The sequence below is a fragment of the Sapajus apella genome, unplaced genomic scaffold (genome assembly GCF_009761245.1).
Source record: "Sapajus apella isolate SASKATOON/1434 unplaced genomic scaffold, GSC_monkey_1.0 scaffold12, whole genome shotgun sequence".
NCBI classification, from domain to species: domain Eukaryota; kingdom Metazoa; phylum Chordata; class Mammalia; order Primates; family Cebidae; genus Sapajus; species Sapajus apella.
In genome coordinates, this window is record NW_022436952.1 from 19,546,944 (window position 1) to 19,691,122 (window position 144,179).

Genomic DNA, 144,179 nt, shown 5'->3' on the forward strand with positions numbered 1-144,179 from the left:
AGAAAATCAAACACTGCACTTTCTCACTCATAAGTGGGAGTTGAACAATGAGAACACATGGATACAGGGAGGGGACATCACACATCAGGCCTGTTGGGGAGTGAGGGACAAAGAGAGAGAGAGAGCATTTGGACAAATACCTAATGCATGTAGGGCTTAAAACCTAGATGATGGGTTGATAGGTGCAGCAAACCACCATGGCACATATATATCTATGTAATGAACCTCCACATTCTGCTCATGTATCCCAGAACTTAAAATTTTCAAAAAGAACTTGATTAAAGAAATGGCTCTTGCATGTTTTCTATATATGTCCTTATCATAGCAATATGGGGAATAATCGGTGGTTCAAACCAAACGCTAGTATGAAGCGAGTCATTCTTTCCAGCCTTCTAATGACTCTTTCAATTCATATAGGTATATATAATAGACACGTGCATATATATGTAATTGCACGAGGGCAAGTCATCGCTTTCTCACCCATTGCTCTTAGAATATGACAGTGCTTTACAGAAAGAAACACAAGTATGGATCAAGAGCATAGAAATACCCCCAGAGTGGTAAGATGTGGAGTCAAATGATAAGCTTGTTATGACTGTTACTCTCCAAACATGGCCCCTCCCACTATATATATGCTACTCCTTACGTCACAAGACAGCTTATGTTTCCTTGTCCTGAATCTAGGCTGGCCCTGTGACTGCTTTTCACCAATTAAATACAGTTAAAGTTACATTTCAATACTTTCAAACTCAGGCATTAAGAGACTAGCAAATTCTACTTCTTTCTTCTTGAATGTTTCTTCTTGAAAAGAAGGCACCATGTTGTGAGGAAGACCAAGCAGATACGGGGAAAGGTCTCCATAGAGGAGAACCAAGAACCTCCACCAGCAGCCTTTTCTGAGCTTCCAATTAGCAGTGAGCTTAAATTCCTAGCCATGGGAATGTGGCCAATTTGGATTTTCCAGTCATTGTAATACCCCGGCCAAAAACAAAAGAAGTAAAACTGCCATCTAACCTACAGAGTGAAAAATAATAAATTGTCATTTCTTTAACGACAACGATAACAAATCGTTGTTTCATTTTGGGGTGGTTTGTTACACTGCTATTGATAATCAGAACACTTCAATTTTTTCATACAAAATTGTTTTCTGAAAGCCTTTTGTTGGGAACGTGCTTCTTTTCTTTTCTAATTTTCTCTCCCTTTGAATTCATGTTACAGAAGCATCAGTGCTAACCCAAGACTCTTTTCTGCACAGAAAGTGGTCCAGCCACTCTTTTCGTCTCTATCTTGGAGGACATATCAGGGCCTGGATGGGGGATTCAGGGAAAAAGAGATGAGCAGCCAGTGGATCACGTTTTACTGTTTTGTTTGTTCATTTGTTTTTATAACTTTGGTTTCAATATTCTACATCTCTATCTGACAACAAAAGTGGTTCAATTTGGCGATCATGATCAGGTGTGGACCCATGTGCAATTTTCCAAGGGGGCTGTTTTTGCAAATACACATTGTCTGCAATGTTTCTCTGACTGACTCTTAGTGGCTTTCAGAAAGACCATTTTAGCAGTGCTGCTAAAGCTGTATAGGGAGTCACTGGGAAAGGTTGCTATGCTCACCAAGCTGCAGGAGACCCCATATTTTCACTCACCCTTTAAGATTTCAGGAGCTATGATACACCATAAGGACAGCTACATATCATTTGATTTTATGTCCTTTTCAACCTGATTATGCTATCATTGTATTAATTTGTGTAGACTCTAGATTGCATTTTAATCGTCTGGTTTGCATTCTCCCCCTCTATTTTTCTGGTTGATAAAATTTTAAAAGGACATCTGTTGTGCTAAAGAAGGCTTTTTCTTTAGGATTCAAAGTCACTGGAATGTAGGGTAGCAATTTTTCTTAGGTAATAACCTCCCTCCCCTATCTTATCAAAGCAGGCTTTGGCTGTGGAAGGTCTCTCTTAATTCAGTTGTTTAACTTTGCCATTTGTTGACTGGCTGAATGAATAACACCCTCTCACACCTCATTCTGGTCTCTCACACATTCATCTTCAATGGTGAAGGAGTCTGGAATCTGGAGGTCTGGCCAGAGATAATGAGAAATTCCAAGCTCTTTTACAAGGTTTTAATGAAGAATCTACTTCCTTTGGTGCACAGGAGAAGGCAGAAGGAAGCGTGTCCACCACCAATGGGGCTATTTAATGAGTGTCTCTCCTGTATACAGAGCCCTGTGAGCTGTCGGCGGCAGTGGCTCTCAACTAGGAATCATTTTGCCTCTTCCTCCTAACAAGAAAATATTGGCAATGTCTAGAGACAATTTTTTGTGTGTGTTTTTGAGAGGAGTCTGGCTCTGTTGCCCAGGCTGGAGTGCAGTGGTGTGATCTCAGCTCACTGCAACCTCTGCCTCCTGGGTTCAAGCGATTCTTCTGCCTCAGCCTCCTGAGTATCCAGGATTATAGGTACATGCCACCACGCCCAGCTAATTTTTGTATTTTTGGTAAAGACAAGATTTCACTATGTTGGTCAGGCTTGTCTGGAACTCCTGACCTCATGAACTGCCTGCCTCAGCCTCCCAGTCTGGAAATATTTTTAAATTGTCATGACTAGGGGGTGTTACTAGCACCTAGGGGGTGGAGGCCAGGGATGCTGCTAAATACCTTATAATCCAGAGGACAGCCCTCTAACAACAAAGAAGAATCATCCAGTGCAAAATGTTACTAGTATGAGGGCTTGAGAACCCCTGGGCTGTGGCAATGAAGACGTGCTGAACATAGTCTCTTCCTCCATGGAGGCAAATCAAGACAAAGGGAAATTGGGATGAAATATGTGTATAATGAGACATGAAGCAGAGAGGGGTCTGCCTTGTCTTTCCACCATATGCAATGTGTCATAGAGCAAAGCCGTTCATATTACGAATGAACACTTGCCATTGGGGAGTGATGACCCCTAGCACAAGCACGGAGGAAGAAGAGACGAGGGTCACAGAGTTCTTTGGGGTTTGGGGTTGGGTCCTGTTTTCCTATGTCTTCTGTCTCTCTAAGGAGAGATCTCATCCAGCACCATGAACTTTGATTAATCTTTTTAAACTGATGACACCCCTATTTCTGTCTTAATCCCAGGCTTTTCCTCTGATGCTTAGACTTACATACCCAAACGGGTGATCTTATATTTCTGTGTGGTTGTCCCTTAAATGTCTATAACTTAATATGTCCAAAATGAAACATTCAACTTTCTTTTTCAAACTTGTTTCCTTCCCCCAAGTAGTCCCTCTTCCAGCAAATATGCCCCCTCCTGCCAACTGTTCAGGACAAGAACATGATTCTTCTCATTTTCCAAGTACTTACATCTGATCTATTATAAAGTCTATGGATTCTACCTTTTAAACATATCTTCTTTTTGCCATCTCTTCTGTCACTTTCCTAGTTCAGGCCACCATGACCTGTAGATACAAGAACTTCCTCAATGGTTCACCTTCATCCTTCCCCTCTTGCCCTGCCCCCATCCAATCTATACATGACACTGACGTAGAAAATGGATCATGCCACTTCATTGCAATAAACCTTTAAACGTTATCATTCCTTTTACACTATGATCTGCATGCCTTACCTGGCTTCCAAATCCCCATGTGGTTCAGGTGGTTAATACAGCATGACCGGTGTCATTACAAGAAAAGAGACAGAAACGCACAGGGAGAAGACAACCGTGATGACAGAGGCGAAAATTGGAGTGGCGCATCAACAAGGCCAGGAGCTTCAAGGATTGCCGACAAACACCAGGAGCTAAAAAAGACTAGGAAGGATTCTCCTCTGTGGTTTTCAGGGCCCTGTTGACACCTTGATTTGGACTTCTAGGGTCCAGAACTCTTAGATAATACATTTCTGCTGTTTTAGGTCCCCGGTTTATGGTTCTTTGTGGCAGCAGCCTGAGTGAGTTACTGCAGACGTATCACTCCCACCTCCCTTCAGACATACTATCTTCCTCTTATTCAACACATCAAGCTCACTTTCTCTAGAGGGTCTTATTTTAGCTATTTCCTCCCTCTGGAAAAATGCGTGTTCACAGGCTGACGTTCCTTGCCATTCAGATGGCAGCTTGTATGTCGCCTCTTTAGAGAGGACATCTCTGAGCACCAAGTCTAATGTGGCCATCACATTTCACCTATTCCACATCATCCAAAACCTGTTTTGAATCTCCGCTTAGGACATGACTCTCCATGAAATTTTTCTTGTTTATTTGTTTATCATCAATATGCATTACTATCAGGTAAACTTCATAAAACAAAAACCTTCTCGCTCTTGTTAACTGCTATTCCTCTTCCACCTGGAATAGTGCCTGAACTTAGGCACTATTCCATGAATATTTTTATTCCATGAATAGTGCCATGTGAATCTCCCTTATAAGCCCTCCTCTCCCCTGAAATTCCATATGTATTTCTGTGCTTCTTTGATTAATATCTGTCTCCCCTTCCAGAGTAAAACGTTTCTGAAATCCAGAATGGTACCTGCTTCCTTTACCATTACATATCCATCATCAAGGACAGTGTACAAGCAAATGTTTGGTGAATGAATGAGAGAATGAATGAGTGGCTAAAACTGACAGTCATAGCCTACAAGAGTAGTTGTAGAAATGGACCTGGGTAGTTGAGGAATGGACCTCATCATGGTGGTGGTGTAGGGAAACAGGTGAAGTAGGAGGTTGAAATCACCTAGTCAAACACCACTGCCCTCTTTTTTTTAGAGATGGAGTTCTCACTCTGTCACCCAGGCTGGAGTACACTGGCATGATGAGTGTACTGACATTCCATGAATATTTTTTGAATGAAGGTATCAGTTAAAAAAATGATCTCTGCCAAAGTGAAGCTGGTTTGAGTGACTGGACGATAAGGAATAGTCTGTGAATAATTCAACTGGGTCTCTGAGATTGAGAAGGTAGAGAGCTTTTGATGAAAGGAGCAGGGGTTTTCCAAAGAAGATCACCCTCCCATGGGTGAGAAGGATGTAGCTCATGTTAGATGTTTGACCTTTGGTAGGAAGGGACATAATTGGTTGTGTTCCATCAAGCCCACCCTTTTTCCTCCACAAATATTTGTGCTGTGAGTTCTCTCTCTCCCAGGCCTAACGGGAGCAGGGAAGAGCCAGCACACGAGCTCTGGGCCTAATGGAAACGTTGCAGTGCTATTAGCACAGATGGTTGTCATATGTATGCAAATGAGAAACAAATTGAATTTGGTGTCCCCTCTCACCAGCTGTCCTATCAAGGAAGGTTCCCAGAGCAGCAAAAGAACTGCTGCTACGCTGCTAATCTGTCACCACAGATTAATTACAACGAGCACATTAATCACCATTTGTTTCTAGTACAAAGGGAAATATCTTGTTTTTCAAGTACGTCCTGTTAAAAGAAGGTGTCCAGGCTTGTAGAAACAAGGCCCAACAAGGGCATGAGGCTTCATTAGTTAGAAATGAGGGGCCATGGAAGATGAAAAGCCCTAGGCTGAACACCGCCTTCAGAACTATCTGCTAGTGAGGATTCAAGAAGGGGCCATGGGCTGGACGCCGAGGGACAGTTAGCCAGCTCTCATTTTATCGGACACTCAAACAGCATGAGTTTCAAAACGTGAATTTTGCCTAGTGGAGTCTCAAAAAATCAGGAGCTGGCTAAGAGGTATTTTGAGGTGAGTTATTACTATTATTGTTATTTGATAGTGCAATGGTTAAAGCTCTGATTTCACCTCTGGCCATATATCTAGTTCTTGTTTAGAAACGGAATTAGACTAGTGGTTTTTCATGCTTTTGGAGGGTCAAGACTCATTTGAAAAATTTTTTTAAGAGACAGGATCTTGCTATGTTTTCCAGGCTGGAGTGTAGCAGTGACTATTCACAGGTTCTATCACAGCTCACTACAGTCTCAAACTCCTGGTCTCAAAAATCCTCCTACCTCAGCCTCCTGAGTAGCTGGGACTATGGGTGTGCACCGCAGTGCCCAGCTTCTATTTGAAATTGTGATGAATTCAATACAGTCTGTTCCCACAAAGAATATATATACAAAAATGTTATCTTCAGTTAAAGTAGATTCATTGATTCTCTGACATCTTTGTATGCACCCATGTTAAGGGGGCGTGGAGGCTGGGCACAGTGGCTCATGCCTGTAATCCCAGCACTTTGGGAAACCGAGATGGGAGGATTGCTTGAAACCAGGAGTTCAAGACCAGCCTGCACAATAAAACAAGATCCTGTCTTAAAACAATGTTTTTGTTTTAATTAGCCGGGCATTGTGGCACATGCCTATGGTCCAACTACTCAGGAGGCTGAGGTGGGAGGATAATTTAAGTCCAGGAATTTGAGGCAGCAGTGATCTATGATCATGTCAGTGTACCCCAGCCTGGGTGACAGAGTGAGATCCTCATTTCTAAAAAAAGAGGTGGTGGTGTTTGACTATGTGATTTCAACTTCCTGCTTCCCCTGTTTTCCTGTACCACCACCCATGAGGTCCATTCCTCAACTACCCATCTCTACCTCTTGTAGTCTATGACTCACTTTTAGCCACTCATTCATTCTCTCATTTGTTCAACAAACACTACTCTTGATGGATGTGTAATGATGAGGGAAGCAGGTACCATTCTGGCTTTCATGACACTTTTTCTCTGGAAAGAGAGACAGATATGAATCAAGGAAGCACAGAAATGCATATGAAATTTCAGTGGAGAGGAGGGCTTATAATTCACATGGCACCATGAAGGCGAATAATAGGGGTGTTCAACCTATCTGGAGTAAAGGAGGCTTCCTTGAAGAGGTGAGGTATGCCAAGGTCTGAAGGATGACACGAAGAAGGATGTTAGAAGAGTTCCTTGCAAGAGGGGATAAAAGTGTACATGACTTGCTCAATAAATTGAAACAAAACCAGTGCAAATGGATTTCACAGACCATGGAGTAGCATGGTGAATATGTGATCAAAGAGCATGAGGGCTCTTGTGGGTCCAGCTATGGAGGCCTGTATTTATTCTAAGAGCAATGGGCTTTAAGCAAAAAAGGATCAAATTCTATTTTTATTTTTAAAAGATCCCTCATCTTTGACATTAGAATTGGGTGTTGGGTCTAGTGGTGTCCTTGGCTACGGAGACTTACAGACCGAGAGTTGGTTACCTTGTGATTCTATACTGGACACTGCAAAAGATTCAAATGAAGTGGCAGACAATGAGTGTTCTTTGCAGAGTAGCTTTCAGTGTAACAAGGGTGAGGGAAGAATTTGAGGATTCAGTGCCATGTCAAGAACTGATAATTAATTGCCTTTGGGTGGAGAAGAGTCAAGAGCATTTGAACCAATTTTGGCACAAGTCATACCTTTAGAAGGTTTAGGGTCAGTTTTTGAGAATCAAAAATTTCACCAGTGAGTTTAACAAAAATGAGCAGAGAACGGAAGATAAAAGCTGTGTGTGTGTTGAGGGCATGTGTGCAAGGAGAGGAGAGATTGTCCTTGTGAATTTAACTGCAATTCCTTTCAATTTCCAGAAGCAGTTTTTTCAAGATTGACCAGTTTCTTGTTTACCTTTGGGTTGTTAGAAAAATGAGAAGCAGCTCTTTAAATAATTAATATAAAATTTCACATGAAGTTCAACTAATCTGTGACTACACTATATTAAAAGAGGCTATATGTTATATGTTATGTAATAATATAATATGTATAGTAATATATAATAATATATTCTTTGCCTGGCATAAGAAGTTTAAAGAAAATGAAATTATATCTGTGGCTTTCTATAAGGTAGAATCTGGTTGCCAAAAGGACTAATAAAAATGCTAGCAAAGGGAAAGCTGATTAATTATAGTGATGATTAATTTTATGTGTCTGCTTGACTGGGTTAAGGGATGCCCAGAAGCTGGTTAAACGTTATTCCTGGATGTGTCATTATTTCTGTGGAGGTGTTTCTAGAAGAGATTAGAGTTTGAATCAGCGGCATGAGTAAAGAAGTGTCACCCTCACCAACTTGGGGAGGCATCATCCAATCTGTTGAAGACCCCAGGTAGAAAGACAATGCGGAGGGAGGGCACAGTCACTCTCTCTTTTTAAGCTGGGAAGTCCATCTGCTCCTGTCCTCAGGCATTGAAGCCCCTGGTTCTCCAGCCTTCAGACTCAGACTTACACCAGCAGTCCCCCTGGTTCTCAGGACTTTGGGATCAGACTTAATTACAGCACTGGCTTCTTTCATTATTAGGTCTTTGAATTCTGACTGATTAACATCGCTGGCTTTCCTGGTTCTCCAACTTACAGACGGTGTATTGTGGGAGTTTTTGGCTTCCATAATCACATGAAGCCAATTCCCACAACAAATCTCCTTTTATGCATCTATATACATCCTATTGGTTCTGTTCATCTGAAGAACTGTTACTAATATAATAACAAAGGATGACTTTTATAGGAATTTCATACTTAGGAATTTATCCTAAAGGAAATAATTTTAAAAAATCTGTAAAATATATTTAACGTAAAAAAGATGGAAAAAAATCTACATGCTCCCATCCCAACAGTATTAATTAAACCAATGATCACCTATACAAATAAATATGTGGTAATTTTAAAGGAATGATTGAGATAGAGATTTATTTACATAAAATACATCTATGATATAGTTAGTGAGGTGACCAAAACAGACTTCAAAATATTTACTTTATAATTCCATTGACTTAAATAGATGTTTGTAGAAGTCATCAGATGGGGACCCTGTTATCTTTCCACCACCAAATTTACAAACCTACTTGATTAGTACACATATTCTCTATCTTCCACTTTGGTTAGAAAAAAAAAAAAAGGGATCCCTGCTCCTGTCAAAGGCCGGTCATGCTGCTTATTATTTTATTTTATTTTATTTTATTTTATTTTATTTTATTTTAACTTGAGATGGAATCTCACCCTATCATCCAGGCTGGAGTGCAATGACACGATCTCAGCTCACTGCTACCTCTACCTCCTGTGTTCAAGCGATTCTCCTGTCTCAGCCTCCTGAGTAGATGGGATTACAGGTGTGTGCCACCAAGCCCGGCTAATTTTTTGTATCTTTAATAGAGATACACCATACAACATGGGTTCACCATGTTGGCCAGGTTGGTTTTTGAACTCCTGACCTCGTGATCCACCCATCTCTGTCTCCCAAAGTGCGGGGATTGCAGGTGTGAGCCACTGTGCCCGGCCCCATGCTGCATATTATCTGGACTCCATCTCCTCTTGCTTTTGCAGGGACATTACTGATGTAGTTACTATACTTTTCTTATTTATTATAAAATTACTCTTTTCTATTAGATCACTCTCATCAGCATAGTAAAAAGCTCCCATTCTCACATCCGATAGCAGCTGCTGCGTCATTTACGCTCATCAACTCAGAGCAAAACTCAAGAATGTTGCTACAGTGACTGTTTCCATTTCAACTCATTCCAGGCTGATTTCTGTCCCTACCACTCCACAAAGAAACTGCCAAGGTTACAAACTACCTTGAGGTTGCCAAATGCCTTGCTCGCTTCTCTGACCTCATCTCATTCACTTGGCAGGGTTTGATACCATTAACCTGGCCTCCTCTCAAATAACTTTGATCTCTGGCTTTCCTTGTCTTTGCTGGCTTCTGCTTCTCAAACTGATGTCAAATATTGAGTGCTTCAACGTTGGTCCAGGTTCCTTTTTGCTCCCCTGGATCATCTGTTCTCAATTCTACCTGCTCATGAGCGTCATCCGGAAGGTTTCTAAATGCCGTGATAATTTCCAAGCAAAGGGAATTAGAGTCTCTGGGTCTGGAGCTCTGGCTGTGGCAGGTTTTGAAAGCATCATGGATGACCCTTACATGCACTCAGGGTTGAGAACCACTGTCCTACGTGGTATCATTTGTTCCATGGTTTTACATGTTAACATCACTATGCTGAATTACTACTACGTTTATATCATCAGCCTCCGGATAGAACTCCCTAAATGACCTAAATCAGCTGGGTCTGAAGGAAACTCAGTGTCTCTTGATGGCACTGCCCTTGCCTTTGATCTTGCGATGAGTGATAAGCAGCATCATATCAAGAGAACCACACTGGGTCTTATGTCCTATGACATCCTGTGAATGTGTGCATCACACACTTGCATTCAAGAGCAGAACTTCTTGTTAAGGAACTTTTGCACAGATTGCACTGGTCTTCCAACACCATTATCTGAATAATGATGTATAATTTTACTCGGACAAAAGATGAGTGAAAGCAATTTTGCTTTCATTCCAAATCCAAACTGGCTGTAGAAGCACCTGTCATGCTACTCTAAGTTTACACAGTCTTGTATATTGCTTGTCCTGATATTCACCTACACAATCCTCTCACCTCCCCCATCCCACCATCAATGATGCCAAGCAGGTTCTCTTTTGGTGGCTTTGCCATTTCACACTGTTAAGATCTGCATTAATCTCTCCTCGAGTCATTCCTTATGACCTCACACCAGATTCTCAATGACACTCATTATTTCCCTGAGCTCATTTCATATTCACTCCTATACCCTTGTGTATGGTTAACTTCTTATGTCAACTTGACTGGGCCACAGGTTGCCCAGATATTTGGTCAAACATTATTCTGGGTGTTCCTAGAAGAATGTTTTTGGTTGATACTCATATTTGAATCAGTAGGCACTAAGTAAAGCAGATAAACTTCCCTGATGTGGTGGGCCTTATCTGATCCTTTGATGGCTCAAATAGGGAAAAAAAGCTGATCCTCCTACAAATAAGAGAGAACTCTTGCCTGACTGCCTTTAAACGGAGACTTGTTGGCCCTTCCTGGGTCCTGAGTTTGCAGGCCTTTGGAATGGAACAATATCATTGGCTCTCCTGGGTCTCCAGCCTTCTGGTTGCAGATCTTAGGATATGTCCGTCTCTGTAATCATGTGAGCCAATTCCTTACAATAAATCTCTAGGTATAGATATAAATAGAGATATCGCCATTTTTTTTTCCTAGAGAATCCTGAGCAATGTACCTTGTCTCTGGTGACCAGTGCTTTAGCATCTGACAACATCAATAATTTTTGAAGGCACTCATTCACTCACTTTCTGATCTGATTCAATATTGGGGATATGCTTATCTCTGTGTTTCTCTTGCAATTTCAGCCTCCTTTCTCCTGCTCTTCTACCACCTGGATTACTGACCTCAAACGATTACAAATCCTCTTACTCCTCTGCCCCACAGAGGCTTCCTTAGGCCTTCTTCCTAATCAGCTAATATTATCCACACTTCTTTCTGCCACTGGCATGTTTATTTCTATATTCTAGCCTCAGTAGACTTCCTTGCTTGGTTGAGTATAGCGGACATATATTGGGTATGTGTCACACATGGTTTCTGTCTCTAACATTCTGAAGGGAAGTCTCAAAGTCAAAGATTCCTAGATGCTTGGATTCCAGTACTGTCCTGCACAGGAGAACCTGGTAGTGCAAACGTTCACTTGGGAAGGAGGCAGGGACCACAGAGACAGAGTCACTCTTCCTGGCTTCCTGTTCAGGCCTCTCGAGACTCCAGAATTAAGTCCAAGGGAAACATGAGATCCTGTATATGCAGAATGATGGGGAGTCTTGGCTTCTTCACCTCTTCTTTCCTGCGTGGGCTTCATCCTATGTCCTAAGAAAGTATCACTCTCTTTCAGGCAGTGCACACTCCATCTTCCCAATCCTCTTTTTTAGGATTTTTTTTCTTCTTTTTTTGAGACGTAGTCTCACTCTGTCACCCAGGCTGAAGCGCTGTGGTGTGATCTTGGCTCACTGCAACCTCTGCCTCCCAAGTTCAAACAATTCTCCTGCCTCAGTCTCCTGAGTAGCTGGGACTACAGGCGCGAGCCACCATGCCTGGCTAATTTCTGTATTTTTGGTAGAGACAGGGTTTCACCATGTTGGCCAGGCTGGTCTAGAACTCCTGACCTCATGATATGCTCACCTTGGCCTCCCAAAGTGCTGTGATTACAGGTGTGAGCCACCGCGCCTGGCCTTTTTTAGGATTTTTTAAAGCTTGGCTTGTCTGAATTGAACTCTTAAAATAATTTTTGAAAAATGTACTTTCCTTTTAATTAACAAATAATGATTGTATATATTTATGGGGTAAAATGTGATGCAGGTATACCTTGAGGAATGATTAAATCAGGCAAATCAACAAATATATTGTCTCACATATATCCTTATTTCCTTGTGGCAAGAACATCTAAAATCCACTCTTTTAGCAATATTGAAATATACAATACATTATTATTAATTATAGTCCCCATGTAGTGTAATAGATCGCTAGAATTTAGTCCTCCTGGCTCAGTGACAGTTCGTATCCTTTGACTCACATCTCCCCTTACCCCATCCACCCTGACCCCCAGCCTCTGCTAACCACCATTCTACTCTCTACTTTTCTAGATTCCACATATAAATGAAATCATGTAGCATTTCAAAGTTTGTTCATAGCAACACCTACCGCTTATCAAACAGGATGTGCCTGCCATTGTAAACTGTCTCATCACCAACCCTCACAAAAACCTTGCAAGGAAGGTGGAGGCTGTTGTTAGCTCAAGGTCACGTGATTGATAAGGGGCAGAGCAGGAATGTCAACATAAACGTGTGATTTCAAAGTTGTGCCCTCTCCCACCAGTTTTATGTTAGACCTACCTATCACTGCCCGACCCTCACACTTCTTCCTGTTTGTAAGTTACCTCCCACTAAGAACCCCTGCTGGAGATATTACAGGGAATGGGTTTATATTTGTGTTATCTCATCCTCCTGGCTACCCCTTGAAAAGGAGTGGAGCTTGGATTTAGGGGAAACTAATTTATAGGTTAGGTTATAACTAATCAACCTCTTTGCCACTAGAAGTTGAATTCTGCAACAGAGGACTGTGGGTTGGGCCCCGAGCTGACAGTGAAGTTGGGCTATGTACAACATCAGAGGTCACAGTGCGGAAGGGAGACTGGAGCGGAGGACAAGGAAGTGCCCACAAGGAGAGGCGAGGAGGATGTCTCACAATTCTTAGCACGTCCTCCTGTGCTTCCCACCAACTCTACTGCTCAGCTGGTCATCTCCATGTCCCACCTCTTCCTGTGTTCCACACAGGGATGCCAGCTGAGCAGTTATGGTTGGTGAGAAGCCAACTAAACTCCACGCTTCCCTGCCATACACACTGTCTTAAAGTTAAAATACTTATTTTAAATAGGTAATGCACCCACAGATTCAAAATCCAAAATCTGAAAAAGAGCATATCGTGAACCTTAGATCAGTCCTCCTCCTCACTGCCCATCCGCCCACCACCCTTATTCCCTGCCCAGATACAGCCTGCTATCAGTTTCCTTCCTACACAAATTTATCTGTGTAGAGGTATATCAGTATCTACATGGATTGTTTGGGTGGGCATAGACAGTACTATATGAAACCTATTTTTCTTTTTCTGCACTTTGCTTTTTACTTTCAATTATAAACCTTAAAGCTGGTTCCTTATTAGTATGTTCAGATCTGTTTCCTTTTAAAAAACACATTGTGGGCTGGGCGCAGTGGCTCATGCCTGTAATCCCAGCACTTTGAGAGGCTGAGGCAGGTGGATCACCTGAGGTCAGAAGTTTGAGACCAGCCTGACCAACATGGCGAAACCCCATCTGTACTAAAAATGCAAAATATTAGCCAGGCATCGGTGGTAGGTGCCTGTAATACCAACTACTTGGGAAGCTGAGGCAAGAGAATGGCTTGAACCCGGGAAGCAGAGGTTGCAGCGGGCGGAGATCGCACCATTGCACTCCAGCCTGGGGATCGGAGTGAGACTGCATCTCAAAAAACAGAACAAAACAAAACAAAAAAGCCAGAAACAAAAAACCACATTGTATCCATTATACGACTACCTCAAAATGTTTAACTTCCATCCTACTGATGGATATTAAAGTTGTTATCTCACAAGTGTTTGATTGTATTTTATGACTACATTTCTAGAGATGGAATTTTGGAATCAAAGGCAAATGTACTTTGGTTTTGGGGTTATTAACCCACTTGCTGCTGTCAATAGCATAGTTTTCGCTATCCTTAGCAATGTGAATACCTTTCTGTCTACTTTGTTGCAAGAAAGTGGATTGTCCAATATTTGCTCTATGACCATGTAATAATAAAAAAATGGAATTTTATTTAGACTTTTCTGATTTTGAGTAAAGCTGAATTTGTTTTCAAAGTTTTAAAAGCCATTTGTCTTTCCTTTTCTAAAGTATCTTCATAATCTTTGCCCATTTTTCTCTTATGCTCTTTGTCTTTTTTCAATATATATATTAATATATATTCAATAATATATTAATATTACTAAAATTAATATACTAATTTTATATATTAATAAATTGTTATTTCATGCCAGAGGAAGCACATTTCTCTTTGTTTTTGTGTTATGGATTTTTTTAATGTAGAAATTTTACAGTATATATTCTTAGTAGTTAAGTGTTTCTGTTTTTCCTTTCATGGAATGCTCTTTCTTACATCAAAAACACAGCATTTTTAAATTATTTCTTATTAATATTTGTATATTTGGTTAATGTAAAATTTATTTTAATGGAGCAGGAATGTTTTTTGTTTGCCTTATTCTTTTGGCTGGTTGGCTGATTTTGGTTTATTTTATGAGTTACAAGATGCCAGGTTGATAATATTTAAGTTATATATTTTTCTTTTTTTCTAGTTTATTAATATAGTTAAAGATTTTTCTCTGAGTTCTGCTTTAGCTGTATCCTGCATGTTCTGGTATGTAGTAGTTTCTTATCTTTATTTTTCTAGTTCTTTGTAATTAACTCAACATTTAAAAAAATGTTTTAACATTTCCAGATGGTTGAGTATTTTTTTTACCCCTAGTTTTGTAATTGCCTTTTAGTTTTATTTCACTGCGAACAGAGAAAGATTTCTGAATTACTTTCTCTTGTAGGAATTTACTGAGGTTTACTTTCTGCCCTCATAATCAGGTTTTCCCCAATGATTCATAAGTACTTATAAGAAACATACCTCTACCTCCGTCTCTAAGGTAGAGCGGTAACTATGAATCAATTATGTCCAATTATTATATTCCTTGGGTTTCTTTATCCTTCTTTATTTTTATTTTCATTTTTTGTTTAGTTTCTCTTTTATGGATTTGGAGGGGTGTCTACTTATCCAGTGATTTCCTGTTCATCTCCTCTATGAATAATAAGGCCATTATTTGGTATACAGTTATAAGTAACTATTAGATCTTCATTGTAAATTGAACCTGTATTATTTTAAAGTGTTCTGCTTTGATTTACTGAAGACTTGTTGCCCGGAATATAATTTTGTTGGTTAAGATCATGATAAGTTCTTTCTTTGAATTTTATTTGCCTGTCTCTATATTTTAACCTTTCTGGGTTGAATTTTCTTGCATTTAGTACGTGTGTGTATGTGTGTGTTTGCTTTACTAATTTGGAAAATTTTTATTTTAGCTTAAGAGTTACTCTTTTTAAACATTAAGATGCATATTTCATATAGGTATTTGCTTTGTAGATGACAGTTACATATCTATGTAAACATTGTAATATCTACAAATAACAACAAAATCAGTATATGACACCTTCTTTATGTTTTGCATTTCTACCACTCAAGTTTAGTTGACTTTATTATTTTTCTGTGGTTTAAGTTATAATTGTTAAGTACATGTATAGTTCAATTACTTGATACATCATATTTAAATGCTAACTTTTGCTTCCTCTCCATAGCTACATAACTTAGGGATTTCATTTCTATATTTTCAGGAGTTGTAATATTTTCATTTTACTCTGAACTACTAACCACTTTTGTTTTTATCTTAGTCCTACAATTCCATTGTCCTTTTGCCATATTTTTTCCCCATTTATCTCCAGTTAGGTGACATGAATCCTCTGGTAGTTCATGTTTTTGGAGATATCAATTATTGATATTAACATATTAGATCATGTGTGTCTTTCTTCCCTATTGTTTTCTCTTCCATGTTCAAACTGTGATTATTCTATTTCATTTTCTTTGCTTTCCTCACTTCTGTTCTCTGTATTTCTTTATATGTTTACAGCAGCGTTTATTCTTCTATATGCTGCTCCTCATGTGAACTTTAAGGATTTTTTTTTTAATTTTAATTTTTCCTAAGCTTTCAATTTATGTTTTATTTCCTTCTATCAGCTCACTTATCTTCCCTGAGACCTCGAATCTCAGCCTTTTGCCTTCTTGTTTCTGCTTTCATACTGTAAACAATATGGTTTTTCTAATGCCACATTTTTCACATTTTGAGCTTTTGGTAGGTGTATTAGTCTATTTTCACACTGCTATAAAGAATATCCCAGACGGTGTAATTTATAAATAAAAGAGGTTTAATTGACTCACAGTTCCGCATGGTCAGGGAGGCCTCAGAAAGTTTACAATCATGGCAGAAGGTGAAGGGGAGGCAAGCACCTTCTTCACAAGGCAGCAGGAGAGAGAGAGAATGTGAAGGAGGAACTGTCAGAAACCAAGAAAACTATCACATCTGGTGAGAACTCACTCACTGTGATGAGAACAGCATGGGGGAAACCGCCCCTATGTTCCAATCATCTCCCACTGGGTACCTCCCTTGACACATGAGGATTATGGGGACCACAATTCGAGATGAATTTTGGGTGGGGACACAGAGCCAAACCATATCAGTTGGTAATTTTGCTATTTAAAATGCCCACCAAACCTAGTGCCAAAGCACTGTCTAGTCTTTCTGAGCAGAAGAGGTCTGTGATATGCCTTACAGGGAAAAACACATGTGTTTAGATAAGGTTTGTTCAGGCATGAGTTATCATACTGTTGGCCATGACTTCAGTGTTAATGACTTATCAATATACAGCTGATCCTTGAACAAATCGGTTGAAGGGGCACTGACCCTTAGTGCAGCCAAAAATTCACTTCTAACTTTTGACTTCCCCAAAACTTAACTACTAATGGCCTACTGTTGACCGGAAGCCTTACTGATAACATAAACAGTCGATTAACACATATTCTATATGTTATATGTATTATATACTGTATCCTTAAAATAAAATAAATTAGAGAAATTAAATGTTATTAAGAACCTCATAAGGAGGAGGAGAAAGAGGAAGGGTTTGTCTTGTTGTCTCGAGTGTGACCGAGGTGGCGGAAAACAGGCATATAAGTGAACCTGTGCAGTCCAAGTCCATGTTGGTCAAGGGTCAGCTGTATGTTACACAAAGTCTACACATAAGGTCGTGTATTGATGGGTTGATAAACATATTGTGACCGGAGGTTTTCAGGAGCCCAACTCTGTGTCTCCCCTAACGGTGGTTCAGTATTTGGTAACTCAGTGTTTGCAATGACTTTCAAGACCATAGCTACTATGAACAAGAACCAACTGTACTGCCACTTTAAGTTACTAATGTTTCCCAGTGACATGAAAGAGTCTGTGATCCTATATCTTGTTTCTTTGATTGTTCCTTTTTGCTTTGAGGTGACTTCTGAGAAAAGTAGGGGTATCTTGCCAGTTGAACACTGATTTTCTTTTCTTTTTTTTTTGTTTCTTTTCTTTGTTTTTTTGAGACAAAGTCTTGCTCCGTCACCAGGCTGGAGTGCAGTGGCACGATCTTGGCTCACCGCAACGTCTGCCACCTGGGTTCAAGCGATTCTCCTGCCTTGGCTTCCCACGTAGCTGGGATTACAGGTGTGTGCCACCATACCTAGCTAATTTTTGTATTTTTAGTAGAGATGGGGTTTTACTATGTTGGCCAGGATAGTCTCAATCTCTTGACCTCGTGATCTGCCTTCTTTGACCACTCAAAGTGCTGGGATTACAGGTGTGAGCCATCGTGCCTGGCCTGGAACACTGATTTTCTGAGCATGGACCACAAACTGATTCTGAGCATAAGCATAATCAGAAATGCATGTATGAAAGTGAATATTCTATAAAAAGAATATTGTGGGAGGTGAATATTCTTTTTTTTCGAGGTTTTTGAAGGTTTACTTCATTAGGCAAAGTTATACTGACTTCACATTTTAAAGAGCAGGAAGGTGCCAGGTAGGAAGCTGAGGTTCAGAGAACAGACAGGAAGAGAGGATGAGGCCAGAAAGGTGGCAGCCAGGACTGGAACCAAGTCCAAACTCTGGCTGAGTGCAAAGTCTTTCGAGTTAAGTCCTAGCGCGTGGGTATTTGGGAATCAGGTAGCTTAAAGTCTCACCCTCCTCTGCAAGTCATTATTTCTGTGAGACTGAAAAGTTATTGCTCTGGGGAACTGTTTCCTCTTTTGCAAACTTTGATCATAGGATTGTTGCGAGGTTCCAACAAGATTATATATGGAAAGTGTCTGATGCACAGTAGGCTTCAGCATTCATGAGTTCACACCTCATTTACTTGGGAAGAAAGGGCATGTGGGAACACTTGTATACCTGCATTTCTGATTACTCTCAGAATCAGTTTATGGTCCATGCTCAGAAAAATCAATCTCCAAGTCACACTTGTTTATTACCCAAACTGCTATTCAATAGCTTGATTACCCTTCTTCTCAAGGCTTGGCATTAGATAGCTCTTAGCTATTTCCAAAATCAAATCTACTTGGAGCAAATGAAGATTTGACACGAATATCAGTATTGCAGAGGAAAGACAGGCTGTGAGTGTTGATGGCCCAGAGGGATTCCAGAGTTAGATGACATCCCTGGTTCTGTGCAGCCTCACATAGATCCCACTTAAAAGAGGACAGCATGTATCTATCTGGGTGCCAAAGTCTGGCAAGTTTCTTCTTTAAAAATCAGCCTAGTTACCTGAGCATTACACATGGTAGGTCTCAGCTGGAGGGGCCCAGCCATAGGTGCAGGGGCCTTCCTATGATGGGGCCAGGTGTAGGAAACAGGGATACCACTGGTGAGATACCCCTGCTGCTACTCCACTCACCAGGCTGGAGAGCAGGCTGGTAGATCAGACATCTCTGGAAGCATCTGCTTTGGAGACCTCACAAGAGCAACTGAGGAACACCAGGGCTTTCTCCAGATGTGATGTGATTGTGCGCAGGTAGGGAAAGTTTTGCTTGCTCTGTGCTGAGACCAAGAATTGAAGTTACTGAATGGTAGAAGTAAACTGACAAAAAATGAGGGTCTGGCAGTGGATTAAGAATTAGAATGAGGCCGAGTGTGGTGGCTCACACCTATAATCTCAGCACTTTGGGAGGCTGAGGCAGGTAGGTCACCTGAGTTCAGGAGTTCAAGGCCAGCCTGGCCAACATGGGGAAACCCCAGCTCTACTAAAAATACAAAAAGAAAAATTAGCCGAGTGTGATGGCTTGCGCCTATAGTCCCAACTACTTGGGAGGCTGAGGAAGGAGAATCACTTAAACCTGGGAGCCAGAGGTTGCAGAGAACCAAGATCACACCACTGCACTCTAGTCTGGGCAATAGAGTGAGACTCTGTCTCAAAAAAAAAAAATTAGAATGAGAGCTGGGGTCCCACACTTGTGTTTCTCTGTAGTAGAGTTTGATGCAGCTGGAGAGGGATCATGGAAAAAGCCACAGTCAATCCTCTGGCCATGTTACCTGACACACGCCTGTAACTGTTCAGTATTCTGCATAACTACTTCTACTTGACATTCATCTTTTTGGCCTCCTCCTCCCACTGGGTCCCGACAATGATGATATGATTTATCTTCTCCTCCCAGAAATGGTCCAGAAATTGTAAATGGTGCTTTCCACAGCATATCAATCGGTCGGATTGGTCAATTGGTAATCCCACCGATTGATATGCTGTGGAAAGCACCCTGTGCAATTTCTGTCAAGTGGGCACTGTTATTAATTCATTTAACACATGGCGTAACTGAAGCTTGGAAATGCTGAGTAACTTATCTGAGGTCACACAGCTGGTGATGATGGCAAAGGCGGGGCTCACATCTAAGACTGCCTGGCCCCAAAGCCCAAGCCTGTTCCACCGAAGCTGACTACGGTGTGGCCCTGCAAATGAGGTTGGGCTGACAAGCACGTCATACCCTGGCTGCATATGAAATATCGTGGGCTTTTAACACATTTTTCAAGTCTGTGATTCGTCTCCTTGGTTGTCTACAACGTCTGCCTGGAGAGAGTCTTCTTATCTTCATTTGAAAGCCTTCATCTTACTCTGGAAGTTAGACCCTTCTTGTTTATACAGAGAATGAGTATAGGTACTTTCTGAATGCTTGAAATGAAGTATGACAAAATGGCTTTTCAAATAGGGGACTGCATTGCCCATCAAGAACTCTTTAGTGATATTTTAAATTATAAAAACAACAAATTATAATAGCTCAAGAAAGGGACTTGAATGGAATGACCCCGGAGTAGTTCACAAAACCAAAAGAGAAGCAGCTAAGCCTCAAGAAGGGATTGAATCTCTCTGCGGAAGACAGAATATGTTATCTTTCTATCTTTCCTTTCCGTCCCTCCCCCTCCTCCCTCCCTCCCCCTCCTCCCTCCCTCCCTCCCTCCCCCTACTCCCTCCCTCTCTCCCTCCCTTCCTTCTTTCCTTCTTTTTCTCCTATCATGTATCTGTCTTTGATTTTTGAATATGTTGATTTTATTCTTCTTTCTTGTTATAGACCAGTGGTTCCCAAAGTGTGGCACCCAGACTAACAGCATCCATAACATTTGGGAACTTGTTAACAAATGCCGATTCCCATGCTTTGCCCCAGAAACAGAGGGTGGGATTCAGCAGCATGTGTTTCAGCAAAGCTTCTTGGTGATTCTGTTAGGGGTAGTTTAAATGCCTGTAAAGATTCTGAACAATCACCATGGGCTACATTTCTGTGCTTTCTATATGACAGAAAATAGCCAATGATGTTACATTGCTGTAGGTGCTGTTAATATTCATATTTTACAGTTGAAGGACAGTTTTTAAAACTTGCTTGAGCTGACACAGCTTGTAAGCAGGATAAGATTGCAGGCTATCTGAAACTTGACCAATAATGTATCCTAGCCCTATAAGTTGTCCACTATGAAGGGCAGCATGCCTTGCAGATGGTTTGAGTCAGAACGAGGTAATATTTGAAATCTCGTCCATCTGCAAGATCACAGATTACCTTTGGCCATTTGATGTTTTAAAATATGACCAATGCAATTTTTTTTGAGACAGAGTCTCGCTCTGTCACTCAGGTTGGAGTGCAGTGGCATAATCTTGGCTCACTGCAACCTCCACCACCTGGGTTCAAGCGATTCTCCTGCCTCAGCCTCCTGAATAGCTGGAACTACAGGCGCATGCCACCATGCTCAGCTACTTTTTGTATTTTTAGTAGAGACGGGGTTTCGCCATGTTGATCAGGCTCGTCTTGAACTACTGACCTTGTGATCCTCCCACCTCAGCCTCCCAAAGTGCTGGGATTACAGGCATGAGCCACTGAGCCTGGCTTGACCAATGCATTTTGTACTGCAGAACAAAATAAGGAAGGTGCTGGGGGATGGGATTCTCAATGCAGATTGTTTTTTGAGACACTATAGAGTATTTGAAATTGACTTTGGTTGAGATCAAGTCCAGCTGGACAGAGAGGGATAAAGGCATTTTAACTACCCCACCAGGAAAAACAATCAATGGGGACTGGAGATAACATGTTCCAGACTCTTAATCATTGGGGGCTCTAGATGGGAGACTTGGAAACACAGGGGATTTCCTCTTAGGTTTCACTATCTAAGTCCCTCCTTGGCTTCAAGGTATGCACACTAGTAGTCTTAGGTCTGCTGTCCTGAATGCACCAGTTTTTAAAATAATTATAATTCCCAGGATTTTAACCAGGAGTGAAAGCCATTCCAGAAGAAATTATGGAGTTAAGAGTTTGGCATTGCCCTGCTTAGTTGGCAAATTTGAACAACCTTTTGCTCTTTTAAAAACTTTAGCCCTTTTTTTAAATCCTCTCAACTCTGCCCTTCCCAGCCTGTTTCCTGAAGTTCTAAAGATGTTCGATTTCCTTCCTTAGAACTTCATAGCATGACATCTCCCTCCCTTGGACGAGATAATCCATGACATTCTCACTCTTCTCTTTGACACCTTCTGCCAAGTCAGCCTTTCTCTGCACCAGCGCACCTACACCCTTGCATTTGGGTTTCTTGTCTCTGTTTTTCAACCCATTCTTTCTCTTTAAAATAAATGAAGATTTCACGTCTTCCTTCCTTTCTCTCCCTCTCCCTTTCTCCCTTGCTTTTCTCTCATCTTGGAGGCAGCCATATTGAGTATCCCATCTTCCTTCTTTAATAACTCCAATAAGAATCCCCAAAAGCCTTTTATTTACTAAGAACACAGGGAGGCTGGCATCTTGTCTGGAGTGGCCAGGAATGACTGCGGCAATTAGGAGCTTTTCATCACAGTTCCCCACAGGGAACGGGTACCTTGTGATAGTTTAGTGGTCAAGACCAAACCTAATTCAAATCCAGCAGGCGTTTTTAGAAGGCATGTTGGCTAGCATGTCTTTATTGCTCTCATTTTTAATTATGAAGTATAATAAGGTCACATTTCTGGAAATAGAACTCAGTAAGATACATTGGTTTAATTTGTAAAAGGAATCTCCCTTCATATGTGATAGGTTTCATTCCACTTCAAGTAAAACCCACATCCAATAGCAGAAAAATGAAACAGGCTTCAATTAGCCTCAATAATCTTTCTGCACAATGATGACCAGGAAGAAAAAGAAAAATTGATATGTCATATCTTCATCATTTAAGGACTTTGATGATATAAAACAGATTAGCTCTATTTATTTCCCTGTTGCAGTTCATGTCTTCTTGAAAGGTTGTAGTATGATAAAATGCTTTTAATAAAACGAAGGTGAAAGGATTATTTGGAACTGAGTCAAAAAGGTTTTGACCAGGCAGCAGAAAAGGTCCAGGAGATCTTTTGCAAACTGGAGACTGGAACTGAACTGTGCTTTGGGGGGTGGAAGACATGAGCAAAAAGCTCCAAGTGGTAAATGGAAGACTCCTTAGGCTTAGAGAGCTGATGATGAAATATTTCAATGCCAAAAATATTACCAGTAAGCTATTTAGGGTCAAAAAGTTTTCAGTTGAACATAAAACTCATGCAGTTTTTTAAAAACCCTACCTGAAAAAGGAATGGGTAACTACAGTTGACTCTAGAATGACAGGGATTTCTACTTATACACAGATTTTTTTTTCAATGAAAGTTACCCCAACTGCAATTCTACCTCCCCTTCCACCTCCTCCACCTCTTCTGCCTCTGCCACCCTGAAACAGCAAGACCAACTCCTCTCTTCCTCCTCCTTCTCAGCCTACTCAACATGAAGACAACAAGGATGAGACATTTTTGTTGATAAAATTCCATTTGATGAATAGTAAATGTATTTCCCATATAATTTTCTTATAATGTTTTCTTTAGCTTAATTTACTGTAAGGATACAGTATATAATACATATAACATACAAAATACGTGTTGATCAACTGTTTGTGTTATCAGTAAGGTATCCAGTCAACAGTAGTAATTGTTTTGGGAGAGTCAAAAGTTATGGGTGAATTTTCAGTTGTGCTGGCGATGGGTGACCCTATTCCCTGCATTGTTCAAGGGTCAACTATAATAGGTCAATGGTTTGGAAAATTCAGAGAGAAGAAGGGTGTAAGCAGGAGATCCATGTTCCAGGAGTAGATCTATATCACGGATGTGCGTGAACTGAGGTACGTCCCTTGCAAGTGCCCGTTATCCGTCCGTGAAATAGGAAAACGTAGCTAGTCCACACTGGTAGTTTATTCTCATTTCAACATTAGTTTTTCAGCATCTATAATGAATGAATCCTAGATATAAACTAGGTAAAGATACATAGTTTTTAGAGTTCACAAAATGCTGTCATATGTACAATGCTATTTAATCCTTACGAAAAATGTTTGAGGAAGACAGTGCAGATTTCCCATTTTTCAGATGAGAAAAGCTGACTCTGATGAAGGTGACTTATCTGCGTTGGCATGGACCATTGTCACAGAGCTGACTCGAACCCAGATTTTTTGATGGACATTTCAGAATGTACTGAATCAGACTTTCAACTGAATGTGGATCCAGTTCAACATGCATTGACCCCACTGTATGCTAAACTCTAGAAATAAAATATGAGCGAGTTTCAGATCTTTCAATGCAGTCTGTGAGATAAAACAGGTACTTTCTATAGCAAATTCAACCATATGACCAATTGCCATTTTTGTGGGCCAAAAACATCAAATATTGGTTATTTCATTTGATTTAATCTAATAATATGTAAGCACTGTGATAGCGGTATATTGACAAGCTACTTTGTTCTTTTCCTTATATCTTTGCCATTTCTGCTGTTCTCAACCACTTTTTCCTTCTACTTTCTGAAGCAGTTGGCCTTGTCAAAGTGGTTAAATGTCTACATCGCTTTAATTTACCAGAGCACATACGTGCACACTGGATGACTGATGACTCCAGCAATTCACACAGACTTCTCTCTTGCCTGAATCAACACTCAAGCTTATGTCGAATATAGCATTTATTTTGAGCCTGTAAATACAGGAAATCACTGGCTACTGGTAACTTCTTACAGGATCTCTGAGGTTGCACATAATAAGTTGGACCACCCCAAATGTGAGGTGCATGGTATTTCAAGATGCCAAGGACTGTAGAGTTCTGATGGATTAAAGAGTTAAGAAAGATCACTGATTTACCAGCCAAGAAGTCATCTATGACCTGAAGATCTGCAACAGTGGTATAAGACTGATAAGTGACAGCAAAGTAAAACAGTAGTGCATGAAAAGGGGTGGCTGTGTGCCAAGCATTGGCTCAAAAATCTTAATCTCTGAAAAGTCACAGGTTTGAGAAGTTAGTAGAGATTCTCCACTTTAAAGATAGGGATGATTATAGCATTATTGAAGGCAGAAGGAAAGAATCGATTAGAAATGGAAGGGTTGGGCAGAGGGCAGGAGCTCATGCCTGTAATCTCAGCATTTTGGGAGACTGAGGTGGGCGGATTGCTTGAGCCTAGGAGCTCGAGAGCAGCCTGGGCAACATAGACAGACCTCATCTTTACAAACATACAAAAATTAGCCCGGCATGATATCGCAGGCTGGTGGTCCCAGCTACGCGGGAGGGTAAAGTGGGAAGATAGCTCGCGCCTGGGAAACCAAGGCTGTAGTGAGCCATGATTGTGCTACTGCACTCCAGCCTGAGTGTGGGATGAGATCTAGTCTCAAAGCAAACAACAGCAACAACAACAAAAAAGTGGAGGGGTTAAAGGTGCTGTTGAGGTTGTGTGGGGAGGGAGAGAGAATGAAATCTACTTGTTCAGGGGATAGGGGGCCTCCTTCTCTGCAAGGGAGAGAGGGAAAAAGGAGAAAAACATTCATAGTGATGCAAAGGTATTTTAAGGAAATGAGGAGACTGATGACAAATTAAGAGAGGAACTGACTAGGGAAAACAAACCATAGATTCACAGAAAATGATGCAATCTGCTCACTTATGGGGGAAGAGATAGGGATATACTAGGGGTTTAAGAAAAAATGCAATGAGTTTCAAATAACTACTGCGGGAACTGCAGGAAATACAGCAGGTAGTCAAAGAGATGGGGAATTATGTGGACAGATGAGGTGTTAGTATATATTCACCGGAGATAAGTTTGAAATAGAAGAAAAAAGCCTTTGGATGCAGTCCAGACAAGATTTAGTATGGTCTTCTGATTCCCAAAGACTCTCAACCATATCAAGAATACTTTGAAGTGGAACGTAATTAACATAAATTATTATAACCTAGGTATCTGCCATTCCCTTCTGGGCCCTCTTACGCACCACAAAGCCTAGTGAATAACGTAGAATTGATTGAATCTTTCACTGAGGCAAGAGACGGCAAAGGGGAGCCTACTAGGATAAGCAACATGACCTCCTGTAACAACTTCCAGATCTCAGTGGCTAAACAAAAATAAAGGTTTATTTCTTGCTCACTCAAGGATCTTCCTTCTTGGGCAGTTCTCTTGAGCATCTCACCTGGGTGATTCTCCTTCCATCTTGTCAGCCACCTACGTCCTAGGTCCTCAGAGTCCTCCAGAAGATCTTAGGTATCAGGTACTGCAATAGAGTGTGAGAAAAGGCAGTGCCTAGAGTAGGGTCAGGAAGCTAACGCCCACCAACCAAATTTAGCCCACTGCCAGTTTTTGTATAGCTTCTGGGCTAATAGTGGTTTCATTTTTACCAGTGGTTAAAAAAAATAAAAGGAAGAATAGTTTGTGACATGTGAAAATTAAATGAAATTCAAATTTCAATATCTATAAGTAGTTTTTTAGGAACGCAGTGCCATGCTTATTTGCTTATCCATTTTCTACGGATGATTTTTTGCCAAAATGCCAAAGTTGAGTATTACTTGCAATAGAGGCTGTATGGTCTGGAAAACCTACAAATATGCATTATCAGCCCTTGGTAAAATGAGTGCCTGCCTTTGGCCTAAAGGAGAAAGCATCTGAGAGTTGATATCTTCATTTTGCAAGGTCATACCTTTCTTCACCCAGAGTCTATTTGCAAGAACTAGCCATACAGACCCATCTAGACGCAAGGAGGCTAGGAAATGTAGTCCCTGGCTGAGCTGCTACTTCTCTGCATCAACTCTGCTCTTTTACACTGGAAGAACAAATCTTTGTGCTTCTGGCCACTGTGTGTGCAGCAGGTGGATTACATTGTACATCTTGCCAGAAATAAATTTTATTATTTTTTTTGAGATGAAGTCTTGCTCTGTCACCCAGTCTGGGGTGCAGTGGTGCAATATCGGCTCACTGCAACCTCCACCTCCCAGGTTCAAGTGATTCTCCTGCCTCAGCCTCCTGAGCAGTTGGGACTACAGGTACCCACCACCACACCAAGCTAATTTTTAGTAGAGAGGAGTTTTCATCATGTTGGCCAGGCTGGTCTTGAACTCTTGACCTCAGGTGGTCTGCCCACCTCAGCCTCCCAAAGAGCCACCATGTCCAGCCTAGAAATAAATTTAAATGTTCTTTATATGTTTCAGCCCTTAAAAATCCATTTTCAATCATGTCACCAGAGGATAGGTGGGGTGTGTGTGTGTGTGTGTGTGTGTGTGTGTGTGTGTATTTTTTAGGGTGGATGAGTATTCTTTCTTTCTGCCTATCAATGCTCTGTAGTTTGTATTCTTAGAGAATATTAATCCTATCAAATCTGGGCCCCATCCTTATGATCCATTTGATCTTAATTACCTCCTTAGTCACCCCGTCTCCAAATGCACTCACACTGGGGGTTGGAGTTTCAATTTGAATTCGGTCCATTGCGTGCACCTTCATGCTTCTTCCCTCTATTGTGCTAAGTGACTCAGCCATGCCTGAACACCCAATTTTAAACTACATACTCACCCTCAGCAACATCAAAGACAGGCCCTTGTCAATAGAATCCACCATCCTTAGAAAAGGATGGTCATCAGAACTATTAAAATATGCCTTGTAAGCACACTAACTCTTCACAAGAGAAAGTTGGATTGGATGATCATTTCCTCCATTCCCCTAACATTTTAAAGAAATTCATGCAAACGTCAACATATTCAATTAAATCAATTATGTACAAGGCACTTTCGGGACTCTTCTGGTGCCACTGAATGGCTCACCAGAGATTTACTACTCTTCCATCATCTTCCACCTAAACAAAAACATAAAATCTTAAGTGAAAACGAGTCAGTAATGCAAACCCAGGCCAGACACTTCTTATACCATGTGGCCATTCCCCAACCATTGATTGCCCCTCCCCAAACCAGTGCTATATAGCACATGTGCGTGTGTGTGTGTGTGTGTATGGTGCTACAGAGAAATTTTGGAGTTTCCACTGTGCTACAAAAATTAATTATAATAATCCCTGCTCTCAAAGGGATCATAGCCCAGTGGAAAGACAGACTTTTTACATCTATGGAGCAAGAAGGTAGACTCAAATCAGTGCTCAAACTGAGGTCCAAACAATGTTCCCTGAGCAAACACAGGAGGGGATTGATTAACTGTGGCAGATGTTCACCAAGAGTAATGATTTTAAGTGTCGGGAATAGAAAGTCTTTCTCCATCACGCTGGCAATGCTAATCCCAATTCATTCATCATCAAACCTCACCTTGCCTGGCTGTTTATCTTGAACACACACCCAGCTCTATTCAGGAAAATCAGACATCTCCATTTATACTTTGACTGCAGATGCTCAGAAGGGATAATATGCTGTCTGCCATATTTCACGTTCATCTGGTTACATGGTAGGCCAGTTTCTTGCCAGGTGACCTCTTAAGTTAAGATGGCTTTTCATTTAACCTAAAGTTAAGTCTTGGGAATAAAGCAGCCCTATAGGCCTGATATTGTAATCGAGTCTAGGATGTGATGCTTCCTTGTTTCTCTTCTGTAATTCCAGTGAAAATGATATTGAGCATCTTCTCTTTGGAGGTCACCAAATACAAAGATGAAAAGATGATTGACATGATCCCTTTCCCTTAAGAATGAAAGGCCAATATACAGATGAAGATGCAAGGCTGAAGGTGATGTAGGAGGGAAATGGCAAAGATCAGTGTACCATGAATGTATTAAAAATAGAAACAAATTGTTACTGAAGGACTGGGGACAACTAAGCTCCCTTTCCTCTCTTAAAACAAAAAATACTTCACTTTTTGAAGTATTGTAATGAGGTGAAAAGGCAACCATTTTCAACGCTTTATGGATCAAAAGGTTTGCCTTTTCACCTCAAATGGATCATAAGGGTCGGGCCCTGATCTGATAGGATTAATATCCTCTATGAATACAAACTAGGGAGCATTGATAGGCAGAAGAAAAGAATACTCACATTCCCTAAAACACACACACACACACATACACACACACACCCCACCTATCCTCTGGTGACATGATTGAAAACGGGTTTTTAAGGGCAGAAACATATAAAGAAAAGTTTTGCCTTTTTACCTCTTTACAATACCTTGATTTCTAGCTTCCCTGATGGCTTAATCATTCCTCTTCAAGATATACACGTCTTCTCCATTGACGAGGAAAAAAATAAACAACTTACATCAGTCTTGACAGCCTCCTCTGGTTACCTTTTATCTCCTTTCTCCACCAAACATCTCAAATCAATCTTACCATGATGCCCTTCACCAGTATTGCCATCACACCGTCAACATTGCGTCATAAAACTCCAGGCATCTTCGCTCGATCTTGGTTTATCCTGCATTTCTTCTTCCATGATATTCCTGTGTTACTGGAGTTTATGAAGATGCCACTGAATGTTCATATGCATTTCCTTTCCTTGTGCAAATTTTATATATATATTTTTTGTCATTTGGATGTGGTTTCAGCTGGAAACTTTCAACCAAGGGTTGGCAAACTACCTTTGTTTGGCAGCACTGGCCTTCTGACTATTTCAATAAATAAAGTTTTATTGGAACAGAACCATGTCCATTCATTTATGTATCATCTAGGCCCACGTTTGTGTAACAACAGCAGAGTCGAGTAGTTGCAACAGGTATTGTTTGGTCCACAAAACCTAAAATACTTACTATGGAGCTCTTTATAGAAAAATATTGTCCACTCACAAGTTAATCTTTCTTGTAGTTAATATGCATGCTGCATGATCTTTGGTTCTTTTTGCTTTTGATATATTGATGCTGGACTTTGGAAAGGCCATATTTTTTTTCCAAAAAGAATCCCTGGTTCAAAAAGTTGGGAAAATCCTGATTCTAACAGGGACATTCATACTTCTATCACCCTGTGCTGCAAGCCTTAGGACAGCTGTGGTGCCCACAAAGGATCTCACTGTGGAAAAAGACACCTGTTGTTGAATATTTATTACTTTCTCAAGAATTATTCCACTTTTTTTTTCTGAAAATAATCCTACATTCTTGTTATAAGCTGGAGACTATATTCAGATAACTGAAGCACTCTGAAAGCTGCCACCACTTGGATGGACTGTGAGTTGTTCTGGTGAAGGCAGGTGTTATACCATAAAAGATCTTGAAATAAAATGTTCAGAGTCAATAGGAGTTATTTGGGTAACACTGAGAAAATCAATAGCCCTACAAAAACAAGTATTTATAATATATAGAGTTTGCCTCCAAGGAAGAGAACAGGGAGGTAGGGGGAGACTGATGCTTTCTATGATGAGGTCTTCCGTTCTATTTAATTTGTTTCCCACATAAGTACGTGTTACTTGGAGAAAGTCTCTGGGTGAATCACTTCAATTTTCAGTTTCTCTATCTTTGTAACACAGAAAATAATTTCTTCTCACCCACGTTCCAAGAAACATGAGGAAATGTGTACAAAATTTTTTCAAAAATGCTGAAGATGCATTTAACAGGAAATAGAGGTATAGCAGGACCGGACATAACAAGACCTAGAGGATTTAACAGGACAGTAGCCCACTGCTGTCCAGTGAAGACTAATTAAACATTTTCTGGTAGCACTTAAACAATTTAAAACGAGGCAGACAAAAGTAATTTTAGTAATATATTCTATTTAGCCCAATATATCTAACATATGATCATTTCAACATGTAAATAATATGAAAATTGTTGAGATATTTTACATTATTTTCTTTCATATGAAGTCTTCAAAATCCAGAGCGTATTTCATTCTAACAGCTTATCTCACATTAGATCAGCCTCAGATGAGGTTCTCAATAACCCCTGCCACTAGTGGCTACTGGACTGGATAGTACAGCTTGAGGCTGTGCCCAGCTGGCAAGCATCTTCCAGGCCACCCTGAATACCCATGGAGTGTTCTCCAGGAGCACTGGACTATGCCCTACAAATAAGCAAAAGTGACAAATGGTAGAGATCAAATCCCAAAGTGGTGTCATTTCTAGTCCTTAAACAGGTCATATTATTAATAGTATTTTAAATTTTTAGTTTTAATTTTTATAGATATACACTGGGTTTACATATTTGGGGGTACATGGGATGTTTTGATATAGGCATGCAACATATAATAATCACATCATGGAGAATGGCGTATCCATCCTTTTGAGAATTTCCCCTTTGGGTTACAAATAATTCAATTATACTCTTTTAGTTATTTTTTAATGCACAATTAAGTGATTATGAACTATAATCACCCTGTTGTGCTATCACATTGTAGGTCTTATTTATTCTTCCTATTTTTTTTACCTAGTGTTATTATTAATAATATCTAATATATGTTGAATATTTAACATGTTCCAGACATTGGAACAATGTCTTTACAATGTCTAAAGGCTTTACAAGATTATTTCATCTGCTACTCACAAAAACATCTATGCAAAAGTAATTACTATTGTTTTACTACCATTTTACAAATAAGTAAACTGGGTAAAAATTATACAATTTGCCCAAGGTCCCAGAGCTTTTGAGTTGTAGAGCTAGGATTCAGCACCAGGCAAATGTTCTCAGAGCCCACACCACTAACCATCAAGCTATGGTGCTAATTTTCTTGTCTTCTGCTTTTTTCACCGCCATCATGGCCTCCTCCTAAATACTAACTGTTGTCCTGACATGCACTGACATGCACTGTGTTGCTGAAATCTGGAAGCAGAGATAGCATTTTCTCCAGCTCTTTTGACAAGCTATGGGTGTCGCTGTATTTAAAATGACACGTCTCCTTGAATGCCAGTCTCTCCCCACCAACACAAACACATAGTCTCATACTTTCAGCTTTCCAGTATCTCCTGAGGCAGAGCATTGAATCACTTCTCTCTCTTCTTTGTTAAATTTTTATTTGAATCACTTCTCTGGAGGAAGGCTATAGGGCTCTCCATTCACAGGTCTAATGCCCTTCTCAGGAACAACTCCGATTAAACAATTTTTATTCATCTTGCTGACCAATATGAAGCATGCTCTGTTTCCCATTCTTATAAGATGGGCAAGTTAATTCCCTTTCCAGGGCTTCTCATATTCCTCTGTGCAAAAATAAGGTAGGAGAGAATTTGTTCCCCTTATTTTATTAAGTATTGGTAGAAGTGGTCAAAGGAATGAACATTTCCAAACTATATTATCTCCAAGACACTCACTCCTTTTTCGTTTTTCTTTAGTGGCTCATGATGCAGAAGACCCTCACTCCTTTTACAAAAAGATAGGAATATTTGCATTTGTGCTTGCATGCATGCATTCTTTAGTCAAAAGAATCCTCCCTGCCCTGCCAACATTCTTTTTTACTCTGGTTTTGAAAGTAATATTTCATTTTCTGCTTTTTTCTTTTTAATAAAAAACACTTAAATTAATAAGTATATCCCTTTTATGTGAGATTCAAACAATATAAAATTGTTTAGCAGGCCGGGCGCGGTGGCTCAAGCCTGTAATCCCAGCACTTTGGGAGGCCGAGGCTGGTGGATCACGAGGTCAAGAGATCGAGACCATCCTGGTCAACATGGTGAAACCCCATCTCTACTAAAACTACAAAAAATTAGCTGGGCATGGTGGCGCGTGCCTGTAATCCCAGTTACTCAGGAGGCTGAGGCAGGAGAATTGCCTGAACCCAGGAGGAGGAGTTGCGGTGAGCCGAGATCACGCCATTGCACTCCAGCCTGGGTAACAAGAGCGAAACTCCGTCTCAAAAAAAAAAAAAAAAAAATTGTTTAGCAAAAACCCTGACAGTCCCTATTTATCTCTATTACTATCTCAATCATTTTCCCAGAAGTCACTGCTGCCAACAGATTGGGTCATGTTTTTCAGTCCTTTTGCTGTGCACACTTACACATACGGGTATATATTACATCTCTAAAAAACACAGTTAGGGTCATAGTGTGCATGTTGTCCTATAGTTTGCTTTGTTCATCTGAAAATATGTCTTGGTAATTTTTCCATTTCATATTCCTTTTCACAGCTGCATAATATTTCATAGCAACGATATAGGATACTCTATTTGAAGGCTACCCTATTGATAGACCTTTCTTGGGGTCTATTTTATGCTATTTTTGACAATTTTCTAATAAGTAATCTTATACACAAAGATGTATTTAGTATAAAATTCCTAATTTATTTTCAATTTTGGCAGAAAATATAGATTGCCTTCAAAAAAGTTTCATCGGTTTATAGTTCAAGTAACAGCTTAGGGGAGACTGAGTCCTTCAGTGATCATATTACTTGATTTTATAAAATTTGAAACAGTTTTGCTAATCTGACAGAAATTCTTCTTGTATTTTTCAGAAAACTTATAATAAGTTCTTCACTCTGAGTTCATTTCCAGAGCATGAAACCTGTGACCAGACTCCCTCAGTTCATACCATGGCCCTGCCACATATTTGCTGCATGATCCCAGGCAAATTGCTTTAGTTTTCTATGGTTTAATTCCTCCCCTCTGAACATGGTGACAGTAATGATGCTTTACTCCTAGGGTGGTTGTGAGGACAAAATTGGTTAACCTGTGTAAAACGCTTAGAGCTACGTCTTGCATTGTAAGGATATGAAAATATTTGTTTTATTACTATTATATATATATTTTATTTTCCTGAATACAAACAATCAAATGGTTTTGGAATGTTGTTTTTCCCTTTGACCACTTTGTTATCTTATTTATTATAATAGTTTTTTAATGACTTCTCTTAGATTTCCTTGGTAGAGAATTGTAAAAATTAGCCAGTTAATGCCTTCCTTTGCAATAGTTAAAACTCTTTTTTTCTCGCCTTATTACATTGGCTAATATCTCCAGTGGCAATGATAATGGAGATCCTTATCTTGTTCCTAAGTGGTAAAACTTCCTCTAATATTTCACCGTTAAGCAAGATGTTTGCTGTAGAATTTGTTAACTATGCTTTAGATGATAAGGACATTTTATGGTGATAAAATGATATTGTTAAAGTATTTTTTAATGAGAAAGAATGTTGAATTTTAATGAGAAAGAATGTTGAAGTTTAACATATATATTTTTCTCTTTTAATCAGCCTATGTGGTGAATGTTATTAGCGGATTACCCAATGGTAAATAAGATAAGCCATTTTAATATTTTATTATTAAATGTTTGGATTTGATATGTTAATTTACTTAAAAATTTTCAATCTCTGTGTGTGATACTAGTCTTCTTTTTAGAATGTACTATTTTTATAGATTGAGTGGAGAAATTTTCTATCTTTTGTTATGCTGTAGAATATGCTATATAACATGAAATTGTCTGTTCTTTGAACAGACTCATGGGCCCAGAGTCTTTAGTGGCAAATCTGTGGTTACTTTGTTGGTTTTTTTGTATGGATATTATCATATTCAGGCTTTATACTTTTTCTTGAATAATTTCTATTTACCTAGGAAGGAAATCATTTATTTCCCCTAGAGTTTCAAATTTGTTGGCATAAGATGGTGCAAGGTAGCCTCGCAATTCATAAGCTTCCTGTATAGCTAGCATAATACCACATTTTTTTTTTTAAATATGTCTTACTTTTGTCTTTCTTTTCCTCTTAGATATACCAAAGACTTATCTGGTTCGTTGGCCTTTACAAGGAATGGGCTTTGGTTTTGCAGGTTAGTGAGAACATTTTTGGGGGGCTATTTTCTGTACCATTAATTCATGCTCCTATCCTTATAGTTTCTGCCTTGTACTTTATTTGGGTTAATTTTATTATTTTGTTCATTATTTTCTAACATGGGAAGTAAGACATATAGGCAGAAAAGCATTATAGACACTATGATAGGAGTCTATACTTAGCTTGATGAGAACAAAGTAACAATAGATTTATTCTGTAAATGCGGGTAGGGAAAGGGTGGGTGTCTTAGTCTGTTTAGGCTGCTTTAGCAACATATAAACTGGATGCTTATAAACAACAGACATTTATTTCTCACAGTTCTGGAGACTGGAAAGCCCAAGATCAAGGTATCAGCAAACTCAGTGTCTAGTGAGGGCCCATTCTTCAGAGATGGACACCTTCTCATTATAGCCTCACATGGTGGAAGGGATGAGAGATCTCTCTTGAGCTTCTTTATCAGGGCACTGATCCCATTCATGAAAACTCTGCCCTTATGACGTAAACATCTCCCCAAAGACATCACTTTTACATTGATGATTTTATAACTGTGATGATTAGAATATAAACATACGAATTTTGTGGGGACGCAAACAATCAGACCAAAGCAATGGGGGCTTCATAATTGAAGATACAAATGAAAGGGAGAGGTGCTCTGCCACTTATGCTTGTAAATGGTTAAAATATTTCTGGAAACAGTCACACTCATACACACACACACATAATTTGTTACAGCAATTGCGTATGAGGAAGGTTAAGTGAAGGCATTTGGCATATACTCCTTTAGGCTGTTTTTATTTTACCATATGCAACTACTATTTACTCAATAAAGATATTTCAAATGAAGTAAAATCAAGCTTATTCTGTTGAATACAAAAACTAGAAGGATTCTGAGACATAAAGAATACTTTTAATGCTGGGAAGGAGAGGAGACGGCACTCTCAGAGGCAAGCAAGTGCAGGTTGAATGTCTCTATTAGAAGCCAGACTGCACGCCTGCATGAAACCTGCTCTCTGGGGTGCTCATGTCAGCAGAGGCTACAGGCAAGAGTCTGTGATCTTGGGAATGCAGTTAGCAAGGCTGAGGAGGAAGGCCATGGTTGAATCCAGCCGCAAACAGGGACAGAGGAGGGAACGAGAGGTTTCCTGTCTGAGGCAGGCCTTTGCTTTCATTTCAAGACCCCTTATCTCTGGCAGGTTGTGTCTGCCTCCACTCACCTAACAGCTTGCCTGGCTCTGGTTTTTAGCTTCTGAATTGACTCTAGCACCAGACAGCATCCTTGTCTGCCCTTCCTTTGACCCACAACCTCCTTTTATTTCCCAAGCACACAACCTCTGTCCACAACTTCAGCCACTTTACTGTGTCTTCCACCAGGGAACAGGGAGGTCGTTGTAAATGCAGGTTGTAAATAACCATGAGGTCAAAAACAAGTATTGAAAGTTGAGTAGAACAGACGTGGAAAATGGAATTAGCTAGATGGATGGAGGCAATAAGTGAATATTTATCTGGATGAGGTGGAAGAACAAATTTGTGTGGGATGGGGAAGGAGAGAAGGAACCAGCTAAAAAGTAACATTTGGGAAAGTGAAGTAACCAAATTCAAGATCTCGAAGGGCGGGGCTAAGCAGGGGAAACAGGGAGGAAATAAACATGCATTTATTGAGTGCCTTCTGTGTACCAGGAGCTCTACAGATATAATGTCATTTAATTCTCTTGACTGTCCCACATTTTACAGGTGAGGACTCTGAAGCTCATGGGACTGGATATCATGCCAAAGACACAGAGCTGGTAAGTGGAGAGGCTGAGATTAGAGGTGATGATAGAGAGGTGGATGGTGGGCTGAAGGTAAGACTGGAGAGACCAAAGCTTCATGTTACTCCTCAGCTCCAAGTGACTTTGGGGAAGTCGAAAGTAGGTGCTGATTAGAGGAAGTAACACCTTCATCACCTTCGTCTACTTGGTTGTTTTTATCAGCAAATCTTGTCAAGTCTCTTTCCAAAAACAAACCATCTTGAATCTCCATCCTCTTCATCTCCATTGCCATCACCTTAGCCCAAGCTGGGATCCTAAACTAAACCACCATTTCCTTACCTTGAAGGCCATATTAACCTTCTACTGGTCTTTTTTCCCCATTTGATTCATTTTTCATAGATCAGGTCAAATAATCTTCCTAATACGCATAGCTGATCCTGTCTTGCCATCCTTTAAAACTTTCCAATAGCGTCTCCCATTTTTAGGAGAACCTTCCTTACCCTCAGCGTGGACTGCAGGGCACTGATGATCCATTCTCTGCTAACTCTTAAGCCATTTTTTCCTTTGCTTATATCCTCTTATCATTTTGGCCTTTTCACTGTTTCTCAAAATCAGCAAGCTTTTTTCAGGCTTAGAATTTTTCACATTTTCCTTTTTCCATTTATCATTTGTGTTTCTACCTCTTTTTTTCTGGCTTAATCGTTTTATCATTTAGGTTTCAGATTGTATGGAACCTCAGGAGGGATGTTCTTTATACTTGCACTATGTAAACTGAGTCTAGATTTGATTCCCTGTATTATACAGCTCATTAGTAGAATAATCTATTGAATGCTGCATGAAAGCTGAGATTGTTTTATGACGTATCCAGCTCTCAGTTGACTCTCAGTTTGGATGAATGAGTAAGTGAATAAAAAATTAAATGAATGAAAAAACGTATCATTAAAGCAAATCACAACTATGGGCTTGATTATTTAACCAAGTGCATATGGAAAGGATGAAATGATCTTTTGCACAAACTCCTTCCTTTCATTCACCATAACCTTAAGGCAATGGCTTATCTGGGTAGCTCCTCCCACATGCTACCCAGCCATATGGGGTTTGACTATGTCTTTCTTCCCCATTTGGTCAGTGAGGAAATCTGATTTGTTGTCTCTTACTTTTTTCCCTCCTGCTTCTCTGTGTCTCTGTCTCTTCACTGTCTTATTCTGGCTTAGGATTTTAGGTGCTGGTGTTGGGCTGTCTCCTGCTTCTTACATGCTAAATATCATGATAGAGGGCTTTTTTCCCCCTTGGACATATTAAAAAGAAACTTAAGTAAATACATGTAGGAGGAATAAAGCCCTTCTGCCCATTTGGAATCTTCGTAAAGCCACTTTGGGATGGCGTCTACATTTCTCCCTGCACAGCTCTGATGCCCTGCAAGCCGCAGCCCCCCGGCCCCATCACAGACCCGGCAACGAGGCAGCCAGGCTCAGCAAGAGGCACCAGCTCCCCTGGAGGGATCTGGGTTTTTTCCATGTTGTGAGTCAATCTGGGCAGGCAAATCCTGCTGAACACAGTTATAAATCGGGGATTGTGAACTTCTCCTGCTGAGACACACTAACAGTTTATAAAAGAGAAAAATTGATAAACCCCTGGGTATCATTTTTTTTGTTTTCATTTCACTCTGCGGCCAGCTGGGAAAGGAAAATGACTGTAAACAGCCTATTAGTAAAACTGTTTTAGTAAAAAATACGGCAAGGGAAAGTCATAAGCAGTTGTTACGTCAACCAGGGCTCCCCAGCTAGCTTTGAAAGGCGGAAGCAGTGGAAGAAAGCCCTGAACTGCACCTATCTTACCAAAAACAAAATAAAGCAACATCTAGCACTCATTCTGTGAGTGTAGACAGACCACAATGTCCCAGAAAGTGGTAACACATCTCTACCTCCCTCATGGCCTCTTCAATGAGAACTGCTCTCTGCCACATGCTTAGGTTTCTTTGTTTGATAGATATCTAATTTTTTCTTTTTTTTAAATGGAGTTTCGCTCTTGTTACCCAGGCTGGAGTACAATGGCGCAATCTCGGCTCACTGCAACCTCCGCCTCCTGGGTTCAAGCAACTCTCCTGCCTCAGTCCTCCGAGTAGCTGGGACTACAGGCATGTGCCACCATGCCCAGCTATTTTTTGTATTTTTAGTAGAGATGGGGTTTCACCATGTTGACCAGGATGGTCTCGATCTCTTGACCTCATGGTCCACCCACCTCGGCCTCCCAAAGTGCTGGGATTATAGGTGTGAGCCACCGCACCTGGCCTATATCTTTTTACTGAACATTGATTAAGGGCAAAGCATACAGGGAAAAGAAAACTGTGCCTAGATCTCTACCATATGAGAAAGCTCATTACAATGGCAGGCAGATTTCCAAGGGCCAACCACGTCCTTCAGGGAAGCAGAAGAGAGAAGGTTCACTTTGGGTTCTTAAGTGAAGGCAACATGAAGGACATTGCTTCTGGGCAGGATCTTGAAATGCAAGAGGGAGAGAAGAAAAGGAAGATGCTTCTTCATAGAAGGGAAGTAGGACTAGGGGCTTCAGGGAGAAGATTCCCTGTTAGGGCGGGGAGTCATTCTAAGGTCCGCTTGCCAATGGGAGGTCAATATGCAAACCTAAATTATACCTCATATCTAAAGGGTTAAAAAATTAAAATTCAAATGTCAGCTGGCCTGTGTCTGAAGACATATTATTCCTTAGCTGGACTGGAAGGAGGCTGTGGCAGCTATAGAGAATAGATCTGTGGTCTGAGAAGAGGAGCTGGGTGGGCCTCAGTGCTGTGGGCGCTGGTTTTCCCAAATGGCAGTGTCCCTGGGCTTCACCTCCTTCTGGAGGGTAGGTCAAATAAAGCTCCCCCTTACTGCCAGACCCCCAGGCCTGGCTTCTTAGAAGCCATTCCAAATCCAAGCCCCCCCCCCCCCGGGACCCTGGAGACCTCTGGGAGGCCAAAGTGATGCCTTGGTCTCTTTGGCTGGATTTCAGACCCAACACCTCGGGTCCCAGGGAGCCTGGCATGACCTTCTGGAGGATTTGTTTATTAGCTGTTCTGTTAAAGTTCCATTCATTTATTTAAATAAACAACTCGGATCTCTGTTCCTAACTCAAGGCGCTCCCCCAGCAACCTTAAATCAAAGGAAGCTTCTGTTATACTTTATTACTTTATTTTGCAAATTTGAGTTAAGAGGGCAGCCAAGACCAGATTGCTTTATGGCTCAGCTACAGCCACGTAGCAAGTTCAGCTAAAAGCCAGAGTTTGCACCCCAAATCTTACCAGAGTTTTTATTGTGCAAACCCCTTTGTTGTTAGAGCTGCAAGAGGGCAGAAAAGAATGCCTAGCTTCTACTAAGAAATGAATGAATTTGAGGTTTGAGTTGGTGAAGACTGGGGGAGTCTGGGCTCCAGACAGGAATTAGCTGTGAGATTGAACAGTCACTTTGCATCTCTATCTTTCAGTTTCTTCTTTTGAGAAAATTTAGGGGCAGAGTAAGATAATCTCAATGTTCTTTTTTATTCTAAAATTCCATGGCTCTGAGGCTTGAGAGATTACTATGACACAGCTGATAGTGCTAAGCTGCTAGGTCCACCCTTGGCGTGAAAGGAAGACGGAAAGTATCTAAGCAGTTATTGGAACAGACAGCATCCACTAAGGGATCTTTCCAACCACAAATCAGCTTGTTATATACCAAGGTTATGGGGAGAAGGATGTCAGATGCAAATGGAAGTGAAATGAATGGAATGTGGGACTTAGGAGATCTTGAGGTGCCCAGGCAGAGGTGGAGATGAGCATAATCCTCAGCTTTCTGGCTTATGGGTCCCAAGATAAAATATTAAAGAAGGCATGGATTCAGGAGATTAAGATAATTAATTCATTTTGGGACATAAAAGACCTTCATTTTGATTTTAAGAGCTAAATAGAATATTTAAAATCCTTATTAATCTAATACTTAACATATACTACTATAAAATACACACAGAAAAATCAAAATACACAGAAAAAGCACAAAGGAAAGGAAATTGTGGTATATTGTCCATAATTTGATCATTCAACCCAGAGATAATCACTATTTACAATTCAGTGGCTCATGCCTGTAATTCCAGCACTTTAGGAGGCCAAGGTGGGAGCATTGCTTGAGCCCAGGAGTTTCAGACCAGCCTAGTTTTTTCAACATAGTGAGATTCTGTCTGTATTAAAAAAAAACTAGTTTCAGACCAGTGTAGTTTTTCAACACAGTGAGATTCTCTCTGTATTTAAAAAAATGTAAAAAAGAATGTAAAAAATAAATTATGGTTATTTTATAAACATAGGTTCAACTCTTTTCTCTTTTTATTTTAGTTTGTTGCTTATCTTTTGTGGAATTTTGAAAGTCTTTATATGTCTTGAGTTTAATCTATTTTTATGCCTTGAGTATTGCTATTTTTGCTGCAATTTCTTCTATCTTGATTTGCTTATTGTGTTTTTGTAAAAGGTTCTACGTATCATATATCTTTTCATTTATGCATTTACCTTTATTCTTATATGTGTATAAAGACCACCCTTGTTCTAAATTATTTAAAGATACTTTATGATTTTTTAGGTTGCTTTTAAAATATTTTCATCTGTGGTTCACTTAGACTTCATTTTGGTAGAGGGTAGCTTAATTCCTGCAGTTAATGGTAGGGATGCTACCATTTGGTCAATTACATCATTGATATGGTTTGGCTGTGTCCCCACCCAAATCTCATCTTGAAATGTAACTCTCACAATTCCCAGATCATGGGAGGAATCCAGTGGGAGGTGATTGAAATATGAGGGCAGATCTTTCCTACAATCTTCTCTTGACAGTGAATGAGTCTTACAACATCAGATGTTTTTACAAATGAGAGTTTCCCTGCACTTTGTCTCTTTTTGCCAGCTGCCATCCATGTAAGATGTGACTTGCTCCTCCTTGCCTTGTATCATGATTGTGAGGCCTCCCCAGCCATGTGGAACTGTAAGTCCAATAAACCTCTTTCTTTTGTAAATTGCCCAGTTTCAGGTATAGTTTGTGAGCAGAGTGAAAACAGACTAATACAGTCATGTATCAATTAACTTAAAATATCTCTTTTAGTATATACTAAATAGGTGGGTTAGTTTCTTGTCCTTATTTACAGTAGATTGATTTCGCTTTTGTATTTTAGTAAGTGTTACTAAACTCTTAGTCTACTAAAATTGAACACTACAAGCAGAGAATGTTTCTCCTGGAAAAGTTGTATTCCCTTCCAACGGACTTGCAGCCCATCCCATTGTAAATTAGAGGTCATCTCTCTTGTGGACATTGTTAAAAATGGTAATGGCAGCCAACACACCCACATTCTGACCATTTCTGACCATTTTCCTTAATTCTTCCTCTACTTATGGAGTGCACTACCTCCTTTCTTTCATTTTCATTTTGTTTGAATCCCTCAGCAGTGTCCATGTCTTATATTTGTCCCCTTCCTTTCCAAAGTCTTCCTCTCAGCTCTTATTCTGGGTGTCTGTGACCAGTTCAGAAGCTGAAGAGCAAGATGGGGGTGGGTGATGCTTCAGAAAATTCAACCTGGCATTCTGGCAGGATGAATTCCTCTCTGCAGATCTTCTCTATCTGGCCAGCTGTTGTAGTGGCCACTGCTGATGCAATAAGGAATCTTGGTTTGGAGAGAATCCTCTATCCTGCCTCAATTTCCTTTGCTGGCACCTAGCTTTCTGCCCAGGTGTTCTGGCAAGGCCAGTTGTGAATTTCATATGTCTTCTTCTCAGGCGCTGCCACTCCTTATGCCCTCGGGCAGGTGTGGAGAGGAGGGAAATTTTTGTGGAAATCCCCAACTCGAAACAGCACAGATGCCCTGCAGTTCCACTTCTGCATGGTAGCTAAAGAAAGTCCTCTAAATGAAGCAACCCCTTTGAGCCTCTTAACATTCCTTCACTTCCAGCATCCCCCAGCCCAGAAACAATAGAATCTTTAAGGGACTCCCTACATGTTTCTTATGAGGTCAGAATTGCCATCCTGGAAAGGTGAGTTACAGTGCTACCCAGGCGATTCTTATGTATTACTCTACGTTATATCTATTGTATAATCTCACATTTAAATAGCACACTTCCCTTTGTTGTAATGCTTATGAAAACGTTCCTCATTTTTTGGTTTCCTTCTTCAGTCCAGGAAGGACTGTGCCTGTGGAAAAGGGAAAGATGCTGGTCCTGGAAGGGGCATCATTATCTAGAAGTTCCCAACCTAAGTGGATGACTCATAGGGAGGGCCAGGAGAGAAGGACACACCAAGCGATCTTGCATGTTCATGCTGGTTAGAACGGCGATCATTAAAATATCTGGAGACAACAGATGCTGGAGAGGATGTGGAGAAATAGGAACACTTTTATACTGTTGGTGGGAGCATAAATTAGTTCAACCATTGTGGAAGACAGTGTGGCGATTCCTCAAGGACCTGGAAATAGAAATTCCATTTGACCCAGCAATCCCATTACTGGGTATATATCCAAAGGATTATAAAGCGTTCTACTATAAGGACACATGCACACGAACGTTCATTGCAGCACAGTTTACAATAGCAAAGACCTGGAACCAACCCAAATGCCCATTGATGATAGACTGGACAGGGAAAATGTGGCACATATACACCATGGAATACTATGCAGCCATAAAAACCGATGAGTTCGTGTCTTTTGTAGGGACATGGATGAAACTGGAAACCATCATTCTCAGCAAGCTGACAAAAGAGCAGAAGATCAAACACCGCATGTTCTCACTCATAGGTGGATGTTGAACAATGAGAACACATGGACACAGGGAGGGGGGCATCACACACTGGGGTCTGTGGCAGGGAACTAGGGGAGGGAGAGCAGGGGGTGGGGAGCTGGGGAGGGATAACATGGGGAGAAATGCCAGATATAGGTGATGGGGAGGAAGGCAGCAAACCACATTGCCATGTATGTACCTATGCAGCAATCCTGCATGTTCTTCACATGTACCCCAAGACCTAAAATGCAAGAAAATATATATTTTAAATATATATGTGTATATATATATATATATATATATATATGAAAAGAAAAGAAATAAATAAGAAGTGTAGGTTATTCTGGAAGAAATTCACAACCAAACTTGGGATTAGCCTGTATTGTTTTTCAAGAGCTCTGTGTGGACAGTGACGAAAACCAGACCTAAGAACTAGCAGATGGGGCAGGGATTTTTTTCACATAACAAACAAAAATTCCGCAGGAAAAAAATGGTCCATGTGTCATTGTGTGTAGACGAAACTACAAATTCTGCTCCAGACTCTGGGGAAACCACACTGCCATCTTCAAGCTGTGGCCATTCCTGTAATACAGACTATGCTAAAACACAAGTTGTCATCAAGGCAGAATATTTTGTTCCTTTATGGGTCAGCCTGGGATACAGAATTAAAGAAACTTTGCAATGAAAAATCCCCTGTGTCTCATTGAACTTTTTCCTTAATTCAAACCTTTCCGTTCACAGTTTTGATTAGTGCCTTTGCCCATTTGGACAATATTTTATGATCAGGTTTTAAGGGTAATCCATCCATGGCTGCTTGGCTGCCTGGAACTTAACAACAACAACAATGTCCAGATAAACCCAATGAAGTAGGCTTTTAAGTGTGTGTGTGTATGTGTGTGTGCACGCGCACGCGCGTGTGTGTGTGTGTGTGTGTGTTGTGCTGATATTGAGCCTTGACTGTTTGCTCTCTCCCCTATTCTGAAGCAGGAAGGTGTTTGCAGAGTGGCTAAACTTGCCAAACGCTGACACAGAGTAGATCCAGGCTGGCAGCTGTCTACAATTCCTTGATGGGCCTCTTCTACAAGGAAGATTGATGTGAGTCAGCAAAGCCCTCATTAAGTGAGTCACACCATTAATAAAAGGCGCAGATTGCAAAGTGGTGTTCATTTCAGTGTTGATAGAAACCAGGACACAGTGGCCTTGAATCAAAAATAACCTTGGGCCAGACACATTGAACTTGGATCAGATCTGAAATCCCAGGCATTCATCCCCCACCGAAGGCAGTCATACGTCCAGATGATACCGCTGCCTTCCTTTCTGTACAGATGATTTGCTCCTCATCACCAGCATTTACCTTGTGCTTGACAGTTTACAAAGCCTGTCCACTTACAAACTCTCTTGTTCTGACATGAGAGAGCCTTAAGCAGTGATTAAGTGCTCTTGCTCAGGTGTTGGGCAGTCCTGGGTCAGAATCTCAGCTCTACCATTTTGAAGCTGTGTGAATGTGGTTAGCTCATTGAGCCCCTCCAAGGTTCAGACAATACTAAATAAACTCTACTCTTACTGCACTAAGTAACCCTGTCTAATTTGCTCATGTGAGCTCAGTGTCCTTTGGATCTCCAGCTTATTAGTGAGGATAATAATAATATCTCCACCACAGAGCATGAAGATTAAACAGGGTAATACAATTAATGAAATAATTGCAATGTGCGTCACATAATAAGAACTCAAGAAATGTAATAACCCTGAGATTTGGGTAGCATAGGCATTATGCTGATTAAAAGATGAGGAAACCAAAGTTGAAAAAGTGTACTCATCCAAGGTCATAGGGTTGGGACTGGATGCTGCCACAAGTTGAAACAAGTTCTCCTGACTTCAAAGCCACCCATGGCACAGGTATTTGAAAAACAGGCACATTTTCTCTTGCCCTATTCACTTTCCAGGAAATAAAATTGTGTCATACTTTCCTCCTGGTTCTCATTGGTTTACTGTTTTGTCCGTATTTACCGTGATTTCTATGCCGGCTGCTGCAATGCTCGTGCAAAAGACAAGGTCCTTACCCTCAAGATGCTTACTACCTAGCAATTTGTCAACATCAAGCCACTAGGCCATTGTAAGTTGCTGTGATGGCTGATATACTGTGTATAGGATTAATATCTCTTAAGCCTTGCTTGGGAGTGAGGATAATCATTGGTCTGGCATTTAGTAGGTGGCCCAAGAAATATTTATAAACTGACTGCCAGCCTTTCCTTGTGCGGTCAACATGGAAACTTACACCTGAGGGATAAATAGGAGTTAGCTAAGTGAGAAGCAACCAGGTCAGACAGGTGGGCTCCAGGGAAGAGGGCATGACATGTGCAGAGAGCTGTGATTGAAGTAGGTGCAGGGGACAGGAAGAGGAGGGTGAGCCACACGGGGGAGAGGATGGGGGAGCCTGTGGTGAAAGGCTGTTTAAGCTGTGTTAAGGGTGTTGGACCTTATTCTAAAGGCATCAACTGCCTCCAAGAAGAACATTTTGACATAGGTGATTTGATACCATTCTGCTGACATCACCATGTTTTAACACAGGAAGAATCTGATGCAGGAGTAAAACCATAACCTTTAATATGTGAAAGCACCCTTTCATTACCAAACAATGCACTCTACATTATACATGGTATATATGATTCTTAAGTCATGCCCAGGCAGGGAATAAATCTGTTTTATATATTATTTGGTAAGTTAAAAGTTTAAGTTAAAAGCTCAATAATTATAAAAATATTAGAAGAAAATGTAGGTGACTATTTCTTCAATCCTGGGGTCAATAGGTAGAAAAATAGGGAAACGTTAACAAATGTGTCTACGTAAAGTCAAAACTTCAAATTTTTGGTAAAACACATGACAAAGGATTACATTCTAATGCATGAATGGTTCATCAAAATCGAAAGGAGCAAGATGACCACCTGAACAGATTAACAGATAGCTTATAAAAGAAAAAAGGCTTAGAGTTCATGAGGGCAGTGCATTGCATTTGGTTTAGTGATGTATTCCGAGTACACAGGAAAGACCTAGTGCACATATTTACTAGTCATTCATATTGGAAATGAAAAATTGGAATGAATTCATATTGGAATGAAAAAATATGAGAGGATCTTTAGCTTTAGTAGTACTTTTTTTGTTTGCTTGTTTTGAGAGAAGTTTGTTGCCTACGCTGGAGTGCAGCGCTATGAACTTGGCTCACTGCAACCTCCACCTCCCAGACTCAAGCAATCCTTCCACCTTAGCCTCCTGAGCTGAGTAATACTTTTATTTTTCTATTTTATTTTTTTAAGTGTTCACAGCATATACATTGTAGAGTAATACTTTTTAAAGAATATTTTAATAAACCCAGAATATTTATTTTTCAGTCATTAATTTAGTCCAGATTAAAGATATTGGTAATATCCAATCAGATTTAGAGAGAGCATAGGAATTTTCAACTATTGTGCACATTTTTGAATTATAAATTAGAAATCATCAATCCCCTATGAAAGATAGACTGATTAAATACATTAGAACACATCAGGTATAGAATGAAATACTATGCAAACCTTCAAACTCTTTGTATAGATCTATATCAATTTAGCTTGAAAAGTTACTTATGATATATTTGAAATTGAAAATTAAAATTGACAAACTATAAAAGGAATAATTTAATTGTTTCACCACTAAGTATGATGCTTGCTATAGGTTCTTAGGATTTCCATTTAGTGAGTTAGTGAAATTTTCTGCTGTTTCTAGTTTATCAAACCTTTTTTTAATTTAATGTTGGATTTCAACATTGCTAATGAGTGCATTGGTATTAATTCAGATATTTTCCCTTCTAGGTATCCTTTTATCTCTCTCTCAAATTCTTATTCTAATAAAAATTTACCACAATGTATCTTGATGATGGCCCTTTTTTATTCATTCCTTCTCAAATATTTGATGAGCTCTTAATTCTGGGATTTCTTTTCCATTACTACTTCCTACACTTGCTTTCTTCCTTTCTTGGATCTATCTAAAATTTATTGTGATTTATAATTATCTTTTTCTTTCATTGTGCTAAACACCAGGTCAAGTTTTAGGCTCAATCTAGTAACTCATGAATTTATTCTTCTTTGTCTGTATCCATGGTAGCATTTAGTCCACATTTCTGAGATTTTAATTTTAGTGATAGCATTTATAATTAACAAGCTGTCTAATTGATTCCCTCTTCCTTTTTAAAAAGGTCTATAATGTCTATTCTATGTCTGTGAAGATTGCAATTAAAAATTTAAACTATTGTTCTCATTGATCTATTAAATCTGTTCCCTGGAGTATTGTGTCAGTCAGCTATTTTTGCAATAATACTGCATAACAAACAGTCCTGAAAAGTAATGATTGGCAATGATAAGCATTTATTTTTCTTGCTCACAGATCTGCAGACTAAGGTGGCTTTACTCTAGGTGGCATTTAGCTGGGCTGGGCTTCTGAATTTGGGTTGGATTCAGGTTTTCCCCACTTCACACTCTTCTTGGACCAGCAACTACCTGAGTGCATGTTCTTTTCCTGGTGAATGATAGGAACACAACAGACCAAGTCAACTGATGCAAGCATGTTTGAAGCCTTGGCTCACTGCCACATCTGCTAAAGGTGATTTTTGTTTGTATGCTCAGTCCTGAATTTCATTTCCCTGAACTAGTGTTTCTGTTACTACCATATCTGTTAAGCACTCTCTGTTTTTAGAGGAGGGTGGAACTTGGTGCTAGATTGGGTCTACCCCAGCAAGTCTGTAATGATGGTGTGGCAGGCACTATCCATGCCCTCTTGTGCCTCTGTGCCACATACTGCTCTGGTGAATGCTCTCTTCTTACTGTACCTTCCCCTGAATCTCAGCCTAAGGGCTTTCTCTGGCCATGGTGACTTCCTCAGTCTGTGCTTGGAGCAGAGCCAAAAGACAGGAGTGAGTTCCCAGCAAGTTAACATCCCTAGCAGCAGCCCCCAACCAATCATGGGCTGGAAATGGCAAATGAATACATCAATTTACTTTTATCTCAGGTGGGACAACTCAGAGGTCTGTATTATATGGTCTCACATACATCCCCAGCAGGATTAAGTCAGTTGTTTATGGTGACCCGCTCTTTAACACACTCTCTATTGAATACTTTCCTCCTTCCTCTTACTTCCCCACTATCCTATAGGTGATCTTGGGATTACTTCCAAAATAAATAACTTACATGCCAATCCTTCTCTCAGTGTTTGCTTTTGGAGAAATCCAGCTTAAGAAAAAAATGCTTATTTCGACAATAAAAGGTAATTTAAGGATTACAATTCCTCCTCTACACTTTTCAGAATTCTCTGAATTCTCTACAATTGGTGTGTAATCCAGAAAAAAGCAAACCATCACTACCAACAGGACAATCTCCTGTCATATCACATTGCCATGAATGTCTCCTGTTTTTTTCTTAGATATAGAAAAAATGCAAAAATAAGACAAATCAATATTCTTTTTTCCCAACAAAAGCAAGCAACTTATTTTGGTATTTATGACCCAAATTATAATTTGGAAGACAAGTTGAACTAAATAGAAAAACATGAGCAAGAATTTCAAATGTGGTAGATATTCTACAATTTCACCCCAAAAGGAGAACCTGGAGAAAAAGCCCTCTCTTGTTTATTTAACATTCACTACTTTAATGGAGAACATCATGTTTATCTCAAAAGAACCAGTGGATATGAAGCTCACCTGCCTCCCTCCTCTCCATTCAGGGTGTCCAGGAATACCATGGAGGAGCTGTTAAACCATCAATACAACAAATTCAACCTTATTCTCTGACAGCCACTGGGCCAGGTTGGAAAGAGTACAGTAAAAGACACACAAATCTCTGAACTTGAGGCACTTGTGCTCCACTAGTGATATGGTTTGGCTGTGTCTCCACCCAAATCTCATTTTGAATTTTGTTCCTATGATCCTCATGTGTTGTGGGAGGGACAAAGTGCAGGTAATTGAATCATAGGAGCAGTTTCCCCCATCATGTTCTTGTGATAGTGAGTTAGTTATCATGAGACCTGATTTTATAAGGGGCTTCCCTATTTGCTGGTCACTCATTCTTCTCCTTCCTGCTGCCATGTGAAGAAAGATGTGCGTGCTTCCCCTTCCTCCATAATTGAAAGTTTCCTGAGGTCTCCCCAACCCTGCAGAACTGTGAGTTAATTAAAGCTCTTTCCTTTATAAATTACCTAATCTTGGGAATGTCTTTATTAGCAGTGTGAGAATGGAGTAATACAGTAAATTGGTACCAGAAGTGGGATGCTGCTATAAGGATACACAAAAATGTGGAAGTGACTTTGGAACTGGATAACAGGCAGAGGTTGGAACATTTTGGAGGGCTCAAAAGAAGACAGGAAAATGTGGTAAAGTTTGGAACTCCTTAAAGACTTGGAGCGCTCAGAAGGCAGGAAAATGTGGGAAAGTTTGAACTTCCCAGAGACTTGACTGATTTTGACCAAAATGCTGAGAGTGAAATGGACAGTGAAGTCTGGGCTCAGGTGCTCTCAGATGGAGAGGAGAAACTTTTTGGGAACTGCAGTAAAGCTTTCTCTTGCTATGCAAAGAGACTGGTGGCATTTTGGCCCTGCTCTAGAGAACTGTGGAATTTCAAATTTGAGAGAGATGATTTAGGGTATCTGGTGGAAGAAATTTCTATTCAGCAAAATATTCAAGAGGAAACAGAGCATAAAAGTTTGGACAATTTGCAGACTTGCAACGTGATAGAACAGAGAGCCCCATTTGCTGGGAAGCTGGCTGCAGAAATTTGCATAGGTAATGAAGAGCCAAATGTTAACACCAAAAGGGTGCAATCCCCAAGCCCCAGTAGCTTCCACATGGTATTGAGCCTGCAGGTGCACAGAAGTCAAGAATTGAGGTTTTGGAACCTTCACTTAGATTTCAGAGGTTGTATAGAAACACCTGGATGTTCAGGCAGAAGTTGGCTGCAGGGGCGGAGCCCTCATGGAGAACCTCCTCTAGGGCAGTGTGGAAGGGAAATGTGGGGTCAGAGCCCCCATACAGAGTCCCCACTGGAGCATTACCTATGGAACTGTGAGATGAGAAAAGGGCCATGGTCCTCCAGACCCCAGAATGGTAGATCCACCTACAGCTTGCACCCATTTATCTGGAAAAGGCACAGACACTCAACAGCAGCTCATGAAAGCAGCCTGGAGGGGGACTGTATCCTGCAAAGCCACAGGGGCAGAGTTGCCCAAGACCATGGGTACCCACCAGTTGCATCAACATGATATGGATGTGAGACATGGAGTCAAAGGAGATCATTTTAGAACTTTAAGATTTAATGACTGCCCTATTTGATTTCAGACTTGCATGGGGCTTGTAGCCCCTTTATTTGTCCAGTTTCTCCCATTTGGAATGGATGTATTTACCCAATACCTGTACCCCCATTATATCTAGGAAGTAACTAACTTGCTTTTGATTTTACCATCTCATAGGCAGAAGGGACTTGCCTTGTCTCAGATGAGACTTTAGACTTGAACTTTTGAGTTAATGCTGGAATGAGTTAAGACTTCTGTTGGAAGGGTATGTTGTGTTTTGAATTGTGAGGATATAAGATTTGGGAGGAATCAGGGATGGAATGATATGGTTTGGTTGTGTCCCCATCCAAATCTTATCTTGAATTGTAGTACCCATAATTCCCACATGTCATTAAATCATGTGGGTGCTTTCCCCCATCCTGTTCTCGTGATAGTGAGTTAGTTCTCATGAGATCTGATGGTTTTGTTAGAGGCTTCCCCCTTTGCTGGATACTCATTCTTGTCCTTCCTGCCACCATATGAAGAAGGGCACATTTGCTTCCCTTTCCATCATGATTATAATTTTCCTGAGATCTCCCCAGCCCTGCAGAACTGTGAGAAAATTAAACCTCTTGCCTTTACAAATTACCTAGTCTCAGGTATGTCTTTATTAGCAGTGTGAGAATGGACTAATACAGAGATAGACAGAAAACAAATAAATACATGGTCAAGGGTATTTCAGATTCTGAAACATTCTTTGAGGGAAATAAGTAGAGAAGTGTGATACAGATGGTTACTCTGGAGTGATGCAGAGGAAAATTCTGTAGGTAATGTTTTGTTTGAGCTAAGGCTTGGAAGATGAGAAGATGACAGCTTAGAAGAATCAAGGAAGTCTTCCAGGCCAAGGAAGGAGTAAGGATAAAGTGCCAGCCCTGGCTGGAGCTTGTTGTTTGAGGGAAACATGAAGCAGATAGGGAGCCTGGAGAACAGTGAGCAACATCATGTTTTTAAATGAAAACAAACCCCTAACTCCACATTCATATACCCCCCAAGTTTACAATAAGACACACACACTAAGCAATTATACAAACGATGCAAAGGAATAAAAAAAGAAAGGGATTTCTTGTATGCTGTTTGTGAGAATGTAGATTGATAAAAGCTTTGTGTAAGACTATTTGACAATGCCTATTTAAATTAAAAAAATATTCTTTTACCTTTTGCTTCAAATACTTTCATATTATTTGAAATTTAATTTAATTTGATTTACATTTAAATTTTTAAAGATATATTGTTGGGTGCAAGTGTAGTTTTCTTACATGGTTATATTGGTACTGGGAAAGCCTGGGCTTTCAGTGTAACTACCATCCAAATAGTTTACATTGTACCCATTAGATAATTTCTCCTTTCTCACCCCCTACACCCTGCTATCCAACTATCCCACTTTCTGAGTCTCCAGTGTTTATTATACTGCTCTATGTGTCCACATGTACACATTATTTAGCTCCTACTTACAAGTGAGAACATGCCATATTTGATTTTCTGTTTCTGAGTTATTTCACTTAAGATATTGGTTTTAAGTTTTATAATTATGTGTTTCTTCTTCACTAACAAGCTCATTAAAAATTTAAACCTGCTGTCTTCACATATATTATGTTGCGACATATATACCTGCATATGCATAGATAAAGTGGTGGGGGAAGAGCCACAGCAGCACACAGTCTAAAAATCAATGAACAAACAGGTATTTTAAGGGAGAATTAAGCAACAAACTCAGGTCCTTACAGCAGCCATGAAAATGTTGGATCAAATGTGAGACCTGAATCTAGAAGAAACAAGCCTAACACCAATTTTTTATTTTAATTAAAAACGTGTTGCTTGAACTATGTCCAACCCTGGTTTTTCTGACATTTGTAAGTCTGACTTTTGGTTCCAAAACTTTTCACTATTTATCACACTTTACACCCACCCTGGTAGGAAGAAACACAAGGTGGGTCTGTGTAAGTTAAATATGTAAGTGTGTGCCAGTGCTGTTGTTGAATCATTTCCTCCAAGTGATCCAGGAAGAAGCTTGGAGCTCCAAAGTGGCATATCACAGACACCGGTTTATTACAATCAATTTTTCAATAAGTGCTAACTGGGCCAGATTCAATTCAATAGCAAAGGATGAAAGTGTCTAAGTCTATTAAACTACCAGATTCCTGAATTTACTTAAATCACATGTTAATTTCCTTTCCTGATCTCACTGCTAAGCTGTCAAAGCTCTATCCATGTGTCACTGAGTCAACTATCTGGGGGTCAATTATGTTGAATTGCTTTGCTATTAATTGGATCACAGCCCAGCAGATTTCATACAGTCTTCAGTTTGAAATGCTCCCTGGTCCAATCACCACCTTGTCCTCTGAAAGAAACACAGAAAACCATATTGTCTGATTGTCCTCCTCAATGTCAACTTTTAAATACAGGCAAATACACTAACGTCCCAGTTAGAACAGTGTTTACCATAATTGCTTGTGAGCTGATAACTTATCCATATCCCAAGAACAACTATTTTCCTTGATTCATAAAGGCATAGTCTTTTTTCTTTCTTCTTAACCTAACATCATAAATGTAATGGTTTATTACTTTTCAGGTTCCCCTCTCAATCCACATTCTTTATAACTCTTACTCTTCCAGAATGGAATTTTCTACCACCTACCCCAGACTACTTTCTTTACAAAGCTAAGTCCTGTTCATCTTTAGCACCTTCACAAGTGCCCACACTCTCCTACTCCAGTTTCCTGCTTTTAATGTTCTCCAAAGCCCACTTTCTTCCTAGCATCCTGGAATGAATCCAAGAGTCCTTTCAGAAGCACAATTCACGGCATTCATTTTCATTGAGAAGGGAGTGTGGCAGTGTGGCATCCTGAAGGAACAATGAAAGGTTCTTCTTAGCTGTGTCATTTTTGCAGCTCTTAAAAACACCTGGATGTATTCTGTGATATTTTTGATGCTAAGAATTTCTCCCTCCAAATATGGACCTAACCCACAGCTGGAAATAACATGCTCTCCAAATCCGCCTGCCAAAGAGTTAAATATCTTCCCAGCATTTTAAATCATTTAAAGGCACTTAAGCACTCAAAATTGTATGAGTTCTCCTTCCACTCACATGGAAAGCATTGCACAATTGACAAAGAGCATTAAACGGGCTTCAAAACCAAAGTTAGAAAAAAAAAAGTCATGAAAAGCAAATACTCCAGAGATTTATGAATAAAAATCTTTACCTAAATCATAGTAAAAGGCTCATCAGGAATGGGTGGACAGTCCTCCCTCAGTCTCACACCCAAATTGGTAAGCATTCACTTGTTCTGGTTGGATGTACAAAGACAAAAACAGGCTTCTATAAAACATATCCAAGCCACTGGGAAAAAAATCTGTTCTTTTCCCTTAAACAGGGGAAGAAAATAAACTCATAGAAATATTTCAACAGAACACACACTGGGGAATGGGTGAACTTTCTCCAGGTCAAGAAAACCTTCATCTCTTACCTGGAAAACTATAATAGCTGCCTAAGAGGCTGCTCCTCTGACCACCAAAAGTCATTCTCCAAAAAGCCTCCACCCTGTATCACTTCCCTGTCAAAATCTTCTCATGACTTTCAACTCTTCTTAGGGTAAAACCCCAGCCCTTTATCAAGGCTCACAAGCTCCTGCATGACTTGATTCCATGCTTGTTTCTGCAGCCTCACCTTGAAGCATTTCTGTTCTCTATGAAACCACCACATTGACGTTCCGTTCTTAGAACACACTGAGCTTGTTGTAACTCAGGCCTTTTGCACTTGCCATTCCTCCATGTGGAGCGTACTTTTCTGAGTTGTTTTTTAAGAGGTTCTCATATTTTATTAGTAAATCTAACCTCCATTAACCTTTCTAATGCAGACTACTCTTTACCTTAGCCATTTTCTACTGTTGAATTTTATTCCTTCACAACGCCTCAAATATATAACTATGTTATTCTGCTGACTACATTTTTACTATTTAGTCTCCTATTAAAATAGAGATGTCCCAGTAGCAGGGTCTTCTCTTTGTTCAACATTATATCCTCGGTACCACTGACCCTTGAGCAACATGGATTTGAACTGCCTGAGTCTGCTTATTGCAAATTTCCTTCTACCATTTCCACTAGTGGGGCAGCGAGACCAAGACCCCTTTTTCTCCTCCTCCTCTGCCTACACCCAAAGTGAAGACAACACAAATAAAGACCTTTGTGATGATCCATGCCTCCTTAATGAATAGTAACTATATTTTCTCTTTCTTATAATTTTCTTAATAACATTTTTTCTCTAACTTACTTTAACAATACAGCGTATAGTACACACAACACAGAAAATGTGTGTTGATTGGTAAGGCTTTTAGTCGACAGCAGGCTCTTAGTAGTTAAGTTTTGAAGGAGTCAAAAGTTACATGTGGATTTTTGATGGTGCAGGGGTCAGTACCCCTAATTTCCATCTTGTTCAAGGGTCAACTGTAATTAGAACATGGTCTGGTACAGACAGCCTTCAATAAATATTTTTTGAATGAATGAATAAGTGAATGATGAATTTTACAGATCCTGTTGTAAAATATAGAGATGATTATTCAATATGATTCATTAGTGAACCAAGCACAGTAGATTGATAATTGTGCCTCATGAATGAGCATTCCTATGATGACACACATCAGAATGCCATGGATTAGGAGAGCCAAGAAACACATTGCTTTGACAGACACTCCTTCTTTTCTGGGTTCTATGTATTTGAACTACCCTGGAACAGTGTTTTCCAAACGTTCCTGATGACAAGAGTCACCTAGGGCTCTGGTAAACATGCAGCCTCCGAAACCTGGCTCTTGGAGATACCAAATTCATGAGTCCAGGAGGAAGCCTGAGAGTTTGAAATTATAACAAGCATTTCCAGGAGCTTTTTATCAATGAAGTTTGAGAAACACTTCTTCAGAGCAGAGGTTGGCAATCTGTTACACATTAAAGTCCCAGGGCCTAAGTTGTACCCTCATATTAATTAAATCAGAATATTTGGGGGTCAGACTCAGGCATTCATCTTTTCTAAAACTGTTCATTATTCCAACATGTGTCCAAGTTGTGATAGTTACTTCTCTAAGACAGTGTTTATCAAACTTTAATTTACAGATGAATCACCTGGGGATCTTGTTTGAGTGTAGATTCTGATTTAGTAGGTCTTGATGGGAGCCCAGGACTTTGTTTCTTTGGCACACTCCCAGCAATGTTGATGCTGGGGGTGCCTCTCAACAAGTTAACAAATATCTAATGGATGCATAAATTGTTCAGTACTTGGTGTCATTGGCCATGCATGTGGTGTAGGAACTGTTAGGATCCTATGCTGGAATCTGTGGAGTGGGGTTGTTGCTCAGAATATGATAGCCCAAACTATGGCACTTTGACCCACTGAGTACTTTCAACCACTGAGTACTTTGAACTGAAGAGGATTGGAAGGTCTCAGAAGCAAGGTCTTTCTGATATTCTTCTGCCCTCCTCTCTCCTGCCCCCCATTCTCCCCTGAAGCAAGCCACAGAATTCAGAATTCCTCTTCCCAAGACACATTACACAAACTAGAACTCTTCTCCCCAAAGCAAGTCATAAAACTGAGAAAGGTCACTCTTCCTTTCTCTCATCTCCCTTGAAGGCCTAATTCCAGAGGGGCAATTATTCCCCCCTATATCTGGGGGAAGTGATACTACATTGAGATGCCAAGAAGAATATCAACAGATGGACCTTGCTGAGTCCATTCTGCCTGCAGTCTATTACCATGAGATCATACCCTTTTGTCCAATTAGATTTCCACATGGCTGTGAGATCTTCATTGAATCTAAGCAAAAAAATAGTTTTCTCTACGTCTTTGAGTCTTCAGTTCAAAAAGCTCTGTGTCAAGTAAGACTTTGACAAAATAAATTTGTTATGCATTTCTCTTGCTACCTTGTCTGTTGTTATAGGAGTGTCGACCACGATCTCTGTGATGGGTGAAGGAAGGCTTCATACCTTTCTGTGCCTACAGTGGTACGGCTGGTGTGTATTTATGGCATTTGTGTTTCTGCAACAACCATATTATCCAACTAATTATATTTTGTTATGGACGAGCTTTCTTCCTGGAGTCTTGGGCTGAGCAATACAGTGCATTTTTTGTTGCTAAACACACCTGAGGGTCCACTTCATGAGAAGTGCTGTGCTTACTCTCCTATGGATGGGACAATCACTATAAATGTGGAAATAAATATCCTCACATGAAAAAGTCATATTTCTGTGCTATTATTTCACAATGGTCTTCTGTCCTGAAAACACACAGAAGTATTCAAAACCCTGCAAACCTTTGAAACCTATAGCTTGAGTTGGATGACAATTTTTTTTTTTTTTTTGGAGACAGAGTTTCACTCTGTCACTCAAGCTGGAGTGCAGTGGCACAATCTTGGCTCACTGCAACCTCCACCTCCCAGGTTCAAGTGATTCTTCTGCCTCAGCTGGAACTGAGGTGCCCACCAACATGCTTGACTAATTTTTGGTATTTTTAGTAGAGACAGGGTTTCACCGTGTTAGCCAGGATGGCCTTGATCTCCTGACCTCGTGATCTGCCTGCCTTGGCCTCCCAAAGTGCTGGGATTACAGGCATGAGCCACTGCCCTCGGCAGGATGACAATCTTTTAAGTGTTTTCATGGATGGAGCCTAATTGCTTACAACCTTGGATAAATAGTCACATCTTTGTTGTAAATCTGAGTCTTGGTTCTGGAAACACACACATATTGGTAATATCAATGGTTAGTTTCTGGGTCTTTTCATTATTTGTTATGCCAAGACCTTATTATAAGCAGAGGCTGTGACTGTGGGAAAAGAAGCTTCCCTTGGCTGGCTTTGGTCAAAGGCCATGTCTTTATATTCAATTAGTTAGGCCTTTGGCAGTTCTATCTCTGAGTAATAATAGATCTGATTATCTTCTTAATGACTGACATAATCAAATCCTTTATTGATAAAACCACTACTTTGCGTTTGCCCATAATGAAAGTTGAGGAAAAAAATTGATTTTGTTGGTGAAGACTAATCTGCGTCCTTAAATTGTGAAGTCTTTGGGGAAGGGGGAAGTGTCATGATTCCAATAGTTCACTAGCATCAATGATTTAAACAGTCCTGGCACTGAGCTTTGAATTACAGTATAAAGTTATTCAACATGAGAAGCATCCTTATGGCTTGAGTATTCTGGCAACAAGATGATTATTTCTGTAAAAAGATATCAATACAAAGAATCAGGGAAATTGAAGTAAAATTCCATAAGTGCTACTTATGGAAAGAGAATCTGCAATAGTCTAAAGTGGTAGCATGTTTAAGAGGGGGTATTATCACATAGTGGAAATAAAACCAGTCTTCCCACTTGCTAACTGTGTAGAATTAATCAAGCTCCTCAGCAATTTAGGATTCAATTCCCCCATGTCTAAAGTTGGACCTCAAAGTCCTTTTCATTTTCAAAATTCTATGAATCTGTGAGTGTTCCTCCGGTATGTTCCTGTAATGGCTCAATTTAGAAATGGGAGCTTTGTAGCTTTTAGTTAGCAGCCCTTGTTTTCTGATAGTCTCTGATGGCCAGCAAACTAATTGAAGATTAACACGACTCTATTCGAAACCTCTTAGACTGAGAGTTGTAGATTTGCTCTGGAATAAAGTGAGGATATTTGTACTCTAAACTAGGCTCTGTAGGCACTTTTCACTGGGCACAAATTCACTTAACAAAATAGGAGGACATATAGCCACATATATGTTTATTCAGCCCCTTGCAACCAAGTCCCCTTTCAGCACCTCTGTAACACTGTTGTGAAAACAGCAAGGTAATTGCCAAGTTCAATCAGCTTCCATGATGTAATAAATGGAAAGACTTGTGAATTGCTCCATTGCTAGACATTAAGGCCGGGAATGATGTCATTCTTTAAAAATAAATAAGCATAACCTAATGTCTTTTTATTAATAGTCGACTAATTGCTGCATCAGAAGAAGGAAAGCTTTGTAGAAGGGAGTGAGAAACTGCCCCTGACATCATACCAACAGCACAAGAGGGACTTTATTCTCTGTGTGTACACACATACACACATGGGTAAAATGGCTTCTTAAATCATGAATCCCTAGATAATGCTGCAAGGGACATGAAAGGGGTGTCAGCAATCTGATTGGCTCACACCTGGAAAAAATTAGAGAACTGAAAAATGACAGAATGATACAACTACTACATGGTAATAGCCTTGACTTGGCAGGGAAAGAAGGGAAGGAGCTCTGTTGTGAGTGACCCCTCCTGCTGTCACTGGGCATCCCCTGTTTCAGACCCCACACCTGCACAGATCTTACCTGTGTTTTCATTTATTTGTTCAAGTACATTGCAACCACTGCAAAGACCTAGTAAGGTGCAACTTAGTTGAGTGAAAATAGAATCAATGAAATGGCTTTAGGTGAGGGGGAAATACATGAAAAATAAAAATCAAACAAGACCAAGCCATTCATCAGTAAGGAAAGTTTAGAAGTCAAGGCACTGCAGAGGAATCAGATTATCCAGGTATTAGGATCCTTAAGTATTTATGGCTTTAGCGACTGAAATTTTTCTTATCAAAAATTTGAATGCAGCATGTTTTTTTCCCCAGGAGATTGAATTTGTCGCTTTCTCATCTACTCGGAATGTGTTTTTGCAATGATTTTTGTAGCAATGGATAAAAGAAAGTTCCTTTCACAACTTCTGGAGCATGTTATCATGTTTCCTATGGACAGACACCGTAGAATACTTGCTCAAATTGAAATGCATGATTCACGGTTAGTGGGAACACAATCCCACATGCATTACCATATATAATGTGGATGGCAATATGCCTCTTATTTTCAGCATAGAATTTCTGAAGCTATGTAGTCAACATACATATCAGTTGCATGAGACATTTCCACCTGAGTCATTATTATAAGAGAAAGAGGTTCAGAAGTTATTATCAAGGGAAAGCAGCCCTGGTATCTGGATCTGGTTTGTGATCGGTATTCTAACAACTCTCGGTAAGCCATTCAAACACTACTCCTTTGATACTGAGTCACAGCTGGAGTTATGAGTGAGTCAGAAGAAATAACTTATGAATATAAGCTGGGCGCAGTGGCTCATGCCAGTAATCCCAGCACTTTGGGAGGCCGAGGTGGGTGAATCACAAGGTCAGGAGTTCAAGACCAGCCTGGTCAAGATAGTGCCCTGTTGCTACTAACAATATAAAAATTAGCCAGGCATGGTGGTGGGCACCTGTAATCCCAGCTACTCAGGAGGCTGAGGCAGAGAATTGCTTGAACCCAGTAGGCAGAGATTTTAGTGAGCCGAGATGACACCACTGAACTCCAGCCTGGGCAACAGAGTGAGACTTAGTCTTAAAAATAAAACATAAAATAAATAAATAAATAAATGTGAAGGCATCCTATTCTCATGGATTGTTTTGACTGGAGACTATAAATGCAGAATGATTGCCTACCTCTCCCACCACATTGCAGAGCTGAAATGACCCCACTGAGGTTCCAGCCACCAGCAGTGCTTGAGTACAGAGAGTGACCGCTCTAGCATGTTGACTCCTCTGTGCTGTTCGAGCAGAGCATTCTTAATCATTAGACACATGACAGGAGACTCAGTGATGACAGGGGACAAAGGATAACCATGAAAGGGAGAAGAGGGAAAAAACCTAGTGTGCAGATGCCCCTATAAACCACCTTGCAAGGAAGCACAGCCATGTGTCTGGAAGAGCACTGGACTTGAGAAGAATAACAACAATGATTAAACAGCAGCAAGAATAATAACTGGGAGTGAGGAGCATGAGCTCTGTTGTACTCACCTAAGACTCTGGTTCTCAAAGGACAGTCCCTTTGTTAGAAATGCAAATGCTCAGGCTCTGTGGCTATCTGAATCAGAAACTCTGGGACAGGGTCCCAGCAATCTGTGTTTTAATAAGCCCTCCGAGTAATTCTGATGAGCTGTAAGGTTTGAGAACCATTGGCCTAAGAAAGTTGCTGAAGCTAGGCCAGCTGCGTCTTTTACTTTTTGAAAGCAATTCCCCGCGCTCACATGATGCTCACTCCACTCTTCACTCCACCCTCACTACATTCTCTTCCATCACAGATATCGACTAGGAAAAACATCTGAGAGTAAGAAAGAGTTTGTACTGTTCAGTAGCTGTGGGACTTCAGACAAGTGCAGCCACTTTTGGAGCCCCAGTTTCCATATCTGCAAAATGAGGGGTTGGCCTAGAAGATTACTAAGGTCCCTATAGATTTAATGCTATACAGTTCTAAGAGCTGTAAGTGCTATTACTCTAAACCTTAAATATTCACCATCACTCTCATTATGCATGTTACCAAGGCATCCAGAGGATAAGGGAGCCTGATAGTACTCCTCAAGATAGCAACGCAATAAACAATTGAAGCCTTGTAGATAATGAGACCCTTAGCAGAAAAATGCCTGACTATCTGAGACAGGAACAGTGATATATAACAAATACATTCAAACTTAGCAGTCTGCATTCTTGGGACATAGACTAAAGATAACATGTTAATGTTAGGAAAAGCAACACATTCCCCAGAAGGGTAATTCTGAATGATTAAATGGTAAATCCAGGTGAATAGGCATTACAATAAGGTTTCATAATGGATTTATTAATAATAACATACAATAATAAATGTGAGACAAAAACCACTGGTAAACATTGTAAAAACCAGACGCTGTGTACGTTAGACAGGAGAGACAGTTTAGGCTCGTTTTATTATTTTATTAAAACAATTTTAACTTTTTATATGGAAAATTTAAAAGAGACACAAGGTAAGACAATAGAATAACGGACCCCTGAACTTGTTGGAACCAAAGTTTTATGTGCTTGCTGTGTCAGCGCATATAGTAAAATTGGAACCAATGTTTTAGGCGAAGACTGTAATCAGGAAATATGAGAACAGTGAAGACCTCAGAAGTGAGAGGTGAGAGGGAGGCCCAGGGAAGCAGAGGAATGTCAGCAGTGAAATGCTGTCTTCACAGGGCACAGGAAGAATTCTGAGGCTAGCTCTGCATGGCTCATAGTGAGATGGGCCAACCACAGATAATAGCAGTGACATAGGAGAATAAATGACAGTCTTTTAAACACTTTACTTGCTTATTCTCCCAACACAACTGTATGTGTTAGGTATTGGTTATATCTCTATCTTATAGGCATGTTAACAGAGTCGCAGAAGGCTAGTAAGTGGCAGAGAGGGGATTTGAACCCAGGCAGGTGGCTTCTAGAGCCTGAATACTTATCCACTAAACTGCTTCTTTAACTTAGAGATATTGCAGACCAAACTCTTTGTTATGCAGACCAACAAGAGAGAGAAAGCAGCATCCTACTGGCAGATAATTCTCTCAGCGTGTACTGATCAGCCCCTAAATACAAAATACTGATGCTGCTGGGTCCGGTGGCTCATGCCGGTAATCCCAGCACTTTGGGAGGCTGAGGTGGGTGGATCACCGGAGATTAGGAGTTCGAGTCCAGCCTGGCCAACATGGTGAAACCCCGTCTCTACTAAAATACAAAAATTAACTGGGCATGGTGGTGGCGTGTTCCTGTAATCCCAGCTACTTGGGAGGTTGAGGCAGGACAATTCCTTGATCCTGGGAAGCGGAAGTTGAAGTGAGCCAAGATTGCAATACTGAACTCTAGCCTTGGTGACAGAGCTAGATTCCATCTCCAAAAAGATTTTTAAAAAATGTACCAATGCCTTATCCAAGACACATTGAGTTAAAATCTCAGAGGGGTAGGGCCCCAGCCCTGTTGAACATCCCCAGGTGATTCTTTTTTTTTTTTTTTTTGAGACAGAGTCTCACTGTTGCCTAGGCTGGAGTGCAGTGGTGCAATCTCAGCTCACCACAACCTCTGCCTCCCGAGTTCAAGCGATTCTCCTACGTCAGCCTCCCATGTAGTTGGAATTACAAGCGCCCACCACTATGCCCAGCTATTTTCTTGTATTTTTAGTAGAGACGGGGTTTCGCCATGTTGGCCAGGCTGGTCTCAAACTCTTGACTGGCCTCCCGAAGTGCTGGGATTACAGGTGTGAGCTACCAGCTGCTCCCCAGGTGATTCTAATGTGCAGCCAAGGTTGAGAAACTAACAAGAGTGGAAAGAGCTTTGGGGGTCATCTGTTCTGAAATTCCAACTCTGTCCCTCCACATTTCCTCACTTGTTATATAGGGAAATGTCTTTTTTGTTTAGGTGATTATAATACAAACAGTTTTTCAAAGGCCTTTGGCACAACTGCAAGTACTCAACAAATTGGAGTTGTTATTTTCTTCTGTTAGTTGCTGACATATTCAAAGTTAAAAGAATGGATTCTTTGCTTTGTTTTCCCATAATCTTAGTATATGATATCCAGCTTCAGCAGCACATTGCAGTAATGACTCACATATTAAAGGAGCCGCCTGTAGTAATCAAGGCTTGGGATCAATGAAAGTGAACCATGCTAACAAGGAGAATATTACTGCCCCCAGATGTCTGACACTTGTGCTCAGTAAAACGCAAATACCTCCATTCTGATCATCCAGAGAAGTTTTAAGTGCTTTCCCCACCCCCTACAATTTATCTGCGTGAACTGCCTTTCTCGAAGTGGCTAGTTAATCATGGCAAGGCTCAAGATAACTTGTCCTCCGCCTTCAACCCTTTGAAGAGTTTTTGATGATCATGAACCTGACACATTGTTTATTCTCTCTGCCTACGGAGGACTCGGCAGTGAGACATGGACCCCCGTTGAAAGGAAGAATTTCAATTGCACATGAAGAAGACTTTTTGGTCACTGAGAGAGAATATGCTAGAATAGACTACAGAATGTTTAGGCCCGGCACTCTCCTACCATAAAATACAACCCGGTTCTGGTTCGATTGGCTTTCACTTGCCTAACCTATTTTCCCTGGTCTCTTCACACTCCGTGATTTAATATTCTTTCAATTCCCTGATTCAAACCAACCATGTGTCCAGAGTGACTTTGTAAACCCAATCTGGGCTGAACTGAGACTGAAACTCCAAGTCCCTGTGGACCTTTAAAGCTTACAGGTCTCAGGAGAGAACATTTTCTTGCCAAGTCACTGCTCTCAAAACAAACCCTGGAATGGAAGCTTCGTTACCTGTGGCCATCAGTCCATCTTTCTTCTCCTTCTCCCCTATTGAGTTTATGTGTGTTTTATTTCTCTCCTGAGGGAGACAAGACCATACTTCATTGATGTTGAAGTGATCACCCCGGAGATTTTATATATTCTCTCATTTTCCAAAAAAATCTGTCTTTGATTCCTAAACACATACATCGACAGCCCTTTAGAGCTGAAAGTGGCTGAGGTTGGGGCATTCGCTGGAACATCTTCAGAGAGTGAAACTGAAGCATCAGAAAGGTGAAGTGACTTACCTAAGACCAAGTGGCTATTCCACTTGAGAGTAGTACCTTTTCCCAGCACTCTCATGCTGCCTCTAAAAGTTCTTATTTTATTATTTTTATTTATTTATTTAGAGACGGAGTCTCACTGTCACCCAGGCTGGAGTGCAGTGGCACAATCTCAGCTCACCACAGCCTCTACCTCCTGAGCTCAAATGATCCTCCCCCACCTTCCTCCCAAGTAGCTAGAACTCTATGCATGTGCCACCACATCTGTTTAATTTATTTTACTTTTTGGAGGGATGGGGTATTGCTATGTTGCCCAAGCTGGTCTCAAACTCCTGACCTGAAACAATCCTTTCAACTCAGCCTCTCACATGCTGTAACAAGCCACTGTGCCTTGCCTATTATTTTGTTTTAGTAAATTAAAAAAAAAAACAAAACAACCTTTTTTTTTTTTTGACACAGTCTGGCTCTGTCATTCAAGCTAGAATACTGTGGTGCAATTTCAGCTCACTGCAAACTCCACCTCCTAGGCTTACGCCATCCTTCATCTTACCCTCCCAAGCAGCTGGGGCTACAGGCATGTACCACCATGCCTGGCTACTTTTTATATATATGTATATTTTTTTGGTAGACTTGAGGCTTTATTATGTTGGCCAGGCTGGTCTCAAACTCCTGGGCTCAAGTGATTCCACCCACCTTGGCCTCCCAAAATGAAAACTTTTTTTATAGTGAAAAATTAGGCCAGGTACATTGGCTCACATCTGTAATCCCAGCACTTTGAGAGGCAGAGGCGGTGCATAAATTGATGCCAGGCGTTCAAGACCAGCCTGGCCAACATGGTGAAACCCGTATCTACTAAAAATACACATCTGTAATCCCAGATGTAGCGCAGTGGCTCATGCCTGTAAAACCAGCAATTTGGGAGGCCAAAGCTGGTGGATCACGAGGTCAAGAGATCAAGACCATCCTGGCCAACATGGTGAAACCCTCTCTCTACTAAATATACAAAAAATTAGCCAGACATGGTGGTACGTGCCTATAGTCCCAGCTACTCGGAAGGCAAAGTCAGGAGAATTGCTTGAAACCAAAAAAAGGAAGTAGCAGTAAGCCGGGATCGTACCACTGTACTCCAGCCTGGTAACAAAGTGAGAATCCGTCTCAAAAACAAAACAAAAAACAAACAAAAATTAGCCAGGCATGAAGGCTGAGGCAGGAGAATCACTTGAACCTGGGAGGCAGAGGTTGCAGTGAGCCGAGATTGCACTACTGCACTCCAGCCTGAGCAACAGAGTGAGACTCTGTCAAAAAGAAAGAAGGAAAGGAAGGAAGGAAGAGAGAGAAAGAGAGAAATGAAAGAAAGAAGAAAGAAGAAATAAATATATAAAAGTAGATAACATAGTATATCAACCCCCATAATTCTGAAATTCAACAACCATCAAAGATGATTGGTCATTCCTGTTGCTGATGGGGTTCAGAACACACTCCTCCAGTGTACTGTACCTTATCATAAAGTGAGAAAACAGCTGAAGCAGGAAAGTCCTTGCCCTTCTCCCCCGAAGCAGCTTATCGAACCTGGGAAGGATTTTGTGATCTTCTCTGGAAGCAGGTCACAAGGCCCTAATGTGAGAGGTGCCCTTCATATACCTGGAGAAAACAAGCATCCTCTCTGAAGACACGGGGACAGAGAGAAAATCTGAACAGGTCCTGCTAAGTCCCCTCCAGTTTATTGCCATTAGATCCCACTCTCACAGAGAATCATATTTCTCCATGCCTCTCTGTTCTACATTAAGCCTAGCTCAGGTTTAATTGTCTCGTCTTCACTCCCTTATGAAGGCCTCCATATCACATAAAATTTACATTAAATACATTTGTATGCTTTCTCTTGTTAATCTGCCTTCTGTTCAAGTGGCTTTAGTTGCAAACCTAGGAATAGCAAAAAGATATTTTTCTTCCCCTATATATCATCTATACCCTAGCCCATTTACCTCTCTCCTATATTAATTTTAAGCAAATTCTAAACATTACATTACTTCATTCATAACTACTATAAAAATGTTCTTAAAAAAGCCCGACCACATAACCACCATAATATTATCACACTTAAAAGTTTCAAAATATTTCTTTGATACCATCAAATAGGCAATTTTCAAATTTTCTATTGCTATATAGGTATTACTTTTTTAAACAATATTTTGACAGAGACATTATTTTAAGGTAATAAGAAATGTAAGGCATCATGTGTCTGGAGTTTGAAATCTCATTGAATGACTTAAGACTATCAAGAATGTAAGAGAATATTAAGAATTAACAAAAATGTTATAGATAATACATGTTTTACAAAACCAGAGATTGGTATCAATATCCACTAAGTCCCATGCTCAGAAGGCCAAAGGAAGTATAAGTTTAAGACAATAAGCTGGCCAAACGAAGTATAATTTTTAGAAAATAAGAATGTTATGGATAATAAGTGTTTTACAAAATCGGAGATTGGTATCAACATCCACTGAGTCCTATGCTCACAAGGCCAAAGGAAGCATAATTTTAACTGGGTTTGACAATTAGGCATTAGATAAGTAGACTTTAAAAGGGAAAATTCAGACAAGGAAGAGATGTGCCTAAAATCTCAGAAGCAGGAATGTGTAAGGACTATGTGTGAGATGGTGAATAGAACGCTTTTTACAGCAGAAGCTTTCCACCTTTACAACAAAACCGTGAATGAGAATGTTAAGTACTTGAGTTGGAGGTGATTCTGACAGTCCCTAAATATCAAGCTCAGAGCTTTCAGCTTGTCTTCTTATACATCAGGGTTCCAATGGAGAGCTTCGGAGCTATTATAAATGCAATCTGATTTCATAAATAGTGGCAAAACAGGAATGCAACATTTTGTCATTATTATACAAAATAAATTGATGTGGAAGCAACATCTATCTATCTCCATACATATAATATATGTATGAATAAAATATAATTAGGGAAAGAAGTGTAATTTAAATGATAGCTTCTAACACACTATAAATATGAAGATTTTTTCCAGGGGCATTCCAACATCATTTGTCAACAGACATCAAATTAAATTGGGAAAAAAAGAACATGACTTAGTTTATGCCTCCAGTCAAGATATTTGAAGTTGTTTATTGAACTGGAATTCAATCTCCATAATTCTGTGGCTTCCTCTTTTTATCCATAATAATTTGTCTCTATAATTAAAGCCTAATGAACCAAACAATTTCTCTCTTCATAATCAAGTTCAGCTGTGTGAGTGGCCAACATTAAAATAGAACCTTTCCAGTAAACAGATCCAGTGCTCCTAGTTAAAAAAAAAAAAAAAGACGTTCTTTTTCTCTTGAAATTTCACTTTTATTTCCATTAATTAGATTTATTTCCTTAAGGATGCTGGAATGTCATAAAGAGTACCAGTAGAGACTCCTAATAACCTCTGGAACTAAAGAAAAGTTTTATTATTGTTAATTAATTGATGCCACTTGAAATCTAAAATGTGTCGTCTCTTCTATAATCTATTGAGGGCCTTCAATTCATTTGTTTCATGCTTTGTTGTTTAATAATGCTTTGGTTCTTGGTAAAAGGATTGGTAAGAAAGAAGATGGAATTTCCATCTTTGAGTTCTTATTTAAAATTTAAATACCTCTTGCAAATGTAAGGCTTTAAGCCATTACCAGCTAATTTCTTTGGACATAATTAGCTGATACCCAGCTGAGACCGGGGTCAGCGCCTGTTGGAATGAAGGCCCTGGTGGAAGAATTGCCAAGTGAAGACAAGTACAACATTATCAGTCTCTCCAGCTTTGCGAATCAAGCCAGTCAAGTAACTCCAAATCAAATTGTTTTCCCCAGTGGCCTTAAGTAAATGCCAGAGATTGCCATGTCTGAGTAGCTACCATTTCTTCTAGAAAACCTTGTATCGTTAAAATAATTGTAAATAATATTTTACATACAACTGCCTTATACATAATGAAGTCTTTTCTTATGGAGGCTCGATGACTGCCCACATTTGGGATCTGTTTCCCCTCCACTTTGGCTTAGGAAGCTCAAGCCAATATTTAAAAGAAAATATTTCACAGAAAAAGGGGGAACTCCAGCTTCACTTGGAGAATAGGAAGATGGCACAAAACTAGTCCCCCCAGCACTTTGGGAGGCTGAGGCGGTGGGATCACGAGGTCAAGAGATTGAGACCAGCCTGGCCAACATGGTGAAACCCTGTCTCTACTAAAAATACAAAAATTCCCTGGGCGTGGTCGTGCACGCCTGTAGTCCCAGCTACTTGGGAGGCCGAGGTAGAAGAATCGTTTGAACCCTGGAGGTGGAGGTTGCGGTAAGCCGATATCGTGCCACTGCACTCCAGCCTGGTGACAGAGCAAGATTCCATCTCAAAACAAAAATAAAAACAAAACAAAAAACTAAACTAGTCCCGTCTTCCTAGTTTCCCAGGAGACTAGGATTAGCAGGCTCAGAGGAGTATCCACCCTCTCTGGAAGGGACATGTCCCCCATTTCTCCTGGGCTCCTGTGCCCCCCCCCAACCCCCAAGGCAGCATCACTCTCCATTATCATTATCTTGGAATTAATTTCTTTTTCATCTGGTAGAGAAATATCTTCCTACACTCAGGTCTCCATAAAAAGTGGAAGAATGATGGCCAAGGGGCACACTGGCTTTCCCTCCACGCTGTCTGCCTTATTCATGTAGGTTTCCCGCCTGGTACCAATGGACACTGAGTCCTTATCTCTGCCTTAAGAACTTCAGATAAAGACCCCTCCTCCAACTGTTTTTTCACATTCTTTTTCCTTCATCTTTTATCCTTTTCATTTTACTATTTCCTCTTGTACTCTTTAAATAAAACCTTAAAATCTAGAATTAGCTTAGTTCTGTCTTCTTTCATTCTTTTTTTTTTTTTTTTTTTTTGAGACAGAGTGTTGCTCTGTCACCTGGGCTAAAGTGCAGTGGCATGAACTTGGCTCACTGCAACCTCCACCTCTCAGGGTCAAGGGATTTTCCTGTCTCAGTCTCCCAAATAGCTGGGACTACAGAGGCCCGCCACCATGTCCAGCCAAGTTTTGTATATTTTTTTGTAGAGACAGGGCTTCGCCATGTTGGCCTAGCTGGTCTCGAATTCCTGACCTCGTGATCCGCCCACCTCAGCCTCCCAAAGTGCTAGGATTACAGGCGTGAGCCACCACGCTCAGCCTTTAATTCTTTTTTCCACATTTTCAAGCATAAAAATCCTTGGTTTTGTTTGTTTCTCTTGACATTTCACCATTTACCAACTCTCTGACAGAATTTAGTAACTACCAGTTTAAAATTTGCCTGTAGATAATTATAAAGGGACTATTCAAAATCTGGAAAGTTCCTCACTCCTCAATTGGCATCTTATACACATCAATTTTTTCAGGCAATGAGCTGCATTTATCGTTGTGATCTCAATGCCTAACAGTGTGAGAAATAGTCACTTACAAATCGTTTGCTGAATGAAGATCCCTTCAGATAGAAGCTAGTTAGTTCAGAGGTCTGTAAAGGTTTGTTACCCAAGAAAAAAACAGGACTTATTTGCCTGGCAAGGAACACAACTATGCAGATTTTAATCCTCAGGAGTTTGTTACTTGCCACAGGTAAGGAGAGCACTGGAAGTGTTCTCCAAAGCAGTGCCTTCCCAAGGGAAGCAACGGGAAGGTTTTATGGACAATGAAGAGAGGAGAGGGTGCATCATCGTGTAGAGAAGAGGTCCCCTTTCTGCAGATGCAGTGAGTCATAATCCTGCCAGCAACATGGGTCGCATGTTATGCTAATGAAGCTGTAGCCCCTCCCATGGTGGAGAATTTGGCATGGAATTGAGGGCAGTTCACTCAGGTTTATCTATAAGTGGTTGGGGTCTGTCAGGAGCTGGTTTCAATAGACTAGGTGACTGCATTCCAAACAGAATTTGGGGAAAAACAGGCTGTCAGCTGGGAGGATGTAAAGCAGTCTGATTGCTCAAGTTGATTAAATTCCTGTAGTCCCTGGACACTCTCCCTGTCTGCTCACACTTTTTCTGCAGTATTCTGTAAATACTGCAGGCTGGGCAGACCATATGGCCTCTGTAGCACAATAGCAGCCCTAGAAGACATATAATTGAATGGGCAGGGTTGTGTTCCAATAAAACTTTATTGACAAAAAGAGGTGGTGGCCTGTGGGTCTGTAGTTTGCCAACTCTTGGCTTAGATGACATGGCATTTTAAAGCATTTGGAGAAAATAACCAAAAACTATGCTCACTTTCCTTTCTCTATAGAGAGTAAGAACTGAAATTTAAAAACGTCGGTCATGTAACTATTGTAATCCCGGATTTCAATCAACGTTTACTGAGCCCTGCTTTTTTCCAGACCTTGTGATAGGTTTGGAAAACATTATAGTGAACACAAAGAAACTCTCCCTTGAATCAGTTTTAGAGTGTCAGGGACAAGAAGAAATTTGCCTTCTACCTTCTCAGGTTCAGTTTTTGGAGGTCTGCAAATGAAACTGACAAAAGACAGTTTAGCAAGAGGAAAGAAAAAAAACAGATATAATTATGCAGGCACACACAGGGCTTTGCAAAAAAATGTGACTCAGGGAAGTGGTTAGAAATGTGGGGCTTATATACCATCTTAATGGGGGATGGAGAAGGGCAGAGAGGCACTTCTGGGAGTACACATTACTTTTAGGAAAAATAAATAGGCCCTTAGGAGAACATATGGGAGATCTGGTCGTTTTATGACAATGTCTGTTTAGGTGATTTCTTATTCAGGTGCTGACGTGTGCTGACTTCTCAACTCCAGTGATAAGAGTCCATTTTCTCTGGTTGTATAACTCCTGGGGAGGGGAATTTATGACAGTTGAATTCTTTTGAGAGGCTTTGCTTTTAGGGAGATAAAGGGTGTTCAGAAAAGGCCTTTTCCTGCAGCTGTTGATTCCCAGAAGTCTTCAGCTCTAAATGATCCTCATGTCACTGGGGCTTAGTCTGAGAGCCCTAGTAGAGAGAGGCAGGGTTCTAAGGAAAGACAAGACAGGACTTACACCGGGAGGAGAGAGAACCCTGGAGTTCCCAGCAGATGCAAGAGCGACCTCCCAGAAAAAGTGATATCGAAGTTGGAGACTGAGGGGGTGGGTGGGAGCTCAGCAGGTGGGGTGAAGATAAGATGTAAGCTGTCAGTACAGAGAGAACACATCCAGCAAAGGAGCCAGTCTGTAGAGAGGCCCAGAGGCCCGAACAGCAAGGAAATGCAATGAGAAAATGCAAGTACATCTATCTGAGAGAGAAATGCTGAGGGTTGGTGCTGGAGAAGTAGCAGGCCCTGTGCTTTACTTAACACACATGGAATAATTTACTGTCTGCTTCCTCTGTTAGCTTGAAGTCAGGAACTATGTCCTTGTGGTTCATCTGCACTCCCAGTGCCAGACATAGCTGGATGCTTAATAAATATCTGTTGGCTGACATTTGAGCACTAGGCTTAATTAAGGAGAGAAGGTTACAGGTTTTTTAATATTGGGGGGATTTTTCCAGGGTTCTCTGCCGCAGTCTGCTTCAATGCCTTTCAGGAATCCAGGAGTTACACAGGAACCCATACCTCCAACTTTGTGTACTCTACCAAAAACACATCCACACTCACATAGAACTTTCACAAGTTTATGAAAAGCAAGGGTAGTATATTGACTGCAGCCAAGGGGACAATTTTCCAGCCCTCCCTGAATCTGTATCCTATGCAAAGAGACTTTATGGATCCTCCCAGGAGGGCACAGCATTGCTATCCTACCCATTGAATGTGGCCTGGCTTGTAACTTGCTTTGGCCAATAGTTTGCAGCAGAGGTGACACTGTACCATGCCCATTGTGGGAAAGATTTATTTTCTCGTCCATTGCTAGGTTTGTGGTTGAGGGGCCTTATAACAAAAAACAGATCACCAAGAAAAAAGCATGACAATTGAATATAAGTTTTATATTACACGGGAGACTTCAGAAATGAAGACTCAGAGAAAAAGAAAAAATTATTTTTGTGCTTAACTTTGATAACGAGTAAGCAGTTGCGCACAAGTATGACTGGACAATGGAGGTATGTCCTAATAGTTATAAACCAGGGGAAACTTAGCACAGCCTGTTTGTTTAGATCCTTCTTGATTTCTCTGTGTCCTCAAGGGTAAGAATGTTTCTTTCCTCCAGGTACAGGGAGGGCACCTCTGGAATGAAGGTTTTATGATCTACTTCAGGAGAAGGTCAGCTGTGTTTTATGGCCTGCAACAAGGGAGAAGCATTGAGAGGAAGGTGAGAGTGACCTTCTTACTTCTGCTGTTTTCTCAAATTCCAAGGTGCCATATTGTGGGGTAGCATGTTCTGAATGCAATCACAGCATAGGCTTCCAAAGACCATGTGTATTTCTACTCACTTGGAAATCCACAGTCATACAGACAAGCATGAGTCAGTCTTCCGGGCATTGGGAGGTGCACAGCCTAGTCTGTTGCCCCAGGAACAGCCAACCAACCACAGACACATGTGAAGCCATCCTACATCTGCCTCTCAATGGCCTAAACCTGGCCCTAGCTGACCTGCATGAGTAAGCCTGGCACAAATTGGCAGGTGCACCCAGCTTAAAAGCAGAGTAGCAAGTAATAAATGTTCACTGTTTTAAGTCACCGGGTTTTGGGGTGATTTGTTATGCAGCATAGCTGACTGACGCAGCAAGAAAAAGCAATCGCTCTTTGCTTTTTCTAATAATCTGTAACATTTTTCTCTCCAAAACATCACCCCTATTTTTCCCCTTAGATCCTCTTTTCAAAGTTAGCCTCTAATAGACTTTCTCTAATATTCATCTTTTAAAGATTATAGTCATATGTGCAGATTTTGAGATCAGCCCTCAAAATTCAAAGTGGAATCTGAATACACATGAAATGGATTTTTTTTTAAAGCAAGACACATATCATGCAATAGATAATTGTTTGTGCATGGTTGAATGACAACACAGGCTGGTGACATTTTTCAGCTTTCCATCATAGCTATCTCATAACAGGGAACACAGAAATGCTGTGTGCAGCCCAACATGAAAGAAAAAATTTCAGGTCGGCTACTTTCCAGTTTGCTGTTCACAGACAGAGAAGAGGCAGAATGCTGTCCATCTTTTTCAAGTGGATGCAGGTTGCTCTTAGGGCATGTTTGCTGTGTTGGTCTGGATGAGCAAACCGTGATCTTGTGGAAGTAATAGGAATGGGAGTTTGGACATCAGAAGAAGAGCACTGTGGTCAACAGAACTGCATCTCTTCATCTTCAACAGCCATTTCTCATTAGCTCCAGGACCCTTGGACCCATGTCACGTGGCATTCCTGCAAAACCTCATGCCAAGATTGTCATTGTGGTTGATATATAGATTTCAAGGTGATCTCATATGTAGCAAGACAAAGAGGTACACAGATGCCAGCCATTAGCTCGGGTGAAGAAACCAGTCTCCCTGCTTCTGCAAAAAATACTACTACTTATATTTGCAACATAATATTTTCAAGACATTTCCTGAATATTTATGACACCTGATGCTTATAACATATTGTGAGAGAAATAACAGAGGCTCAAAGTTACCCAACTAATCCCAAATCATAAAGTAATTTAGTGGCTGAGTGGTTAACCTTCTGATACTTTCATTTCCTTCATTTTATTAATTCTACAAATATTTCTTGAGCATTTACTATATGCCACTTATGAAGTGACACTGAACACATAATTTTGAATTTTTAAAAAACTTTGTTAGTTTTTCAATATATGTGACTTTTGATTTTCTAATTTAAAAAAATGTTTTAATAAGTTGAATACTTAATTTAGTGCCAGCTGAAAAAAAAACAGAATATGACAAGAAATGATTTAATACATTCAATTAAAATATTATTCTTGACTTATTCTAAATAGAATAAATGTGGAGAAGAAAATACAGTAGTTCTGGTATCTCAGGTTAGACTGGTATTCAAAAATAATTAGGAAGCTGGTATAAATTCTTTTTGATAAGTGGCAGAGTTTAATTAAAATAAAAAAGCTTGATTGGAAATGTTATGAGAAAAAAATGTTCCAGGGTTGTATGTGAAAGCATTTGCATTTTCTGGAGAAATCTGGAGACTTTAAAAGATAGTTTTCAGTTATTTGCCTACAGTTTTATAAGATCCACTACCAGCAGGTTAGCCTAAATCAGAGAGGATTTTTTTTTAATTTTTTTTTTTTTTTTTTTTTTTGGTCCTTCTTCAACACAGTCATCTGGTTGTAAAGAACTTTCCAGAAAATAAATCCGTGTCAAAGTGTGCCAGGGCCGGGCAGACCTGAGATATGGGCTAAAAGAGAGGAGCAAGGAAGAAAGATGACATCAAGTCAGAGAAATGGGCAAAGGCCACGCTGACGTGTGTGGGGAGAGAGAGCTTCCAGTTTTGCCTTAAGTAACATGAGATAAGGCTGAATCCTGAAACTCAACAGGGAGTGCTGTGTCAAGAGAAGAAACCCATGCTGAGGGATATGGCTTCCTGGTGTGTAGTGAGGCAGATCAGAACTTCCCAACCTGGGACATGTCAGCCAGTTCCGTGTCGCTGACAGCTCCCTCCCTTTCTGCTCACCGCCCTGCCTCAGTGGCTCTCCTGACTTTGCCCTGAGGCTCCCAAGCACACTGATGTATGGTCCCCTTGGATCTTGATTTGCTCTGTGTCCACTTTCAGGGATTTCCTTCACTGGATAGCCTCTCCTGGCCCCTAATGCAAGCCTTAGCCCCTCATAGGTTAGCCCACAGGTGAAGGCCCACCCTATCCACTTCGAGATCCAGATGTGACTCCTCAGCACAGGACCTAAGCTTGAGCCCTGGGAGTAAAGCCTGGGAAAATGAGGGCAGCAACCCAGCAAAGTTGCAACAGAAGTCCAGATTAATGATTCTGAGTAGAGTTTCAGTAACAAGCTCTGGGCATAAGCAACCATCAAAAAGCTTTAGTGACCCAGAGGTTTTGTAATTCAAGAAATACCTTCTTCCTCCATTCTTATATTCCTTTTGTCTGATCCAAACTGGTTTTGGAGCTGACTTTAGAATTATGTTTTTCAGTGAATTGTCCACATGTCAGGAACTTCGGAGATGTTGGTTTAATATGCAGATTTCTATCTCCAGCCCTTTCCTGATTGAATCAGATGCTTGGGGATGAGGCCCGGGAACTTGTATTATTAGTGAGTGGCCCAAGTCCATGGAAGTTAGAGAATTGCTCAAGTATTTCACAGCACGATGACCTAGATATGGAGGCAGCTCTGGAATCTTCTATACTTAATAAAATTTTCTCTTCTCCATGGGTCTGTTAGCTGCACAAGCCATAGACAGTGGGTGCTTCCTCCTTCCCATTTGTTGCCTGTTGACTTATTGTAGAAACGATTGGTGCCCGTATTAGTCCATTCTTGCACTGTTATAAAGACATACATAAGACTGTGTAATTTATAAAGAAAAGAGGTTTGGGCCGGGAGCAGTGGCTCACACCTATAATCCCAGTACTTCGGGAAGCTGAGGCAGGTTGATCACGAAGTCAAGAGATAGAGACCATCCTGGTCAACATGGTGAAACCCCGTCTCTACTAAAAATTCAAAAATTAGCTGAGAGAATTGTTTGAACCCAGGAGGCGGAGGTTGCGATGAGCCAAGATTGCGCCACTGCACTCCAGCCTGGGTAAAAAGAGCAAAATTCCATCTCAAAAAAAAAGAAAAAAAGAAAGAAAAGAAGTTTAATTGGCTTACTGTTTTTCAGACTGTACAGGAAACATAGCAGCTTCTATTTCTGGAGAGCCCTCAGGAAACTTACAATCACAGCAGAAGGTGAGGGGAAGAAGGCATGTCCTATGGCCAGAGGAAGAGGAGGAGATGGGGGGAAGTGCTACACACTTTTAAACAACCAGAACTCACTCATGATAACTCACTCTCGCTGTGACAACACCAAGCAGGGTAATGTTAAACCATGAGAAACTGCTCTCATGATGCAATCACCTCCCACCAGGTCCCTCTTTAACACTGGGGATTTTAATTCAACAGGAGATTTGGGTGGAGACACAGATCCAAACCATGTCAGTGCCTACCATGCAGTAGGTACTGGTTTGCAAATATAGTAGAGAAAATGTTAACATAAAAGTACCTGCCCTCAGGAAGCTTACCTTCAAGTGGGAGGAGACAAGCCATAACCAAGTAAAACCAAAAGTGGTAACTGGGAAGAGAAAATGAATCTGGAAAGGAGGGAAGGAGGGAAGGGACTGGATAGGGGGAGTTGTAATTTTAAATAGGGGGCCCAGGAAGGCAGCCCTGAGAACATGGCTCCTGAGCATGATCTCATGAAGGGGAAGACACAAGCCATCTTCAGGGTTACCAGATAAAATAAGTTCGCTGTTACAGACTGAAGTGTGTAGCCCCTGCCAAACTTCATGTATCGAAGCCCTAACTTCCAGTGTGACTCTATTTAGAGGTAGGTCCTTCAACCAGACAGGGTTAAATAAGGTCACAAAGGTGGGACCCTAATACAATACGACTGGTGGCTTTTGAAGAAGAGAAAGGGACACCAGAGAGAATGTGCACCGAGAAAAAACCATGTAGAGACACAGCAAAGAAGGCAGCCATCAACAAGCCCAGGAGAGAGACCTCAGGAGAAACCAAACCAGCCAACTCCTTGACCATGGACTTTCAGTCTCCAGAATGGTGAGAAAATTAATTTCTGCTGTTGAGGTCCTCCAGTCTGTGGTACTTGGTTATGGTAGCTTGAGAAGACTCATGCAGATACTCAGCTACGATTGGATTTCAGATGAATAACAAATAACTTTTAGTGTCTATACGTAGAATGCGTAGCAAAAATGTGCTTGTTGTTTATCTGAAATTCAAATATAACTGAGCATGCTGTATTTTTATTTGCAAAGCCTGGCAACCTTGGGTATTCTCTTCTGAGAGAAGAGAATTCTAGGCAGAATTAACAACAAAAAAATATCTGAGGTGATCAGTGTGGTGGAAGTTTTGATAGCTGTAAGCTTTTCAAAGTAGCTTCTGTGACAGTTGATCATATGAATTGGGTCATTATTGTCACACTCAACTAAAACAGAGTCAAGAAACCAAGAGGCATAAGCACTCAGGACATGTAACGTTGCTCTGAAAGTGTAATTCTATGCAAGCCTGGCTCTTGAAACCACCTATTGCAAACTGAAACCAGTTTTACCTAATGACTTCTGAAGCTGCTGCAACTCTAAAACTAACTTTACTCACTGCTGTCACTCACCAATCAAACCTGCCAGCTTCCTCAATCCTTACTAGTGCCAATAAACTTTCTCAAAGAGCAGGACAGAGCATGCCTCTTTTTATAAAACCCAACCTTCTCCACGAGGCGCAGTGGCTCATTCCTGTAATCCCAGCACTTTGGGAGGCCGAGGTGGGTAGATCATGAGGTTAAGACATTCAGACCATCCTGGGCAACATGGTGAAACCCCGTCTCTACTAAAAAACACCAAAATTAGCTGGGCATGGTGGCACGTGATTGTAGTCCCAGCTACTCGGGAGGTTGAGGCAGGATCAATCATTTGAGCTCAGGAGGAGGAGATTGCAGTGAGCAGAGATAGCCCCGCTGCACTCCAACCTGGGCTACAGAGAAAGACTCCATCTCAAAAACGAAAAACAAAAAAACAAAAAACAAAAACCAAAAACACCAACCTTCTCTTTGTTCTTTGGACATAACGAAGACACCTAGTTGGTGTGTATGCCCTGAATTGCAATTCATTCTTCTTAAATAAAATATTAAATATAGAGATTAATCTCTTTGTTTTTATTTTGACTTTGACACTTTTTCTTTTCTTTTTTTTTTTTTTTTTTTTTTTTTTTTGAGACAGGGTCTCACTCTGTTGCCCACGCTAGAGTGCAGTGGCGCGTGATCTCAACTCACTACAACCTCCGCCTCCTGGTTCAAGCAATTCTACTGCCTCAGCCTCCCAAGTAGCTGGGACTACAGGCACCTGGCACCATGCCCAGCTCATTTTTGTGATTTTTTAAGTAGAGATGGGGTTTTATCATGTTGTCCAGGCTGGTCCCAAACTCCTGAGCTCAGGCAATTTGCCCACCTCGTCCTCCTGACTTTGACACTTTTAAAGCAATTTCTTTTCTTGGAAAGCTGAGGTTTTCCTTTAGATTTTCTACTTGGAAAACAGGTTTTCTTTTGTAACTTTCAGGAACAAGGGAGTTGCTCATTCCACTGTCCCAACTGACTGAGTAGTAGCTGGAATTGGGAACTCATAAAAAAATTGCACCATACTCATTTTACACCATTAGCGCTGTTGCAGATGTTGAAATTGACATCTTCTGATTTTTTAAGCTCTCCCCTCTCGCTTTTGGAATACCTGCATCCAGATCATGTAAAGGGAAAGATGGAGGCAGGAGCTGGATTGTTTAATTAAGCTTTTCTAATTGGAAACTTTTTATATATGAAAATCTAATTCTCCTGTTTAATTTTGCTTATAAAACTTTGCCAATTAAAACCTAATGGAAAAGAACTAAAAAAAAAAAAAAATTAAAGCTTTGAAAAATACCCTAATACTACAATGGAAAACTGTTAGGTACTGTTGTATTTGTTCTGAAAGTTTAGTGCTAGGAAAATCTCGTAACTTGTTTAATCCCCTGCAGCTGGGAAAATCAGTTGAAGGTAGGTGAGGGAGGCTGCTGGAAGCCTTTTGCAAAGAGCAGGAGGAAAGATATTCATTGTGAAGCATAATCATTCATAGCTTAAGGAAATCCAAAGCTTTGATTGCAGGTGTGTTAAAATATTGATTAGGACTTATTTCCTGCTCTAGATTCTAAGACCTTGTGGTTTTTACATAATAACAGGCCAACAGAAAAGTTTTTAGAAATCACATATGATGACAATAGAAATGGTTAAATAGAACAAAGTGAATGATGGGTTACTTGGTTTTTCCTGGTCCGCAAGCTCAGACCTAGACACGTGATATCATTAAGTTTTTCACATTTCTAAAGCAGAAACGGGCTTATGATAGTTGAGATATTTATTCAACACAATTATAATGCAGACTCTCAGCAAGAAATGTGCGGGCCAGGCGTGGTGGCACACGCCTGTAATTCCCACACTTCGAGAGACCAAAGCAGGCGGATCACGAGGTCCGGAGTTTGAGACCAGCCTGGTCAGCATGGTGAAACCTTGTCTCTACTAAAAATATAAAAATTAGCCAGGCATGGTGGTGTGTGCCTGTAATCCCAGCTAATTGGGAGACTGAGGCAGAAGAATCCCTTGAACCTGGGAGGCGGAGGTTGCAGTGAGCCAAGATCGCACCACTGCACTCCAGCCTGGGAGACAGAGCAAGACTCTGTCTCAAAAAAGAAAAAAAGAAAAGAAATGTGCATCAAGTAGTTTATTAATTATTTAAAAATTAAAGCAATTTCCAAATATTTTATTTAAAAGAACTTATCTTTTACTTAGTTTGCTTTCAAATGACTCTAAAATGTCCACAGTAGACTTTCATGGTTTGGGTAGGCTAAGAATTCCCTTCTCACTCTTTTCCATAAAGCTTACTTTTTGATTCTTCAGGAAACCTTCTCTGGCGGTTGCACAACACCATCTTTAGGGGCAGATGATCCATCTAGGCAAGAGCAGTTAAAATAACAAGGTGAGTTAAAATCTCTCAAGATCAGATAAGGCTAAGTGTCTCAGAAATGGACAAGGAATCTCAGGTCCTCTCTTGGGACTTTTTATATGCCAAGCGTTTGGAGAAACAGCCTTGCCTTTTTTCCTTTCTCTGCAGTTGGTAATCAAGGATGGTGAATGGCTACCATTGCTCCTTCTGTGTGTTTTGCCTTGTCAAGTAGAACTTTATGAAGGAAGAGAAAAATGTCCCCGATATATAGACAAGTAGAGGTAGAGAGATGAGTTGCTGAAGAGATGAGCCAAGAGTGAGAGGAAAAGAAAAAAAAAAAAATACCACATTCTTTTAGTCCTCGGATCTGATCAGCACTGAACCCATTTCATTCTTCTCCTTTGTGTATACGACCCACTAAGTCTCTGTATCATTTTGTTGGTGTGAGTAAAGTGTTTGTCTTAGAAGCCAACATCCCTGACTAAATAGGAGCTAAAATTCCGTTGTGACAGGTGTCTTAGGTTTTACATAAGTGAAACGTACACATACATATCTATGAATACAAAGCGTCGTTTTTATTTTCCCCAGGAAACTATCAGTTAAAGAAGATGGGATTGTGTCATTTTCAAATACTCGCAAATTCTCCAGTATGGCATTTGCTTTCTCAATCACTTTAATTCAAACAGCAACACAACTGAGAAAGACACATAAGCCCGAAACAGCTAATTTTGGATCTTTCTAGTGGGGCACCTGACACAATCTATTAAAAAAAGAAAAGAGGCAAAGAAATTTAAACAGATCCAGTAATTATTCCTGGGGTTTTCAGATCTTTTTTTTTTTTTTAATTCAAGCCATTTAGGGTATTGTTTTTAAAAGCCAAATAGTAAGTGAATATATTTCAGAGATCACACATAAACCCCTCAAGGGTGAATGGGAAAATAAACAAAAAATTGTCCTTATGTAATGAAAATGGGAACTTGTGGCCTGGGACAAAAATGCAAGTGTCATCATTAGACACAGCTTCAAAGAGTACTTTATCTGAGAAAGGAAGCAGAAATGCTGTTTTCTGGGAAACCACATTTGATGACTCAAGGAAAGTGGTTTAATAATGAGGAAGACACTGATGTGTGGGAAGAGTCTGAATCACATTTCTCATTAAACGTAAATTTGAAAGAATACAATTTTGAATTAAAAGATTATTTTATATAGTATGTATTTTTAAATATCATATTACCTAATTAATTGGACATAGTGATTTTATTTTTTCACTTATATCATTAACATTTTAATTAACCAACATTTTATTTTCTTCAGTGTTCTCACTGGGAAATTGGATAATCACCTTATATCTGCAGATATACGTGGTATCTACCATATATATTAGGTATATACTTGGGCAAAGAAAAGGAGGCTTCAAGGGGTGAGAAACACAGGTGGTAGTTTGACCAATAGTTTTGGGTAAGGTCCATGGGCAGACCAATCAGGTAAGGCAAAGTCTGTGAGCTTGAATTTCACCTGAAATGGTTATTCAGGGTAAGGTTTCTCTGGTTTCACATAAAGTAAATTTAAAGGTAACTACTGAGTGGCAGAGCCAAGAAAAATATTATAAAGCACTCTGCACATATTTAAGTGAAATTCTGCCAAAATTCCCTCTCCTCCCCTCAACCCTCGAGTCTCTATTTGCCGACGGGTAGGGCAAAATGCTCGGGCCTCATCCTACTGTTTAAGTGAATTAAGCATGGCAGGTAAGTCTGAAGCCTCTGACTCCCGAGTATAACTGAGTAAGATTCCTGCTCAGATGCTGGAAATACCGTTCAACCATAAGCAAACGGTATGTCTGTGTCTCCAGAGCAGTATTCATTGGGTGTTTTTCCAGCTGAATCTCATTTTCCCAGCTGTGTCCGTCAGCAGCGACTATCATCATCACTGCTGCTTGGGCTCATCATCATCAACAGCAGACCTGGCCCTGCTGTGTTGAACACTCGCCATGTGCCAAGTATTGTCCTAGGCACTCCAGTGTTTCATTTTGCTTACTGACCACTGTTTAGTAGAGGGCACTGTGTTACATTTTAGGGTTACAAAGCCACACACACACAAAACACATTCTTGCCATAAAGAGAATGTAGTATAGCAGGGAACATGCAACATATGGATAACACACGAGTCAACGCTGAAGGTAAAGCTGATAATAAATGAAAATAAAAATAGTATCAACCATAAAGGTGATTATTTTGTGTTCAGTGAACCTATTATTCTTAGACACATTATGATTATTCTTAGCCCAATATGGATCACCTGAATCCCCTAAAGGAGTTATGAAATGCACACCAAAGGATACCAAAGCTATCCAAACAATTCAATGGCCAAAATATTGAACAACAAAGCAAAAGGCAGCAAAACAAAAGCCTTCAATATGACTAAATATGACCGGCTTCTCACTCTTTTTTAGTTATGTTTTTTGTGTCGGAGTCTTGCTCTGTCACCAGGCTGGAATGCATCTCAGTTCATTGCAACCTCCGCCTCTCATGTTCAAGAGATTCTCCTGCCTCAACCTCCTGAATAGCTGGGACTACAGGTGCCCACCATTACACCAGGCTAATGTTTTGTATTTTAACAGAGAAGGGTTTTCACCATGTTGGCCAGGATGGTCTCGATCTCCTGACCTCGTGATCCGCCCACCTCGGCCTCCCAAAGTGCTGGGGTTACAGGCATGAGCCACTGGGTCCAGCCCACTTTCCCACTCTTTAAGGAGAAATTAAAGTTTCACATGAAATCTCACAGAAATACATAAATGGAAGTTTTTGTCCCCTGAGTTTTTATTTTCTGTTTATTCCCAGCTGCTTCCTTTGTAATGTCTAGGTTAAGTTAGATTCCTTTTCCAGCAGTTGTAACATTTACTATCTTCAACCGAAATAAGTAAAAATTTAAGTCATCTAAAGCAAAATAAACCAAAGATGGTCGTGTGTCCTACATTATAATGTTGGAGGGTCAATGGAACTTATAAGGGATCACAGATTCTGACCCACCATAAAAGTCTAAGGAAATTGGCAAGAATCACTGTTGCCCTCTAGCAATTACCTGCCATGAAATTATGTTTCTGGAATTTAGTAACTGGTTCCAGTAAAGACTGATCTATCGAAAAAGGAGAGCAGACAAAGAAAAGTTAAAAAGAAAAAAAAAGAAGAAAAGAAAAAAATTAATCAAAATCTCAGGATCCAAGAGCCAGTCAGATTGTTGTGCTGGGTATACAAACTCCAAGCTGACAAAATAATGTCTGAGAAATCTCCCATCAAGTAATTCTGGCACCTTCCGTACCTTATTTTGGAGGAGGTAGTATTCGAGATGTTTCTATCTTGCAAAATCTGCCATGGTGCCGATCTGAGTCACCATGTCTTATTTATGGTGTCCTTTCTTCTTTCAGGCTCCATCCAGGACTTTGTGGACCCTGCAATTTCTATTTTCCTTTGAGCATTATTCTCTGTACCTCAGTACTGAACTCAGTTTTGTCAATTTTTGTTGACAAAGCCCCATCCTTTCTTGCGCGAAGGATTCTTCAGTTAGTGGTGAGGAAATTGAAGCATTCATAGAGTTGCTGCTTCTACTCTTCTGACCTCCTGTTCATCTTCCTTACTGCATCTCCAGCCAGGTCCCGTGGCCTATGAGTTCTGTGCGACGTGTCTATGAACGTTAGTCTTTGCTTCTGAATTTTGTAAGCTTGTGAAAACAACCTCCTGGAAGCACTTTGCCCTCAGCCTTAGGTTTGTTCCCACAGGACCATCTCTCTCTCTCTCTCTTTTTTTTTTTTTTTTTTGAGATGGAGTCTTGCTCTGTCACCCAGGCTGGAGTGCAGTGACGCTATCTCGACTCACTGCAACCTATGCCTCCTGGGTTCTAGGATTCTCCTGCCTCAGCCTCCCGAGTTGCTGGGATTACAGGTGTGCGGCACCATGCCCAGCTTTTTTTTTTTTTTTTTTTTTCCCTGTATTTTTAGTAGAGACAGAGTTTCACCATGTTGGCCAGGCTGATCTCAAACTCCTGACCTTGTGATCCGCCCACTTAGCCTCCCAAAGTGCTGGGATTACAGTCATGAGCCACCGCACCTGGCTTTAATAACTTTTTAAACTAAAACTGTCAATGTTTCAAATATCTGAGTTATGGGTGTCTCCAGGTGAACCACCGTGGCTTCTCCTACAAGAGCCACCAAACTCATTTTCTCTCAGCCTTTGAATCTTCCAGACCCAGATATGTCAGCATGGAAATCCTTCAACCTAGCACTAAGACTGGTATTTCAATTTCAGAGGTCCAACAGAGGTTTTAGGAATTCTATGGGCTTCTTAAGCATCTTCCTTTCCTTTTTGACCAAGTGCAGGACTAACATGGTTGGCCGACTCCAGTGGTCACTTTTCCTTGCTTTCCCTTTTCTTTTTGGTTTAGATATTTATCTAACATAGGATTCCAGATTTCTCTCATGTGTGTCAGTCCTCACGCCCTAACCCCTAATGATGAAAGATAGGATGTCACTGAGTTCTTAGGCTGCCAAAATCATCTTTTATACAAACTCCTATATTCTAGAATTGGATATTTCCCATGGGGGTGTCTTATCAGCCCATCATCTTCCCCTTCCTAGATTCCATCTATTGCTGTCTCATCCTTCCTGCACCTCCATAAATTCCCCTGGCATGTCCTTTCAGGCAATCCTCAGATCATCCCCTACAAAAACCTTGTCTTCTTAAAACTTACCTAATGATGTTTGGGATATCTGATGCTGCTCTCTCCGTCTTTTTCTCTCATATCTCTTGGGTCTAAAAAGACTAACACAGTGAAACATTTTTTTTTTCTGATTACAAAACACATGTTCTCTGTAAATAGCCAAATGACACAAATTAGAATAAGAATATTCAAAGTAACATTCTTTTATGTTTGTTAACATCCACATACACTTTTACAAACATAAGATCCTATCATGCTTTTTGTTGCTGTGGATGTGATCATTGTTTTGTTTTGTTTTGCTTACCCTCTGCTCTTCCTCTATTCTTTAAATCCATCCCACTCCAGGGAACTAATCTTAATAACCTATTAAGTGTCCTACTAAATAATTTTCTGTGCTTATGTAATCAGAATGGTAAAGAGCGTGTCCGATGGCCCTCCTAGGGGCAGGATGGGCTGGGATGGCCAAGGAAGTCACACATAACAGGCTTCTCTTTCATAACCCATTTTTCTAGGCCTCCAGACTCCTTCCTACCACATACCAGGAATGCAATGGCATTTTAAGCTCTTCAACACATTCAAGGTTTGATAACGCAACCTAGCGACTATTACTACATTTGCAACGTGGGGCTTTAGCGTGAATCAGCCCACTAAAATCTCCAGATTTGGGTGATAACATCTATGTCAGGAAATTCTGCTGGATCCAAATTCAATTGGTTTTTCCCTTTGCCTTAACGCTCTTGGGATTCACTCCCACATACACTCCCTAGGCTTCTGCTGATTCGCATCAGCAAGAATTTGTTGCTTTCTTGGATAGTGAACTGTCTTTTCTGGAAGAAGCCTTTCACCTCTACATCTGGGCTGGGAGGACTCTAACTAGTTTTATGGGGCTAGAAGCAATGAGAAATGTTCGTATGAGTAGGGTGTCTGTGATTCCAGCTTTCGGCAATTGAGGAAGTTCCTTGGGCATTGCATTTCCAATGCTAGAACCAGAAAAGACCTGAGCAAACTGGGACAAGTCGGTCGTCTTAGATGTGGGTTCTGAGAGACAGACATCATGTGATAAAGTCTGCCCCATGAGCAGAAACTGAAAGGCATTTATGCAGGTAAAAGCCAGTTTCTTTATATTGGTGTGGGATAGAGGCATCCTTTTCCTGCAAACAGAGGTTCAAAGGAATAATATTCCAAGTTCTTAGGTGGATCTATGTCTGCTCAAATGTCCTCATCCCAGGTCTCAGGGCCCCAGTTTTTCAGACTAGTGTCTTTATCATAGTCTAAGAGGTGTGGTGGGATTGAGCGTCTACTTAGAGCTGTGCCTCTAATCTCATACCCCAGGCCTCACCTCTCCTAAGAAAGAATCAATGCATGTCCTCGATTGTGTGTGCATGATATTTAATTTCTCTTCTTCTCTATGCACTCTCTTTAAGCCCTAAGAAAAAGCCAGGTGTCTTCATAATATTTATTATTTCAATTTCGCCACAAGAAATCAGTGTCACAGCCTCATGAACTCCCAGCACCCCTCCCTCTCCTTATACTCCCTGCATTTTCTCTTGCTCTGTCCACCAGTGATCATTTGAATGACTGGATATCACAGGTTACTTCATATTCTGGTTTAATCAACAAGTGAAACACAATGTTTACTCCTTACGTATACATCCAGCCCAATTCCAGAATCTCATTCTGAAAACCTCTTTCCTGGGGCCACGTCTGGAACCAATTATCAGCCAAGTCCCAACAGAAAACAGATGGCACACTCAAACTAGGATAATTCCAGATAGGAAAACAGATGGCAAACTCTTTATGAAGTGTGGGTATAAGGGAATCACAAGGAGAGTGTGCTTACTTGGTGCTAGGAGAATTGGAGCTGTTACTACCCCTGAGGCCAAAGGGACAAGGGGAGAGAGAGAGGTTACTGGAATCTGGAAAGAGAGAGAGTTGAGTATCATAAGTTACCTTGGGAGGAACAAGAGATTTTCATTGGGGAACACAGCCGGTCCAGGCTGTCCACATAAGGGAGAATCTCACTCTCTTCCTTCCTTCTTATCTCTCCCCCAGTGATTCTCTGTGGATGAACCTAAGTGGAAACCACTTAGAAAAGGTACCCCTGTTGAAGGTACTCAGAGCAGATCACAGGGTGGAGAAGGAAATAGACAGCTCTGTAAGAACAAGTGAAAGAGACCTCACACCGCGTCTTTGTCATGGACTGCTCTCTGTGTGATTAATTCCAACAATCTCTGTCTTTTTATGGGTGAAATTAACTCTCCTACCTTTAGTTAGTAACTCTTATACCTAATATTATCTTTCCTGTTTTATTTTACATTGACTGGTTATTTTCACTCACTGCTTTCTCTTAGTTTTTTTTTCCCTCATTTTTGCTTTTTGGGCAAATTGTTATTCACTCCTTTTTTCTCCCTCCTTGTTAAATTGGAAGCGTAGTGTATGATACATTTTCTTTCCACTGATTGTTACCTTCCCATATTCAACACACTTGCTATTAGACCTTAGTACTACATGAGAACAAAATATAAACTTTTACTCCTCCTGGGTACTCACTTCCAGATTGTTACTATATCTATTTCGTTGGAAACATGAAACTTCAGAATAGTTTTACAGCTAGTGCTCGACTTACGACCACGATTGGGACCGGCAGACCGGTCGTAACACGATTTGGTCGTAAGTTGAGTAGGCTATATGTACAGTTGAAACGGTGCACGCGGAGATGGTACTGCTGCCAGAAGCTGGTCTGCACTGTCGTATGCCCAAGTGGGCAATGTTTGCGCTGCCAGACGCAGAGCAGTCATGGCTAGCGATTGTGGTTGTAAAGTCGAATGGTCGTAAATTACATAGGTCGTAAGTCGATCAATACCTGTACCTTGAATCAAGGGACATGTGGTGAGTAAATACTGACCAAAACATGGGGACTTCCTTTTTCTCCACACCATAACCCTTGGCCCCACAACTTCTAGTTCGAAAGACATAGTTCAGTATCTTCAGTCCCAGATGATTTGGGGGCTTCTCTCTGCAGTATGCCTAGTTTAAAAACCCTATTTAATACACATTACAAATTTCCTGTCATTCTATTACTTCCTGTTTGGATTTAACTATATACATGTGTATGTTTTGGTCACTTAACATGACCCATCTGAAGGTCCCTGTTCTAATTCACTCATTTTTTGATTAAAATAATTCTGGAGGTATTTGCCACAGATGGAGTATGTGGGTGTATTAGTCCATTTTCATGCTGCTATGAAGAAATACCCAAAACCGAGTAAGTTATAAAGACTCACAGTTCCACATGGCTGGGTGGAACATGAAGGAAGAGCAAAGGTACTTTTTACATGGTGGCAGGCAAGATGCATGTGCAGGGGAACTGCCCTTTATAAAACCATTAGCGGTCTTGAGACTTATTCACTAACATAAAAACAGCACAGGAAAATACCCACCCTCACGATTCAGTCACTTCCCACCTGGTTCCTCCCACAACACATGGGGATTGTAGGAACTACAACTCAAGGTGAGATTTGAGTGGGGACACACCATGCCGTATCATTCTACCCTGTCTCGGTACAGCAGTTTAAAATTACAACTTTTTTTTCCCAGTGTGTACAGGTTCTTATACTAATTTCCAGCTTCCAGTGTTATAAACATGAACTTAAATGCTCTCTTATTCTTTCTCTTTTGGTCTAGAAGCTTGAGGTTCTCTCTTTTATCTTTGGAATTCAGAGATATTTTAAGGCTATGTCTTGGATATATGGATTTATTTTTTAATTGAAACTAATTACATTTAAAGCCTAAAGATGCCTTTCAGGTGCAGATTAAATGCTTCATGCCCAGATAACTTTTCTTACGTTATTTGTTTACTTGTTACCTTGTCTCTATGTATACATTTCTTTTTCAAAGACATCTAGTGTTCGGGTAAGGCCTGTCGGATCTACCTCCAAGTCTTTAATATTTTTGCTCAGCATTTCTGTGTTTGGATTCTTTTTCCTCCATAGTTGCTTCATGTTTTGGGTCATTTCTATCATTTTATCTTTGGGTCACATGCTCTCTCCTTCAATTCATCTACAGAATTTTAAATCTGAAAACCAGTTTTAAGCTGAGCAAAGTCTTTCTATTTTTATTTTGTACATTTTAATGGCTTTGTCATTATGTTTATGTTGACGTTGTCAGCTCCTGCGCCAATTGTCCCTAATCTATCCCAGGGACCTGTGTTGAGAGCTCTGGCAGCTCTTCCCCTCTAGAGCTGCCAAGCCTTCTTACCTGTGCTGTCTCTTCCCCTTGTCTGTTTCACCGGATGCTGCATGCTTTACCCAGATCCTCTCTTTTGGGCCATGATATGCACCTTTTGGCTGCTGCCAGCTTCCAGCCACATCCTTCACCTGGAGTTACATGCAGCAACAAGGAATTGCTTTGATCAAAATCATGGGAGGCCCAGGACCAGTAGCTCACTGGTATAAGGAAGATCTGACCCTCTTGCCTCAATCTGGGACAACTCTGAAGGGTCAGCCTAGCTTTGGACTTCTATAGGATATGGCCAGTTGAGACCACATTGAGGATGAGATTTTCCCTCTTTCCTTTCCTGGCTTCCTTTCTTTTATATAAATGTGTTTCTCAAGAGCTCTCTTCAGTAAATTGTCAGAATACAATTGTCAGAGTCTGTTTCCAGATAACTCAATTGAAGACATCCACTCATCACTCTATTTCCTTGTGGGGCAGTTCCCCCAGTACTTTGAGGTACGGTTTGGGGGCCCAGAGCATGGTAGAAGGTGTTTCGGTCTCTTCTCTATTTAGCTGGTAATGTACCAACTATAAGTTGCTGGCCCCCACTGGGGCACCAGGACAACCTTGTGGGCTCCCCTGGTTTCCTTAGCTGCAGGGCCTTGGATTTAAGGGGGAAACTTAACTGCTTGACCTTTCAGTTCTTTGCAGCTCCTTTGTAGCCACAGGTCTCTTGGGTTGCCCTTTGCTTTGGGATATGTATTAGTTTCCGGGGCTGCAATAACCAATTCCCACAAGCTGGGTGGCTTAACAAAGCAAAAACTCATTCTCCAGAAGAGGCAAGAGCTCTGAAATGAAGGTGTCGGTAGAGTCACATGGATTCTAGGAGAAAATCCTTCCTGTCTCTTCCAACTTCTCATGGCTGTTGGAATTCCTTGGCTTCTGTGACTGTGGCCTCATCGCTCTAATCTATACCACTGTCTTCACATTGCCTTCCCGTCCATACGTCTGTGTCTTCTCTTTTCTGCCTCCCCTTGTCTGAGAGTTTAGAGGCCATCTGGGTAATTCAGCATGATATTATCTAAAGAGCCTTAACTTAATCACATCTACAAAGTTTTTCCAAGTAAGGTAACATCTACAGGTTCCAGGGATTTCGACACTGACATATCTTTTGGCAAGGAGAGCCATTCAATGCACTAATAGAGTATATGGATCTTCTTAGGTGAAGCTCTTTCCAGAATAATTAAGGCTTAAATTCTTTCCCTCTGGCTGTCTCCTGACTCTTCCCCCACCCCTTTTTTTTGAGACAGAGTCTTGTTCTGTCACCCAGGCTGGAGTGCAATGGAACAATCTCGGCTCACTTGCAGCCTCTGCCTCCTGGATTCAAGTGATTCTCCTGCTTCAGCCTCATGAGTAGGCTGTGATGACAAGCATCGCCACCACACCCAGCTAATTTTTGTATTTTTCAGTAGAGATGGGGTTTCATTATGTTTGTATGGCTGGTCTTGAACTCCTGACCTTAAATGAGCTGCCCACTTCACCTCCCAAAGTGCTGGGATTACAGGTGTGAGCTTCCACGTCCAGCCAGGCTCCTGACTTTTAAGGGGCCTAGAGGGATCATCCTCTTGTGCTGCTTTCCCTATACTTAGACACGACAAGCCCTATGCCAACCCACGAGCAGAAAGACAGAAGCCCTCGCTCTGCAAACACTCCCTGGGAGACCCCTCACTTTGTTCTAATAACTCCACACTCAAGCAAAGTCACTTGTAGTTGGAATGGAATTTGGAAAAGGTACAAAGGACATGTAATTAAATTCATCAGATTTTCTACTCTGTTGAATCTCACCTCTTCCTGTCTAAAAATATCTATAATATTAACATTATCAGCCCCATCTAAAATATCTATAATATTAATATTAATAACAAAAAATTCTAAATCTGTAAAAGGGGTTTATAAAAATATCCTGGTATAATGTACATATTTGAATATAATGAGTCACTAATTATTTGCTATTCTAACCTGTTTAACCAACATGTAAATGAGTGGCAAGTCTTTATATTATTATTCAAGTCAGAAAAAAAAACCAGGCCAATTAAAAACAAGGAAATTAGAGAGTGGGGTTTTTTGGACATATTTTTTATCTGGGGAACATTTCTTGATGTCAGCTTACTTGATAAGCATCCATTGGTTAAATGGTAGGCAATTTTACATCATTGGATATCATTTAATTATCCACAGAGAAGATACCTTCTCTTCTGTACCTTCAAACTCAGTCTCGAAAAACAGCATTTAGTACATTTAGTTAAGGACCATGGAATGCCACTATAATGTCACTTAATGGGAATGGAATCTGCAATAACCTCCCTTGTTAGTGACACACGGTGAAAGGTTAGTCATTCTGAACTCACTTCCCGCTGCTGTTAAAAGATTTTATAATCCATGCAGCAAATGGAGATGCTGGTGAGAGAGCATTGACATTTGTGCTGCTTTCTAATGCAGCAACGTGTCTTTCTTACTTTCTTGTTCCTCCTATTGCCCTCTTTGGAAAACAGTTTGTTCCATTCTGTGAAAGCTCTAATTAAAAGGAAAAATGGTCAGGGCAGTTTGAGCAAGCTCCATCACCAATGAGGGATTGGGAGCTCGAGGCAAAAGCGTAAGAATAGAACCTGACAGAATCACTTATAATCTACTGCTCAGGTCATTAAACTATAGTGAGCAGTAAATTTAAAAAGAGCATTTTTTGTTGCTGTTGTTCAGGAAATAATATTTACTTGTTGCAAATAGTTTTTAGAGCTGTCCTGGCCTGGCTGGGTCCAAAAGGGTAAGAAGAACTCACAGTCCTTTCCCCAAACACACTCATTGGTTCAGACAGCTGCCAATGATGAGAAAAGTAGACGGTATCAGAAACTGAGAAAGATAAGCTTCAGTGAATGTTTTATAAAGAACATTCACGAAGAAAATCTTTGTTAAAAAAATTTTTATCCCAGCATTTTTCACAGCAGCCATGGTATGCAATCAAACTAAGCATCCATCAGCTGACGACTGGGTAAAGAAAAGGTGTTGTATATGCACAATGGAATACTATTCGGTCTGTACAAAAGGAAATGTTGTCTTTTGCAAAAACATGGATGAACATGCAGGACATGTTAAGTGCAATGTACCAGGCACAGAGAGATAAATACTACATAATCTCACTTATATGTTGAATCTAAAGGATTCAAACTCATAGAAGCAGAGAACAGAAGGGTGGCTACCAGGGCCTGGGGGTGAGTGAGTGAGGGAGTTGGGGAGATGCTGGTCAAAGGATACAAAATTTCAGCTAGGCAAGGGGACTAAGCAAGAGATCTATTGTATAACATAGTGACTGTAATGACTTATATGTTTAAAAATCACTAAGTGAGCAGATTTTCAGTGTTCTCACCACAAAAATATGTGAATTAGTGCATATGTTTATTTGCTCAATGCACCCATTCCACTATGAATACATATTTCAAACCATCATGTTGTACATAATTAACATATACAATTTTTGTCAATTAAAAATGATTAATTAAAAAAAACTCCACTTAGCCTTTATTTACATAGCAAAGTAACCTGTCCTTCAAAGTTGCTGTTGGTAAACCAACTTTCAAAGCCTACAGTAATCCCTAGCTCAATCCAAATATTTGTATTCACTGGATAAAATAATAAATGGACTTTGCTGATTGCCTTAGAATAGAGTGAATGCCAAGCCCTGTGGTACAACTGCACCCTTCAGCAGCATCGAGGCAGGAGACCAGCAGGACTTGTTTTCTGGTTACAACTCTGCTGATCAAAGCAGGATCTAGTGTAAACAGGATAAACTGAAGAAACAAGTGGGAACCAATAGGCAGCCACAAAAGCGATCCTTAGCCACCCTCTTTGCTCATTAATATTAGACACTCCCACCAGTACCATGACAGTTTACAAATGCCATGGCAATGACCGGAAGTTACCACTCCTTTCCATGGTGATGCCCTGGAAGTTACCATTCTTTTCTGAGAAAGTGTGTAATAATCCACCCCTCAATTTGCATTCATGCAGTCCCTGACTTGCGTGTAAATGAATGTGGGTATAAGAGGGTATAAATATAGTTGCAAAGATCCCACAGACTGCTGACCATGAGTGCACTGCCTATGGAGTTAGTCCTGCTTCACAAGGAGCAGTGCTGTCAGAGGCATTTGAACCGGAGCGACTCCATGTTGAAGAGGGGCTGGGTAAAATAAGACCTGCTGGGCTGCTTTCCCAGGAGGTCTTAGTCACAGGATGAGAGAGGATGTCAGCACAAGATACAGTTCATGAACACCTTGCTGATAAAACAACAGGCAGTAAAGAAGCTGGCCAAATCCCGTCAAAACGGAGATGGTGACAAAAGTGACCTCTGGTCATTCTCACTGCTCAGATCATAATTATAATACATTGGCATGATAAAAGATACTCCCACCAACGCCATGGCAGTTTACAGATGCCATGGCAATGTCGGGAAGTTACCCTACATGGTCTTAAAAGGGGAGAATTCCAGCTGGGTGCAGTAGCTCACACCTGTAATCCCAGGACTTCGGGAGACAAGGGGGAGGATCACCTGAGATCGGGAGTTTGAGACCAGCCTGATCAACATGGAGAAACCCCATCTCTACTAAAAATACAAAATTAGCCAGGCATGGTGACACATGCTTGTAATACCAGCTACCTGACAGGCTGAGGCAGGAGAATCACTTGAACATGGGAGGCGGAGTTTGCAGTGAGCTGAGATAGCACCATTGCACTCCAGCCTGGGCAGCAAGAGTGAAACTCCATCTCAAAATAGAGGGAGGAATTCCTGAGTTCCAGGGATTGCCCACTCCTTTCCCAGAAAACAGATGAATAATCTACCCCATGTTTAGCATGTAATCAAAAGGTAACAGTAAGTGTAAGCAGCTGAGAGGCCCATGCTGCTTCCCTGCCTATGGTAGCCATTCTTTATTCCTTTACTTTCTCAATAAACTTGCTTTCACTTTATGAACTCACCCCAAATTCTTTCTTGCATGAGACCCAAGAACCTACTCTTGGAGTCTGGATTGGGACCTTTTTCTGGTAACAGTAGCGTTCAATCAAAGATTGCTGTCTAACACCACCTGCTTGCCCTGGAATTCTTTCCCTTGGCAAAGCCAAGAACCCTCCTGTACTAAGCTCCAATTCTGGGACTCGCCTGTCCTGCCTCAGTATCAGCCATTATATTGTAGCAGCAAATGTCACTACTGAAGAGCTAATTCCATCCCATCCCATACGTTTAGCAAGTTAAGACCTGATTTTTTTTTTTTTTTTTTTTTTTTTTTTTGGAGACAGAGTCACTCTTTGTAACCTAGGCTGGAGTGCAATGGTGCAATCTCGGCTCACTGAAACCTCCACCACCTGGGCTCAAATGATTCTACCACCTCAGCCTCCCCAGTACCTTGGATGACAGGCATGCACCATCGTGCCTGGCTAATTTTTGTATTTTTAGTTGAGATGGTTTTCACCATGTTAGCCAGGTTGTTTTCAAACTCCTGACCTCAGGTGATCCACCCACCTTTGCCTCCCAAAGCTCTGGGATTATAGGCATGAGCCACTGTGGCTGGCCTTAAGACCTGATTCTTTTACAGGTTTCTTATAACTCTTTAGGAAAGGTAAGTTTACACATGTAATAATGACATAGTGACAATAATGTAGAACCTGCTTTTAGAAGGGTGAAGGGCATACGTGCAAGCTAGATTTTTCGGAAAAAAAAACTGCTGGAGGAAGTTGGAAGGGTCAGAGTCTCTGTGGAGTTGTGCATTTAGGAAGCCAGGGCAAGACAAATCGCTGGAAGGCTGTGGTCTGGCTCTGCCCTCTCGGGGGTATGCCATGAGCGAGTGCTCTAAGGATGTAATCAGTGTGTCTTTCTGTGAGGGGACTCCCTTATTGGAGCCCCTGCTGTCCCCTTGGGGTGTTTTGCCTTGAAAATCTTTTCCACTGGGTATCCGTTAATTCTTTTTATTCCCTTCTTCAATTCCTAGAGCTTCTCTTCAAATGCTACCCAATCAGTAGCATTGAGGTAGGAGACCAGCAGGAATTGCTTTCTGGTCACGGCCTTGCTGAGCAAAACAGGATCTAGTCTAAACAGGATAAAATAAAGAAATGAGTGGGAACCAATAGGCAGCCACAAAAGCGATCCTTAGCTACCCTCTTTGCTCATTGATATTAGACACTCCCACCAGGACCATGACAGTTTACAAATGCCGTGGCAATGACCAGAAGTTACCACTCCTTTCCATGGCATTGATCTGGAAGTTACCATTCTTTTCCGAGAAAGTTTGAAATAATCCGCTCCTCAATTTGCATTAATGCATCCCTTAATTGACATGTAAATGAAAGTAGGTATAAGAGGGTATAAGGGGACTTTCCCCAAGATGGCCAAATAGGAACAGCTGTGGTCCACAGTTCCCAGCGAGAGCAATCCAGAAGACAAGTTATCTTCACATTTCCAACCGAAGTACCAGGTTCATCTCATTGGGACTGGTTAGACAGTGGGAGTTGCCCAAGGAGGGCAAACTGAAGCAGTGTGGGGTGTCGCCTCACCCGGGAAGTGCAAGGGGCTGGAGAACTCCCTCTCCTAGCCAAGGGAAACCAGTAGGAATTTTTCTGGGCACTCCAACACTCTGACTCAGTTACTGCACTTTTCCCACAATCTTCACAACCCGCAGATCAGGAGGTTCCTTCTGGTGCCTACAAAACCAGTGGCCTGGGTTTCCAGTGCAAAACTGGGTGGCTGACCTGCTCATTTTCCTGCAAAAAAGGGGGTTAAAGCTAGAAAGCCAGGTAATCTGGCTCAGCAGGTCCCACTCCTACAAAAACCAGCAAGCTAAGATCCACTGGCTCGAACTTCTCACAGCCAACACAGCAATCTGGCTCAACATGACATGGAGCTCAGTGCGGGGAGAGGCATCCAACATTACTGAGGTTCGGGTAGGCGGTTTTAAACTCGCCTGTGTAAACAAAGTCCCTGGGAAGTCTGCAGAGCAACTTGGCAGAGTTCACGGCAGCTCAGCAAAGCCTCTGCAGGCAGACTGTGACTAGACTCCCTTCTCGCTGGGCAGGGCATCTCTGAAAAAAGGCAGCAGCCCATCAGGGACTTATAAATAAAGCCCCCACCTTCCTGGGACAGAGCACCTGGGAAAAGGGGCAGTGTGGGTCCTGCTTCAGCAGACTTAAACGTCCCTGCCCGGTAGCTCTGACAGGACCAACAGAGCTCCCAGCACAGCACTTGAGCTCTGATAAGGGACAGGCTGCCTGCTTAAGAGGCTCCCTGACCCCCATTTATCCTGACTGGGAGTCACTCATATAGGAGATCTCTGGCAGACATCTAGCAGGTACCCTTCTGGGATGAAGCTACTAGAGGAAGGAACAGGCAGCAATCTTTGCTGATCTGCAGCCACCGCAGGTAATTCCCAGGCAAGCAGGGTCTGGAGTGGACTTCCAGCAGACCTGCAGCAGAGGGGTGCAGCTGTTAGAAGGGAAAAAAAGAAAGAAATAGCTTCAACATCAACAGAAAGACCACTCAGAGACCCCATCCAAAAGTCACCAACTTCAAAGACCAAAGATAGGTAAATCCACAAAGATGGGAAGAAACCAATGCAAAAAGACTAAACTTGCCAATGCCAGAATGCCTCTTTTCCTCCAAGGGATCACAACTCCTCACCAGCAAGGGAACAAAACTGGATAGAGAATGAATTTGACAAATTGATGGAAGCAGGCTTCAGAAGGTGGGTAATAACAGACTTCTCTGAGCTAAAGGAGCATGTTCTAACCCAATGCAAGAAACTGAAAACCTTGAAAAAAGACTAAACAAAATGCTAACCAGAATAACCAGCATAAAGAAGAACATAAACTACTTGATGGAGCTGCAAAACACAGCACAAGAACTTCATGAAGCATCACAAGTTTCAATAGCCAAATCCATCAGGCAGAAGAAAGGATATCAGAGATTGAAGCTCAACTCAATGAAATAAAGCAAGAAGGCAAGATTAGAGAAAAAAAGAGTAAGAAGAAATGAACAAAACCTCCAAGAAATATGGGATTATGTGAAAAGATCATATCTACATTTGATTGGAGTACCTGAATGTGACGGGGAGAAGGAAACAAAGTTGGAAAACCCTCTTCAAGATATTATCCAGGAGAACTTCCCCAACCTAGTAAAGCAGGCCAACATTCAAATTCAGGAAATACAGAGAACACCACAAAGATGCTCCTTGAGAAGAGCAACCCTGAGGCACATAATCGTCAGATTCACCAGGGTTGAAATGAAGGAAAAAATGCTAAAGGCAGCTGGAGAGAAAGGCTGGGTTATCCACAAAGGGAAGCCCATCAGACTCACAGCAGGTCTCTCAGCAGAAACTCTACAAGCCAGAAGAGAAGGGGGGCCAATATTCAACATCTTTAAAGAAAAGAACTTTCAACCCAGAATTTCATATCCAGCCAAACTAAGCTTTATAATTGAAGGAGAAATAAAATCCTGTATGGACAAGCAATTGCTGAGAGATTTTGTCACCACCAGCTCTACCTTACAAGAGCTCCTGAAGGAAGCACTAAATATGGAAAGGAACAACCAGTACCAGCCACTGCAAAAACATACCAAATGGTAAAGACCATCAGCACAATGAAGAAACTGCATCAATTAACAGGCAAAACAAACAGCTAGTATCAAAACAGCAGGATCAAATTAACACATGGCAATATTTAATGTAAATGTAAATGGGCTAAATGTCCCAATCAAAAGACAGACTGCAAACTGGATAAAAAGTTGAGACCCATCAGTGTGCTGTATTCAGGAGACCCATCTCACTGGATAGACACACACAGGCTCAAAATAAAGGGATGGAGGAAGATTTACCAGGAAAATGGAGAACAAAAAAAAAAAGGCAGGGGTTGCAATCCTAGTCTCCAATAAAACAGACTTTATTTATTTTTATTTTTTTTTTTTTACTTTTTTTTTTACTTTTTGCTTGAAAACTTTATTAAAACAGACTTTAAACCACGCACCCAATACAGGAGCACCAAGATACATAAAGCAAGTTCTTAATGATTTACAAAGAAATTGACTCCCACACAATAATAGTGGGAGACATTAACACTCCACTGTCAATATTAGACAGACCAACGAGACAGAAAATTAACAAGCCTATCCAGGACTTGAACTCAGATCTGGACCTAGCAGACCTAATAGACAGCTACAGAACTCTCCATCCCAAATCCACAGAATATACGTTCTTCTCAGCACCACATTGCACATTCTCTAAAATTGACCACATAATTGGAAGTAAATCACTCCTCAGCAAATGCAAAAGAAGAGAAATCATAAAGTCTCTCAGACCACAGTGCAATAAAATTAGAACTCAGGATTAAGAAACTCACTCAAAACTGCACAACTGCATGGAAACTAAACAACCTGCTCCTGAATGACTACTGGATAAATAATGAAACGAAGACAGAAACAAAGATGTTCTTTGAAACCAATGAGAACAAAGACACAATGTACCAGAATCTTTGCAACACCTTTAAAGCAGTGTCTGGAGGGAAATTAATACCACTAAATGCCCACATGAGAAGCAGGCAAGATCTAAAATTGACAACCTAACATCATGATTAAAAGAACTAGAGGAGCAAGATCAAACAATTTCAAAAGCTAGCAGAAGACAAGAAATAACTAAGATCAGAGCAGAACTGAAGGAGAGACACAAAAAAATCCTTTAAAAAATCAGTAAATCCAGCAGCTGGTTTTTTGAAAAGATCAACAAAATAGATAGACCACTAGCCAGACTAATAGAAAAGAGAGAAGAATTGAATAGATGTAATAAAAAATGATAAAGGGGATATCCTCACTGATTCCACAGAAATACAAACTACCATCAGAGATTACTACAAACACCTCTATGCACATAAGCCAGTAAATAAAGAAGAAATGGATAAATTCCTGGACACTTACACCCTCCCAAGATTAAACCAGGAAGAATCCCTGAATAGACCAATAACAAGGTCTGAAGCTGAGGCAGCTATTAATAGCCTACCAACTGAACAAAGTCCAGGACCAGACAGGTTCACAGCCGAATTCTACCAGAGGTACAAGGAGGAGCTGGTACCATTCCTTCTGAAACTATTCCAAACAATACAAAAAGAGGGAATCCTCCCTAACTCATTTTATGAGACCAACATTATCCTGATATCAAAACCTGGCAGAGACACAACTAAAAAAGAAAATTTCAGTGCAATATCCATAATGAACATTGATGCAAAAATTTTCAACAAAATACTGGCAAGCCGAATCCAACAGTACATCAGAAAGCTTATCCAGATTCTCAGCAAACTGACACAAGAACAGAAAATCAAATACTGCATGCTATCACTCATAGGTGGGTGTTGAACAATTAGAACACATGTACACAGGGAGGGGAGCATCACACACTGCAGTCAGTTGAGGAGGACTGGGGGAGGGACAGTGGGGGCTAGGGAGGATGGGGAGGGATAACATGGGGAGAAATACCAGATATAGATGACGAGGGGAGGAAGGCAGCAAACCACCTTGCCATGTGTGTACCTATGCAACCATCCTGCATAATCTGCATAGGCACCCCAGAACCTAAAGTACAATAAAAAATAAAAAATAAAGCTTATCCATCACAATCAAGTCAGCTTCATCCCTGGGGTGTAAGAGTGGTTCAACATACATAAATCTATAAATGTAATTCATCACATAAACAGAACCAAAGGCAAAAACCACATGATTATCTCAACAGATGCAGAGAAGGTCTTCAACAAAATCCAACAGCCCTTTATGCTAAAAACTCCCAATAAACTAGGTGTAGATTGAACATATCTCAAAATAATAAAAGCTATTTATGACAAACCCATAGCCAATATCATACTGAATGGGCAAAAACTGGAAGCATTCCCTTTTAAACTGGCACAAGACAAGGATGCCCTCTCTCACCACTCCTATTCAACATAGTATTAGAATTCTGGCCAGAGCAATCAGGCAAGAAAAAGACATAAGGAGTATTCAATCAGGAAAAGAGGAAGTCAAATTGTCTCTACTTGCAATTAGGAAAAGAGGAAGTCAAATTGTCTCTATGATTGTATATTTAGAAGGCCTCATCATCTCAGCCCAAAATCTCCTTAAGTTGATAAGCAACTTCAGCAAAGTCTCAGGATACAAAATCAATGTGCAACAATCACAAGAATTTCTGTACACCAATAACAGACAGAAAGCCAAATCATGAGTGAACTACCATTCAAAATTGCTACAAAAGATTAAAATACCTAGGAATACAACTAACAAGAGATGTGAAGGACCTCTTCAAGGAGAACTACACACCACTGCTCAAGGAAATAAGAGAGGACACAAACAGATGTAAAAACCTTCCATGCGCATGGTTAGGAAGAACCAATATTGTGAAAATGGCCATACTGCCCAAAGTGATTTATAGATTCAATGCTATCCCCATCACACTACCATTGACTTTCTTCACATAATTGGAAAAAACCACCTTAAACTTTATATGGAACCAAAAGAGAGCCGACATAGCCGAGACAATCCTAAGCAAAAAAAACAAAGCTGGAGGCATCACACTATCAGACTTCAAACTATACTACAAAGCTACAGTAATCAAAACAGCATGGTACTGGTACCAAAACAGAGACTTAGACCAATGGGACAGAACAGAGACCTCAAAAGTAACACCACAGATCTACAACCATATGATCTTTGATAAACCTGACAAAAACAAGCAGTGGGGAGAGGATTCCCTATTTAATAAATGGCATTGGGAAAACTGACTAGCCATAAGCGGAAAGCTGAAACTGGATCCCTTCCTTATACCTTACACAAAAATTAACTCAAGATGGATTAAAGATTTAAACATAAGACTTAACACCATAAAAACCCTAGAAGAAAACCTAGGCAATACCACTGAGGACATAGGCATAGGCAAGGACTTTATGATTAAAACATGAAAAGCAATGGCAACAAAAGCCAAAATAGACAAATGGGATCTAATTAAACTTAAGAGCTTCTGCACAGCAAAAGAGCTATCATTAGAGCAAACTGCAACCAACAGAATGGGAAACAATTTTTGCAATCTACCCTCCTGACAAAGGGCTAATAACCAGAATCTACAAAGAACTTAAACAAATTTACAAGAAAAAAGCAAACAACCCCATTAAAAAGTGGGCAAAGGAGATGAACAGACACTTTTCAAAAGAAAATATTTACGCAGCCAACAAACATGAAAAAATGCTCATCATCACTGGTCATTAGAGAAATGCAAATCAAAACCACATACCATCTCTTGCCAGTTAGAATGGCAATTATTAAAAAACCAGGGGACAATAGATACTGAAGTGGATGTGGAGAAATAGGAACACTTATACACTGTTGGTGGGAGTGTAAATTAGTTTAACCATTGTGGAAGACAGTGTGGCAATTCCTCAATGATCTACAAATGGAAATTCCATGTGGCCCAGCAATCCCATTACTGGGTATATATCCAAAGAATTGTGAATCACTCCATTATAAAGACACATGCACATGTATGTTTATTGTGGCTGTAGTCACAATAGCAAAGACTGGGAACCAACCCAAATGCCCATCAATGATAGACTGCATAAAGAAAATGTAGCACATATGCACCATGGAATACTATGCAGCCACAAAAAAGGATGAGTTCTTGTCCTCTGTGGGACATGGATGAAGCTGGAAACCATCATTCTCAGCAAACTGACACAAAAACAGAAAACCAAACACCACATGTTCTCACTCATAAGTGACTGTTCAACAATGAGAACACATGGACACAGGGAGGGGAACATCACACATCAGGCCTGTCAGGAGGTGTGGGGGGTTAAGGGAGGGATAGCAGGGAGGAGGAATGATATTAGGAGAAACACCTAATGTAGATGACAGGGGGATGGATGCAGCAAACCACCACGGCACGTGTATACCTATGTAACAAACCTGCACAATCTGCACATGTACCTCAGAATTTAAAATATAATAAAAAATAAATTTAAAAAGAGGGTGTAAATACTGTTGCCAAGAGCCCACAGAATGCTGACTGTAGGTGCACTGCCTATGGAGTTAGTGCTCTCTCACCCCTTTGTATAAAAACAGGAGATCCCACCTTTACCCCAGCTTAGCTGTCCAGCAAGTCCCTTCACCCCTGCCCTGATTTATCTTTCTCTATTGAACTTTCATCTTCTGTCATGCTACAGATTTCACTTTTTATTTGTTTATGTCTGTCATTCCAGGAGAATGTAAGTCATTCGAGGGCAAGTACTTTGGTCATGCCCTGTGTCCAGCACACAGAATAGCTATTGAAGACTCTCACTAAAATTTTTTCAATAAATTAATAAATGATAATGACAGGCTTATATATCAGCTTTTTCTTTGAACATTATAGACAATTTAAAAATTTTATTATTGTATTTATAAAAGTCTGGTAAATTTTGACAAGTATGTTGAAAGAAGTCTTTGATTATTAATCAACATAGTTAAATTCTATTACATATTTTTAAATGCATTTATAAATTTAACATGCTCAATTTTCTAATTGTCACTAACAAGGAAGGCTTCTCCAATATAGCAGACCTAATAAACATAACTATAGAAAACCTTAACTTTTCTAAATATTTTAGAATTATGCACAAAGTTAGCCAATTTTTTGTATATATTTCAATCCACATGACTAAAATAAATTACTGTTATAAAGTTTAAATTGGGATCACAAGACTAATTTGTCATATTAGTCAGCATGTCAATCTCTCTTAATCATCAGAAGTACGTTACAAATTACAGGGTCACAGATTATTCCTAAATTTAATTGAGCTCATATCATGAAACTGATTTATTATTTTTCTGCACTTTCTAGGGTGTAAAGACACACCCACTAAAGAAACAGCATGGGCCAGGTGCAGTGGCTCACACCTATAATCCCAACACTTTGGGACGCCAAAGCGGGTGGATCATCAGAGGTCAGGTATTTGAGACCAGCCTGGCCAACATGGCAAAACCCCATCTCTACTAAAAATACAAAAATTAGCTGAGTATGTTGCTGTACACCTGTAATCCCAGCTACTTGAGAGTCTGAGGCAAGAGAATCACTTGAACCTGGGAGGCGGAGGTTGTAGTGAGCTGAGACCGCGCCACTGCACTCCAGCCTGGGAGACAGAGGGAGACACTGTCAAATAAAAAATAAAAATAAAATAAGAAACAACATGACAGTGAGTTGGGGTCACTGTCTTAACGGGTGGAGGCTCACACAGGTCAGAAAATTTAAGTCAGGATGTGAAATCATGTAGACCCCAAAACATTCAACACTTAAACTTTTTGAATGTTCATTTTTGTCTAAGCAGTGGGGGTCTCACAGCCCTCTACTGCTTTGAGAAAAGCATGTTCTTGGGTTCAAGATACACCTAAGATACAAAATTCTTCTTTCTGTCTTTAGGGATCCTCCTCCTTGCCCCCTTTCTTTCTTCCACCATCCTTTAGCAACATAGGTTGTTTTATAACTTGATGGGACTACTCAACTGATTTATCTCTTGCTTGATTTTATTTTGAGGGGATTTTTTTGGTATTCTTTTTGTCTGTCTTATTTAAAATTCTTATTTGCATTTCAGTGACATTCTATTGGATTCTATATCTCAGTTGGTTTTGAGTCCCATGTTAAGGTCAGGATAATGAAGACTTCAGGCTGCTGTGCACAGTGTATGGCTCAAAAACCTACATCCAACCTTTCAGTTTGCCCCATTTCCTTCTCTGCCATGCCATCATGTTTCCAAATGTACGTTTCTTCTCAGCTTTTTTTTTCTCTAGGGACGCTCTAATTCCATACTTCGTTGCTTCTCGGGGAAACCAGCTTTTGCTACTCAGCATCATGTTGGGATCTCAGCCTCCAAGTATATCTCTCAATGAATACAAGAGAAATTTTGATCAATATTTGAAATAAACTATTTCCTCCAGTTTATTTCAAACGAATGGCAAAAAGGATTAAATAATGTATGTTGAAATGCTTAGTCTGTGTTGTGAGATCTCAAGTGATTTTAATTTTCTTTCATATTCTTCTACAGTGAATATGTATGAGTTTTATAATAAGAAATGAAAAATACAATATGAATTTGAGCCCCAAGTGGTACACGTTTGGGGTTTCAGGTATGTCTGGGCCTGTTTCAGAAAATGGATGGACAAAATAGGAAACCATGATCTTTACAGTAAAATGATATTCCCAAGAACAATGTAGTAGATGTTAGTTCAAATTTGGGGGAGCTCCAGGCATATGGTTTGTTTAAGTGAAAAAGAGCTGTTTCACTAAATGCAGTGGGATCTGCGGGCCCATGGTCTCTCAGAGCCCGCAAAGACTATACACGGCCGGGGGACCTGAAGGACTAGGGATAGCATTGGCACTTGGTGGATGTGTGTGGTGCCAGGAGGGTCCGTAGTGCCTGGTGGAACCACCCAAGGGGAGTGAGGAAACACCAGGTGACAGACGACACACCATTGGCAGTATTCTGGTGGAGGCCACAGGGGCCATCAGAGCTGTAGAAATAGCACTTTTTTAGATCTCAGGTGACACTCCCTGGAAACTCTCAGAAAAACATGGAGGACATTACCATGCAGAACACTGGAGGTCTTGATTCTAAAGATGGGCCCAAGAATTGCCACTGTGAGTTGGATTAATCACGCATGCTATGATCCCATCTTTATCTGCAATGTGAAAGTTTGGGGGAAATTAGGATTACATTTTTTAGTAAACTGTGTGTCTTCTATATTCTCAGTACTGAGATATACCGAGTGATATGAAGCTGAGTTAGCCCAGTTCTTGACTCAAAAAATTCACGTCAACAAGATGTCCGAGATGTATAGATCTGTGCAGTACATTGGATGACATAATTATGTTTGAGAAGTGCCAAGCTTGGTCTCAATCAGTTGCTTAATACAAATTAATGGGCAGTGAATAAACTGTTCGAGAAATAAATGTCAGATGAGTATTAGAAATAATAAATGCTACAATGTTTTACAAGACAGAGGAAACAGACTGACCTATTTTAAAGCTGCAACCATATTGAAACAACTATGAAATATTCTTTTGTAAGTGATACCTGTATATTTCCTGCAGTAGAGACGGGCTTCAGCTACTAAATGATGTAGAAGGTGTGCTCATAAATATCAGATGAAGTAGAAGTGAGGGTAACAAATTCTCAGTGGCGGAGATAAGGAGCTCAATGGTAAAGAAAGGAGAGGAATAAATATTGCATGGCAATTGTGAACAAAGCCTTCTGAGGATAGACAACCTTGGCATGGTTGTCCTGTGACGTGGGAAGTGAGGTTGTAAATAATGCCAACAGGCAGAGGGTAGGCTGGGGAAAGTCTCTGATCTGTCTCCAACTCAGCAGGCTCGTTTCACCTTTGCCAAGAACAATACGTTCTTACAGTGATCCTGTCACACGAATTATCTGAGAGCAGCCTAATGCTTTCCTAAGCACTAGCATCTCCGTCAGCAGCCTTCGAGGAATGGTTCTTAAAGAGATGCCAAGTTGAGTTGTGAGTTTCTTTCGTGTGGGTTTCTGAAGCCCTGGCAGGTAATTCAATCAAATTCCATTCCCCACCTGTCCCATTTTCCTCTCACCCTTGCCCTACCTGCCAAGAAAGAAAGATAAATGGAAGCCAGAACTAACTGAAAACTATTTGGAGTATTACATTCCCATCACAGACTGTTTCAGCATAAGCCCCTGGGATTTGGGTTGTTTTGGGTCAATGCAAATCCAGAGTTTCTCCGAGGAGGCTATGGACTCCAGCTGTCTTATGGGTTTTTTGTCTCAAAGACCCTGAAATACATGCAATGCAACTCCTGCCCCCTGGGAAAGGAATCAGGTGAGATTGTGTCTGTCTCATAGAGTCCCTGCTTAGACTGCCTTCAACTCCTTATCTGCCACTGGAAAACACAACAGAAGGTTAGTGACCACACATAATAGATTGCTTTTAGAAAGAATGAGCACTAGTCAATACAGATAAGCAAATGGGAAGAAATGAAAGTAGCATACTATTTATAAAGTTCTCTTTGAATCCTTCATTTAAACATTTCATATATATTTATTGAATACTTCTCGTATGCCAGAGCTGTGATAGATAATGAGGCTATAATGATGAAAATTCTTGACCTCTGACTGCATGGAGTTCATAATACATAATTCCAACCAGATATAAAGTTATTAGAGGGCAATGAAGAGGAAGACGGGAGAACTCACAGAAGGCAGCGATTGACTCTTCCTAAGGTTCACTTACAGTAATATTTGACCTGAAGCTTGAAGGATAAATAGGCATTAATGGGCCAGATGAGAATAGAAGATCCACGAGGAGGGAAGAGTATATGAAGAGACCCAGAATCATTAAGCAGCATGCAATTCTAATTCTGGGATTTTAAAAAAATCAACTTTATGAGCTTTAAGGATAGATTTTGTGCTACTGAATGGTAAGAGAAGAGCCTGGAAAAGTAGACACCAGGTCACACCATTCTATATTCTATAGGTAACAGTGCGTTTGAGGATGGAAGGAGCATTAATGATTATTAAGGAGGAGAGAGGCATGATCAAATCTGCATTTTATGATAATCACTGAATAGTTATATAGGGTGCGATGGACAAAAAAGCCTGGGACACCGTTAGGAGGCTCTTGAAATATCCAAGCAGGACGTGAGCATTGTCTGCAGTTGGGCATCCTCAGGTGGGAAAGTCAGGGTCCTATGAGTGAGGTGAGGGGACTTAACATGGTGAAAGAGAAAAAGACTACCGGTGTGGGTTCCCATTCTCTTATTGTTGGTAAACTTTAAGAAATTCACTTAACCTTCTGAATGCCAGTTTAACCCTCTGAGGAAAGAGAATAGCACAAGCCCCACCTTCCTCCCAGGATTGTTTGAGAATAAAACTGAGACAACGAATGCAAAACTGCTTAGTACTTTCTGAAATGCTGAGTAAGGGTTGGGGATGATTAATACTATCATAGGCAAAACTAGATCTAATATTATTTCAAATTTCAGATAGAAATATGCTTGATTTTCTCTCCAAAATGTGAGTCAACACACTTGTGTTTGGGATTTGTTGTTGTTGTTCCTGTTTTTGAGACAAAATCTCGTTCTGTTGCTCAGGCTGGAGTGCAGTGGCACAATCTCAGCTCACTGCAACCTACACCTCCCAGGTTCAAGCAATTCTGCCGCTTCAGCCTCCTGAGTAGTTGGGATTACAGGCATAGGCCCCCATGCCTGGCTCATTTTTGCATTTTTAGTAGAGATGTGGCTTCACCATGTTGGCCAGTCTGGTCTCAAACTCTTGACCTCAAGCAATCTGCCCGCCTCAGCCTTCCAAAGTGCTGAGATTACAGGCCTGAGCTACACACCTGTATGCCTGGCCAACACACCTGTATTTGCATCCTCCCTTAATATGCCAGGACTTCGGAAACCAACAATTATGATTCTACAATCATTGTAGAGTCATTAGTTTTATACAGTAATGGAAGCTTTGGTTGTGCAAATTTCCATTACTTATGCAATCCCCAAAAGACCATATTCCGTTGATGGTAATGCTAGTGATACTGGGCATGGAGATGCTCCAAGACAGATGGCTTTCACATGTATATAAAACCAGGTCTTCAGGCATGAATAGAAAGAAAGTGGAGTCAAGGAGACAATTGGGCACTTAGACAAGAGGACAGAGAAAAAGAGGAAATATTTTTATTTTCTTAGGAAGTGGAGAACACAGGTTTCTCAGGTGATCTGCAGTAGAAAACGTTATAAAGCCAACAGTGAAGTTAGTGAAATATCTTTTCAATGCTTGCATTTCTGTCTTCAGCTTTTCCTCTTCCTCTCCTAAATGAGTGCATTCATATGGAGCTACTTTGCCTGTAAGTCTCACAGAAGCAAGTGTTACAGAGTGGCTGGGCTAGAAGAAACCATCCAGTCAATGGCAATGACCTTATAAAGTTATAGACACTGAAGCCCAGAGAAGAAAAGTAATTTGATATTTACTCATCCATTTAGTCTGTAGGACTAGTAGTTGTTGGGTGTGTCTCTAATTCTGTATATCAAAGGGCATTATCATGAACATGAAAATGTAACCAATAGAATGGGAGAAAGTTGGTTTTATGGGATTTAAGGATAGATTTTGTAAATCTTTTATCAGACAAGAGTCTGGTATTCCAAATATATATTTAGAAACTTCCTACAACTCAACACCTAAAAGACAAACAAACCAATTAAAAATGGGCAAAAGACTTGAACAGGCATTTTTCCAAAGAAGATATGCCAATGGCCAACAGTAGATGAAAAATGTCCAACACTGTTGCTCATGAGGAAAATGCAAATCAAAAGTACAATAAGATACTACCACATACCCACTAGGATGGCTATTTTAGAAAGTTCAAAGTAAATTTTGGTGAGAAATCAAACCCTTGTGTATTGCTGAAATATTTTGAGATGGAGTCTTGCCCTGTCTTCAGGCTGGAGTGCAGTGGCAATCTTGGCTCACTGCAACCTCCGCCTCCCAGGTTCAAGTGATTCTCCTGCCTCAGTCTTCTGAGTAGCTGGGACTACTAGCACACACCACTATGACCAGCTAATTTTTGTATTTTTAGTAGAGACAGGTTTCACCATGTTAGTCAGGATGGTCTCAATCTCTTGACCTTGTGATACAACCCCCTCGGCCTCCCAAAGTGTTGGGATTACAAGTGTAAGCCACTGCATGTGGCTGAAAATGTCTTATATCTTTAAGATACATTCACCATATGATACAGTCCTTGCACTCTTAGGTATTAAGATAAATAAGAAGTTTTTTTTTTTCCACACAAAAGACTGTATGCAAAAGTTTATAGTGGCTTTATTTGTAATTCCTCAGACTGGAAAAAACCCAAATGTCCATCAACTGATGACTGATACATAAGCTGTGATACCTCTATGCAATGGAATATACTACTCCACAATAGAAAAGAATGAAATACTGATACGTGCAATAACATTAAAGAATTTCAGATTTGTTGTGATAAGTGAAAGAATCCAGATTCAAAATGCTGAATACTGTACAACTCCATTTGGATGATATTCTGGAAAAGGTGAAGCTATTTGGGCAATAATCATATCAGTGGTTGCCAGGGCCTGAGAGTAGGGAAAATATTAATGACATTTTACACTATGTGAAAAGAAAGTGCTGGAACAGAGGAAATGGGGCCATGTGATTCTTCAGTGCTCACATCATATGCAGATAATTCTTGTCTCTAAAGTTACCACACTTTAACACGATCTTTGGTAAATCCCAAGAATCTGAAAAGCAAATGCAGCAATCTGAAGGTAATAACCTCTAACTAGTGGTAACATGAACTAATTTTGTTTAATTATAAAAGAATTATTTTTTGAGTCAGGTCTCTGTTGCCTAGGCTAGATGCGATCACAGCTCACTGTAACCTTGTATTTCTGTCTCAAGCCATTCTCCCACCTCTCAGCCTCTTGAGTAGGTGTGACCACAGGTATGCACCACCATGCCCAGCTAATTTTTTAAAATTATTTTTTGGTAGAAACAGGCTCTTGCTACATTGCCTAGGGTGGTCATGAACTCCTGGATTCAAGCTATCCTCCCACATTGGCCTCCCAAATTGCTGGGATTGCAGGTGTGAGCCACTGCGCCCAATCAGAAAAGAAAAATTTAAGGAAGAAAACATAAACTCATGGTAACTGAGAGAGCCCCATAAAGAAGAGGCACAGTAACCAATGGTCAGACATTCCAGCAATCATACTATTTGCCTAGGAGGTAATGAGGAAGCTGGAAAGTCATCTGAAGTTATAGAATGAATTGCTCAATGAGGTAGAGAGAGTTTTAACTGATCCCTAAGATCCTTTTTTTTTTTTGAGACAGGATCTCACTTTGTTGCCCAGGCTACAGTGCAGTTGTGCAATCTCAGCTCACTGCAACCTCTGCTGTTTCCCTGAGTTTAAGCAATCTTCCCACCTCAGCTTTCCAAATAGTTGGGACCACAGGTGCACACTGCCACACCTGGCTAATTTTTGTATTTTTCATAGAGGCAAGGTTTCCCTATGTTGCCCAGGCTGGTCTCGAACTTCTGAGCTCAAGCGATCCTCCCACCTAGGCCTCCCAAAATGCTGGGATTACAGGTGTGAACCACTGTGCCTAGCCTAAGATTCATTTAGAATATTATTGTTCTATAATTCTAGTTTGTTTCTTTTCTCAAACAGTTTCAAAATTTGAGAGACTATAAAGTTTCTATTTTAACAATTAAGTGGTGTCATATGTTAAGAAGAAATTAAGAGCTAAACTAAGAATGTAAGGCACATTGTCCCTGAAAATTCTATAGGAAGGTACCATGATGGAGACCAACGTGAGGTCTTGCTAAGCCCAACACAGTCAGTTTCTTCCACCAGGAATAGAACAGACTGTTCTTTCTTCAGCAGAGCTCCAGATTGCTCCTTCCTTAGCAGAGCTCCATTTGCAACGAAAGCTATAATACATACAGTTTTGTATCATTAAACATTATGTTCACATTCTTGCTCACATGGGAGGGAATTGCACAGCCACGTTTCTCTCCTCATACTCTCTCCAGAATATACCTTTTGGATGAAATGTGGGTGGAATCGCACCTACTACCAAAAGAGTAGCTTCTTATTCTCTCTCTCTCTCCTTTTCTTTTTGTGAGACGAAGTTTTTCACTTGTTGCCCAGGCTGGAGTGCAATGGCATGATCTCAGCTCACTGCAACCTCCCTCTCCTGGGTTCAAGAGATTTTTCTGTCTCAGCCTCCTGAATAGCTGGGATTACAGTGCATGCCATCATGGCTGATTAATTTTTGTATTTTTAGTAGAGATGGGGTTTCATCATATTAGTCAGGCTGGTCTCAAACTCCTGACCTCAGGTGATCTGCCCTCCCCAGGCTCCCAAAGTGCTGGGATTGCAGGTGTGAGCCACCGTGCCTGGCCCTCTCTCTTTTTTTAATGTGCATACATAATTGGATTTTCAAAAGTTAAAGTCAACAATGTGGCGACTCCATAGAAAAGAAAGAAACTTGAAAAAACTCCTGAGAGGATGGTTACTAATAAACAATTCATAGGACAATAATAAAAAGGGGGACATTTCTTCCATTATCCCTTGTCTGGAGGTGAGCCCTGAGATGTGTTATGTCGTTAACGTTAATGACTTTATTTCTAAGTATATTAAACCCTCTTTCCACCTTCCTCTTCTCCTCCCTCATAGTTTTTTTCTCAGTCTTCATTCCCTTTCTTTGCCTTCATTTCTACTGATTTCTTTCCTCTTCCTAAAACGCTTCTCCCCGTCTCTTCTCTTTTACTGCTCTTATGTAAAATATAAATTTATGTTTATCATTATTTATAGCTTTCTGACTCCAGTTTTTAAAAATCATAAAGGCTTGTTTGAAGAAAGGCATTTGCTGAAAATTCTAAGTCTGTAAAAACAATCATTAAAGTTAGTTTCTTCAGGGTAAGTGATAAAAAGTATTGACACTACTTCATTGAGCCAATTCTTTTCTTAACACAATTTAATTACCTAGTGCAACAAACCAGGTGTCTTTCATGCTGGCCACTTTAATGAAGCTTTGACACCAGGGATTTAATTAAGATAGCAGATCCAAAAACAAACTTAGAAGTCAGACAATTTCTTTCTGGAGCATTAAGCATAAAAAATTTATTACTTAAGAGCGACGTTATTAAATGAGGTTTATTACTTTATTTCTAAATGATCCCAACCTTAGGTCTGATGCAGCAATTTTAGTTAATTTAACTAGTTATGTTTTATTATTATTCAGGATATTAAAACTTACCAGGAAGAACACTTAAGGATTAAAACAAACAAATTTAAAAAGTCATTATTTACTCACATACAGAAAGTAGACTTTAAAACCTGGAAATCTTACACACCATTTACTTGGAGATTTTCATTACATACACATATATACACACATACATATGCACACACACACAAATTTACATTATATACATATATAATGTAAATTTCTAGCTATATACATACATGGGAGATTCAATGGTTAGCTCAGAATCACACAACTAATCAGAGACATTAATGGTAGAACTCAAGTTTTCTATCTAAAAATATATTTTTACAATTATCATAAGTCAGTCTTGACTTTATCTTTAAGGATATCTTTAAGGAAGAGGGGGTTTTTGATGAATGAGGGGGCACATGGGAGTTCCTAGGGGCTGGCACTGTTCTATTTGATGCTGGTGGTGTATCATGAATACATGGGTTTCACTTTATGCAAATTTTCAGTGTCACAAAAGAAATAGCACTCAATTATAAATTTTCTCAACAAGGAAATTTACTTCTATAGAAGGGTGTGTCTCATGGATGGAGCAATGGTGAACACACACCTGAGTAGGGGAGCGGAAGGTGTTCTTATCCCTAATGCAGGTAGTCTGTGCTGCTGTGCCATTCCCTTATTGGCTAGGGTTCGGCCACACAGTCTAAGCTAATTCTGATTGGCTGTTTTAAAGAGAGCAGGGGTACAAGCCAGAGTGATGGAGTGAGTGGTTTGGCAGGAAAAATGTTATGGAACAGGTAACTAAATGTGGCTTAGGTCAAAGCAAGTGGCCAGGGATGACTCAGGTCAAAGCAGGTGACCGGGGGTGACTCAGGTCACAGTACATTACTGGGATGAGTCAGCATGGAGCAGGTGACCAGGGGAACAGATGTGAAGTACCAGTTAGAACTGGTGGAAAAGATTGTTTACTGAAACTACAAAGAAGTTAAACTTTAAAATGGAGGACAGAAAACTGAACATACTGACATACTAATTCTTTGAAGAGAAATTTAGAACCCATTGTACCCAACAACTTTATGATAATATCTTAGTCCTTTTGGACTAATATAACAAAATGCTATAAACTAAGTGGCTTATAAACAACATACATTTATTTCTCACAGTTCTGATGGCTGGGAAGTCCAAGATCAAGGAGCTGTCAAATTTGATGTCTGGTGATGGTTCACTTCTGGTGCATAGCAACTGTCTTATGAATGTAATCTTCTATGCAGAGGCATGAGGAACATCTCTGGAGTCTCTTTCATAAGGGCATTAATCCCATTCATGAAGGCTCTGCCTTCATGACCTAATCACCTCCCAAAGGCACCACATCTAAATATCCTCTCATTGGAGATTAGGTTTCAACATGTGAATTTAGGAGTGAAGACAAGACATAAGCCTTCAGCCCATATCAGATAATTCATTAAACTATACATTTGTGTTTTAGGTACTTTTTCATGTGTTATGTATTTAACAATCTTAAAAAGTTATATATAGATATCTACATAGATATCAATATAAATATGTAATAGATATAGTATTTATATGTTATATACTTATATGAACAAAGGATATACATAAACATGGACATTATGTTTAAAACATGCACACAGTGTGTTATTCTTTAACAACACAGTCTAGTCCTTCTATCTTGTTTCCTAATAGATGACTGATAAATAATATCCATGATAAAGATGGACACTGAGATGAGCTTATGTAATGATCAGTTCTTATGAGATCAATTTTCAAGATTCAGACCATGGATCCCTAATTTCTCAAGGAAGCAGAATTGCAGGATTTTGTGGTCAAATGAGTGTATACACAAGGTGTTCTGTGCCAAAGCCTGTGAGCTGGCTTCCAGGATTTGTTTTCCTCACTGTCCCACAGCAACAGAATTTCTAGATAAGCAAATGGCTGTCCAGAATAGAGTATATTTCCTGACTTCCCTTGCTGCCGGATACTTTTATGTGGTCAAATTCTGGCCGTGGAAAGAAACTTTAAGCATCAAACAAAAGTTTCTGAGAGCCTTCTTTAGGAGGTAAGTGCATAGTTTTGTCTGTTTTTTCCATCCATCTGTTGACTGGACATGATGTTTTGAACAATGATGATGATGAGGCCACACTCCAGGAATGGCTGAGCGGTGAATGGAAAGCAGCCTGGGTAGCTTACAACTTTGTGAAACAGAGCTGCCGTGCCATGCCTGGGCTTTTATGTGAATGAGAACAAAATTTCTGTCTTGTTAAAAACACTGTTGTGTTGAGTTTATATGTTACAGTCATCTCTAATCCTAAATAATTCATGTGTCCTTCCATTTGGGGTTGGGGAAGGTTTACAATGTTGATACGTATTTGAAAGGTTTTCGTACATGTTTACAGTTGTATAGGCTAAAAGCTTCCATTTATGATTTTATGGAGTAGAAATTTATTAGTAGAGACAGTATTAATTAGGAAAGCATAAAACCAAGGCTATCAAGTAGTTTTACATAATAGCACTCTAAAGGGATTAAATGGATGAATTTTATTCTCCTTCAAGAAAGATACTTAACGTGTATTTCTCAGATTGTGCAGATTATCAGAGATTTCGTCATCTGTACCAAGGCAGCTAAGGTGTGCAATAACCCGTTCTTAGAGAGTAGGTTTAGGATCAAAAGTCAAATGTCTAAGGCACAGCCCCTTGCTTCAGAATATGGTCTCTGCATTCAGGAAGATTTGGATTTAAATACTGTCTTCAGCACTGCATAACTTTTAATAAATTATTTAATTTTTCTAAGCTGCAGTTTCCCTCTCTATAAAGTAGGAATAATAGTAACAACACTTACTTTATGAGTCTTTATGAGAATTAAATGAGCTGAAGCATGCAATTTGACACAATGGCATCTCCTCAGATGATCAGCTCTCTGGTTTCTATCACCAGGTCTCTAGAGACATCCTTGTCCCTGGCCTTCACCTCTGGTGGCTCTCTCTGGTGGCTCTGTGCCATTTGGCCAGGAGCAGGAGTCGTTCTGATACCCAGGCACACGCTGGGAGAAAGAACCCTTCTCTTAGCCTATATGCCATAAAGCTATCTTAGGCACACCATGCAGTTATTCATCTCTGGGATCCAGATGCTTCCCTAGTGCTCTACGCCTCTGTTCTCACATCCCACAAACCTATTTGATATTTTATTGCCTCCCTCAAGCTTGGACAACTTTCACTGGGACTTCCTAAACGCCCTTGTTACTGGGGCTCCCAGTTGTCCTTTCTTCATGCCTTACCCTACAATCCAAACATTATTTTCTCATTGGAGAGAAAAAGATAGAGAAGGCTGTGATTTTGTTTTGCTAAATATTTTATGTTTATCAAAATTATTTTCTATTTCTTTAGAAACATATAAGTTTTGAAACTCTAATACTGTGAGAAGACTCTTGTTTATTGACTTTCTTCTCTTGTATTCCTTCTTTAAGAATAAGCACATAATGATATATTTGCTTGAAAGTGGGATGGAACAAAAAAGAAAAATACTAGAGCTGATATCTCTAAACTTTTCAAATGTTAACGCTGCTGAAGTTACAAATACAGTCAGTATAGCAGAAAAGTGAAATGACTTATTTAAAGCAGTTGGTGGAACGGAAATCATAACTATGTATTCTGCTTGTAAATGTGTGCTAAGGAAATCAAGATCTACTAGTTTAATCCCACCTGGACAAATTAGTATGTTGCATTTTAGCCACAGCTTTACTCTGCAATGTGGCCAATAGTTTTGAAAACAGAGTTGAAACTTACTATTTAAATGACAGGTGTCCAGCAGCCTGAACTGTCTGGAGCATGACCAAGGGGCAAAGCTGTATATTCAATATAGCTGCCACAACATTCTGGAGTAAAAGCTTATGGTCCTTTCTTTCAGTATTTATTAACCCTGATCCCAGACTCTATTTATGCTTCATTTGCATATCACTTTTACCTTAACTACCTCATTTTCCAGGTCTAAAATGAAAGCTAAAAATTGGGTCCTAGATATTTAGATTATCTCGACCACTGACTTCCCACCTTCATGTTGTTTCATGACTCACAAAGCATTACTGAAGGTACCGGGAAAGGCATCTGTTAGAAGTAGGAAGATGTGGTTTTAATGGTCTAAAGCAAAGATGTGGTTTTAATGGTCTAAAATGAACAAAAATATTTTAAGAAACAATCTGAAAATTAGAATTTAAAAATAATAGCGTCCTGCATTAATTCACCGAAAGAAGATACAGGTTTATACATTTCAATTTCCCCTGAGAGCAAAACTGATTTATGACACAGAATAATTATTGTAATTCATAAGAGTGACACCAATCCTCAATACAAGGTCAAATGAAGTTTCATTTGGTTTGTCAAAGCAGCTCTAGAAATACGTAATGCATTTAAAATATTTTATAAAATTATACTTAAAAATAGTTTTGTTTAAGATAGTTAAGCCTTAAAGATCTGAAAATCTTTAGAACAGTGTCTTTCTGCTCAATGATACTGAGTAAGTGAGGCAATAATATTTATCGTAAGGTACAGAGGAGACTTGGGCTTGCTTAGCCCACACAATGCTAGGATTGGAAAAGCTGCTCAAAAGTATGCACCATGATAAATGACTATCTCGATTTCTAATAGTCAATACAAGTATGTCGACCATGTCTTCTTCAAAATGTGCATTGATAATTGATTTTAAATTATAAAGTAAGGGTAAAATTATAGGAAAAGTTATTTCATATAAAGAAGTACAACCCATAACCATCCAATGGGGAAAAAAAGAGTTCACATATTAAATTTTTTATATATATTTTTTTACAGACGGGGTTTCACCATGATGGTCAGGCTGGTCTTGAACTCCTGACCTCAGGTGACCCACCCGCCTTGGCCTCCAAAGTGCTTGGATTACAGGCGTGAGCCACTGCGTCCGGCCCCACATATTAAATATTTCTAAAGGCACAACCTAATCCAGAGATGTCATGCTTTTTGAAAAACAGTGATGGACCATTTTGTCGAATCCCTGAGTTCAAAATTACTCGTCCTACTGAAAAAGGACATATTTAGTCAAATGTCACATAAATTGGAAGCATACTTTAATAAAGAGAAAAAGATGAGCTGTCATGTTGCAGTTCTTAATTTTTAAGAAGTAATCTACAAGCAATTGGATTAATATGTAAATTTAGCAAATTATTAGAAACAAGACCAGTATATAACAATCTATTGTATTTCTCTATATAATCAACAAACAAGTAACAAAAGAAAGATATCTGATAAATTTCAGTTGCATAAAAAACATTACCTATCTTGGAGTCCATTTATCAAATATATGTAATTTTCTCTATACTGAAAACTATAGAGCTGCGCTGTCCAATACAGCATAGTCACCGCCGCATGTAGTCATTAAGCACATAACACTTGGCTAGGTCAAACTGAGGTGCACTTTAAGTGTGAAATAAAACACTGAATTTTGAAGACTTGGCACACAAAAAAAAGAATGTAAAATACACAACAACAAATTTTTATGTATTGATTGTATGTTGAAATTATAATCATTTGGATATATTGGTAAATATAATATATTATTAAAATTAACTTCACCTGACTTCTGCCAAGATGGCCAAATAGGAACGCCTCCAGTCTGCAGTTCCCAGCGAGAGCCTGCCAGAAGACGAGTAATCTCTGCATTTGCAACTGAGGTACCAGGTTTATCTCATTGGGATTGGTTAGACAGCGGGAACAGCCCAAGCTGGGCAAGACGAAGCAGAGTGGGGCATCGCCCCACCTGGGAGGCGCAGGGGGCCAGAGCACTTTCTTTCCCAGCCAAGGGAAGCAATTAGGGACTTTTCCGGACACTCTGGCACTCTGGTTCAGATACTGCGCTTTTCCCACAGTCTACACCACCTGCAGAGCAGGAGATTTCCTCCTTCACCTACAACACCAGTGTCCCGGGTTACCAGCACAAAGCTGGGCGGCCTTTTTAGTTGAGTGGCACCTGGAACACTAGTGAGACAGAATTGCTCATTCCCGGGAAAAAGGGGGCTGAATCCAGGGAGCCAAGTGAGCTGGCTCAGTGGGTCCCACCCCCAGGAAGACCGGCAAGTTAAGATCCACTGGCTTGAAATTCTCTCAGCCAGAACAGCAGTCTGAGCTCAACCTGGGACATTAGAGCTTGGTGCGGGGAGAGATGCCCACCATTGCTGAACCTCCGGTAGGCAGTTTCAACATTGCCTGTGTAAACAAAGCCACTGAGAAGTTTACACAGCAGCTGGGCAGAGCCCAGGACAGCAGTTCAGCAAGGCCTCTGCAGACAGATTGTCAAATAGATTCCCTTCTTGCTGGGCGGGGCATGGCAAAAAAAAAAAAAAGACAGCAGCCTGTCAGGGACTTATAAAGCTCCCACCTTCCTGGGACAAAGCACCTGGGAAAAGGGGTGGTTGTGGGTTCCACTTCAGCAGACTTAAACATCCCTGCCCAGCAGGCCTGAAGGAGCAGCAGATCTCCCAGCAAAGAGCTTGAGCCCTGTTAAGGGACAGGCTGCCTCCTCAAGTGGCTCCCTGAACCCCTGTGTGTCCTAACTGGGAGACACATCATACAAAAGAGGACCAGCTAACATCTGGCAGGTACCCTTATGGGACGAAGTTACCAGAGGAAGGAACGGGCAGCAATCTTTGCTGTTCTGCAGCCCCCACAGGTGATTCACAGGCAAGCAGGGTGGACCTCCAGCAAACTCCAGCAGACCTGCAGCAGAGCCTGAATGTTAGAAGTAAAACTAAAAAACATAAAGAAATAGCTTTGATATCAACAGAAGGGACATCCACTGAGAAAACCCATCCAAGAGTCACCAACTTCAAAGACCAAAGGTAGATAGATCCACAAAGATGGGAAGAAATGGGTGCAAAAAGGCTGAAATTGCCAAGCCAGAGGCCTCTTCTCCTCCAAGGGAACACAACTCCTCCCAACAAAAGAACAAAACTGAATGGAGAATGAGTGTGATGAACTGACAGAAGCAGGCTTCAGAAGGTGGGTAATAAACTTCTCTGAGCTAAAGGAGCATGTTCTTACCCAATGCAAGGAAACTAAGAACGTTGAGGAAAGGTTAGACAAAATGCTAACCAGAATAACCAGCATGGAGAAGAACATAAACAACTCGATGGAGCTGAAAAACACAGCACGAGAACTTCATGAAGCACACACGAGGATATCAGAGATTAAAGATCAGCTTAATGAAATAACGCGAGAAAGCAAGATTAAAGAAAAAAGAGTGAAAATAAATGAAGAAAGACTCCAAGAAAAATGGGATTATGTGAAAAGATCAAATATACGTTTGGTTGGTGTACCTGAAAGTGGCAGGGAGAAGGAAACCAAGGTGGAAAACATTCTTCAGGATATTATCCTGAAGACATTTCCAGGAGAAATTTCCCAACCTAGCAAGGCAGGCCAACGTTCAAATCCAAGAAATATGGAGAACACCACAAAGATATTCCTTGAGAAGAGCAACCCCAAGGCACATAATAGTCAGATTCACCAGGGTTGAAATGAAGGAAAAAATGCTAAGGGCAGCCAGAGAGAAAGGTTGAGTTACCCACAAAGGGAAGCCCATCAGACTCACAGCAGATCTCTCAGCAGAAACCCTACAAGCCAGAAGAGATGGGGGCCAATATTCAACAACTTTAAAGAAAAGAACTTTCAACCCCAAATTTCATATCCAGCCAAACTAAGCTTCAGAAGTAAAAGAGAAATAAAATCCTTTATGGATGAGCAACTGCTGAGAGATTTCATCACCACCAGGCCTGCCCTCCAAGAGCTCCTGAAGGAAGCACTAATAATGGAAAGGAAGAACCAGTACCAGCCACTGCAAAAACATACCAAACTTGAAGACCATCGACACTATGAAGAAACTGCGTCAACTAATGGGCAAAACAACCAGCTAGCATCAAAAAGGCAGGATCAAATTCACACATAACATTAACCTTAAATGTAAATGGGCTAAATGCCCCAATCAAAAGACAGACTGGCAAATTGGATAAAAAGTCAAGACATATCAGTGTGCTGTATTCCGGAAACCCATCTCAGGGTTTGCCAGTTCTTTCCAAATTACCTTATTAGAAATAATCCTAATTAAAATGCCACAAGTTTGTTAGGGGGCTACAGTGAGGGGCTATGCATGGAGAATATAATTTAGGTTTTCCTGGATGCTTCACTCTGTCAAAATTTATCAAATTGTACGTTTAATTTTGTACTCTTATAAGTGTATTTTACGCTTCAGTAAACAATTTATATATCCTTTGACCCGAAATGAGGCACACACATACACATAATGTCTGTATAGAGAATATCTGTAAAGATATATAAATATCAATACAATGTTTGCCTCTTGTGACAAAATAAGACTAGATGACATTTTCCACCATATGCTCTTTCACACTCTGAATTTTTAATGTGAACAAGTGATATTTTTTAAACATTCACCAAATGAATATATACCAAATGTATGTATATGTTTGGCCAGCATGCAGATCAAGAAACAGTATTATTAGTATTTTAGAAATTATACACACACGTGTGTGCATGTGTGTGTGTGTGTGTGATTGTATAATGAGTGGAAAACAGAATATCTTTAGAAAATGGTCTTGTTTCTTTTTATGGCTGTTTGTACAGCGTGCATATGCTTACTGGATACTGCGTGTATTTGGAAAATAGTTTGTCGAAGTAATGTAAAGAATAATATGCACTCATGTGAACAATGATATTATTTTCTTCCATGGAGTGGTGTCTGCCAACTGACAAGAAGCATTATCAATCCAGAATTAACTTCTTTGCACTTCCATTCGCATTAGCTGTTTAAACTTTATATCTTTGCTTGGAAACATTGGACTTACATCATAAGGTTTTCTTTCTCTATTTTTTATAGTATGGCTAACCCATCAATGATGAGGGAATTGGGGCCACTGATCCCTGCCCAATGCAGTAAGAAATCTGAATATAATTTTTGAATACTCAAAGACTTCATTACTAATAGCCTACAGTTGACTGGAAGCCCTATTGATAACAGAGTCAATTAACTCACTAATTTCAAGAATGGAGATTATTTCAAGTTGTGGCAAAATCCTTGGGAGACCTATATGTTTCTGGCTAATGACTTCTCTAAAGATAAAGCCAATGGGCATCCCAAGCAAATTAAAGAGTTTCACCAGGGCAGCCCACCTTAGCAGCTTTATACCTCTAATTCTAATTTTTGTCCCCAAGCCCCATAATACTGTTAAAGACACTGCTCAGCAATTCAGCCTTTCAGCTGCCTCCTTGGGAATCAACAACACCCTCAGGTAAAAAGTAATTCCAAATGTCAAGTTCATCCTACTTTACTCCTGGCTCAAAAATTCTTCATTCTTGTGTCATCTCTCTATCGGCTTCAAGTAGCGTTTTCTTTAATTTTGTCAGCTTTTCTAGTTGCTCAAAAGGATTGGTTCCAATATGACTTCCAGTAAAAGTCTACAACTGTTTCTCAATCTCACAGGCACATCTATTTTTTTAAATTTTCCAGCTTCTTCCTAAATATTTGCCACTTATATTTGCATGTCCCTTCAGTTTATATTCTGTGATATATCACTTCAACCAGTCAATCAGTATCTTAAATTTTTTGTCACCCTTATATCTTAAACTAAATATGATACAAACTTGATATTTTTTCATTCACTGAATTGTATACTTTTAACAGGTTGTTCATTTTACATTGTATAAATTTCATCTCAATGTTTTATAAAAGGAAGAATGGTCAGATGTCTTTGGACAGAATGAGTGTGAGACATTTCTATGAGACACTGGAGAACCCTGACTATAGTCTCTATCCCCTAAGCATAGCTCGGAACTGTCTGAGAGCTAGTTATTGTGTTCAGGAAGTGACTTCAAGAGCTAGAGATCAGAGTGGAGTGAAAAAATGTGGATGTTTCTGCCAAGAAACAGGTAGCAATGACCAAAGATTACTTAGCAGGGGCCAGCAGATGAATGTTGATGAACGTACGTCTCTCTCCTTTCTCACAATACAGTAGTCCCTGGAACTTACATGATGCCCCTCACCAACCCCCAGGAAAAGTGTAGAAAGAGAAATCTCAATTAACCTAGATAACTCCCAGATTGACCGAGGTTCATTCACTAAACAACCTCATGTAATCCCAAAAGTGACTCAGTTTCCTTTGAAATGCCTACAATAGATTGGCAGACTGGACTGGAGCCCCATGTCCAGTTGAATTATAAAAAATAAAGATACATTTTCTGGAATGCCTAAGTCAGTCACTATGGCACATCAATTTGCTACAAGTCTTCCAAATATTTCCACCTTCTACTATTTCCACCAATATCTCCTAAATCTAAGCCTCCTGCAGCTGATGACAAAGTAATAGGGAATGCCTTCGTCCTGAAAAGAAGATTTTATCAGATCTTTGTGTTTTAAGGGTTTAAAAAGGAGAAAATGCTCAGTCTCCTTGAGGAAGCTGAAGATAATGAGGTTTTGAGTTTGGAAGGTAGAGGGAAAGAAACTCACAAGGGCTCAGGGCTCTAGCAGCCTTGCCGCCTGGGTGGTGGACTGATATAAACAGAGAAAAACTGCTGTAAGCTGACAAGGCTGGTGCCTGTCACAGACAGGCAAACCGTGCATACCTAAATCTACAGACTCACTTTTCGAAGTCAGCCATTGTGCTGGCTTCAGTATTCTCCCTCTACATCATGCCAAGACAAATGTCTTCACTGTTAGCAGATTGTGAGCTGGGGTTTAAGCCCTCAAGGAATAATAAGAGAAGAGATAGCATCCCTATTTATCCATCTGAGTTTCTAGCTTTACTGCTTTCAACTCCTCATTTTCCATCTATGTTTCTGCAATACCCATCAATTCTCCATACCTAGCCCATGCTGTTTCATTTGCCTTGAATACTCTTTCTTCATGTCCATTTCTTTCTCTATCTATTTTCTACTTATTCTTCAGATCCCAGGTGAGTTGCCACTTCCTCTGAGAAACCTCCATGAATTTCTCAGATCTGGGTAAATCATCTCTCTGTTGGACCTGATAAACTACATGTTCACCCCATTCTAGCCCTTGTTTCTTTGTAATTCACTTCCAATTATCTGGCTTTTCTATGGAGCAGAAGTCTGCAGACTTTTTATGTAAAAGATCAGACAGTAAATATTTTAGGCTTTGTAAGCCACATATGGTTTTGCATGCTCTTTTTCTTTTCAACTTTTGTGTTTTCTTTCTTTCTTTTTTTTTTTTACAAACCTTTAAAAATGTTAAAAAAAATTTTAGTTCACTGGCAATACAAAAATAAATAGCCAATTGGCTCCACTGGCCATAGTTTGCTGACATTTGCTTGCTTTCAAGATAAATGTCTTACCTTGCTTTATCATATCTTGTTTTGCTTTGCCTCCCCAGTGCTAAGGCTGACTTACTCTGCTTCCTTCAATCTCTGTCCCCACTAATGATGCTCTCTCTCTCTCTCTCTCTCTCTCTCCCCCTCTCCCTCTCCCTCTCCCACTCTCTCATTGACATTTTATGTTTTAGTCCCTTTATGCTAAACTAGTAGTCTCTGTATGTCTACTTGCTTCTCCATCAACATGATGCCTTCAGCTCAAGGATCTGCAACCAAGCCTTTGAGGGTCTTCTTCCTCCCTCCCTCCCTCCTTCCCTCCCTCCCTCCTTCCCTACCTCCTTCCCTCTCTTCCTCCCTCCCTTCTTTCCTTCCTTTTTTCCTTCCTCTCTTCTTCCCTCCTTCCCTCCCTTCCTCCCTTCCCTCCTTCCTTCCCTCCCTTCCTTCCCTCCCTCCTTCCTTCCTCCTTTCTTCCCTTCCTCCCTTTCTCCCTTCCTCCCCTCCTTCCTTCCCTCCCTTCCTTCCCTCCCTCCTTCCCTCCCTTCCTCCTTTCCTCCCTTCCTTTCATCCCTTCCTCCCTTCTTCCCTTCCTCCCTCCCCTCCTTCTTTCCTTCTCTCCCTTCCTCCCTTCCCTTCCTCCCTTTCTCCCTTCCTCCCCTCCTTCCTTTCTTCCTTCCCTCCCTTCCTCTCTTCCTCCCTTTCTCCCTTCCTCCCTACCTCCCTTCCCTCCCTCCCTCCCTCCCTTCCTCCCTCCCTTCCTTCCTTCTTTCCTTCCTTCCTTCCCTCCTTCCCTCCTTCCCTCCCTCCCTCCTTCCTTCTCTCTCTCTCTCCCTCTCTCTCTCTCTCTCTCTTTCTCTCTGCTCTCTCTCTTTCTGATCATAGACACATGCACACAGCTGTTTTTTGCAACCTGGTTGTTTTTTCTGGCATTCCCATTACTTGTGAATCCTAATTTGGTTCTTCAGCCAGGAATTTAGTTCTGAAATGGACTATACATTTCACTTCTTTCTTGGTATTTAAAAGCATATCTGAATAGAAGTTTTTCCGTGGAGATATGCTAAGGTTGCCCAAGGAATCCAATCCTTTTAGGACTCAAATATCTACAATATTTGCCTTAAGAGACCCCTTTCCATCCTTTGACCATTGTATCACTGAGTATCCTCAGGCACCTTTCAACCACCTGCTACCGTGGTTTGGTAAGAAGAGATAATCAGCAACACTCACTCTCCAGAAACTGTGGTCTCATTAAGGAATACATATATACATATATATTGCCTCCTGAATAAAATACAATCATACAAGACCATAAAATCCTTCATACAATTTTTTACAAATACTCTACATCAAGGATTGAAATAAAGTAAAAAAGCAACAACAAAATATGCCCCTATAAAAACAGGCTCTGGCTGATGAGAGATTTGGCACTAGGTGAAAACACACTGCAGCCCAAAACACTTGTTGCCCTTCTTTGTAGGCAGTTTGAGGTTCTTTCTTTCCGGCCCATCTGTACTGTTTTTACTGCAGTCTTGCATACTTACGGAATGAGAGCATGCTTCTTGTTGCTACAAACAGCCCTCATAAATGTTGGAGCCAAGTGTGTCTAAACATTACAGCATATTAAACACCTTTAAGCATGATCCATAACCTTGTAATTGGTACCGAAATAACAAGACCTGTGTTTTAAATGGGAACTTGACTCTGTGTTTGCTGCTGTCAATCTGTTCATTAGAACATAGCTGGGAAAGCCAGTCACAGAAAAGAATGGATATGATTGAAGTGTGGAACTCTGAACTCTGGTACCTTAAAGGTTATCTGAGAGAATGCTCATCTCTGATTGATGTAGAAGCCAAAGACCAAAGAGGTTCTATGACTGACTCAAGTCTTTCAGACTCTTGCTTCAATGGTATAAATAATAATTGTGTTAGCAATGAAATTGCACAAGTTCACATGGAAATGCATCTCTGCTGGTATGAAAACAACACAACGTTTTTTGTTTTGATGGACGTCACCAAAAGCTTCTTTACAAATAGCTCTTTCTGATTCTGTTCCAGATCCCCAGATCTTCACTATTAGAATCATTCATTTAGCCATGATTTTTGTGACCCTTGGCTAAGATAAAAATACGTTAAGAGAAATTATGAAGCAGTGCAATGGATGCAGGTCTTAGAACCAGAAATGAGTGGTCTACATTCTGGCCTGACACTTGCTGGGTAGGTGATCTTGAAGAAGTTTCCAACCCCTCTCATCCATGTGTTCATTCACTTATAGAGCATCTACTCTATGCCAGTTTCCTCAGCTGGAAAATGAAAATCAACCTGAGTGAAAAGAGCTGTGAGGATCACACAGAATGACATTTAAAGTGATCATCCTAGTATTTTCCATATGGCAGATATTTCACTATTATAGTAAATATCAATGTATATAAAATAAATGCGAGTCATAATATATATAGTTATCCTATGTGTAATTTACATCTGCTGTTGATGGGGTTGACTGCTCACTTTTGAAATTCACCACCAAGAACACAGCAAGATAAACACTGAGAGCTTTGGCTTAGATCTTCTAATGATTAAAAGAAGCCAGAACATATGATGTTCCAATGCTGATATTTAAGGTACAGTAAGGTTTTGATTTACCAGTGTCTTGCGAATAAGTCTTGGTAATTAAAAGCCTTAAAGCTTTTGTTTCTTTTTAAGCTCCATCCAGTCTTATGATTGAAAAATGCTTTCGGCACCCTTATTTCTCTGTCCAGCCAAAACTTAAGAAAACTATTATCATGTGGGGAACATACAAGAGAAAAATGGATGTGTTTTCTTCAACACCTGTTTTCATTAAGTAAGGGGAAGGAAATGAAAGGCTTTTTTCAATGTTTATCAAGTTAGTGCCAGAAGCATTACATATGTTATCCCATTTAATCTTCAAACCCAAAGAGGTAGATACTGTAGTCCCTGCTTGGGAAATGTTATAAAACCATCCCTAAAATGTTGAACTTCATGGAAATAGGATATATTTTTTATAATTGAAATTTGAATGAATAAAAACAGAATCCAATGCAAATATTGGTAAGGAAAGTTACTAGAAAGAGGTAGAATGGCATCCAGGCCAGTACAATCTTCAATAATGTTATTATTATTGAATATTATTAATATTCTTACCAAAGAATAATGTCATTGGATAACGTTACTGACAGCCACAAAAGTCGATAAAAAAGAGGAGGTACAGAGGTAAACAGGTGCCATGAGAGGAAGAGAGAGCTCAGCCAGTGAACTTGGAGGAGCCTGGTTCCATTGCTGGGCTACCCATTTTGTGAAGCTGTATACCTGAGGCTATATTGGCTTGATTATATTAAGCATCCAACCAACTGCCCTTTTTCTGATTTCATGCTCAACAAACAAACTCCTGGTTGTAATTTGACTTCCCATGTAGGCTTGCCTACAGGAAAAGAAAGTTGCTGATGATGCAGCTGGAAAGACTCTGGTCCAACTCTTATTTATCTCGGGAAATTAGTAAAATGGCTTTCTAATTTTATATGTTAGTCTTTCAACTGGATAATATGCATAGATCCACCTGATATAATCAGGTTTCAGCGTCTACCAAGGGGAGGCCCAAATTCTGGATGTTGGCTTATTCCTCAAGTAGTTCATGCTAGATTTTCTTGGAATTAAATATCTCACCTCTTACCTTTGTGAATTACTCCATGAGACAACCATCCTGCCAACAGCAATTATAAGCAATTGACCAAATGTCAATATAAACTGTTTGATGATGTTGTAGAACAATCCAAAGATGGAAGAATCTGAGAGGAACATGAAATATGAAAAAGGAGAAGAAAATCAGATGAGCTTTATATTCAAATAGGTCTTCCTCCTGAGGGCTTCACATTTCTCGTCTGCAGAAGTGAAATAGAATACAAGGAGGATACATGGGGGGGGGGAAATGGCAGCTAGGAGGCAGACTAACTTGCAGCTCTCACTTGGATAGGCAAAGCAGCATGTGGAGACTCACATTATGAACTTTTGCTCCAAGAACCACCCCAGGAACATACCAGGAAAGCTGAGAGAATACTGCCAGGTGTGGTGGTGCATGCCTGTAGTCCCAGCTACCTGAGAGGCTGAGGCTGGAGAATCCCTTGAGTTCAGGAGTTCTGGGCTGTAGTGTGCTATACATATCGGGTGTCTGTGCTAAGTTCAGCATCAATATGGTGACCTCCTGGGAGCAGGGAACCACCAGGTTACCTAAGGAGTGGTGACCCAGTCAAGGTCAGAAATGGAGCAGGATAAAACTTCTGTGCTGATCAGTAGTGGGATTGCACCTGTGAATAACCACTGCACTCCAGCCTGGGCAACAGAGTGAGACCCTGCCTCAAAAAAAAAAAAAGAGAGAGAGAGAGAGAGAGAGAATCCACAGACCCTTTGAAGGAAGCAAATTGTTCCTGCAGGCCCTGGGAGACAGCTGGAAAACTATGAGTGCCCAAAGTGTGAAAGTGTAAAAAGGGGATCATCTGTCCCTGAACACATACTCTCACTGGGGAGCCTGAAGGTCCAGATCACAGGAGAAGGATTTGACCTTATCTGGTGCTGAGACTAATTTAGAGAGAGCCAAGCAAAATACAGGGATAGAAGAAGCAGTAGAAAGAGTCCTGTGGGCTCCCTCAGTCCCCAGGGAAGCCATTTCTGACTTTGTCCCACCAAGTGAGAACAAAGCCTTCGGGAACTGGCGCCAGAGGAACTGAGAAAAGACCACAGGGAGAAGGAAACTTCCAGCTGAACTCTGTAACAATTTTGACCAAATGTGAAGTTTCCTGGACAGAACCTGGAGGAGTGGGTGAATCGGGAGTGCAGACACAGCACAGAAACCATGGCATGTGGGGATGCCTGAAATCTGAAAGTCTTACTTGCTTTCTCAGCTGGGAGGCTGATAACCTGGGGGATATTCTCAGCCCTGTTCACCCACTGCCTAGAAATAAACTTGGTGTTGTTGGGTGAGGGGAAGAAGGGGACATGGGGGTGAGACCAGCCTTTTGGGCTGCGTGGAAGCAGGGTAAGACTTGTGACTGCTGACTTTCCCCTTTTCCCTGGGAACGTGTATGATGCAACAGAGGCAGTTATAATCCCCCTGGGAACCTAACTCCATCAGCCTGAGAACCACACCCCCAACCCCAACAGCCTCAGCAAGTCCCAGCCAAGGAGAATCTTGGCTCAGATTCACCTATCCCTTCTCTCATTTGATGAGAGCTACCTGCCCTGGTAGCTGAAGACAAAGGACATAATCTCTTGGAAACTCTATGGCTCCACCCACCACCTAATGCACCCTATACTATGGCAGCTGATGCTCTCTTGAAAGTGCCACCTCCTGGCTAGAGGCCAATCAACACAAAAGTAGCACAATAATACTACAACCAAAGACCCTCACAGAGTTCACTTCACTCCCCTCCACCTCCACCACAGTAGGTGCTGGTATCCATAGCTGAGAGACCCAAAGACTGATCACATCACAGGACTCTGCACAGACACCTCCCAGCAGCAGCCCAGAGCACAGTAGCTCTGCTGGGTGGCTAGATCCAGAAAAGAAATAACAATCACTGCAGTTTGGCTCAAGAAGACACATCCCTAGGGTAAGCGGGAGGGCACCACATCAAGGGAGCACCCCATCAAGGGACAAAAGAATATGAACTGCAGCCCTTGAGCCCCAGATCTTCCCTCTGACATAGTTTACCCAAATAAGAAGAAACCAGGAAAACAACTCTGTAATATGACAAAATAAGCTTTTTTATCACTCCCAGAAGATCACACTAACTCTCCAGCAATGGATCCTAACCAATGAGAAATCTCTGAATTTCCAGGAAAAGAATTCAGAAGGTTATTTATTACTGCTAATAAAGAAGACACCAGAGAAAAATGAAGTGCAACCTAATGAAAAAAAAAATGACACAAGATATGAAGGAGAAAATCTTCAGTGAAATAGTGAGCACAAATAAAAAGCAATCATTAACTTCTGGGAATGAAGAACATACTTAGAAAAATGCAAACTACACTGGAAACTTTCAGCAATTGAATCAAACAAGTAGAAGAAAGAACTTCAGAAATAGATGCCAAGGCTTTCAAATTAACTCAATCCAACAAAAATAAAGAAAAAAGAATTTGAAAAATAACATTTTCAAGAAGTTTGGAATTATGTTAAACAACCAAATCTAAGAACAATTAGTGTTCCCAAGAAAGAAGAGAAATCTAAAAAGTTTGGAAAATATATTTGAGGGAATAATTGAGGAAAACTTCCTGGCCTTACTAGAGATCGAGACATCCAAATACAAGAACCTTAAAGAACACTTGAGAAAATTATCACAAAAACATCACCTAGGCACATAGTTATCAGGTTATCTAAAGTGAAGACAAAGGAAAGAATCTTCAGAGTCATGAGGCAAAAGCATTAGTTAATCTATAAAGAAAAACCTATCCAATTAACAGCATATTTCTAAGCAGAAACCCTACAAGCTAGAAGGGATTGGAGTCATATCTTTAGCCTCCTTAAACAAAGCAATTATCACCAAGAATTTTGTATCAAGCAAAACTAAGCTTTGTAAATGAAGGAAAGATACAGTCTTTTTCAGACAAACAAATGCTGAGAGAATTTCCAACTACCAAGCAAGCACTACAGGAACTGCTAAAAGGAACTCTAACTCTTGAAATAAATCCTTGAAATGGACCACAATAGAATATCTTTAAAGCATAAATTTCACAAGACCTATAAAACAAAAGGAAATGCAGCGGGGGTGGGGGGAAGGTATTCAGGCAACAAATAGCACAAAGAATAGAATAGTACCTCACATCTCAGTATTAACATTGAATGTAAATGACTTAAATGCTCCACTTAAAAGATTCAGAATGGCAAAATGAATAAGAATTTACTAGCAAAGTATCTGCTGTTTTCAAAAGACTTGCGTAACATAAAGACTCACATACATAAACTTAAGGTAAAGGGGTGGAAAAAGATATTCCATGCAAATGGACACCAAAAGCAAACAGAAGTAGCTATTCTTATATCAGACAAAACAAGTTTTAAAGCAACAACAGTTAAAAAAGACAAAGAGGGACATTACATAATAATAATAAAAAGACTTGTCTAACAGGAAAATATTGCAATCCTAAATATAAATGCATCCAATACTGGAGATCCCAAATTTATAAAACAATTACTTCTAGACCTAAGAAATGAGATGAACAGCAACACAATAATTGTGGGGGTCTTTAATACTCTACTGACAGCACTAGACAAGTAATTAAGACAGAAAGTCAACAAAGAAATAATGGATTTAAACTACACTTTAGAACAAATGGGCTTAACAGGTATTTATAGAACATTCTACCCCAAAACTGCAAAATATACATTTTATTCATCAGGACATGAAACATTCTCCAAGATAGACTGTATGATAGGCCACCAAACAAGTCTCAATAAATTTAAGAAAATTGAAATTATATCAAGTCTTCTCTCAGATCACAATGGAATAAAATTGGAAATCAACTCCTAAAGGGACCTTCAAAACTATGCAAAAACATGGAGATTAACCTGCTCCTGAATGATTGTTGGGTCAACAATGAAATCAAAATGGAAATCTTAAAATTATTTTAACTGAATGATAATAGACAATCAAAACCTCTGGGATGCAGCAAAGGCAGTGCTAAGAGGAAAGCTCATAGCCCTAAATGCTTACATCAAAAGGTCTGAAAGAGGACAAATAGAAAATCTAAGGTCACACCTCAAGGAATTTAGAGAAACAAGAACAAATCAAACCCAAACCCAGCAGAAGAAAAGAAATAACAAATATCATTGCAGAAATAAATGAAATTGAAACAAAATACCACAAAAGATAAACAAAACAAAAAGCTGGTTCTTTGAAAAGATAAACAAAATTGATAGACCATTAGCAAGATTAACCAAGAAAAGAAGACAGAAGATCCAAACAAGCCCAGTTAGAAATGAAACAGGGCAAGCAATACCACAGAAATACAAAAGACCATTCAAGGCTACTATCTTTATGCACATAAACTAGAAAGCCTAGAGGAGACGGATAAATTCCTGGAAATATACAATCCTCTGAGAATAAACTAGGAAGAAATAGTAACTTTGAACAGGTCAAAACAAGCAGTGAGATTGAAATCATACTTTTAAAATTGCCAACAGCAACAAAAAAAGCCCAGGATCGGACAGACCCACAGCTGAATACTATCAGACATTCAAAGAAGAATTGGTACCAATCCTACTGACATTATTCCAAAAGATAGAGAAAGAGGGAATTCTCCCTAAATCATTTTATGAAGCCAGTATTACCCTAATACTAAAACCAGGAAAGGACATAACAAAAAAAGAAAACTACAGACCAATATCCCGGATGAACATAGACGCAAAAATCCTCAACAAAATACTAAGTAACAGACTCCAACAACGTATCAAAGATAATCCACCATGATCAAGTGGGTTTCATATCAAGGATGCAGAAATGGTTTAATATATGCAAGTCAACAATCTGATACACCACGTAAACAGAACGAAAAACAAAAGCCACATGATAATCTCAATGGATGCAAAAAAAAATCATTTGACAAAATCCAGCGTCTCTTTATGATTACAACCCTCAGCAAAATTGGCATAGAAGGGACATACCTTAATATAATAAAACCCATGTATGACAAACCCACAGCAAACACACTGAATGGGGAAAACTTGAAAATATTCCCCCCTGAGAACTGCAACAAGACAAGGATGTTTGCTCTTACCACTTCCCTTCAACATAGTACTTGGAATTCTAGCCAGAGCAATCAGACAAGAGAAAGAAATAAAGGGCATCCAAATCAGTAAAGGAGAAGTTAAGCTGTCACTGTTTGCTGGTGACATGATTGTATAACTAGAAAACCCTAAAGACTCCTCCAAGAAGCTTCTAGAACTGGTAAATAAATGTAGCAAAGTTTCAGGATACAAAATTGGTGTACACAAATCAGTAGCCCTTGCATACACCAACAGTGACCAAGCTGAGAGTCAAATCAAGAATTCAGCCATTGTTTATAATAGCTGCAAGATAAAGTACTTTGGAGATGAGCAACCTCTACAAGGAAAACTATAAAACACTACTGAAAGAAATCATAGACGATACAAACAAATGGGAACATATCCCATGACCATGAATGGTAGGATCAATATTGTGAAAATGACAATAGTGCCAAAAGCAGTCTACAGATTCCATGCAATTCCTATCAAAATGCCATCATCTTTCTTCACAGAACTAGAAAAAGCAATCCTAAAACTCTTATGAAACCAAAAAACAGTCCACATAGACAAAGCAAGACTAAGCAAAAAGAACAAATCTGGAAGAAATCACATTATCTGACTTCAAACTATTCCATAAAGCCATAGTCATCCAAGCAGCATGGTATTGGTGTAAAAATAGACACACGGACCAATGGAACAGAATAGAGAACCCAGAAGCAAATCCAAATGCTTACTGCCAATTAATCTTCCACAAAGCAAAGAAAAACATAAAGTGGGAAAAACACACCCTATTCAAAAAATGGTGCTGGGAGAAGTGAAAACCCCACATAGAAGAATAAAACTGGACACTCATCTCTCACCTTATAAAAAGAAAATCAACTTAAGATGGATTGAAGACTTAAATTTAAGACCTGAAGACATAAAAATTTTAGACAATAGCATCGGAAAAACCCTTCTAGACATTGTTTCAGGCAAAGACTATGAGCAAAAACCCGAAAGCAAATGCAACAGAAACAAAGATAAAAAGACAAATGGATGGGAATTACACTAAAAAGCTTCTGCACAGCAAAAGAAACAATCAGTAGAGTAAACAGACAATCCATGGAGTGGGAGAAGATCTTCACAATCTATACATCTGACAAAGGACTAATGTCAAGAGTCTACAAGGAACACAAATGAACCAGCAAGAACAAAACAAACAACTCCATCAAAAAGTGGGCTAAGGACATAAATAGACAATTCTCAAAATAAGATATACAAATGGCTAACAATGCTCATCATTAATGATATCAGGGAAATGAAAATAAAAATCACAATGTGATACCACCTTACTCCTGCAAGAGTGGCCATAAGTAAAATATCGAAAAATAATGGATGTTAGTGAGGATGTGGTGGAAAGAGCACACCTTTACACTGCTGGTGTGAATGTAAACTAATAACACCACTATGTAAAACACTGGGGATTTCTTAAAGAACTAAAAGTAGAACTACCATGTGATCCAGCAATCCCATTCTGGGTATCTACCGAGAGGAAAAGAAATGATTATACAAAAAAGATTTGCATACACATGTTTATAGCAACACAATTCACAATTGCAAAAATGTGGAACCAGTCCAAATGCCCATCAGTCAATGAGTAGATAAAGAAATTGTGATATATATATACACACACACACATATATGGAATACTGTATTATATGAAATACTATTCAGTCACAAAAAGGAAGGAAATAATGGCATTCACAGCAACCTGGATAGAATTGAAGACAGTTATTCTAAGTGAAGTAACTCAGGAATGGAAAACCAAATGTCATATGTTCTCATTCATATGTGGGATCTAAGTTATGAGGATACAAAAGCATAAGAATGATACAATGGACTTTGGGGACTCTGGGAAAGGGTAAGGGATAAAAGACTACACACTGCATGTCGTGTACACTGCTTGGGTGATGGGTGCACCAGAATCTCAGAAATCACCACTAAAGAACTTGTTCCTGTAACCAAACATCACCTGTTCCACAAAAACCTATTGAAATAAAATGACATAATGAAATCAAATAAAGAATAAAAGCAAATGATAATTTTACTGAACTGAAAAAAAAAATGTATAAAATTCAAAGTTCAAGTCTGTCACATCTTCTAGAAATTAAGGAGAAAAACCTTAAAAAGATGGGAGATATAAAGAAAGGATCCCCAATATTTGTGTTAAATTTCTGACACCGATTCTAAATTCTTCATATTCAGGACAATAACCCCACAGAATCCAGCAGAGAGCAGCAGTTGAGAAGCTATATAACTCCATAGAGATTTTAGCAATGGCTTGGTGCTAGGTAGAGAATTAGGAGCTGAAGTCCTGCCAGTTAGAGATAATTAGTAAATATTAACCCACCAACAGTGTAAAAGTGTTCCTATTTGTCCACATCCTCTCCAGCATCTGTTGTCTTCAGATTTTTTAATGATCACCATTCTAACCAGCGTGAGATGGTATCTTAATGTGGTTTTCATTTGCATTTCTCTAATGACCAGTGATGTGCATTTTTTCATATGTTTTTTGGCCTCATATGTGTCTTCTTTTGAAAAGTGTCTGTTCATACCCTTTGCCCACTTTTGAATGGGTTTGTTTTTTTTCTCATAAATCTGTTTTGGCTCTTCGTAGATTCTGGATATTAGCCCTTTGTCAGCTGAGTAAATTGCAAAAACTTTTTGCCATTCTGTTGGTTGCTGGTTCAGGCTAATGATTGCTTCTTTTGCTGTAGAGAAGCTCTGGAGTCTAATTAGATCCCATTTGTCCATTTTGGGTTGTGCTACCAGTGATTTTGGTGTTTTAGTCATGAAGTCCTTGCCTGTGCCTATGTCCTGAATGGTTTTGCCTAGGTTTTCTTCTAGGGTTTCTATGGTGTTAGGTCTTATGTTTAAGTGTTTAATCCATCTGGAGTTAATTTTAGTGTAAGGTGTCAGGAATGGGTCCAGTTTCTGCTTTCTGCACATGGCTAGCCAGTTTTCCCAACACCTTTTCTTAAACAGTGAATCCTTTCCCCCTTGCTTGTTTCTGTCAGGTTTGTCAAAGATCAGATGGTTGTAGATGTGTGGCATTGCCTCCAGGGCCTCTGTTCTGTTCCATTGGTCTATATCTCTGTATTGGTACCAGTACCTTGCTGTTTTGATTCCTGTAGCCTTGTAGTATAGTTTGAATTGAGGTAGCCTGATGCCTTCAGTTTTGTTCTTTTTGCTAAGACTGTCTTGGCTATGTGGGCTGTCTTTTGGTTCCATATGAAGTTTAAGGTGGTTTTTTCCAGTTCTGTGAAGAGGGTCCTGGGTAACTTGATGGGGATAGTGTTGAATCTATAAATTACTTTGGGCAGTATGGCCATTTTCACAATACTGATTCTTCCTAACCATGAGCATGGAATGTTTTTCCATCTGATTGTGTCCTCTCTTATTTCCTTGAGAAGCAGTTTGTAGTTCTCCTTGAAGAGGTCATTTACATCATTTGTTAGTTGTATTCCTAGGTATTTTATTCTCTATTGTGAATGGCAGTTCATTCTTGATTTTTCTCTTTTTTAGTCTGTTATTGGTGTATAGGAATGCTTGTGATTTCTGCACATTGATTTTGTATCCTGAGACTTTGCTGAAGTTGCTTATCAGTTTAAGGAGATTTGGGGCTGAGACGATGGGGTCTTCTAAATATACAATCATGTCACCTGCAAATAGAGACCATTTGACTTCTTCCTTTCCTAAATGAAAAGCCTTTATTTCTTTTTCTTGCCTGATTGCTCTGGCTAGAACTTTCAATACTATATTGAATAGGAGTGGTGAGAGAAGACATCCTTGTCTAGTGCCAGATTTCAAAGGGAATGTTTCTAGTTTTTGCCCATTCAGTGTGATATTGGCTGTGGTTTTGTTGTAAATAGTTTTTATTATTTTGAGATACATTCCATTGATACCTATTTTATTGAGAGTTTTTAGCATAAAGAGCGTTGAATTTTGTCAAAAGCCTTCCATGCATCTTTTGAGATAATCATGTGGTTTTTTTCTTTGGTTCTGTTTATGCGGTAGATTATGTTTATAGACTTGTGAATGTTGAATCAGCCTTGTGTCCCTGGTATGAAGCCTACTTGATCATGCTGGATAAGCTTTTTGATATGCTGTTGCAATTGGTTTGCCAGAATTTTATTGAAGAGTTTTGCATCTATGTTCATCATGGATATTGGCCTGAAGTTTTCTTTTTTTGTTGAGTCTTTGCTGGGTTTTGGTATCAGGATGATGTTGGTCTCATAAAATGATTTGAGAAGGATTTCCTCATTTTGGATTGTTTGGAATAGTTTCAGAAGGAGTGGTTCCAGGTCCTCTTTGTATGCCTGGTAGAATTCAGCTGTGATCCCAACTGGACCTGGGCTTTTTTTGGTTGGTAGGCTATTAATTGCTGCCTCAACTTCAGCCTTTGTTATTGGTCAATTCAGAGTTTCAACTTCTTCCTGGTTTAGGCTTGGGACAGTACAAGGGTCCAGGAATTTATCTATTTCTTCCTGGTTTACTGGTTTACGTGCATAGAGTTATTTGTAGTAATCTCTGATGGTAGTTTGAATTTCTGTGCAATCAGTGGTGATATCTCCTTTATCATTTTTATTGCATCTATTTGATTCTTCTCTCTTTTCTTTTTCATTAATCTGTCTAGTGGTCTTTCTATTTTGTTTATCTTTTCAAAAAGCCATCTCCTGGATTTATTGATTTTTTGAAGGGTTTTTTCTTTTTTTTTTTTTTTTGTCTCTGTCTCCTTCAGTTCTTCTCTGATCTTAGTTATTTATTGTCTTCTACTAGCTTTTGAGAATTTTTTATCTTGCTCCTCTAGCTCTTTCAATTTTGATGATAGGGTGTCAATTTTAGATCTTTCCTTGCTTCTCATGTGGGCATTTATTGGTATAAATTTCCCTCTAGACACTGCTTTAATTGTGTCCCAGAGATTCTGGTGTATTATGTATTCATTCTCATTGGTTTTGAAGAGTATCTTTATTTCTGCATTCATTTCATTGTTTATCCAGTCAACATTCAAGAGCCAGTTGTTCAGTTTCCATGAAGTTGTGTGGTTCTGAGTTAGTTACTTAATCCTGAGTTCTAATTTTATTGCACTGTGATCTGAGAGACTGTTTGTTATGATTTCCGTTCTTTTGCATTTGCTAAGGAGTGATTTACTTCCAATTATGTGGTCAATTTTATAATAGATGTGATGTGGTGCTGAGAATGTATATTCTGTGGATTTAGGTAGAGAGTTCTATAGATGTCTATTAGGTTTGCTTCGTCCAGATCTGAATTCAAATCCTGGATATCCTAGTTAATTTTCTGTCTCATTGATCTGTCTAATATTGACTGTGGAATGTTAAAGTCTCCCAGTATTATTGTGTGGGAGTCTAAGTCTCTTTGTAGGTTATTAAGAACTTGCTTTATATATCTGGGTGGTCCTGTATTGGGTGCATATATATTTAGGATCATTAGCTCTTCTTGTTGCATTGATTCTTTTACCATTATGTAATGTGCTTCTTTGTCTCTTTTGATCTCTGTTGGTTTAAAGTCTATTTTATCAGAGACTAGGATTGAAACTCTTGCTCTTTTTTTGCTCTCAATTTGCTTGGTAAATCTTCCTCCACCCTTTTATTTTGAGCTGATGTATGTCCTTGCACATGCGATGGGTTTCCTGGGTACAGCACACTGATGGGTTTTGACTTTTTATCCAATTTGCCAGTCTGTGTCTTTTGATTGGAACATTTAGTCCATTTACATTTAAGGTTAATATTGTTATGTGTGAATTTGATCCTGCCATTTTGATGCTACCTGGTTGTTTTGCCCATTAGTTGATGCAGTTTCTTCATTTTTTCTATGCTCTTTACCATTTGGTACATTTTTGGAGTGGCTGGTACTGGTTGTTTCTTCCTATGTATAGTGTTTCTTTCAGGAGCTCTTGTAAGACAAGCCTCGTGGTAACAAAATCTCTCAGCAATTGCTTGTTCATAAAGGATTTTATTTCTCCTTCGCTTATAAAGCTCACTTTGGCTAGATATGAAATTCTGGGTTGAAAGTGCTTTTCTTTAAGGATGTTGAATATTGGCCCCCACTCTCTTCTGGCTTGTAGGATTTCTGCTGAGAGATCTGCTGTGAGTCTGATGGGCTTCCCTTTGTGGGTAACCCGATCTTTCTCTCTGCCTGCCCTTAGCATTTTTTCCTCCATTTCAACCCCAGTGAATCTAATGATTATGTGCCTTGGTATTGCTCTTCTTGAGGAATATCTTTGTGGTGTTCTCTGTGTTTCCTGGATTGAATGTTGGCCTGCCTTGCTAGGTTGGCGAAGTTCTCCTGGATACTATCCTGAAGAGTGTTTTCCAGCTTGGATTCATTCTCTCTGTCACATTTTGGGAAACCTATAAACATAGATTAGGTCTATTCACGTAATCCCATATTCCTTGGCAGCTTTGTTCATTTCTTTTAACTCTTTTTTCTCTAATCTTTCCTGCTTGTTTTTTCATTGAGTTGATCTTCAATCTCTGATATCCTTTCTTCTGCTTGGTCAATTCTTCTGTTGAAACTTGTGTATGCATAGTGAAGTTCTTGGGTTGTGTTTTTCAGCTGCATCAAGTCTTTTATATTCTTCTCTAAGCCATTTATTCTCATCAGCATTCTATCAAACATTTTTTCAAAGTTCTTAGTTTCTTTGCATTGAGTTAGAACATATTCTTTTAGCTCAGAGAAGTTTGTTATTACCCACCTTCTGAAGCCTGTTTCTGTTAATTCATCAGACTCATTCTCCATCCAGCTTTGTTCCCTTGCTGGTGAGGCGTTCAGATCCCTTGGAGGAGGACAGGCATTCTGGCTTTGGGTATTTTCATCCTTTTTGTGCTGGTTTCTTCCCATCTTTGTGGAATTATCTACCTGTGGTCTTTGTAGTTGGTTACTTTCGGATGGGGTCTCTGAGTCGATATCCTTTTTGTTGATGCTGAAGTTATATCTTTCTGATTTTAGTTTTCCTTCTAACAGTCAGGCCCCTTTGCTGTAGTATTGCTGGAGGTCCACTCCAGACCCTGCTTGCCTGGGGATCACCTGTGGCAGCTGCAGAACAGTAAAGGTTGCTGCATTTCTTCTGTTATCTTCATCCCAGAAGGATACCTGCCAGATGTCAGAATGAGCTCTCCTTTATGAGGTGTCTCTTTGGATATACAGTGGTCAGGGAGCTGCTTGAGGAGACAGTCTGTCCCTTATAGGAGCTCAAGTGCTGAGCTGTAAGCTCCATTGTTCCATTCAGAGCTGCTGGACAGGCACTTTTAAGTCTGCTGCAGAAGAACTCATAACTTCCTTTTTTCCCAGGTGCTCTGTCCTGGGAATGTGGGGCTTTATTTGTAAGTTTCTAATGTGCTGCTGCCTTTTTTCAGAGATGCTCTACCCAGTACAGAGGTAGCCTAGTCACAGTCTGCCAGCAGAGGCATTGCTAAGCTGCTGTGGGCTCTGTCCAGCAGTACTGTGTTAACTTCCTTGTGGTTTTGTTTACAGAGGTATAGTTAGAACTGCCCCGGTAATGGCAGTCTGCCTCAGTAATGTTAGACTCCCTCAGTAATGGCAGACTGCCTCGGTAGTGGTGGACTGCCTCAGTTATGATGGACACCCTTCCCCCAATGGATCTGGACTGTCCTGGATCCAGCTGCACTTGCTACAAAACTCTCAATCCAGAGTGTTTCAGATTGCTGGTCTTTGTGGGGGCAGGACCCACCAAGCCAGATCACCTGGCTCCCTGTTTCAGCCCCCTTTTTTGCAGTTGAATGGGCAGCTCTGTCTCCCAGGCGTTCCAGGTGCCAGTTGAAATGGCTGCCCAGATTTGTGTGAGTTTTTGTGTGGAGACCGACTGCACCTGGCCATGCTGGAAACTTTTCAGCCCAGGAATCTCCTGGTCTGTGGGCCGTAAAAAGTCATTTGGAAATGCAGTGATCACTCACCCTCTGCATTGTTCTCCCTGGGAACTGCACTACAGAGCTGTTCCTATTTGGTCATCTTTCCACATGATGTTTTTAACAAAAGAATCAATGGAAGTAAAACAAAATATTTCACTTTTTAATTCTTAATTATCTAAAGATCACTGAGGAAACAAAAGTAACAGTATGTTAGGTTACTAGGTATTACAGAATATGAATAAGTAAAATAAACGACAGCAATGGGACAAAGCAATGGGACAAAAAATGGGAAAACTCTGTAATATGATATTGCACCACTATTCATAAGATTAGTGTTATTGAAAGCTGGCCTTAAATTAGTTTAAAAATGTATTTTAATAACTTTGATAATCCCTTCACAATGTATATCTATGTGAAATTATCATGTTACACATCTTAATTTTATACAATTTTTATTTATCAATTATACTTCAATAAAGCTGAAAAATGTGTATTGTATACTCTAGGCCAAATATAAAAAACTCTAAAGTATAATTTATATACTAAGAGGGAAAATAAAATGGAGTCACAAAAAATGTTTGATTGAAACTAGAGAAGGCAGAAGAAGAGTAGGAAAAAAAGAAGCAAGTAACAAAATCAACAAGTAGAAAACAGATATAAATCTGATAGATGTTAATCCAACTATACCAATATTACTTCATATGTGAATTAAAGTTACTTTTAATATGAATAATCCTAGTACACAGCAATTATCAGAATGGATAAAAGAAACAAAGCTTAACTATATATCGTCTACAATAAATTTACTTTAAATATAAAAACTTAGGCTAAAAGTAAAGAAATGTAAAAATATACCATGTTAACAAGATTCAAAAGAAAGATGGAGTAGCTGTATTAATTTCAGACAAACCAGACTTTGGAAAAATGAAAAATTGTCAGGAATATATAGAGGTGTTACATAATAATAAAGGGTTCAATTTTCCAAAAAAAAAAAATCCTGAATGTGAAAGAACATCAAAATAAATAAACTAAAACCTGATAAAATGGAAAGGAGGAATACAAAAATGAGTATTAGAGTTGAAGACTTCAACAACCTTCTCTCAGTAATTGGCAGATGAAACAGGCACAGTATGAGTAAGAATATGACTCAAGTGAACAGTACTATCAATCAACTTGATCTAGCTGACATTTGTAGATTACATCAACCCACAACAGCAAAATAAACATTTGCCTGCAGCTCATGTAGAATATTTTCTAATACAGGCTACATTCTGGCCACAAAACAAACTTCAAGAAAATTAAAAGAAAAGGAATTATGCAAAGTGTGTTATTATACCACAATGAAATTAAATTAGATATTAATAACAGAAAATAACTAGTAAGTCCCTAATATGTAGAACTTAAATGACATAGTTATAAGTAACTAATGCATAAAATGACAAACTAAAAAAAAGTAAATGCAAATACAATTTATCAAAATTAGAATGTAGTAAAAGCAGTGCTTAGAGGAAAATTTATAGCACCAAATGCATGCATTCAAAAACTAGTGAGGCCTAAAATTCATAATCAAAATTTCTTCTTTAGGATAGTAGAGAAAGACTAGCAATAGAAACCTAAAGCTAGCAGAAGAAAGAAATAATAAATATTAGATTATTTTTACTGAAATAAATGAAATTCAAAATAGAAAACAATATAGAAAACCAACGAACACAAAAGTTGGTTCTTTGTAAAGATCAATAAAATTGATAAACTTTTTGCCAGACTAACAAGTAAAATAAAAAGAAAAGACACAAATGATCATTATCAAAAACAAAGGATGGGATCATCAATATTAATTCCACGGCCACCAAAAGTATACTAAAAGAAAGCTACAAATAACTTTATGGCCACAAATCTGATAAATTGAATGTACCAGTTTCTTGAGTGATATGAACTATCAACACTCAGGCACAGAGAAATAGGTAACCAGAGTCAATCCATATCTGTGAAAGAATCTGAACATTTAATTAGTAATTATTTAAAGAAGAAAGCACCAGGCTGATGTTTCTATTCTACCATTTTTTTAAAATGTCCCTGCTCTGCAAAAACTGTTGAAAAAAGTTATAATACATTTTGAAACTAATGCCATGAGGCCAGCATTACCCCAATATCAAAATCAAATAAAGATATTACAAGGAAGGAAAACTACAGATCAATATCCTTCATAAAAATAACTAAAAAATCCTCAAGAAAATATTAGAATCAAATCCAGCTGAGTATAAAATGAATTGTACATCATGGCCAAGTAGAGTTTACTCTTGATGTGTGAAGCTGGTTCAATATTCAAAAATCAACCAATACAATCTACCATGTTATCAGTTTTAGAAGAAACACATTATACAATGATATCAATGTGAACAGAAAAGTGTTTAACAAAAATTTAATACCCATTCATGGTAACAGCTCTATAATCTAGTAACAGAGGGGAATCTCCTCAACTTTATCAAGAGCAATTATAAAAACCTACAGCTAGTATCACACTTAATGGATGTTTTCCCAATACAATTAGGAGTGAGGCAAGGATGTTCTCTCTCATTAGTTCTACTCAGCATTGTACTGGAATTCTTAGATAGTGAAATAAGGGAAGAAAAAGAAATAAAACATATACAGATTGGAAAACAGTACGTTTCTTTATATATAGCATGATCATCTATGTTGAAAATTTCAAAGAATCTATGGAAATATGTCCTGGAATAAATAAGTGATTATAGCAACATTGAAGGCTATGAGTTGATAATAGAATCAAGTCTCATTATTCACAGTAGTTATGTTCTATAAAATCATTTTGAACATTAAATTAGTGAATACTCTGCTATTTCTCTTAGGGCAAATACAGAATCAGGTTCCTGCAAACTTCTGGTGACAATACTTACATAAACTGACCAATAATAAGCTTGTTTAATGTGTGTTTCTGTTTTAAAATACCTAATTTAATATATATTTCCTACAAATAGTTAATTGTGTGCAGCCTTTCTTTATACTAAAACACTAGCTGGTAAGGGTTTGGCACTTTCCTGACACTGGGCAATGTTACCATAAATTTCTTTGACTTTCAGCCTCACAACAATGCAGTCTACTATACTTTTTGAAAATTAGTCATCATTTCATAAATTCAGAAATTTAGCTGATTTTCCACCTTTTTCAAAACTTCATCAAATTCTATCTACATGTTACTTTAGCATTTTCCAGAATAGTCTTCCATACAAAATAGGTAAATTTCCTCTTACTTTTTTTTCTGGATGTACCATAGTTTTAATTTATTAACATTCAACCCATAGCCAACTATATTATAACTTATGCTTGAATGAAATCTAGCACACAATATGCACAATAGACAACTTTTTGAGAACTACACTTGGAAGTGAAATCACCAACATAAAAGCACAAAAATTCAAAAAAATTGACACTAAATAGACTGCCTAAAGAACATTTATTTACAATATGGGAGCTTAACAGGAAGGCACTTTGGAATCCGAGAATAAAAAGGATTAACTTTACAAAAGGCAATGCTTTCCTACATATATGAGCAATGAAGATCTAGAATTTGAAACTCAAACAAAATGAAACAATACTATTGAAAAAATCATCTTCCACCTTTATGAAAACTTAAGTATAAATCTAACAAAATGTACATGTACAAGATCTGAATGCAGAAAACTACAAAACACCAATGAAAGCAATCAAAAGAAAGAGCTAGTTCAGGTTTATTTATTGGAAGACTCAATATCGTTAAAGTATCAGTCCTTCTCAACTTGATCTATAAACATGTGCAATTCCAATGAAAATCCCAGTAGGTTATTTTATAGATATCAAAAATTTGATTCTAAAGGTAATACAGAAAGATAGAGAACCTGAAATAACTAATGCAATACTGAATATGATGGACAAATTGGGATAATCTCACTACCCAAGTCAATGCTTGCTAAAGTAACCAAGAAAGCTCAGCAATTAAAAAGCATAAAAGAATAGTCACATAGATCAATACAGCCAAATAAAGAGTGCAAAACAGACTCAAATACAGACAATTGTTCTTTGACAAACACACAAATTCAATTCAATGGAGAAAGAACACTCATTTTAACAAATCGAACTAGAATAATTGAACATCTATGTGTAAAAAATAATGAATCCAAAATTAGACTTTCACAAAAATTAACTCAAAATGGATCATAGACTGAAAGGTAAAGTACAAAACTCTAAAACTTCTAGAAGAAAACACTTTTAAAAATTCGAGATAAACTTGCATTTGGTGAAGAAGTTAGTTAGAAATCTAAAAGTATAGTACACAAAAGAAAATCTGTTTTAGTTGGACTTTAGTAAAATTAGTCTCCTGTTCTGCAAAAAACACTGCTAATAGAAAGGAAAGACTGATAGAAAAGTATTGCAAAACGAATATCTGATGAAGGATTCATATCCAAATTTACAAAGAACTCTTAGAGCTCAATGATAGGAAACAAACAATTAAATTTTACAATTGGCAAAGGCTTTTAAGAGACACCTCACTGAAGAAGATAGATAGCGAGTAAGCTTATGAAAAGATGATCAGCATTAATTGCCATTAGGTGAAAGCAAATTAAAACAACAGTGAGATAATACTTTAATAATAATGTCTAAAATGTTTAAAAGATATGACAATAACAATTACTGGTGAGCATTTGGAGGAAACCTCATTTGAAAATTCTTATTCGTTTCTGGTGAGAATGCAAAATGGCACAGCCACTTTGGAAAATGGCTTGGCAGTTTCTTATAAAGCTAAATATAGTCTTATCATAATTTAGTGATCCTAGGTATTTGCCCAACTGTTTTGAAAATGTATGTCCACACGGAAAAGTACAGGATTGTTTACAGCAGTTTTATTGATAACCACTAAAATCTTAGAGAGGTTCTTAACAATTAACAAATAGAATCTAGCTATATATACGTGGGAAAATAGGCTACCAATCTAAAAAGCATAGAAAACTCCAAAGTAGAATGACATTTACTCTTAGACACATCACTGTCACATTGTGGAAAAACAAAGATAAAAATATTAACTTAAAAGTAGCCAGAGAGGGGAAAAAAGAAACTACATATGCAAGGAAACAATGATAAGAAT